The sequence below is a fragment of the Harpia harpyja genome, chromosome 10 (assembly GCF_026419915.1).
Source record: "Harpia harpyja isolate bHarHar1 chromosome 10, bHarHar1 primary haplotype, whole genome shotgun sequence".
In the NCBI taxonomy this organism is placed as follows: Eukaryota; Metazoa; Chordata; class Aves; order Accipitriformes; family Accipitridae; genus Harpia; species Harpia harpyja.
In genome coordinates this window covers 11,470,367-11,614,545 of record NC_068949.1, presented here as the reverse complement: position 1 = coordinate 11,614,545, position 144,179 = coordinate 11,470,367, and the positions used below count along the sequence as shown (strand labels likewise).

The 144,179-nt window shown below is 41.6% G+C and overlaps 3 protein-coding genes across 5 annotated transcripts in view; 2 read left to right on the top strand and 1 right to left on the bottom strand.

Annotated features, from left to right (window-relative positions):
• JMJD1C (jumonji domain containing 1C) overlaps window positions 1-48,700 on the bottom strand; it is a 174,632-nt gene extending 125,932 nt beyond the window's left edge. For 2 of the 3 annotated variants that reach the window (XM_052799591.1, XM_052799592.1), the window contains exon 1: window positions 48,380-48,548. In XM_052799591.1, coding sequence (XP_052655551.1) covers window positions 48,380-48,535 — 156 coding nt within the window. In that variant the 5' untranslated portion in view covers window positions 48,536-48,548. Of the gene's footprint in view, window positions 1-48,379 lie in introns of all 3 variants that reach the window. The other variant, XR_008236961.1, reaches the window with a different exon arrangement.
• A 19,387-nt stretch (window positions 48,701-68,087) lies between these two features.
• On the top strand, window positions 68,088-111,788 carry REEP3 (receptor accessory protein 3). The gene is made up of 8 exons (XM_052799206.1): window positions 68,088-68,178; window positions 89,487-89,559; window positions 93,814-93,890; window positions 94,400-94,520; window positions 95,833-95,946; window positions 103,199-103,346; window positions 105,839-105,990; window positions 107,789-111,788. The coding sequence occupies exons 1-8, from the start codon at window positions 68,147-68,149 to the stop codon at window positions 107,843-107,845; spliced, it is 774 nt and encodes a 257-aa protein (XP_052655166.1). The 5' UTR covers window positions 68,088-68,146; the 3' UTR covers window positions 107,846-111,788.
• A 3,258-nt stretch (window positions 111,789-115,046) lies between these two features.
• Window positions 115,047-130,286, top strand: LOC128147358 (solute carrier family 22 member 15-like). The gene is given in 13 exon segments (XM_052799837.1): window positions 115,047-115,095; window positions 115,098-115,129; window positions 117,048-117,194; window positions 121,006-121,138; window positions 121,811-121,881; window positions 121,883-121,976; window positions 123,626-123,755; window positions 126,099-126,191; window positions 126,193-126,318; window positions 127,993-128,122; window positions 128,124-128,134; window positions 129,924-130,009; window positions 130,270-130,286. Coding segments are annotated over 13 exon segments (1,119 nt in total).
• The last annotated feature ends 13,893 nt before the right edge of the window (window positions 130,287-144,179 follow it).

The following is a 144,179-nucleotide window of genomic DNA, read 5'->3' as shown; positions in this document are numbered from 1 at the left end:
CTGGAGATCTCTTTTTTGCATCGCAACAGTTCTGGGTCTGTCCAGCAGGAATGGACCAACACTTACTTCTTGTAAACCACTGAAAGACCCTGTATAACAGCATCCAGCTACAACTCCTCTAAAATACAAAGAGACAAGCCCTCCAAAACCACTACACTCATTACTGAGGAAAAATAAAATCTGCAGCCTCAGGATGATCTCAAAATTTATAAAGAGGAGCCTGTATCCTTGCTCGAGACACACAGTGACAGACACACTCAGGCTGACGTCATGCTTTATCTGCCAACATTGCTCAATACACTTCATACATGGAAGAAAAGGAAGACAACCCTGCTCTCTCAACAGGCTTCTGAATAAACTGGAGATACACACTTGCTGGAAGACATATCAAATATATGCCACGTGCAGGATGGAACAGGACCATATGCTTCAATAAACATGAATTTTCAAGGTAGCTTCCTTATATCAAGCTTTAAAACATAATCCTACAAACACAGAGAGGCCTTCAAACAAAAACCATTATTTCAAGCAAAATAAACATGGAAATTATCAACATGTACCATTTATGGTTAATTTGAAACCCTAATTCTGCATTCCCTGAAATGCATGCTTGACCACTGACAACGAAGTAGCTTTTGCAGAAAAAAATGCAGAGAAAAATGGTTGCAAAACTGAAGAAAAATACCAGTACTATTACAACAGCCTGCTACAGTCTGTAGCTTGGATTGCTAAGCAACCAGCACATCATGTAGAGTACAAAGTAAGATTGCAGGGAAGATGACAGAATAAAAAAAAGCATCTTACTTGGATGCCCCAATACCATCTTTGAAAAATAAAGAAAAACATTTAACACACACATGTCTTTCATCCCTCAATTTAAAATGCATATTCTAAAGAGAAAGCTGAAGGGAGAAAATATGAACTACACTGAATTACGAGGAAAAAAACCCATACTTCTTGTACGCAATTTAGAGTTTTAAATGAGTTCCTCAAAAAATACTTGTCCCTGATAAAAACATAATCCACAAGAGTGCCAAATTTTATTTTAAAAGCTATTTGAATCACTTAGGTATTTAAAATATTTGGCATACCTATTTTGCCAATCTTTTTCCAAATTCATGACTTAACAGCCAAGTGAAGTGACATGCAAACCAGAAAATAAATCGTAAATGTATTGGACGTAAAGAAACCAAAGTCAAGTAGCCCCATTTTAAAAAAGTTTTAGATGCCAAAAATACACTGAATTACTCATCCAAAATGATAAACAGAAGTGACTTACAATTTTAAGAAAGCATAAACTATTAAAAAATAGTAACAACTAGTTAAAATATACACATTACGCAAAAACTTCCTGGTCCTTCAGGTTTGAAAAAAATCTTTCAAATTCTCTTTGCTATCACACAACATAGGAAACTTTTCTTACTATATCTAAATTTCTAAATGTTAATTTCTAAAAACAATTGTTAATACATACTATAGAAAGCCTACATATTCAAATCAGATATTTGTGATTTTAGATAAGGTGAACAAAAAAGCAATTAAAAAATTTAACTATTTAGCTATTTAGATGGCTAGTTAAACGCAATTCATGTGCGTACATGCACATTTTTAATGTCACACTAAAAAGACCAACACCTGTCATTTAATAAGGAACCATTATTTCTAAGTCTCAATTCAAAAAAGATGCTGTTTGTATATATCTCATATTTGAAGATCTGACTATAAAACAATGGAATGGAGATAAGGCCATTTAAAATGCTAATTATTAATTGTTAGATGTTAATGGCTTTCAGTCAATTTTAACACTGCAATGGCTTGTTAATGAAGATAAAGTTTGTCTAGCAGGTTGTCAGTGGACACAAAGCACTACAGGAGGCTGAATTGGAGTGTGTGGTAAAAGGAATAGGTTACATCCTAGTTATTCATGATTTGCTATTGTTCCTCATCCCCCAAATCCAAGTTAGCTACAAACAGAAATCTACCTCTCTTGAGGCAGGAAACTTCACTGAATCACCTGGCTGTAGCCTTAGCTAACAACGTATAGCTGTAAAACCACTCCTGAGGAAACAGGACAACTTCAGTCCTTCTGGGACAGTCTGAACACACATAGCTGCAACTTAAGGAGAAGATCAGGACCCAAGCAGAGAGCTACGATGATTACATGAGTTCTTCTCATGTCTGTCTCCAGCTGAATAGCCCAAACCTGATAGCCCAAACCTGAACCATTGCTAGAGGAAATCAACAGAAGTGCTAAAAGCACAGGGCTTTCCCCATTTCTACCAAGACAATCCAATTAGCTATCTTCAACAGGTGAGAAGTCAAAACTGTCATCTTTCCAAGGTTCAAAGGACTAATCCCTAGATTAGACCTGAACCTATAAGTATTTATCAGTATCTATTCAGACCAAGATTCAATCTGTTTTGCATGTTGGTATGAAAAGTGATGTCTTCCCAAAACCACAGTGCAGAGCCTGAATAAACACTGTACTTTTCAACAGCAAATCTTTGAGGTCAAACAAAAAAAGACACTGTAAAAGAAAAGCAAGGTTTTGAGCTGAACTTTTGTTACCTGTACCTTTAAACCAGACTAGGAAAAAAGACCAAGTGCCTCTCAGCTGCTCTGTGCATCCACATCATTCTCCAGACAGCAGGCCAAACAAACGAGGAGTGGGCTCACAAATAATTTCTTTTTTTGTCAGATAAATCCAGGGATACCAAAAAGACATCAGCAAAGCTTTACCATAGTGACAGACAATACCAGAGGAAGCTGGTCAGCAGATTTTGTTTGTACCAGAGACATTTTCTCCAGGCTTAGTTCACACCACCAGCAGGAATACAATCAGACAACCTCGCACAATTCATTGCTGTTCTTTGGTCAGCTTACAGAAATTAAGAGAACTATGGAGAAATATTAAAAGAGTAATCGGAAAACCAAGAGAAAAGTTCATCTACCAAAAAGAGACAGTATATTGTATTTTTTATAAATTATTATCAACTACAAAATGGTAATTTTCTGTGCTCTGACGACAATGCAATATTTGCTCTTATGACGGAGATTATTAACCTTAAGCAACAAGCCAACCAACCAAATCTCATCAAATCAATGAGAAAACAGTAATAATTTAAAAAAAAAACCAAAAACACAACTTCAAAAGCATCAAGACAAGAATCCTGAAAGGTAAAAGAAATTTAGTGAAATATTGATCTACTTTATTGATTATCCACTAAAATGTTGAAAGATATTTTCCAGATGTTTCTTCCTTAAGAGGACTTGAATATTCGAGTAGGGAAGTTAGTGTACCATATCAATTACTTTAAAGCTTTATCTCTTACCAGAGAAGAACATTTTACTGTTTTAATAGTAACTTCTTGTCCTCTTTCCTCCACTATAACCACAGTCTGCAAACTGCTTCTCCTAGTCCTGCCTAAATCACCTCTAAGCAGTATAATAAAGACAGTTTCTAACTTCTTCTTAGCTAAGATGCAGAGGTATTTCACTTTTGCTGTTGTGTTCAATTTTTATTTTTGGAAATCTGAATTCTTAGTGTTCTCCTTTAGTGCTGTGATTGGATTCAGTGCTATCTTGCAAGCTGAATTACTCTTCTGTTGTTTTAGTCAGAGACAACTTCTTGTTACCATTCCAGCCTTTGGGTTTCAATCTCCTCTGCAAGCCATCTTTCAAAACTAGGTCTTTATTTCCTTCCCATTGTTGATCTTTGTCTAGTCCTTCATACTGGTGAGTCATCACTCATTCAAAAATAGACTCTCATATAATCTTTCTGATGTAGCTAAAGGCTTGAAGACACCTGCTAACAAAGGATTCATAAGCAAAACTTCCAGAAGTCTACTTCTTTCCTGTGGATTAACTGCAGCATTAGAGAAGAAAAATAAAATCTGTATTCACAGGCTGAAGCTTCAAAGGATTAAAATTTTTCAGATGTATATGATCTTCCTTTATTTTTCTGTTTGATACCAAATTGCAAGGCTAGACTTCATAGAGAACTGGGTCATTACAGTTCATAGTACCCCGGTGTATGAATGTCCACAAACTGGGATCAAGGTTCTTTCTAACTCTGAACTGAGGTATCTCCAAGTATTACTAAAAGGCCAGAGGAGATTAAGACTGGAGTGGCAGCACATGTGAGCAAACAAGACATCAGGAAACATCCTGCCAAAATTAAGCAGCATTTTGGGAGTAGAAGGAGGACCATAACCACGGCTCCCTGGGTTTTCTGACTGTCTTAATCCATGTCCTCAACCTCTTCTTCGCCATAATGGCCACTCCTCAGTCACAGATATCTGAAATTTCTGACCAAAAAAATTACAACACTGTAAAAAATATGTAAGCTATAAAGAAATACAGCAGCACCACAAGTAATTTAGGCAATCATCTTTTCCATTTCACAGTCTTAAGGAGATGTTTTACATCAGAATGAAGACTTGTTAGTAACGTGCACAGACAATTTGGTCCCAACTTAACCAAATACTTACCTTTTGTCAATGTATTTCAAAAGTCTTCTAATAGTTTTGTTTTTTTAAAAAAAAACAAACAAACTTTAGACATTGATAATGAATTTCTACACTCGGTTCGTGACAGCAGGAAAGTTGCAATCTCTGTGCTTTAGTACCCATACTCTAGGACAGGAATACAATCACTTCAACCCAGTGTTGCCTGTTTTGACCACAAATTCTTTGGGAACTGAGATTATATGTTTACATGATACTAAATGTAATGGAGCTCTAATGTCAGTGGGTTTTCAGGTGCACCTGAGGTGTTACAATACAAACCATATTGGATCACAGCAATACAAAACCAACCAGCTCCTCTGAACAACTGCCGCCTTTGTTGTTGTTGCTGCCACTAAGGCCACAGCACAGGAAGGACTGCTTCAAATAGAATTATTGATGCATGAAAGCTTCAGGAATATAGGGGTGGAAAGCACTTAAGGTTACAGAAATCATTCGTGATACACATACATGAAAACTCTCAACATGTTTGCCTACTAGTGTTTTTCAGAAGGTATACTTTTGCTCTCTCACCTAGTATTATTTTTTTTCGTGCAACAAAATTTCTCAAGTATGTGATGAAGGTTACTCAACCTTTTATGTCCTAAGTACTAACTAATTTATTTCAGTACCACAATTCTCCAAACTACAGAGAAATGTTTATGATTTTTACTTTAATTGCATGAATATTTTTGTAAAAAAAAAAAGCTTACAGCGTATCTTCTTTTTTTTTAATTAGAAAATGCCCTAGAAATCTCCAATGTACTACAATTCAAACAAAGTGAAGGCAACCTAATGTTGTACATTTTCTGCTCTCTTAGTAATTTTTTTGCAAAGAAAGGAAGAACAACAGATCCATTGATAACACCAACAGAACAATAAGATCCAACAGATAACACAATGAAACCCTTAATGCTTAAGCCCAGAAGTAAAGACATAGGAACAAAACACTGGCAATGAGTATACATCAAAAGCTACCTAATGAACCAAATTAATAACCTTAATTACTTCATTAGCTATCTCTGGGTAACTTACTAGTGGAAAACTCAGACATTCCCTGTAACAACAGCAAGGATAATATTTTTGAATAAATGGCATTTTAAAGGTGGTGGTGATGATAGATTAAAAGAAAGTTTGTTTATGCATAATGATTTTATAGGCTGTAACTATAAGGGCTGTGCCTGGGATTAAAAAAAAATAATAATCATCCTTGCAATTCAAAATGCATGCTGCAGAGAAGAGAATAAAAAAAGGCATTAATTCAGAACTGTATATAATTTGCTCACCATCTGTGCAAGTTTCTGGAATAAAAAAAAAATACGGTTTGCTATATGTCCAAGGCAGCTTTTAATGCTAGAAATGATACATATGATAAATGTGCCTACTGCATTGACTCATTTATAGAAGTTACTGAAATCCTGTATAGAACTGAACAATTAACATGTGAAGCCTGAAGTACCAACACAAGGACTGGTACCCTTCATCTCCTCCCTTCTCCCCTTTATTTCCCCACTATCATCTTGCTGATTTAAAATTAAGATAGTTTTACATATCCCTTGATTCAACCATTGCTATATACAAAAAATGCAGAACGCCTTCCCCCAAAATTTTTACCACTCATTCTGCATTTGCAAGTTTATTTTCTGAGGAGCTCCCTGTAATTCTGATTATCACTTAACCTTAGATTTTAATCAGAATCTTTAAAGAAATGTATCAACGTAAGTTCTTTTTTGTAAGAAGTATTAACACACCTCGCCTACTTCAAATTTTCTGAATGAGGAAACATCTTGAAAACAAACAAAAACCCACAAACTGCAATAGATTGTGCACCTACTGTTACAGTTATACAGAATACAGACAAGACTGCCAGAAAAAAATAAAGTAACTAAGTAGGGCCTTTATGACCTCCAGAGGTAACTCAAGCAACCACAGCCTTCCTGAGTGAACTTGCACCTGACAACTCTATTGTATTATGATAAGTCAGTGCAAGAGAAGATATAGGATATTTGCATCACACTTGTTCCCATTCCCCTTGGGAATGAGCAATAAAATTACTGTTCAGGATAAGGGACACAAGTGTTCCCTTCAGGAAAATGCATACACTGTAAGAAGATATTTTTGACTGAAGGAGTTACCAGCTGCAGAACTCTTAGTGGTGTAAGTTAACTGACATATTCTTTGATAACGATAAAGAAGTGCATCTGTTTTCAAAATGTACCAGGGAATGACAACTACGATTTCTACCTTGCTTTACCAAATGCCTTCTGCTTCACTGTATGGACTACTCCAAATCTGAATGTTATTTCTAATAAGCAGTCTCATTGCCTTGTAAACCTTATGTATAATAGACCTTGTGCTGCAGTAAACTCACTGTGAATGAGAAAGGAACAATTCTTACTCATGTAAAAACCTCACTTAGCATCCAAGACAAAAACAGAAAGCTGAGATGTCTGTCTTCCACTGTCAACAAACATTAATACTGCAATAAATTAAAGGAATATGCAATAAATACTTTTGAAAGTAATGTTAATGATTGGCTTTCTCACAGCTTTTGATACATTTATTTCATTGTGATAAAAATACCTCACATATAATCTATTAAGAGTATTAAGCATAGCCAAGGCCTGCAATCATGCAACTGCAGTATACTTTGAATAGATAATAGTTCTCAACATTGCAGACAAATACATATACTAGTATTTTTATTCAGTACATGTATGAAAACTAACTGCATGGGGGGGGGGGAACCTGCCATGTTTTTCTCCCATGCATTTCACTTCCCACAAAACCAGTAAGGCCAAGATGCTTTACTCCCTAGTCACTGCATGGAAAAAAAGAGGGAAGATGGAATGCCACAGCTAAAACCCATTCTTAACTCTCTCTCTTAGGATGGGAAGGAGGAGACCACTGATGAACCAGACAGAAAAAACCATCTAAGCTACTCAGGGAACCAGTAAGAGTTGCTGCCATCTCCCACTACCTCATGTTTAGATCAGGAGATCTAAAGGCTGAATAAATAAGATTCAGAAGTAACATTAAACACACTACACACAGGCAAGGAGAGCTGTTCTAGTTTTGCTCATAAGAAGGGATCAGAATATTGCATATATCTAAAAAACTTGATATTAATTGGTACATAGATTATTAGATACCAAAATGAGTTGCCAAGGAATTTTGGCACAAATTCATGGGAATCATAAAAATAAAGAAATGCACCTTACAAGTTCCATAGCACTGGAAAAATTAAGTGTTTTGAGCACTCAGAGCAAAGGGCAAAAACTTCCAGGCTTTCTAATGTGTGTGGCTTCTCTTACCATCACATCCCTTCCTTTCTAACCTTGATTTAAATAAATAAATAAATAAATAAATTCACAGGATACATTTTGCCCGAGAGTCCACAATGGCAGGACTGGTTGTTCAGTTAAGACTACCCCTTGCTTTCAGTACAGGCTGGTTTCTTAACATGTTTTCTGCACCCAAGATGTCAATAAAAAAAAATAGGAAAAACCCCACCCACCCACCAAAAAAGCGCACAAGTATGCAAGATATCTAATGCCAAGACAAGATCAATCCTTTTGCAATTATTTGATTTTTAAATTTCAAACCAGAAACAGGCAACTTAGTCTTTTTTTCTTTTCCATATTAAACCTCTAATCCTTTAAATAATTTTTCTTCCCACATGCAACACACTGAAAAACAATTGTAGAGCTCTGAGGAAAGCCAGCACCTGCAGGAAAGGGTTTAATCTGGCAACTGCTGGTGGTGGTGAGTTATTCATCACATAAATCTCTTAAGTCCCACCTCTTTCCTGTAGTCCTAACCATTGGAGTTTGAGAAAACAGACCTCGTTTCAAGCTAAACTCCCACCACTAAGCAGCTGAATCTCCTACATTACTTAGGATACTGCTCATGAGAGCAGACTTCACATGGAGTCATGCAACATCCTGTTCCAAACCAAATGCTCCAGATGGGATATGTTTCACTGCTGTCTCCCCCTCCCCAGCCCATTTAAGTTTGTTCTTTTTTTCTTTGAAAGCATTTATCCCAAATTGATGCTATAACAGCATGCTAAAACTGACCTTTAAGAAAAATACAGACAAATCAAAACTTAAAATCTAAATGTCTTTACTAAAAAAAAAAAAAAAAACAAACAAAAAACCCCACCCCACAGCACACAGATTATCAAAATATTTGTATTAGCTAACCAATTAGCAAAACTACATATATAAGAAAATAAATGACTTGATGCAACTCTACACTGCAGGAAAATCTGCCTTCTTTCAGAAAGTTTACTGATCACTTAGAAGCTTAACATTGTCACGCACGTTACTAATCTAATGGAAGTTCTCATCGACATAACAAGGAAAAAACCGTCTAGTCTGCTGATTACTCTGAATGCTGGCAATTTCTCAAACATCTGCTAAAGGTCAGATTTCCACTGCATGGAACCAATCAATGAAGCTACACAACACTCCCAGCGCCATTGGAAGTGCCAAACAAAGACCACTGTTTTACATAAGCAAAGAAACTCAGCCTGAAATCTTCCAAAACACTACCAGCAAAGTCTTCGCTCCCGTCACCCCATAGTACTCGTCTACCTGGCAATGGCTGTTAAGATTTATTCTAGTCTTGCTTTTTATAGCAGAAACCAAGTTACTTAATGCTAACGCATTTTTCCACATTGTTAGAGTGTGCAGCTGATACCACATACAGAGAAACACTATGGAGGAAAAAAAATGAACGTATATTTATTTAAACAAAAGGTGTTTTTATTTAAATGTTAATCATCATAAAAACAGAGTTTCAGAAAACTGAATATTCATACCATTTGGCACCTTTGTTTCAACTCAATGATTTCAAAAAAACCCCACCTCTACTGAGTTCTAAAAAACAGATCTTAAGAGTTAAAAAACAGCCTGAAATCATAAAATTCTGCCCTAAAATCCTTACTAAGCAACCTCAGAAATATAATCCCAATATCCTAACAGATTAGAGAATTGTTGGCTCCTGCTAAAAACAACATGCTCTATATTTCAACAGCTTATCACATGCCATAAAACCAGTGCTTCAGCAAGAGCCTACACAGAAGAAATAAACGATTACAATGCTGCTGAAAAGCTGTGCTTGTTCTATTTTTACAGATAAAACATTATTTTATATATGAATAATCTGGTATTGATTTACAAGAAAAGTCTTCTGCACACAGGAAGGAAGGGCCAATAACAAAGCCATCTTATGGAATTCTGGGAATTGGGGTTTTTTTGGTGTGTTTCACTAAGTGATCTTCGAACTACAATTTTAGGCTTGTTTTATAATATTTTTGTTGTTGTTGTTAAAGAAAATCCATTTTAACTTCAGAGCCAACATGGATAAGAGAAGGGAAGCAGAAGTCAGTAGACATTCCAATAAATTCAGCAGAAACACTCTCCTGCATTCCTTCTAACTCAACAGCTAATACAGCAATAGTGTGGTCACGGGGCAATCCTAAATGAAGGCAATATCCAATTAAAAAAATACAGTTATTACTGGGTAATCATGTTACCACACAGTTGACAGCCTTGTGCCGTAGTCCCCGCTGTGCAATGCTGCAGTCCTAGCCCCATGGTGCTCACAGCTTTGCTGCCGACCACCAGTCCTCCTTGCCACAGCTGGGACAGGGCTACCAAATGGCCTCTCAACTCCAGCACCCGAGGTGAACCACAATCCCTCTTACAGAAGGGCCACTCGCTCCCTTGACACATCAGAGCAGAACTGCTGTGCCAGGGTACTACCCGTGTGTCAGAGAAGGTATTATCCTGTGTGAGAGGACTGTACAGCAGTCTTGTACAATGGGACATGGGAGAAGGGACCAGCACTTCCTCAGCAAGACCAGGCTCACTGGAAAGTGGTGTTTCATGACAGCAATGGCAAAACAACAAAAGCACAGGCTGCTTCTACAAATACCTACCAAAAAGTTCTAATCGCATGACAAAACTTGGCATTATCTGAGACACAAAAATGAAGTTACTAAAATTGAATTTAAATACATTTCTCAAAGAAAAGACTCTTCAAATTAATTTTATTTTATTAAAGCTGAATAGCAATAGGACTATGGGATATTTCAAGGAGAGTTATTTCTCTGTACTAGTTCCACTTAATCTTTGAAAAATGCCTTCAGCTCCTTTGAGCAACCTTTTTTTGTGATTGTTTCCTGCCTCATCTAGCTGTCAGTGTTTGGGCTGATCACAGTTTTGTGGGGCAGTTAGGGGTACGGAGTTTTGTCACATTTAAAAAAAAAAATAGAAGGCAGCCCCAGAAAGGCCCATCAGTATGCAGCTGCCTCCTAACTTTCAGTCATTCAACCATCTCTCCATTCAAGAGAAGCCAAGAAAATGAACAAACACGTGTACTAGATGCTTCAGGGAAGAGTGCAGTGACCAATAAAAGTTTCTACCATGCTCTGTGTTTCTTCCAGCAGGTCGGTACAACTTCCCATTACAAAGGGGTTTCTTCAAAGTACATTTAGAAGCAGCATATCACCCATAAGGGAAGAAGCGTAACAACGTATGCTTCAATGGCAAATCAGTGTAAGGGTCATAGAACAATAATGTCCTACAAACATGATGGCTTGCAGTATTTGGGTGCTTTTATATGCAAACATTACCAATTGTATAAATACATTTGACTACAGTTTTTATTTAAACAAATATCATACTCAAGAAGCAGGCTGGCCAGATGGGAATACAGAACATATATGAGCCCAAATTACTTACATTAGTTCACATCTCCACACACGTGTGTGGGAGAGTATTGGCCTGTCACTCCTATTGCTTACACTTTTACAGAAGGGAGGCCAAAGGCATGCTTAACTCTCTCAGTACTGAAACGGAACTGTATTATAAACAGCAGAATTTACTTTTGGAAAATATACCAAACAGGGTTAATTTCTCCAGCTTTCCAGTACATGTAGATCCACCTCTACCTTAGAGAGGTTTTAAGCCATTAATGCCAGTTTCCAGAGGTTTTTTGATGACATAATATTAACCCCACAAAGCAGTAACTTAAGACAGCAAGTGCCTGAAATGCCTGACAAACACAAACTGCACACACAGAGTGCACCTACACTACCTTTACTGATTTAGTGTACAGCTTGGATTTTAGCCAACAAATGAGGAAAAGAGATGTTAGAAGTGGGCTAGAAGACCTGTAAAGACCAGTTTTACAAGCGCAGGCCAATTGCCAAAGCATTTACTTTGAACTCCATGTTACTGTGGCTACGACACCTTAAACCCTGCTCAAGTACACCTGCTCTGCACCGCAGTGCACATTCAGAGACTTGTCAGCTCACTCTGCTTTACTCTCTAACATGGATCACTTGCACTGCTTTTAGGGAATCCACTGAGAAACAAATTATTGAACCCATCAGTAACAACCCTCAGTAACACACCTGAGCCACAATGTCACCTTGTACCAGCGAGTGAACTATAATAGAGAAGTCACAACTTTACTCATTAAGCAGAGGGAAGAGAGGAAAAAAAGCTGCCTAAATGCTGCTTCTAAAATAGCTGCACAGTGAATGACTAACCCAAGAAAAGAACAAGCAGGTCATCATTTGATAGACAGTATCCTAGCTTCAAATAGTTGGGAAGAAGTTCAGTACTTAAACCTAAGATTTAAAGCTTCTAGTCATGCATAACTATAGTTATCCCCTACAGAATTACAGCACTTACTCATTCTGTACTGAATGGATTATTTTTTTTAAAAGAATTCTGAGAAGTTCACTAGTTCAAAGGATGTAACATGTTCTTCAAATATGTGCTACCAGAATTGCTCCCAAATCATCTCCACGCATGTATATTTAAGATTAATATCTTACAGTTTATTTAGTGAAATGGAGAGGCTATGAGAAGAAATTCAGATTTAGCAGCAACTTTCTCCTCCCATGGCTCTTTGGAGAATGAAGAATAATGTTCTCCAGAGAACCTCTCAAAACAATTGCCCTTTTTCCACAACAGCTGCCATTTACTTACACTCTCAGAAGGACGGATGCCATAGGCTGCCTCTCAGCAAAGAATAACTGTTAGCTTGCTTTCATCCTTTCTCAAAGTCATCATCTATATCCCTACAGATAGGAAGCCACTTTCTTCCCTGGGGGCAATTGGCTTCATTCCCAGTAGCGAAAACAGAAGGCAAGTAGTGGCCATCTTTGTTCATGCAGTTGTGGCTTCAATCAGACTGAAAAATGAGAAGTTGCAGGCACAATGGAGGAAAACATGCTTTTAGGATCCTTTCCTTAAAAATTAATCTCAGTCCTAAACATCCTCAAACCTGCTGCATCTGAATTAGCCAACCAGATGGATATACGGAAGGAGGAAATAGATACATATTTGAAGTGTGAAAAAAAGGAAATGAGAAAATTCAGGAGTTCACAAAATATCAAGAACGAAAATAAACTGCAGGTCCTGTTGCCCTGAGTCAGTGAGGCAAAGCAGCTGTAAATCTGTCTAAACTAGCTCTGCATTCTCCAGTTGCTTTGGAGCTCCAGAATGCATAAAACAGCTATCACATGCCAGTCAATCTGACCCTCCAAATTTTTAGAAGTCTACTTTACTTAACATAGATTCACTCTTTAGGGATTTTCTTTTGTATGAACTGGGTAAGAACACTGCCTACATGGAGTGTGAAAGATGGGTCAAGCCAAAGAAATTGCCAGAAGAGAACTACATATATAAATGCTGACTCAAGTCACTAATTTAGAATCAAAGGAAGCATTTGACTGGGGGAAGACTTGGGGGGTGGGGGGACAGACACACAGACGACACGACACAGACTTACAAAACAACCTTTATAAGTTTAAAATACGTTATTAATTACACTTACCGTAATTAACTGCAATGTCAGGTAGATGCAGGCTTTAACAACAGACACTGCCAACTCCACTTTCCTTTAAATTTTCTGTTAAAAATTGCTATGCAATAGTCTGTTTAAAATACCACTCTGAAGTTTACGGTTTTACTATTCCAGTTATTTAAGTGATGATTACATTCTTCCCCCATCCTAATTTACTGATCAAATTCTCTACCTTAACTTTGTAGTCCTTAAGATTTTGCTGCAATGCATTAAAACTACAAAGCGTGGCAGGTAGAATTATTCAGCTGAGTTGATAGCATTACCATTTCCCAACATTTCAGTGCTTGATTTTGCAGCCTTTAATTACATTTTGCACTGGAATAACAATGAATACAAAACAATATCAACTGACACAAACGATACTCTTAGCTAGAGCTGCCAAGATGCTTTTATCTCAGAGATGCCTGCAGGTTTTTTGCACTTTAGTTTTGTATCTTTTTCAACATTTTGAGAAGCATGCTAGGCAGCCAGCTAATTTGATGGGGTTTGTTTCATTAAATATTCTTGCATGTAGCACTTGCAATACTCCCTCCCCTCCCCACTTGCAAGGGCATGAGTACTCAGTTATAAGAAAGTTTAATTGAAGTATCAAAAATAAATCAATTTAAAAAGCATAATTACACTCTAATCCATGAACGTACAAATAGTTAGCTTTCCAGTTAAACTGTCAGCAAAGGCAGCAGTCTGTAAAGTTAATCAAGCATGCCATATAACGTAACAATGAGACCAACTTACTCCTTCAGAAGATAAAAAAGCAGAATGGGAAAGAAGAAAAAAAAACCAAAACCACTGAAGTCCCCAAACTACTAAGGACACTAAGAGAAAGTCCACACTGCATGTCCAATAGCCGGGCAGAATCCAGAAAACAGAACATGTGTTTGCACTGTTAATGCCAACAGGTACAGCTGAAACTGCCATCATACACACAGTGCCTCTTATTTCACTGGAGATAAAATGGAATTAATGTAACATCTGCTTACGCAGATTGGGAAATTAAATTATCACTTTGTACAGTTTACATGGTACAAAGAACATATTCTTACAACAGATGCACCAATGCAATAAACCCATGAAATGCAAGGAAAACATTTTACCATGCCCAAGCTTGCAAATGCCAGATCTCATCACTGCTCTGGCATTATTATCTGACCAATAATTCACAGACCCTGCAGGGTCAATTAATAATACTCATGCAGGTGACAAGTTACCAACGCCTGAGAGGTTAAACACAGTTGACATACACTCTAGCAATGGCTACAGTATAACTGAAGAACATTAGTATGTTTAAGACATTTCTTGAATGAGTATAATTGTTATACTCATTATACCCAATTACAATCACAACCCATTAGTGATCAACTCTAAGAATTAGAGAGATCTAGCCCTTGCAACCCAATGGCTGAAGGGACTTACCAGTACCAAACCCAGACTCTCGCAGACTAACAAAGCAAACTTCCAGATGGCAACTCTTACTTACTTTTACAGATATATAGGTTCTTCCACTCAAGTACTTGATCACCAGAAAACGGAGGGGAAACACTCAAACAGCCCCAAGGTAGCCAGCTTTTTTTTTTTTTTTTCTCCTTTTTTTTTTTTAAATATGTAAAAGTTCTTGATTCACTGCTGTTCATCCCATATCTGTGAAGTATCTAATTGCATTTCGTGTTGTGACAACTGCCTTATTCTAGAAATGCAAGCATATTCAGGATTGCTTGATACACAGGCAAGAGTATTGCAATTACCAAATCTGACAAGAACAATCACTTTATTCTTACCTCTCAGAATTAGCACCTTTCCATATTTCATGAAATACCCAGGCAGCATTCAGTTACTTCTCAGAGTAGCATTGCATAAACCTACAAACTGTAATCATCAACGACTTATTTAATTTGTCTATCAGCTAGCCTGCCAGTACAATTTCACAGAAGAAATGAGCTGAGACAAAACAGCATCACATGGTCAGCTACATCTGAACAGGGGGTGGCAGGGCAGGGGGGGAGAAACAAGTCCCAAGAATTAGTACTTCAAGGCTTTTTCTAGGGAGCTTTACTCTGATGTTTAAGTTTACCTTCCCAAATTTTTAGCATTCAGCACTTAACAGAAATAAAGGCATGGATGCAAATACTAAGGTACACCATAGACAGCAATGAATGCTACCTTGGCAGGTTTACCTGGCTTGTGTTTGTGCATAGCTGAAGCCCAACAAGCTGTATGGACACATTCAAAGTCATTCATTCTTACAGAAATCCTATGAAATATTTACATTTTTCTTCTACCTGCAAGAGAAAGCATCAAAGACCTAACAAAAACAATACTCTATATAGGGGGGACTATGCTCATTTAACAATTATTTAGTCTCTTATTTCAGTTTATGCTGCTATAATTTGAAAGGTGATTTAGTCATCACCTGACAGGTGACACTTCATGAAGGATAAACAGATTTTGCAAAGTCTGCAATTCTGATTTGTTATTACATATCCTGAAGTCTCTTATGATATTTCAACAGTAAAACCTAAATTTCTACAACATTTTCACACCAGTATACAGAAAATCTGTGGTAGTGCAATTTTGAAGCACGTTACCATGGTGCAGGTATTCAAAAACAAAAAAATCTCAATTACATTACTGTGGAGAATACATAAACTGCTTTAGAGATTAGATCTTGCTTCATTGTTTATACTGATTAACAGGTGCTTATATAGGACACACCTTCCACATCACTCACTGCTTTCTTACAATTTTTTTTTTTTTTGAACTAACTTTTTTTCCCAGAAGCAGAAGACAAGTGTGTGGTTTCTTATGTTCCCAAATATGCTCTCATCGTATTACTCTGATTTCCCTATGGAGCTGCAAAATTGAGTTCCCTCCCATAATGCACTCCACACACTCCAATCTCTTACTACAGCCCAAAGCTTCTTCCCCTCCCACCCCATGAGCTTACCTCCACAGCACTCTATCTTGTAGTTTTACTCAGCTTGGACTGCTGGGGATATGACAGCACACGCTGTGGCTTAAGCACATGCATGACTCTGCACAACTGGTTTGTGACCAAATTAAATCATCACCTGCTGAGCTCCCTGTGCCTTTGTATGCAAAGTGTTAACTTCGGCTCCCGGCCACTTACCTAAACATTAGTTTTCATTGAATTCTCTATGGAAAAAAAAGTTGTCTTTAGTTATCATAGTTTCATGCACCATATATTTCACTGAAAATGGTCAAGAGATTCAAATATCAGTGAGAGGGGACAGACAGACAAGACAAAAGCACAGAAATGCTTAAGCTTCCCCACCACTATCCCAGTTTTCTTTGCATCTGTCCTAACACCAGGCTGGAAGGAAAAAAAAAAACCCACAAACTTGAAATAAACTTAATGAGACAAACTGCTGGAAAGCTTTGCCCTTGACGAACATGAGGAGGCATGCCCACCAGTACGGTCCTCCAAAACTGCCAGTAAGAGAAGCTGGTAGAGCTGGAGGAGAAGGGGCAAAGAAAGTGAGCCTAAATGTTACAGAAAAGAAATTCTTATCTAGCAAGACAGATGTGCACAGCAAATGTGGTTCTTCAAGTACATATCTTTTTTTCTTTCCAATTAAGTCTAGAAACTTCCCCAATTTTCTAGTTTAATCATGGAGAGATGGAGCAGTTGTTATTAAAGTTAATAGACTTAAAGCAGCAACACCAGACTAAGCAACTTTTGGACATCCAGTATCTACTACACTATGCAGTCTTTACTTCAAACCATGCTACTACAAATTGAAATGCCTGTAAAAATGAATAAAGAAAAGCAAAAAATAGGTCTAAATCCCTTCTATTACTATATAACCATTTTCCAGCACAGCGTATCTACTACCTAGTAACTGCCTCCCACCTACACTAACATTTATAGAGCAGGAAAGAACAGAGTTTCCCTGCATTCTTAACTCTTGGCCAGACACCCAAATACTTTCAGAGAGCAGACCTTTAAAATTATGTTTCTGCCAGCTGAAGGGGAACATCCCCACACACACACCTTTTCTTCTGAAGAGTGTGGATATGGTTCATATAATTAATCATTTTAAGGGGGGTTGTCTGAGCAGCAGTTAACACAAGAAAATACATTGGAAAAACAGAATCAGAAGCTCCTGGATGGGTGATTGTACTTGGCAGAAGAGGCACAAACTCACTTCAAATACTCTTTTTCAAGACATAATCACACCACTGTAAAACATCAAAACCTATAAAAAGGCATACATATAAGCCATATTTAGAGCATCTTCCCCAATCTCTCACAGGCTCCTCTAGCCAATAAAATTCCAGTATGACCTTTCAAGCAAGCAAAAAGGCTTGTCAACCAACAGCAACGGTGATCCCACAAAGAATGTGAGCGATACATCAATACTAGGACAGCATGTTGGGTTGACAGCAGCTAGGGGTCAGCTAGAATCAACAGCCCCTGTGTGCTGCACCTTCACTGATGTGATGATAGAGGGATCCAGGCATTTTTTAAGTGATCAGAGTCAGTTGTTCGGACATACTGCCAAGAAAAAATATGGGTCACAAAGAAATTAGTGATTTAAACACTTTCTTGGGGCGAGGGGGGGGCGGGTAAAACAAAACTTGAACTTCTGCAGCTAGAATGTCTTTTATAGCCTTTTGGAAAAAAAGGACATCTTGTGTTTTAGATGCTACATCGCCTCTTGTCAAAAGCATCAAACAGCTAGCTGCTACCAGGTCACCTCATATATATACTTACACACACGCACACAAAACAAGTCACTTCCCCTTTCAGACACAGCAGCCTAAAACATTTTGAAATGGGTTAGGATGTTGTCTGAGAACACCAGAAACTCAGGAGGTAAGGAAAAACAGCTAGCCTGGTAACAGCCTGGCAAGTTTCCTTCTGAAAAGACATGGGGTTCTTTACCTAGGAATACTGTACCTGCCCAGCAGTACCAGATCCAAAAATACTGCACTAGCTTGTTGATTTATCTGTGCAGAGAGATATTTTCATATATCTGGCAAGTCAGGACTTGCAGAATAATTTAGCCCTTCTGTGAGACTGCCAAAATGGCAAAAGCCAGGCATCAGATTTCTTCCAACAATTAAATGGGTCAGACAAACTACCCATCAGCTTTCTCCCAGAGAACAAAAATATCCGTAATAGCAATAGGTTTATGATGAAGAAATGGAATTATTATTAGGGGAAGCTAGCATTTTGAAGTTAAATCATCACTGCATTAGTCTGCAAACTACCTCACTTGACAGCTGAAAGCAAAGTCTACAAAGAGAGTCTCCTGATAGTTGGATTTTCCTGCAGCTAGGAATCAACACAGGCATGGAATTGCAGTCAACAGGAACAAAATATATGCCTACATGACTAAGAAAATATCTATGAATTCTTCTTTCAAGCTGAAAGAATTAAACATGTTTTGGAAAGCCCATGCTAGAAGACAGAGTAAGCGAGCAGTAAACACGCATAGGTTTTGCATGTGAAAGGCAAGAATCAATTTATATTGGCAAAACAAGTTAAATCCACTGTACTTGAATGATGTATTTCTGTAACACCGTATATCCAAATGCAACTGGAAAGAACTGGATAACGCAGACTTCATCAAAAAAGGACTCGATATAGCAACACTATTTTCTTTTGAAAATGCTTGCTAACATTGAGAAGGTGCGAAAATGGGGATCTAGAAGCGGATAGCAATAAAAACAACTATAGTTTAAGGTTCATTTGGTTTTTTTAGTTCCCTACCAGTAGAAATTTGTGGATGTTTGCTATATGAACTTGTAAACAGAATGGTCTACCACATCTACTAAATAACCTCCAGGGACCAGACCGTATTTCCTTGTCAAAGTGAGCTTCAACTTCTTAAGTAACGTAATTTAAAGCAAGGAACATAATTATTTTACTGCAGTAAAGACGACCAATTGCAAGAGGCTTCTTCAGGTACACTTGTATTGAATTCACATTCTAGGATTATATTTAAAAACCAAAATCACACGAAAGCATAACAACAATTCTGCAGTTCCAGTAAATCTATTGAAGTACTAAAACCAACATTTGTATCTGCTTCATGTCTGCCAAAAACATTTATGCCACAGTATAATCACTTAGAAGTTATGCTAAAGTAGTTACTACAATTCAGGTTATTTCATAGATATGGATCCTACTCATAATGAATGTACACATTCAACATAAATTCAGGAAATTCTCTTCAGCACCCTCATTAGGGGTCACACAAGCACTCTCCCTGCCCTCACACTCCCAGGCTCAAGCACATAAGGGTCAAGGCAACCCACACTGCCACATGGGCCCCAGTGCAAATAAAACCAAGATGCACGAGCAGAGGGCAAGTTGCTGGATCGACAAGTACAGAACATTTCTAAGTACAATAGTTACATTAAGTAACAGCTTTTTGCTCAAGTATCCATGCATGTGACTCTCACTTAGCAGCTTGGTCATGTAGAGATGGAAGCTAGAAATTCAGCTGAAAGATCAGAGAGCTAACTCTCACCGCATCTGTTCTCAGTGCTTCTATCAGCACATTGTTTGGTTAGTGCACACACAAAGACCACGTACCCTCTCCCCAACCCCTCATCACAGGGACCTCATTGAAATAAGCTATGAAGACAGTCTGAGACTTAGCTGAACAACTTCCAATATACAGTGGAGCATTTGTTGATATCATTCGTTGTTATGCCCCAATCTGTAATCCACTTTAGTAGCGTGTGCCAAAAACTACTCTCCCTACAATCAAAAGAAACAACCACCTAGGCATTAAGCAAATAGATCTTGCTCTACACAAACATGGCATTTCCAAATAATCAGACTGTATCATTTTGCTTCAGTCTGATGAGCAAGAGATAGGCACTCTGGACTGAAGAAAGAGAGGTTCTCAGACAATTTGTGAAGTCTTAAGTGTGATTATTACTCTCAAAAAATAACGCTATAACCATAGATACCTTGCTGTACAAGGTCTGATCAACAGAACCAGTGAGGCTGTTCCAGAACTAGTGAGATTACCTGGGCCTTTAACAGTCCCGTAAGAGAACTAACACACCAGTTGAGCCAGGATCCACAACAAACACTGGGCCTTTTCTCCTGCCAGAATACATGTCTCTACAGAAGCAGCAGATCTACTTGAGGGATTACTCATTTGAGGGGCACCAGGCTCAGAACAAACTGTCTTGGAGACTATTTTATGAACCAGAGGTTCTACCACAATGGTGGCCAGCTAATTAGTCAATCTCTCCACAGCCATGAAATGTTTCAGATTTACAACCAATCATTCCCACACCTGGACTGCTTTGGATAAGTTACTTACCTCCCCATTCGTGTAATACTGACCTACTCAGCCATTCCTCAGAACATCTCCATTTTCCACACAGAATCAGACAGAAGGATCCCCATGTTTGCAACTGATTGATTGTTTTCACAAAAGCTCATGTGAAATTTAATAATCATTCATCAAATGACTGGCAGGCAACAAAAGAGTGAATAGATTTCCAAGACAAATTTTTTCTCACTTTGCTCACCATTAAAAACAAACTATCTGACATTTACTTTTTTTCAAAAATGGCTGAGGCACCAGTGCAACCCTTGTAAATAGTATCACGTATGTACATGTTTGAAAGCATGCAATTACATCTATTTATTGCTGGCTGTGGGTGGTTTATAAGCTTAACAACAAACAGCTTTGCAATTGAAATGCATCTTCATGGAAATCTTTCACACTCTGGAACCGCAAGACCACAGTAGAAAATTAGAGACTGGGACAGCCAGATGTGACCTTTTAACGCTGACCTGCAAGTCTCTAGGGAAAACAAATCACAAATGACTCTTGTCTTCTGACAAGGGATGATTCATGCATCTTCGTGTCAATGGGTAACTACACCTACAGACTTTGCTACCAACAGATAGCTCATAAAATTTTGTGAGCTGCTTCACCACAAAGACCTGCAATGAGTAAAGTATTTGAGTCTCTAAACCATACCAAAGTTTTACCTGGTTTTGCATTACATAAAAATTTGTTCAAAGTAGAGTTATTGCATTATCACCTAGCATCTCTCAGGGAATACCAAAATATTGCTAATTGGGCATCTATCTTTATAACAATACCAGTATCTGCTTCACCAAGAGACTGAAGCATTGCTCTGCCAATTAGCTGCTACTCAGAGCAATTTAGCAAAGTTTGCTATCAAGCTCCCTGTTGGTTTGACAGAGGAATCAGTGATTGTTTCCCCACCAAATTTTGACAGTACAACTTAATAATAAACTGTTCTGCCTGGAAAATAAGGGGTGGGGGACGACAAGAGAAAATTTATTCACATCCATCTGCCTACGAGATCAAACTTCTTTTATGCATTGTTGTTTTAATCTCTAATTGCCATGACTTCTAGAAAGAATTGCAGAGTACTCTAAAGATACTCAAACCCCTTGGAAGGTATCCAATTTATGTGGTTAGCATGGTGTGATGATGTGGAAACAGAAGATAACGTGGCCCACTGATCTTTGATAGGCTTTAAAATATTGTCTTTCAGGGTAAAACTATTCTATTTGAAGCGGCTGATTGAAAGGTAGTAATAAGGCATTTGGCTTGCTGTCTACCGGTGTGGGGAGGATATCGCCATTTCTAAAAAAATTTAAAGACTCTTGGCTCTTTCTAACAGCTCTTGAAAGTCCTCTAAAGTTACCTACCTAGCACAGCAGTCATCTGCATATTGAGACCTCTGTCAGGACAGGACTAAGAAACAACTTTGAGGAACCACACATTTTACTTAGTATCACTAAGTAAACTTAGTATCACTAGTATCACTCCTCTTTTTGGGGCCACAGCTGAGAACAAATGAATAAAGTCTTGGTTTACCCATCAGCTTTGAGGGAACCGTAAAAAACCTGCTTTGGTAGCTACAGCCAGAAATCTGTTTTAAGACCTGTAAAAAAGAGAGGCATTTAAAGATCCTCCTCTCCTGTAAGAGCATCAAGGAGAAGAAAGATCTCAAGCAAGGTATACTCCAAGTTGAGTCACGTAGCTGCACAGTTCTTACCTGAGTACTGCACTGTGGCACAGCACCACACCCTTAAAAGTTAGCAGCTTTTTCCTCCCTTTTTCTTTTTATTAATGTCTTCAGTGCAGAGTTACAAAGCTTCTTTCCCATCTCATCCCTCTTACGTCCTAACTGCATGAATATTAATTTTCCCAGACTTTCTACTGTCGTACTTTCCCCCAAGTCACAAACCCCCAGTCAGCAAATACCACTAGCCTCACACTCTGCTGTACCTGAAAGCTAGCAAAAGCACTGCTATAGGTAAAGTCAAAGCCAGAAAAGCAGACTACTATTTTGCAACACATCAAAATATGAGGTATTGAGCGCTGTGGTACCAATTAAGGCTGCTCAAAGCAAAAAGCAGCTGCATGTCCTGCTGCTGAACAAAGTTGGTTTAGATTAGGGCATGTCACAAGTTAATGCACTGCAAATAACTAATAAGCACTCTCTTGCTGGCAATTCCAAATACACAGAGACTGTGATACTGATGTCTGCAACATCAAAACACATGCAAACGCCCATGAGAGGATCAGGTTTTCTTTATCTTAGCCAATGCAAGACACAGCTTGCAATTAATAGGTCTTTTCTTACTTTGTCCTTGAGACAAAATTTGTAACATTGAATATTTGTCTCTCCTTAAAGCAAACAATCATTGATTACAAAAAAATGACCATGAATGGCATCCACTAAAGCCATCAAATCACCAGTCACAGTACCCTTCCTACAGAACACCTTCAAGCTTCTTAAAGTCCCTCTCATCCACTGAGCTGGAATGGACATGCTGGTTATAGATATTTGGGTTCAAGTTAAATAGGCTATGACTCTCTGAATCTGAATTCTTTCAATTCTATTCCCCTTCGAGGTACCTTTCTACACAGGCTCCCTTGCCTTCTACATATGTTCCCTTAGAAATCTGCCTCTAAACTCCTAGTGTCCTAACACAGAGATGGAGTCCTGCTCAGTAAAAGGAACAGTCTATAACATCTCACTGAGGGAACTGGCTATGCCTAATGATTTCTTATCTATTTTAAGTGGATCCCAAATGTTCTGGACCATTCTGGCAGCATTCAGTATGTCTTCCACAGAGAACCTTAAACAAATTTAGATTATTTTTCAAATAGAGAGGCAATGAAGTTTTGCAGACATCTTGCTGCTTTCTTGGGGCCCATCAGTGACACACAGATCTCTCTTCTAAACAGAATACACTAAAACAGCACACTGCCACAGACTAGAAGGCTATTTCTTTCTATTTGTTCACATAAAACTGCATGAAGAAACAACACTCGCTATAGCCACGCTATTTACAGGAACAAGCCTTTCCAATACAAGGCACAATGAGCTCACTCCAACTCTCTGCCCCAGCATTGTAGAACATACTGATAGTTTAAAATGCCCTTTATGCCCTTGTGAACAGCACAATGACATGAAGACTCCACATACAATCCTTTATATGTATTGTTGGTGAAAACTTGCCAAACCTCCAAGGAAAAGGCTGTCTGCCAACAGTGACTCTTGACTTAGATTAATTGCATGGTTAATTCAGTAATAGCAAAGACAATAATTTCTGAAAATTCTAAATTTTGCATTGCTTCTAGGTATAAGAATGAAAATATTTTGAAAAAAAAAAATCAAAATAGCAAACATCTCTCCATCTTAGTTTTCAGAATGCAGATAAGGAACTACTACAGTCACCTGAACACTAACGTGAAAGTTATGACCAAGTGGTTCCAAACAAAGTTTTGGTAAGTCCTTCTCCTCCCATGGTTTTTTTATTTTTAGTAGGAAAATCTTCTATCTGAAAATAAAAATTAAACATGTAGGACTGTTGCTATAACTGAAAACATGTCTTTTTTTCCTTTAATATCTGTTTGCAGGACAAGCTATGAATAGTCGTTTCCAAAGTCTTATTGATGGCTCAATTATAGTTTATGTTGTCATGCATTTGGCATGACAACATCACCCATTCACTGCTATGTGAAGAGTTCACGCCTTCTCTGCCCCCAGGCCTTGAAAGAGATTGCTTAACAGTAAAAGCAGTAGCAAAGCTGAAGTAAATTGAAACTGAAGAGGTAACAGGCAAGCACAGAGGTAAAGAAAAAGAATGTATTGGCCAAGCAGTTTTGGTGACATTATTCAATCAGCAAAAAAGAAAAACCTGTGGCAAAATAAAACATTTTCCACTGGTCAGGGTTCTGCTGTCTTTTTTGTTTCTAAAGTACACAACATTAAAATTGTCTTTTTTTCAGAGATGTAGTCACTCCTTAAATTATTTTTAAAACAAAAACAGGTCAAGTTCACAGTCTTCCTTTTATGAAGAAAAAATAAAAAATCAATAAACAAGAGGTAGTCTGAAACTTTGTATTTATTTGTATTTGTGATTTCTAAGTCTAAGATAAGGATTACGCTAGAAATTCAGATTTCCTCCCTGAAACAGTCTTTCCAAAGACTCTTCTAAGTTACACAAATTATTTCTCTTCTTCCCTGCCCTCTCCTCCCCCCACCATCTCTTGAGAACCGCCTGAAGGCAAATATAATTGGAACCTTGCACTCGCTGCAGACATGTCATGAACAAGAACATAATCCAGGGTCATCAGCAGGGTAAAGCCAGCACACTGCACTGCCATGCAAGATGATCAGTGTTTGGATGATAAGCATGCCTACAGGCCAGCATCGCAGCCAAGGCAAGCCTAACAGACCTGAGAAAGGGCAGCTTGCATTGTTCTCAAGCAAAATCTGTTCAGACCATCTACAAAACAGCTCTGATAGGTACAATTGCTTTCAGTTAACCCCCCCCCCCCAGTTAAGAGAACAAAACTTAAGGTCCTAAGGCGGGGGGGGGGGGGGCAGAGGTTGGAAGCAAGGATCTTCTTACAGCCAGAGAAGAATATCATTAACTATTAATACCAAAAAGGCTGCAATGCAGACAGCTTGAAATCTGGTACAGCTTACTAAATCACAACTGCATATGAGACCACTATACTACAGTATAGCAGTAATAGCTCCACAGTTCAGAATCCTTACCTTGAAATTTCACTTTCAGTGAGAAATTCATATATTTATGAAGACCACACAGCACATCTTTACAGCAATACAGCACTTATGATGAGAGGTGTTTGAAAATTCAAAAAGATTTCTTCTAGTTAAACATTCATTTTAAAAGTAGGTCCTTCTGAAACAGGATGTTTTATGCTAAACAAATTACAGACAATATTCAATAAAGCCTAAGTGCAGATCTCATTCAGTCTGCAGTAACATCGTGGAGGGAGAGGAAATGCAAGTCATGCATACCTAACAAAGTTTCTTCACTAGGAAGAAATGATGAAAAAGTTTCTTCTGGAAAGAGTCCTGTGAAAGCCAGTCTCTTATGCCAAGACAGTGGTTCCAACTTCTTTCCACCTCACTTCAGAAAACTGGCAATCAGTAATCAGTTAATACTGTATTAATAGGGAAGACATGGCAGAGAATTTTGCTGAGTGCCAAATGGGGGGGGAGGGTTGGTTTTTTGTTTGGAGTTTTGTGTTTGGGGGTTTTTTATGTTCAGTACATTAGTGGCCTAGGTGGAGTCCTCTATTCACATCTAAGCAAATCAATTTAGCTGATCCCACTTTCTTCCCATTCCCTGGACAGACTTTTCAAAGACTATTGATCTGCCCTTTCAGGTGCACTCTTCCTTGGCGAAATACAGGGTAACTGCTATCTGTTTTCCAGAATGACAGGAGGACGAAGGGCTAAAGGAAAACAGGGGAGACTGTCTGTACAGAGAAGGGCTGGATCACACTAGCGCTTTTGTCAGAATATATGATGGGCAATGCCAGGCGTCTCAGAGCTGTGAGATGACTAAAGAGCAAACCAGGATGAGAATGCCAGTGCTGAAGCGAAGTGGGGATGCTACAAGAAGGAGAGCTGCAGCCGTTTCAGTGCTGCGGTTACCCCCCACTCTCCTTACCACATCCTTGCTGCAGTTGGTTCACAGAGCTGGAGTTGTGCGGTCCTTTTCCCCTGCTGTCACCCCACTCACCAGCTCCACAGAGCAAAGAGGAGCTAAAGAGTCCAGTCCTGGTGCTGGGCCTCCCCAATTACATGCTCTCCTTTCTCAAGCAGGGTGGCTCTTGTAGTTTAGAATGTATTTTATAAGGGCAATTTGATTACAGCTGGCCCTGGTCTGTCAAGCCTCTCAGAGTGGAGAAGGCTGTCCATGCAAATGGGCGTTGCATCAAGACAGAAAATGACAGAAAATAATAAGGTAAAGAACGATTAACAGAAGGGTTTCAGTGACATTCTTAGTTCACCAGTAATATAGACATTAACAACATGGTTTCAAAGTAACTCACACAAGAAATATGTTGGAAATACAGAACTAAAACACATAGAGAACTATTTATAAGAGTGTCCAAAGCCACACCAAGTAAAGTCAGGGTAAAAAGACAATCAGGACAGCTCTACAACAAAAACTGCAGGTAGTAGGAGGGTTGTCCACTTACTAGAGCATAAGTGGAACAAGACAGATAAATCTGGAGTCACAATCACATCAAAAAAAATACTGTGTGTGCTTAAATGTTAACTTGCTTTATGGTGTTTAATCTTATTTGGGATTTGAATGTAGCAATTCACTATCTCTGGGAGTAAAAGTAAAAACCATGGAAAAAATGTAAATGTTAACAAATCTCAAAAAAACCCCTTCTTTCTCAGGCCTGAGAAACCAGCACAGCTCACTCTTTCATTCCTTTTTCTAGAGCAGAAGCTGGCAGCTTCTCAAAGTGTTTGGGATAGTATTATTTTTCCCCTTACACTTTAAGTTAAGCATGCTGGTAACATTTTTCCTCCCACCTTCCCATTCCCACCAAGTTTGGAACTCATCAGGAACCCAAAGCCCAACTTTCACAGACACAGGACACCAAAAAACATCAGTGATTTGCAGCATCTTGCAGTAGTGAGAGACAGTGGATACCTACTCCTTGCTCTGAGCTCTGCAGGTCTGGAGATCAGAAGAAGCCAGAGGCAGCTTTCTGCCCTTGTGGCTGACTAACAGTGAGTGCACAAACATTTTGAGAGAGGTTCAGTCCAAATTGGGACCCAAGAGCTGTTTCCACTACAAGATATGACCCACTGCTCACAAGCCAATGCTTGCTGAAAGACTGAATTTGCCATGTCAGAGCTTGCAGGCTCCCTCTAGGAGGATCAAATTTGATGTTTGGCCCTCACATGCAGGCACTGTTTCTCAAACTTTTAACATACCCACAGTGGAGAAGTGCAGTCATGCATCCAAACACAAGAAAGGTTATATTTAGAATACAGGAGATCATTATGGAAAAAGACAAACAGGAAAAATTTAATGTTGGGAGTGGATAAATGGTTTATGATCATGAACAGCACTGATCACGAGCTATACAGCTGATACAGAGGAATTCTCACAGCAAACATATACATTCAATTTTCATAAAAATGTTTTGCCCCAGTCTGAGCTCCAGTTTGGGGAAGACAGTGCCAGACGAACTGAGTTTCTTTCTAACAGGCTGCAAATCTGTTCCATTAGTTCTCAGCTACACTAAGCACAGTTGACTTTGAAAACCAAGCCAGGCATTAGCAATGATCATTGATGCTTTGTTTCTTTCAAAAAGCTCTGTACTTTAACAGAAGTTATTCACTTTAAAATTCAGCTACATCTCTTCTGTATTGAAAGCCTGCCTCTAGACAGCACTGGAAGATTCCAAGATCTCATAGACTTTTCAATCTGTAAATCACATGGCTTTTGCTCAAGTACTAAAAGTGAGACTCACAATAACATTAGACAGAGACTTGGTAGCAGGTAGCAGAGCAGCGAGAGGGGAATCACAGGACTTGAAATTCACTCTGTCGTGCTTCTCAATAGAAAATACAACGCTATTTTAACAACAATGATTAATCACTAACAAAGGAAGATGGATTCACTACTCAGAACCTTCAAATCAACCCTAAATGCCTTTTCTGGAAAATATGCTTGCATTAAATGTATTTTGAAAACCCAGCAAGACAACCTACAATAAAGCTTCATAGCCTCAATTATTCAAGAGATCATTATTACTAGATCATCTAAATGGATTACTTCTATTGCCAACAGTGCTGAACACTAACTATGGCTCAGGATTTCACTGTACTATATACTGCACTGACAAGTAAATAGACATTTCTAACATAAGAAACCTAGATTTTCCTTTTTATGATTAGTTTCATCAATAAACCAGAACAGAATATAACAGAATATACCAGAAAGTGCCAATTACACAGGATCTGCAGCTGCCCTGCATTTGCAGTGCAGCAGTTCATTTGCTTAAGTAAACTCGAGAGTTTTGGTACTTAACTGGCAACAGATTTATTAGCCTAGAGTGTCACATTAGCAAAACCAGCCCTGTAAGAAAGGTAGGCAAAGACCAGCTAAGACGACACTAGAAAGGAGTTGGACAGCATGATCCGTGAACACAAATACAAGCAGCACCTAAACATTCAAACCCGCAAGTTACTGCAACCTATGGTTCGTCAAAATTCTCAGTCAACGCATGACAACTGGTTAAATTGTGAGCGGGACTGATGGTGAATAAATGGATTACTGCTTAGCACAAAAGATCATAAACCAGTTTACATTTTTGCTTTTGTTTTAGAGGGTTCTCTTTTGCACAAAATACTAAGCTGGCTCCTGCCCCAACACTTAGCAGCTACATTAGCACCAGACAATGAATTGCCAGCACATCTAATGCCACCACAGTAAACACATTCTGCAACACAGACATGAAAATCCTGGGATCTTGCACCTGCACTTTCCAGAATGTAACATTCCTCATCCAATGCACTACATCCCTAATGGAAGCTCAGCGGTCACTGTAATAGCGGAGCTCATTAAAGAGACATTTACAAAGGACAGAAATATGCAGCTGCCAGAGCAGGACATCACTCAGAAAATAACTGTCTCTGTGCTCTCTGCCCTGATCCACAAGGGAAACCTACAAAACGTATTCCCAAAAATGAGCCTGGAAACAAACCATGAACTCAGTAGATATAAAGTGCCATAAACTCAGTAATTTTACTCCCCTCCATTCTCCTCTTCATGTTCCAAACATCAAACTACATTATTTTTCTTTCCCTGGAAGTTAAACTTACCTTAGCACTTCTTTCACTCCCTCTTCCCACCCCCTCATCCCCATTGCTTCCATTTCAAAGACAAAGACTTGGATGACAAAAAGCTTGTCTAGTTTCCCCCCCCCACCTAAACCAAAACATTTAATAATAGTTTCTCTACCTTTGAAACTTGGTTTGCCTACACTCTAATAGAGTCACACAATAATGTCCATCTTTCAAGGGCTCCTATTTTTTCTTCACACGTTTGCCAAATCTAGACGATATCCCTTCTCAGTTGCCCTTTTAATTGACAGCCTACTTTGTATACACACACCATAAACAGAGGATACAAAAGCTGCCATCAATCCAGCTCATAAAGGCTTTTCCTTACAAAGGCAGATTCCCTCCCATCATAGTAGAATAAGGCAGAAAAACTTCCCCAATTCTCTGAGCAGTGAATTGAAGAAAAGCAGAATTTGGGTTTAGTTACAAAACTAGCTTTTGCTCCCACACATCTGCCTCCAGGGACCCAGATGCTGCAAGAGAACCTACCCGTACATCCAATTCCTCTGATCTTGCTCTTTGACAAAACCCTTTGATAACAGTCATTAGTACCCTTCATCACCTAGTGGGTCTACCTTGTTTACTGATTTTGACACTTTACAGGATATTCTTAGGAACCTGTGACCAAACTGACTTCCTATTTTTATTTAAGCACAGAGAAGAGTGAAAGATTGAGAATTAAGTCTAGAGAAAGTCTATTTTAACATCTCATGATGATACCTAAGGCTATCTTGATTTTTTTCAGGTACACCCATTTTCAGGACTCCTACATCTCAGTCTGAATCCTTGAATTATTACAACCCACTCTTATGAGTGGGAGTTAAAAACGTGGAGGAAAATTAAAAAAAAAAATCTTTTACATATCCAGCTTTGGTTCTTCTGAACAACACCAGTCCTGTAGGCTTAATTAAAAACAAAGAAGCCAAAAAAAGCAAAGGAAAAAAAACCAAGGGATGACAGAGTCACTGGCTTAACAGCACTCAAACTCTCTGCCAAGACACAAAATTCTTTCTGTTCCTGCCGATTTTCCCCTGACACCTCCACCTCCTCTTCCCCATTAAACTAAACCAATATGTTCACACAGTTAAGCGTTCCAATAACTTGGTCAATATAAAATATTCATAGCAGCTCCAAATCTATCAAATTAGGATGATTATTCCCTCCCAATTCCAGAGGCATAAAACCTCAGAGGACTGCAAGCACACCAGTGCTTTCGCCTCCCCTGGCAACTCCGAAAGGTTGTCCTCCTGTGGAAGAATTAAGAACTAAATCATGAGGGCTTTTAATGATAGCGTGGTCCAGATTTCATCATGTTTTACCACTTTCACAGGTTGGAGATGTTAAAACAAGAAGGTGTCACAAACCCTACTTAACACCTAAAATTTTGTTAGGCAAAACTGAAAGAATACAAATCAGAACATATTGAGCATTTCTTCTGTCTTTCTTGATGCAACCCACAGAAGTGATTAGCTTGGCTTGTGGCCAGTTTGACATCTTGACAAATTAGTCAATTCCTCACAGAAAAAGGATCTCAGCTATTATATGTTTAGGCAATCCAGGTTAATTTGATTATTACTCAACTCCTCTGTCACTCCCAATTATTCAAACCTCTACAATAAAGTGAAAACCAAGAGGTCTTTGTCACATCTATAACATAAACCACAACTCGCATCACAAGTGATATATGAAAAAGCCTGCTGGCAACTCAAGTTGCCACCAACCCTTGTCATCAAGATGTCAGTGACTATGGGCCTACTAAATCATCAGGAAAACATTCAGATAAAGTGATTCCAAAGGCTTTAGGACTAAAAAAGCTATTGTTAGCATTCAAACTTTCCGAGGTTAGTATTCACTTAAAACTTTCACTAGAAATACTAAAAAGGCACTCTGGATCCACTTACCACTTAGTTTCCTAGACCACAAATGGTCTGCACACAGTTCAAAAGTCACTAATGTAATCAATTTCAAAAATTATTTCCCAAGCTCATGGGGGAACATGAGAAACAGAACATGAAACAGAAAATGTGTGATAGAAATAAAAAATACATTCTCTCTGCTGGGGGTGGGGGGGGAATCCAGAATATACTTAAAATAGAAGCTGAATCAGACTACTTAGCCTATGATTTATGACCCTATGGTTAGGGTCACAAAAACCATTTAAATTCACTCACTGACACTAACTTGCATAGTTTACACCCTCAAGCACAACGTGGCTAAGATGGACTTTTCAGTGTTCATCCCAATACTGTTTCTATCAACTCCTCCAAGGTCCTTACCCTCAGACTTATATTTAAGTCTTACCTAGGTTCTTACCTCACTTATTACAACATTTTTTTCTTTTGGACTTCACAGAACTCTGCTCCACACACAACCACACACAATGCTGCTACACAACCATTGTTCTACTACATCGCAATGACAGCATCTGTCTTTTCTACATCATTTTGTCTCCTTTCTCTATCAACATAACTTATTGGGGTTTGGTTTCAAAGTCTTCAGACTCAGCTACAAAATGCCAAGTCCTACTTCTGATCCATACTTAATCAAAAGCTCTGTCACTGCCTGCTAGGGGAGGGGGAGCGAGAAGGGGAGCGAGAAGGGGAGCGAGAAGGGGAGCGAGAAGGGGAGCGAGAAGGGGAGCGAGAAGGGGAGCGAGAAGGGGAGCGAGAAGGGGAGCGAGAAGGGGAGCGAGAAGGGGAGCGAGAAGGGGAGCGAGAAGGGGAGCGAGAAGGGGAGCGAGAAGGGGAGCGAGAAGGGGAGCGAGAAGGGGAGCGAGAAGGGGAGCGAGAAGGGGAGCGAGAAGGGGAGCGAGAAGGGGAGCGAGAAGGGGAGCGAGAAGGGGAGCGAGAAGGGGAGCGAGAAGGGGAGCGAGAAGGGGAGCGAGAAGGGGAGCGAGAAGGGGAGCGAGAAGGGGAGCGAGAAGGGGAGCGAGAAGGGGAGCGAGAAGGGGAGCGAGAAGGGGAGCGAGAAGGGGAGCGAGAAGGGGAGCGAGAAGGGGAGCGAGAAGGGGAGCGAGAAGGGGAGCGAGAAGGGGAGCGAGAAGGGGAGCGAGAAGGGGAGCGAGAAGGGGAGCGAGAAGGGGAGCGAGAAGGGGAGCGAGAAGGGGAGCGAGAAGGGGAGCGAGAAGGGGAGCGAGAAGGGGAGCGAGAAGGGGAGCGAGAAGGGGAGCGAGAAGGGGAGCGAGAAGGGGAGCGAGAAGGGGAGCGAGAAGGGGAGCGAGAAGGGGAGCGAGAAGGGGAGCGAGAAGGGGAGCGAGAAGGGGAGCGAGAAGGGGAGCGAGAAGGGGAGCGAGAAGGGGAGCGAGAAGGGGAGCGAGAAGGGGAGCGAGAAGGGGAGCGAGAAGGGGAGCGAGAAGGGGAGCGAGAAGGGGAGCGAGAAGGGGAGCGAGAAGGGGAGCGAGAAGGGGAGCGAGAAGGGGAGCGAGAAGGGGAGCGAGAAGGGGAGCGAGAAGGGGAGCGAGAAGGGGAGCGAGAAGGGGAGCGAGAAGGGGAGCGAGAAGGGGAGCGAGAAGGGGAGCGAGAAGGGGAGCGAGAAGGGGAGCGAGAAGGGGAGCGAGAAGGGGAGCGAGAAGGGGAGCGAGAAGGGGAGCGAGAAGGGGAGCGAGAAGGGGAGCGAGAAGGGGAGCGAGAAGGGGAGCGAGAAGGGGAGCGAGAAGGGGAGCGAGAAGGGGAGCGAGAAGGGGAGCGAGAAGGGGAGCGAGAAGGGGAGCGAGAAGGGGAGCGAGAAGGGGAGCGAGAAGGGGAGCGAGAAGGGGAGCGAGAAGGGGAGCGAGAAGGGGAGCGAGAAGGGGAGCGAGAAGGGGAGCGAGAAGGGGAGCGAGAAGGGGAGCGAGAAGGGGAGCGAGAAGGGGAGCGAGAAGGGGAGCGAGAAGGGGAGCGAGAAGGGGAGCGAGAAGGGGAGCGAGAAGGGGAGCGAGAAGGGGAGCGAGAAGGGGAGCGAGAAGGGGAGCGAGAAGGGGAGCGAGAAGGGGAGCGAGAAGGGGAGCGAGAAGGGGAGCGAGAAGGGGAGCGAGAAGGGGAGCGAGAAGGGGAGCGAGAAGGGGAGCGAGAAGGGGAGCGAGAAGGGGAGCGAGAAGGGGAGCGAGAAGGGGAGCGAGAAGGGGAGCGAGAAGGGGAGCGAGAAGGGGAGCGAGAAGGGGAGCGAGAAGGGGAGCGAGAAGGGGAGCGAGAAGGGGAGCGAGAAGGGGAGCGAGAAGGGGAGCGAGAAGGGGAGCGAGAAGGGGAGCGAGAAGGGGAGCGAGAAGGGGAGCGAGAAGGGGAGCGAGAAGGGGAGCGAGAAGGGGAGCGAGAAGGGGAGCGAGAAGGGGAGCGAGAAGGGGAGCGAGAAGGGGAGCGAGAAGGGGAGCGAGAAGGGGAGCGAGAGGAAAAGAAGCAGTTTCAGCCTGCCACCTTTGAGTTTAATCCCTGCCTATCCTTCACATTTGACAGATATAACCAACAAACACCGGTAGAGCTACTTTGTTATGTGCCTCAAAAACCTCTCCTACCTCTCCTCTGTCACAAGATTTCCCAAAGGTTAGGCTGCTGTACACAAACAACATGTCATTATAACCTCATTTCAGCTCCTTGTCCTTCCGGATTTCATAAACTCTGAGGCACAGACAATTTTAGCTCCGTGTTTGCACAGCACCTACCACAGTGAGGTCTTGGTCAAAGAGTGTCCTACAAAGTAAACAGAGTTGCATGGACACAGAAACAGTAATCTCAGCAATTCCACTGAGACTTGGCAGAAGTTTATCATGCAATTCACAGTCTATTTACCCTAGAACATCTCAGTCTTACCTTCAGACAAACAAAATCACATACCCACAAATCCATTGTTAAGTTAACTTCCCCAATCTTTCAGATCACCTTCAGCAAAAACACACCACTACTAAATCTTTGCTCCATTTATTACCTACAGAACCAAACAACCAACAGACCTGTGTAACCATCTACTGCTAACAACAGCACCCTCAATGTCTTTTTTAAGATAAGCAATCAACAGTTTCAGTAGGTTTGAGCTTCACATTAAAAATGGAAGTTATTAGTTAGCTAACAATATCTTATTACCAGAGAGAAGGCAGGTTTACTGGAAGTCTTCCAACTGTGAGAACAGGACAAGATGTTTATGAGAAGCCTGAAGTACTCTGACCATAGAAAGATGCAATAAAGAGATCTAAGGAGAAATTAAAATATAGCTCATCAGTGGGGTAAGTAGGGAACAGAAAATGCTAAACAGGACTAGGACAACATCAGATAGAGCGTTTTGCACAGGATGGGAGATTAAAAGCAGTGTCAATAATTTTGACTCATGCATCCAGGAAGAATGCAGTCTAATCTTCTCCTATTTATACTTACATGACAGTAAGACATCTTCTCCCTGCATAGCCTTAGCATTGCCAATTTTCTTAGGCTGGCTACCTTGGCGGTTTGTTATTTCTAACATTAGAAGGTAAGAAAAAACGCAGAAAGCAGTAAAGTGCATGGGAATGTTATTTTACAGCACTCATTTCAAAGCATCTTCACAATGCTTTTTAGTTGGTATGGTCATGATATTAACTGCTCTGTGAAACTGTTTAAAGATTTCTCTGTAATTTATTTTTATACATTACAACCTGTAGAAAAATTTTTGTCGTATCTTTTTCCCCAGGTGTGCATTTCCCATAATGCACACATACTTCAAGTTATAAACCACTGCAAGTTTGGCCCAATGTCACAGGCTAACCACCCTTCAAACTGTTAACCCATATGGCACGACCCTGCTAAAACAGGACTTCATTTTCTTCCAGATTGTTAGTAAAATCTTTCATTAGAGTATCTGAGCAAGTATTTTCCATTTTAAATAAGGTAAGAAAGTGTTGGGAAACAGTTAAAAGGACTATACAGAAGCAACCAATAGAGAAAAATACTTCAAAGCACAACTTTACAGCATATCCTGCCCCCAGTCCGTCATTACTGGTCACCATAACAGCCTTCACCACTACTACAAGTGCTGCACACCACAGAACCCACAACCCTAGCTCTCTTCTCCCAACCAACAATACCAACAAAACATAGCAGAGGTAAAGTCCCACATACTCCACAGCACTGGTATTACAACATCAATTTTCAAGTTCTGTAGCAAAGTAGATATATTCATTTTCTTATGAAAGACGTCTAGTTTTTATCACCATAAATGCCAATACTAGTAGACAATCTCTTATTACCACACAATTGTTTTTATTACTTTCTACTACTGTTTCTACATATATATTTTTTTCAAGCATGTTTTCCAGTCAAGACTTCCCTATTAACTTTAAGCAACTGCCAAATTTCAGAAGATCTGGAAGTTTCTGTCCACACATGAATTTCTTATGAGAGGCTTGCAAAACAAGCCATACACTTCACTGATGGTGAGCGAGCGGGCTGCTTGCCTAATCAGCACGCCTGCAGTTCCAAACCTTGTGCTGCCACTGCTCAGCTGACAGGCCCAATAAAGAAAGGTACAGGATGTGGGCAAAGTCAACACTGATGCAGTGAAGAAAGCACCTGGTATTAATTAAAAGTAGCTTTCAGTGACACACACATATTTAAGTTAGACACCATTGTCTCCTAAGCTCTGAAGGAAAAAAAAAAACCCCACCAAAAAACCAAGCCCTCCACACTGAAGGAAAAGGTTATTTCTGTAGCTCCACTGGTTCAGACAATAAGATCACACTGTAGCGTTTGAATAGCCTGAGGGCGGATAAAGCTGCAGTCAGAGTTTGCACTTTACTAGACATCTGATAAACTAATCCCCATCAAGGCAACCTGCCTCTTTGAGCTCTCATAACTAACAGAATTCAACAGCAGCCTTAGTTAAAAATCAGCTGAAAGGACAGCCAACCAAGCAGCACAAATTCAGAGACAACTTGACTGCATTAGCTCAGACACCCTCAGAACCACTTTTCTGTGATCCACAGGTAGTCCAAACCTACCACAGTATCACACATCTTCCTCCACCACAGTATGTATTAGGGAAGCAGTTTGTAAGACCTAACTTTCCAGCTCCCAGAATTATGCCACTGCCTTATTCTCCACGGTACTTAGACTGTCAGCCTATAGTTATCTATCCCAGCTACCTTGCTATAAATTAAGGTTTGAGTTCAGGCTCTCCGTCCTGTACATGCAGTCCCATGGAAGAGCAGCACATGCCTGCTACATTACAAATGAATTTCCCTTATACTGAAAATCTGACAAATAACAAGTAGATGCAGGTAAGTCCTGGGAAGAGGAATAAACAAACCAATTAAGAAGAACCACAAAAAAGCTCAGTTCTGCCCTGAGAAATGCCAAACTGACAGCCTTAGGAACAAAATCTGCACATGGCCCAAGCTATGATTAATGAAACAGCAATACCAGCTTCATCTCTGCTCTCTGACTTTAAATAATCAATGCTTTTTGAGATTTTGTTTTTCTGAGTTTAAGGAACCATTAGCTTTGAGTAAAACTGTGAAAGCAGCTATTGAACTTCAACATTTAAATTTTTTTTTTTTCTTTACAAATTTCTTAGTATTTCCTTGTGTTAGAGAATGGACCCACTGCTTCAGGAGCCAGAAGCCTCACAGGAAGGGATGCTGGCTTTTGTGCAGACAGAAGGAGCCTTCTTTTTGTCAATTTACTTCAAACTATGTATGAGTTTCTACATCTAAACCATCATGGTGCTCTCTTGCCTCCTCTGCTGATTGACCCATACACTCTAGTTCCAGTATGTGCCTGCCCAGTCTTTCCATAAGAAGCACTGATCAAAGAAAGCTCAAGAACTGATCAAGAGGGTGGGTTGGTTTTTTTTTTTTTGAGGGTGGGGGGGAAGTTCTTTTCCACTCTTTCACCCCCTCCAAATACTGGCCAACTCAGTCCTAAGATCCCTAAGGGCCATTCTAAATGTCCTTACATTGTCCTCTTCTCAACTGAAGACATACTTCTTAAAGCATAGGCATGCTAAAACCCAAACCAAAACCAGACTTCCGTAAGAAAGGAAGGAACACCACAGACATAGAACCAATTGCTCATTTCCACTGAAGCACTAAACTCTTTCAAATATACCAGTAAACACTCCTGAACTCCCAAGTTGCAGGTATCTGGAAATGGGTAGACTACCATAACATAAAACACATCTTAGAAAAAAAAACATAAAAGGGTATAGAATGCTGTCCTTTTACCTCAGCCAACGAACCTAAGAACCCCCTGGAGATACAGACTTCATCCATCTCAAAGGTACCAGCTGAAGAGCCCTAGTAAGTTCTGCCATTACTTCGCTCTTTATCGCTCATTATTTTAGCAGAAAAGTAACTTATGGGCAACCTTAAGACTTAAGTTGTGTTCTACTTACCACATTTGAAACCAGTCAGTGAGCAGTGATCAACTTTGCCGTGTTACTGAAACATAAGCCATGCCCAAATGCATCTGAAAGCTAAAATATTTTTTAAAAAAAAAATCAAAATTAGAAAACAGAAAATCCATTCAATGTCAAAAAAATTTTGACAGAGGAAAAAAATATGCTGAAGTATACACACACATCTTGCTTTATCTGGACAAGACATTATTACAGAACTCAAAAAAAATTAAGTAGTGCGAGCAAGTCATTTTTCCAAGTGTCAACAGAAAGCCAAGTCTTTCCATTTTAAAATTAAAAAAAAAAATCTTTACAATACTTTATGAAAGTACTACATTCAGTTTCAAAAGAAACCATCTGATGGAATTAGAGAGTAAGCTAGTTAATGAATAATTTATCAAACGAGATTTTTCGTTTTATATTTTATGTAGTCTTAGGCCTGACTAAATTGAAATTTTGTAAAAAGCTATAGGTAACAAAAGGAACAGATTAATCTAGACTACAAATTTCTAAAGGAAAAATATGGTACAAAGTAACAATGCACTTGAAACATTTTCTATTTATACAAAGATACTGAAATTTCTTTCAATGAGTCAAAATTTATTCTCTTTTAAAAGATCATGCAGAAGGAGGAAAGTACCCCATTATACAGAAAAGCTACCCACGAAATTAACAAGTGGTCATGACATTGTCTAAAAATATTCATGTCATGTTCTGACCTATATACAAACGTTAAAATATGACAGTATACAGAACCATCAGGTATATTTAGGACAGCCCACCTGGATTAATAGTTAGCAAGCCAGAATTATTTAATTACCACCCCCGTCTTTTTTTTTTTTTTTTTTTTTTTTAAAGCTTTACTCACTGCTTAACCATTATTAAATAGATCACCACCGAGGTTTGACCAATACCTGGGTATGCTAAATATAAATGGATCTGCAATAGAGAATTTGGTTACCATAACTGGAAAAAAAAAAAAATCATCAATTTTTACAATTTAAAATGCATTTTAAATGTTACTTTATTTCCTGAAAAAGAAATTTAAACTCAACTTGACAGTATTAAATTAAATCTATTCAGAACAACCTGCAGAAAGGAAAAAAATGTGAAGATATGCATCTTGGTGTAGATAGCTGCTTAAGATATGCAAACAAACTGCATACTGTGGAATAATCTGGTTCAAACAGACATTTACTTGGACAGGGTTGGTAGGGACTGACAGACAGAACAGATACCCCCGAGTCTCTCTGGTTAAGAAACAGTAAAGGAAAATTGCCACATTTATATGCTTCGAGAGAAGAATATGAAGTAGTACAGCAGAGCTAATAAAATCATGAGTAACATGCAAATGGCAAACAAGGGGTGACCGTTGACTTGTACCTCACAACGCAGGAACCAAAGCATGTCTGAAACAACAGCAAGCAATCCTCAGTACAGGATTTAACGGGCAGTTAAAGCCTGACCCTTCTTTGTCACCAGACGTTGAAAAGTTGACAGGGATTCAAAAAGGTTTCCTGCAAATTCATTTAGGAAAAACACAGCAAGGGCTACAAAACCCAAAGACCTCTGCTGAATCAAGTCCCCGAGCTCCAAATCACCCTAAGGAAACGCTGGGGAAGTGCAGCTATGTGCTAGAATTGTAGAGGTATGATAGGTAAGTGTCACAACAACAGTCCACAGTACCTCATTCACATTTGGTCTTCGACTACATCACCTTCTGTATTTTTGACTTGAAATGTTGGCCCTAGACCACTGTTAGTTCCCAATTCTTTAAATATCACCGCAGGTCTATAGACCAAAAGTCATTAACCTCTCCACTAAAAACTGCTCCTACCATGCGTTGCTTGCACGTATTTGCTCCTGCCTTTAATGACGACCAAGGCTGCAAAACTGAAATCTTTGAGTTTTGCTTTAGGAAGAATTAGGATGCAAGAAAAACTACAGATTAATAACAAACTCCAGTCTAAGACTTCACTACTAATTTCCTGTTACTCTTCCTCCAAGATTTTCTATACTAACAGAACAGTTTAAATCACATATTTCCTGTCATTACCCCAACAAGTTTCTTTGTCTGTTTGATATTGGCTTTTGGGTTGTTTTGTTTGTTTTTGAAAGGTAGTAATTTACACTCTGTGTTTCAGAAAAGAAGAGAAGCCAAGAAGAGCAAAAAATAAGGAAATAAGCTGGAGGACTGTTTCAAAACAAACCATCTTTGCCAACATTCCTCCAAAATACAGCTTTCCAGTCCCTCCTCACCAGACATACAAGACTAAAGAGATTTGACTTGGGCCACCTGGCAATGACTCAGCAAATGCTCTCTCTTTCACAGAGCAATCATACTCCAGATTTTAAATCATCATTTTATTAAAGAGCACTGCTCCCTCAGCAAAAAGGTAAAACCCTGGTGCGTCAACCTACCCACTACGTCAGCAGCGTCTACTTAAGTTGTCACACATAGCAGTAAGTTACTTGCAGTGAAGACTAACTGCAATCATTTCAACATCTACATTAATTACAGTGCTGATCAGAACACTCAAAAAGATCAAATTTATGCAGAAACATTATATGCAGTATTTTACTGAGGCATCAGAGGTCTATGCATTTTAACATATAGATGCTTAAGTTTCCCTCAAAGCATTTGATTTCACATCTGTTCTTCCAAAACTTGCCTTTGCAAATAAGTATAGCATCAACAGACATCAAATGATGATGTTACTGGTTATTTGGAACATGTATGTCCTTATTCAAGTGAAAGAATAATTTATTCATACTGAGTGAATAAATATCATTAATTCAACTGCAATACAAAATCCCTGCATTACAGCTGAGCAGGTTGGACACATTTACTAGTTACAGTGACTGCAACTCTCAAAGATATTTAAGCTAGTTTTCAACTACTTCATTCAGGCCATGGTCCAGAGACATTTATCCTGGAAACGGTGCCAGTTTAAGCTGCTCCTACCTTCAGCCATTTGCCTCTGATAGATCCCATACCACCTCCTCAGCCTCAGTACAACTGCTTGAAGTGCCATATGGTGAATGGATCAGGAAACTGCTCAGGGTTAAAAAAATTAAGCCAGCAGTGCCACCAAGAGAAATGTCTGTGGAACCACAGTCTCCAAAACTTCTACAAATGTTGCCATGGGCTCACCCTGCATCATTTGTGCCCATGAAGCTCTGAACAGAGTACATGAATTAGCTCAAGACCAGTTTCTGTGTACAGAGAAGCAACTTCCTCATGAGCAGATTAAGTTGCTCCACTCCACTTAATTCTGAAAAGCAGTAACAGCTGTTTAAAGTAAAATAATAATATTTTGAAGAAAATTACTAGAAAGCAATACACAGCAAAATCCCCAGTTCTTCTGGTTCCCCTGCTCTCATTCTATCTTATAACATGAAAGTTAGTGGTACATGGGAATAACATCAACTAACAACAGTAATTTTCTGGATGAGTCAATACAATGAAGCAACATGGCATTAGTTTAGCTTAGAATTCTCCACCAGCTTCAAAGAACAAGCTGGTTGGTTACAAGCAGAGCAGGCCTCAGTCCCTACCTAGTAGGGCTAGGAGGGAAACCATCCCCACAGCAACACCAAACGTCAGCGCCCAAAGCACAAAAGTGGGCAGTAACAGCACATCATAGCTGTGTTTCTTCCAAGACTACTACCTTGTTGTCAACTTCAGGTAAACTTCTCAGATGATTAATGCTTACTTTCTTCCAGCAGAAGCAGCTTACTGAGTCCTACTGAAAGGGAAGGTCAAGCCGGATCCCCGCAGAGATTGAAGATCACCGATGGAACTAAGCATCTCTACAATTCACTGATAGCAGGATCAGAAGAAGGTTGAGCTTATTTTTGGCCAAATTTTAAAAGTACCACTTTTAAATTTTCCTCAATTTGACACTAAAGGACAGTTCTGCTGTTCTCAAGCAGGTTTTCAGATCTTGACATGTGCACAGAAAGAATGGCTTCTTATAAAATTACTACTCATTCTTTAAAACTCTTTGCAATGGCTATGCCCTGTTTTGTTGAGACACCTCCAAAGATTCACACAAAGTTCTGGAAAAAGAAAAATGTATGTAATGCAAATGTGGAATAATACATTGTTTGTATGCATGGCATATAAAAGGCAAAAGTGAATGTTTTTTTGATTAAGAAAATACCTGATATATCTTTCTTAAAGCCTCCTGAAAGATTTAAGTATAGGATCAAACCTTCCTTTTTCCACATTTCATTCACTGCTGCATACTTTGCAACTACGCAGCAAATTAATAAACTGATTAATCCCTAGTTTGGGACACCTAAATTCTGTTTGCAATCTTGACATTCAAATAAACATTCCTCAAAATCCATCAGTGTAAGCGTATTTACTTGATCTACATCATTCAGGTTTCTATTAGTACAAAAGCAAAGAGGAGGAAAGACCAAAGTATAAAGCCCTGAATACTTGCAGTCAGTTTCATATGAACACTCCTGTGTTTGATCTTTTTGTCAAATTACTATGAAAGAGATACTCCTTCCTGAACACTAACTGAACTAACTCTGGAAGACAGATGAGGTGACATTCACAGGCACAGGATGACAAGCTCAATCTTATCAGAAACACAGAAAGGAAATAGGAAGTTTTCTTTACTGCTGAGCCAAGAAAAGATTGCCCAACTGATACGCACCAAAACTTACAAGACTCTTCTTGGCTTCAATACTGATACAGAACAGTAGAAACAACTGAAAATTGTCTAAATCCCTGTTGCATTTCAAGCTTTTCCCACTCCTTTCAAAACAACTTCAAAACACACACAACATTTCTTGTCTGGATCCAGAGGCTGCAGTGATCTGATAAACTCTGTCATGTTTTTCACATCATCTCCAATAGCTGGAATAAATAACGTGACAGGCTCCTCATCAACAACTTGCTCTTCATCTTTAACCCAGATGCTAGTACAGAAACACATAGTATTTTTAATTTCCATTAACTACCAACAAGCTATGCACAACTAGTTTGAAGCATATTTCTTTATTTACTTTATACCCTAATTTTACTGAAGATTTTTCTGCATCTTCCAGTTTATTTCAAGGTTAACAAGTCAAAGCTGCAGAGCATGTATGTCTAAAATAAGCAATTAAAAAAGCTATTTAATTTTTAAACAGATAAGCTCAAATGCATTCAAAAAAATTAATACATTCAGTTTTTCCTTATATGCTAGCTTAGTGAAAGGAAAACAGAGGCCAACATGCAAAACATTGCACTAAAAATCAATATATGGCAGAAAACAAATGTAACCTACAGAAGTGCAATTCGGTGCCTGTATGACAAAGCCATATTGCATTCAGAAAGTTTGGGAATGCAGAAGCAGGAAGATAAAACAGTTACAGGTCATAAAAAGAATGGGTAAGAGCAGCTCCACACACAGTGAATGCAAATTTAACTTCATCTTTTAGTGAGAAACTATCAGCATAACCAGTACTTCTCTGAAACATCTTCTTTTATTTTCAAATTATCAGCAATTATTTCAAATTATTTTCATGTTATCTGTAATACAGTACTGATAAGTTTCCATTACATTTTGTGAACTTCCATTTTACTGTTAAGCGAGGGCAAATTCAGTTAAAACAGACACACAAAGTCTGCCACTGTTCTCTTCAAATGGTTTTACCAGACAAACCGAATTTTTAACAATTCTTTGTTTGTAAATTACCAAAGATGTGATAACTAAAAAAACCCCACAATTTACGAAAACTATTAATGTATTGTTTCCCCCACTACACCTTACTAATTTTACTGTAAATAAAAGTCAAACACTGCTTCAAGCTATTCACTAATATTTAGGTTTTTATGAAGGTGATTTATTGCCACAATGTATTTCCCTATGCACAATTACTAAATGTTACATCTGCCTATCATAAGACATTGAAGACTACCAAAGTACTCAATTCTTGATTTTTGTCTTCCAATCCATGGATGTCATGGCAGCAAAATTCACACATCAATAAATATGTACTTACCAAATCACTGCAACCTATAGCTATACTTTTTACTAAAGGTTGCACATTATGTGTATAAAAGCTTATTTCCATTTTCTCTTTCATGGGGAGAAAATACACAGCTGAATATATGACTATATTCAATATACAACTGCAGGACCATGAAAAGTCACAGAACTCTGAAGCACTTCTGGTAATTGAAATAATTTTAATAATTTGATTTACATTTTGAAAAATTTACTCCTCTAAATAATCACTTTTTAAGCACGATATAGGAAAACACCTCTGCCATCACCATGTCAAACCTTGTCAGTAGTCATTAAATAGATATTTTGCAACCTGTGGCGCAGAAAGCAATGCTTATGGGACAGCAAAGACCAGGGATATCATATGGCATTGACACCACCTCTTTCCTCCTGGCCATTTCTTTATTTGCCCAGAGTTATCACTGCAATCAGAGCAGCACACAGACTTTTCCAGGCAGTTAACAGTAAGGAAAAATAGAGTTCCCAGCTTCCTCCAATAACACCCCCTGTTACTTAAGCAGAAAAATTGTTATGAACTCTCTCAATGACTCATGAAACAAATACACACATACACACACACAAATATATTTATGTATATGAAACTTTTTTTGCTTGTATTTTTAAATAAATGCTTTCCATGCAACAGGTATGTTCGAGAATGAAAGATCAAGAGGTCTAACCATTAAGTTGTGACTCAGACCATGAAAATCATCAAGAAAACTCCTGGATTAAATTTTAGACATTGTACACGTTGTACCTGTATCGTAGGTGTTTTTAAACACCTGTAAACATTACAGCATGACTAAGAACAAGTCATGGGTTCCAAATCCTGGCAAGAAGGATCTGCATGTAATGGCAAGAGCATTCATCTTCCAGAAGACCAACAGCACGTGCAACCTGTGCCAGCTGTTCTCACCTTAATCCCCACTAGCGGCAAATTAATAAGAAAGCTGAGGAAAGCAACATTTCCTCAAAACAGTGGGAGAAAAGATACTTCGATACTGTTCATTTTCTTTGTTTTAAAAAAAACAAAAACAAAAACCACATTTTAGGAAAAAACACAGAGTATATATCAGTTATGTTGCAATCATGAAAAATAAAAGGAGAGAGTCATTTAAAATACTTCCATGGAGGAGGAGAGACCTATCAGGAAGAAGATACTGGATAACTGAGTTCTTTCTACATTTTCTTACCAGGACAATAATGTCAACTATGAAAATATTCATTAACTTAGTTATGAAAATACAATCATGAAACAAACTTAGCAGCATACGAAAACTGGAGTCTTCATTTGCCTGCTCACCAGCGGAAAGCAGCTAGTCCAGCCTTCAGGTCTGGAGTTCCTGATTTAATGAGTAGTTCTGTTTACAGCAGAACTAATGAAGATCCATTTCCTGCAGATTTGCTCCTACAAGCCCTGTGGCCACTTAACATTAATTACGTCAGTTGCCTCTAAGCTTGCCCATGTCTCCCTAAGATCCGCCACCTCATAAAACTCTCCATTTGTCCATATATTCCCATATCTAAACACTCACACTTGCTCTCATGCTTTTGTTAACACTCAGCTCTTTCTCATGCCCTTAAACCCACCTTCACATACCATGCTCCATCCTCCACCACCTACCTACCTCTGGTACGATGCTAAGCAAGAGGCAGCATATGCTGTAGCTGGTTTGAAGCTCGGTGCATGCTGGCTGGCCAGCTGCAGACCACTTCTTCACTTCCAGGAGGAGTGCACAAAATGCCATGACCTCCTTACCTTTATGGTCCCCTCAGATATCAGCTTTCACAGACTGGGGAAAGGTAGTCTTTCTCAGACCTCTCCCTGCTCTTAAACTGGCTGAAACTGACTGGGGGGCTCACACTTATTAAGGAAGAAAAGACACAAAGCCAATGTAAATTATACTTCCTTTCAAAGCCAGGATTAAAAGGTAACTCAGTTCCAGTTGGTTGCAAAGCATCTTGAAAATGCCCACTGCTGCCCTCCTCCCTTCCTGCGGCTGAGGGCATCTTCCATATTTCTGCAACGTCCATCCCGCTCAGAAGGCACAAAATTGACAAAAAGTCAATTTCAACATTTTTATGTTGCACCTTGTGGGCAGCAATGAAACTGTCAACAAGAATTACCATTTCACTCCACTGACAAGTAGCAGAAGGGTCTGGAGCTATTCATAGGGATGGCCACCTCAAAACGAAAGCCATGGAATGATAAGAGCAGCACTCACTCCATCTAGGACAATACAGTGGAACCAGGACTAACAGAAAAATGCCCTTGTCGTTCACTGGGCGCAGGGGAAGAGGATACTGATGTTGGCAAATATCAACTAATGAGAGGTTAATGTTAATTACAAATGCAAAAGGAGAGCCTAACCCACAGAAGCTACCTGTTGCTAACAGAAACCTTATCGTTTCTTCATCTACCTGCTCCCTTTGTGATTTATACTTGTTTGTGTCTCGGGGACAGAGAACAGGTAACACAAAAACCAAATATTGCACTTAGAGGGGGCAATGATGCTCCAGTAGCTAAATACTAGTCTGGGACTTGTTCGACCTAGATAGTATTTCCAAAACCTTCCCAGGCTTCCAGCGCTCCTAGGTGACTAGGAATATATCTACATAGCATAATGCAGTGCTGTGTGGCTAGCTTGAATACCAGAAGGAATACGGCCACGTTAGCACTGCACTGCACCCAGGCTGAAGTGCAGGCTGGAATATCCATCCTGCTTCCCAGGTAGTTTGGATCTATCCAAATGGTGCTCCAGTACGACACGTAAGCATACCCTTAGTCATCCTGCCTCAGAAACCAGCCGTAACAGGACAGTTCTTCCTTAAATTACCAAGAATTGCAATGAAAGAGTATCTGAAGAGAAAAAACACTCAGATACCAAAGTTAGGAAGAGAAGCAAGTACTTACAATAGGCAGCATACATTATCCATTTAACATAACAGATACAACCCTTGAAATGCTTTGTTTTAGCACCCTTCCTCTCTGTATGTCAGCTCTGCCCCTAGAGTTTACAAATTATGGCACTGACTTGCAAATGTTAGTAAACATCTCCTTAAACATTACTTAGTGTTTCCATAATTGTATATAGATTCTAGAGAATACTACCCTGCAAGAATAACATCCAAAATAGGTTCTAAAAATAAAGCATTCTAGACGATTCTCACATACAACCAAAGGTTGAAAACACAGGCCGTTTCATAAAGAAGGGCATGAACAGCATACTACTTGAATTATAGCTGGAGAGTGGGGAAAAAAAACCCAACCCACAATATAGTAAAGAAGTAGCATTTCAAGTGTCACATTCTGTTTCTAAAACAAAGCTTAAAGCCTGGGACATATGAAAACAAGAATTCTTAATTTTGTGAATGACACTTGTCACGCCAAGAGATCTATAACCTCTAAAACCAGGCAATTGTTTGCTTGATGAGTTTGTAAAAAGGGCAACATTCCACCCCGAACCGTGTTCGGCTGTGAACGCCTCCCCCTTACCAGCAGCAATATGGATTGCCCAGCGCAGTTAGGTGATTCCTTTTTTCAGCCTACGTAATGCCCATTTACATAGTCATGATATTTTTAAATGTGCTTTCAGAAGCACCAAATAACATAAAAACATGGAAGGAGACAACCACAGCGGCAACACAGCACTCATTTTACCACAGAATTCACAAATAAAATAACGACCAAGTCCATGGAGCACAATAAAACTCCATTTTACAGACTATGCATTCAACACGCTAACACAAGGAAATCCTGGTCGTGTTTCCCCCCCAGCGAGAGTGTGTCTCAGCACAACAGAGCATATCCTGGCTCCTTCGCAAACCTCCACACACATTCCTACACCCCTTAGGAAAACAGTGACAGCAAACATAAAAGGAAGGGAAACAATGACATTCTTTCAATAACAACGTTCACCACCACGGCCAGCACGTTAGACCCAGTCGGTCAGCGCTACATGACGACAGTTTCTGCATTCCCCTGGAACAGACGCATTCGCCCCCAGCCCGAGCTCTGCTCCTCCAGGAGCAGACCGATTTTTCCCCGCGGTGGCCAGGGCAGGTATTCGCCCCCTCCTACCGCCGATGCAGCCGCAGGCGGCTGCACGGCCAGGAGCCGCATCCGCGCCTTCCGAGGGGCACGAAGGGGGACCGCCGCCTCCGTCTCCGTCCCCGTCCCCCCACACCGCGGCCGCACACGCCGCGGGGAAACACGCCTCGCCCCGGCCCCGACCCCCGGCGGTGCGGGCTCCCCGTCAGCCGTTCCCCGCCGCCAGGGCCCCCGAGACGCACTTCCCCCCCGCACCCGCCGCCCCCCAGGCGAAGGGCTGTGTCACGCCGGGCCCGCCCGGGGCGCCCCGCTGTCCCCCACCGTCCCCCGCCGCCGCAGGCCCCGCGCCGCCGTCCTCGGCCCCGCCGCAGCCCCCCGGCCCGGCCCGGGACCCGCGCGGCTCTTACCGCCAGGTCGGGACTGCGGGAGTCCCGCTGGGAGACGGCACGGATGACCCCGGCCCGCCAGCGCCCGCTCTCCGGCGGCTCCTCGCCGCCGCCGACGCACAGGAACCGCTTCCCCACCAGCTCCGGCCGCGTCTCCACCGCCACCGCCATGGCCATGGCCGCCGCCGCGCAGGCACCGCACCAGCCGCCGAGCCCGCTCTTCTACGGGCCGCCCATGTTGGGAGCGGCGCGGAGTAGGGGCAGGTACGGGGCTCGTCGCTTCAGCGGCGGGCTGGGTCGGCACCCCTCGGCCGGGCCGGCGCCGCGGGACCCCTCCGCCACCGCTGCCGCCAGCAGCCTGACACAAACACCGAGGGGCGGGGGAGGGCCGGGGGCGCGCGCTCCCTCCCTCGCGCGCTCACCGCCGCGCTGCGGACTCGACCACTCCGCCCACGCAGCCCACTGCCATGGAGACGGGCACCACGCGCCGTCTCCCTCCGCCAGGCAGCGCGCGCGGGGAGGGGGCGAGCGGCCGCCGCCGCTCGGCAAAGAGTCCGGCCGCAGCGGCACCGGCACCCGAGCAGAGACGGCCCCGGGACCCCGCGGGGGGCTCCTCCCGTCGGCGAGGCGGGCCCCGGGCGTGCGCGGAGGGCGCCTCCCGCCGCGGCGGGGGGAGAGCCCCGGGCCACCGCCGCCGCCGCCCCCTGCCCAGCCCTGCGGCGGAAGAGCGCGGCCCTCACCTGCCGCCCCCCCACCCCGTCTCGCCCTCCGCGGGAGGCGCAGGGCGAGCAGCTCCGCCGTGATCGGGCACCGGTAGCCTCACACCCCCCTCCTAACTCCGGTCTTACGACAGGACTTCAGACACAGCCGCCTCCGGGCTGGGCATTTCCCCGCGCTTTGGTAAGCGACCGCCCCCCTGCCCGGCACGCCGGCTCTCCCACCTCCCACTGAAGGTGCACCGCTCTGAGGGCCGACGGGACGCTCCCGGAGCCAGGCCCCAGGAGCCCGGGATGCTGATGATCCCAGCCCTCGACAGGCCGGGAGAGCTAGGACTCGGTCTGCCATCTGCAGCGTCTTCTCCCCCCTCAGTTTAGCTTCTTAGTAGCTAAACAAAGACAACCATCCATCTCTACCTACTGCAAACAAGGCCACAGAACTCTATAGGAATGCAGGGTTTGTTTAGTCCGTCGTAAGCTTTTACAGGCTTTTTTTACGCTTCAGACCTAGAAGACATTATTTGATACCATTGAACGCAAGTGAACAGAGGGTACCAGAGCAGTAGGCTGGGAGACTCCCGTGTGCTTCAACCGAGAGCTCAGGTCATAACACATAACAAAGCCATGTTCTGCAGCAGTTGCTCTCAGTTTATTGTTTTTTCCACGAAGCCTGTAGTCATGCTGTAGTAACGCCATGTTGGCGTTTTAGGAGTTTTTCCTTCATGTTACCTAGAGATGTAGCTTTCATGAACCTCTGCCTTTCTTTACTGGTACGTTTGCTCTCAAGAGAGCGGGTTAATGATCTCTCATCTAGCACTAGAAAGCAAATTTGAATAGTGCTTTTCTGAAAATCAGATTATGAGGCAAAAGCAATAAGTCAAGAGTGCCAACTTAGCGCATTCCCATATATTTCAGTGGAACAAATAACTTCTGGTACAGGAGAAGTTAATTAACAGAAAGCAAAAATGAAAAACTAATTCATCATTCACCATGACAAGTTTGTTCACAGTATTAGAATAACTTACAAGCCATAACTTTGATACAAGAACCTATAGCTGCCTGGCATCCCATTGGCAGTAGACTAGGGATGCATGGAGGCATGCTCTTTAGAAGATGTAGAAGAAACCACAGCACATTTGAGCTAAATGGGATCTTCATCCACATCTCAAGGTAATGCTACAACCGACAAAAAAGTCCTGCAGTCTTGTAAAACGAGCAAAAATTATGCAGGTACAGAGCAGTTATTCATAAAGGGTATAAAAAGAAGTTACAAGGACAACTAAATAAATATTAATCATCTCAAAACTCCTCATAGTTTTATTAGATTCCCTCTTGTTTAGCCAAAGAGTAATTTGAGATTATTACTGAATTATAGACTTAAGTAGATTACATTAGTGTGCAACAAACCATAAAATATGTCAAAAAAGCCGAGTTACATGATTCTAATAGACTGAACTTGTGAATTTATCACAGAACACCAAAATATTAAGAATCAATTACTTTTCATTTGTTCCAAAAATTTACATTACAAAGTGCTGACACTGGAATTATGTTTTAGTATAGATTAGAATTCCCTAAAGCCTATTGTTCAATGCTGTATCATTTTATAGTTGTTAGCACCTGAAAATATCAGTAAGATCAAATAACATCAACATTTAGGTGTAAATTCCCATGGTTAGCTGTCAGTTCCCAGATGCCAAGCGAGAAGGGCAGGACCTTTGCCCAGCTCCCCCCAACACCACTGAGCAGAGTGCCGCTCAAACAGCTTTTCATGTAGAGCAGGAGAAAAGAGCTTAGGGGAGTGCCTTGGCATATTGTCAGGGCAGCTTCACTCCCCGGTCCCCCTACATCTCAGCTTTTCTCCCTTTTGCAAACAGTTATTCAGCTTTGAACAGCTTTTGTTACCCATACATGCTTTAGGAATGTCAAAATTACTATGTTCATGTGGATCAGTGTACGAGAGACCCATGGGTTGCTGAACAGGTTTTCTACCTTCAGCGAATTTATTTTCTTTGCCTCTGTTCACTTACCTATTTCTTCTTTGCTTTCTCCTTCTCTCCTTGTTTCTCTGCAAAGTGCTGGAAACCGGGAGAGCGCTAAATGCTCAGCATGTAGATAAGTCAATTTAGAGCGCCCAGATGCAATAGAACAAATTAATGATACTGTGCTGTGGCCCAAGGCCTGAAGATAGCCTAGAGACTAACCTTTAGACAGTCTGTGCTCTATCACACTTCAGTAGGACTTCTTCCTTTCTCAGAAGCCTTTGTAGGTGTCAACATTAATTCCCTTTTCAAAGCAACACCTCCTCCATTTCCTTGATAAATATCGTACAATACTTGAACTGAAAATTCAAAGCACCAAAATTGGCAGAACTGAAAGGATTAGGGATGGTATGAATTGATGCATCTTCTAAAGAGAATGACATAAGGAAGCCTCTTCTTATAGATTACTCCAAGAAGGGCAGAGCAATTGTCCCCTTTGAGCTCAGCAGCAACATGCACAGCTGGGTGCCTGTGGGCAACACCAAAGCAGAGCTGACACTTTCAGGCTGGAGAAGTCCAGAAAAACACTGAAGCAAAATGCCTCTAGGCTGAGCCCCAGGGAAGGAGGCTCTTCTTGGGAAACCTACCACGGGCAAACTCCCCCACTGCACTCCTGCATGGCCCCAGTGCAGCTTTGGCAGTAAATACAGTGACTGATCAATTCGGTTACCAAGATTTACAGCAAAGTAAAAACATTCAGCCATCCAAACAAAGGAAGAACAACACGGGCACTAGATACAACCTGCTGGGTCCATCCTTTTTCATGCAAATTGCACATCGAACCAATGTTAACCGCCTGAGCCCACCTGAAAGAGGCAGCTTGGTCCTGCTGCAAAGGGTTGGGAATGGGAAGACGGGGAAAAAAAGCTCTGTTTTCTATCCCTTCATGAAAAAAGAAAAGCTATATCCATGATTTCAGAATCACAGCATCTTCCGTCTTTTGCTGTAATTGGAAAAATATTGATGGTGCTGTTCATATCTTGGCTTCTATAGCTATATACCCCATTTCAGCTCGGTATTTAATCACCTGAAAAAACTATCATGCATATAGTGTATTAACATTATCCTTTAAATTGTACAGATTTCTAAATAAAATATTTTTTCCTAAATATTTTCAGTCCCACTTCCCTGAAAGTATACACATCGGTCAGTTGCAAAATTAAGATCTTCACCAGGAGCTATTTCTAACTTTAAAGTTGAAGTGCAGCACAGCCTGTATTGGCAGTAATTGCACCTTCTGCACACAGATAAATACTACATTTATAAATGGTTATTTCCACTTTGCAGGAAGGAAATTGAGAGAGGAAGGCAAAATGACTTGTCACTGTCACAACTCTTAAGCAGAATGAATATTGAACCAGCTCTTCCTAAAATCATGTGCTATATACTTTTAGATCTATTTTACCTTTCTTTGGGAGACAGCAAACATCATTTTCCCCTGAATTCAACATTTCCCAGAAATTTGGAAAAATCACATTTAATGTTTTCCAAGGTACAGCATCAGAAAATTAAGAAACTGTACTTAATAGCAACTTGCATAATTTGGTTTAAAAGTTTCCTAACTTGAAAATTCATAGCCAAGAAAAAACCAGTTTTTCCTCAAACATCAGTTATTTCTACAAAAAAGCTAACTTTTTATTTCCAACTGTCTTACCTTATCTTCTACATAGAGTCCAAGGGCTTTTCTTAATGCAGCCTACCAAAAACATCTTCCTTGAAACCATAATTATTTGAGTGGTGAGGCAGGCGCAAAGGTTGCATTAAACACCTGGGGGTGCAAAGGTGCATGACAGTAAGAGTTGTGGTCTATGGGATTACCTCCCCAGCTCTACCACTAACATCCCATATGGTGATTTACTATTACTGGTGTCACTGACTGCCTACAGCCACAACTCCGTCTGGGGCTGTTGACAGATCATTCCTGATCTTTTCCTGTATCTGGGCTTTCTCACTTGTAAAAAGGCTGCAAATTTACTGCTATATTTACACTGCAGGTGAATGCAGCACCCCACCGTGCCCAGGTATTGCCTTCAGGACTTCCTCGATACCATCCTGGCTGTTGCAACAGCACACAAAGGAGGAAGATTTAAGTTTATTGCATTTGTGAATCACTCCAGCCATATCTGCATAGAAAACACCGTAGCTCACAGGGTGCCACTCCATCAATGCTGACAACAGTGAGGAGCACTACTGAGCCTCCATGTGATATTTCACAATCATTTTGCAGCCTAGAACAGATGAATACTCACAGCACACCCTGATTCCAACATTTCTTTCTGTTCCAGTTAATGAGGTATCACCAAAAGATGGCTGAGCAAATTAAATAAATATGGCCTTCAATACATCCCCTTCCTCAGAAGCTCGCTGACGTCTTAAGATATTAACCCATCCATATTCCTCCCTTCCTTCTTGTCACCCTCAAACACTTCCCAGCACCTTACATTTGAGCCAGCAAAACACAACTCATAAGCATCCCACATCTGTTTTAAATATGCAGTCAGCCAGCTCAGCCCAAAGAAGCTGCAGGGGCAGGTTCCACTGAGCCCTGGAGCTGCTGAGATGCATGCACCCCTTGTCCTCTGCTGCAGAGCTAGCCACCCCCCTCCACCTGTGGATAGCACCACCTCTAACAGCTGCTACTGCTTTCTGCAGTAAGTATTTAACTGCAGCCTGAGGGCAGGGCATCATTAGACCAGCACTACACCTTGGTATTAAACAGCCTCTCCCACTCCTGATGAGTTTATACCCTATGGAGGTTAAAAAGTAGAGGGTGGGGGAATAGAGATAAAAAGGCTGTCAGTCTCTACCTTTCCCTGAATACCTACAGGCTTAATTCCTCAGGTGAAACATCAGGGCCCTGCTTTGGCCTCATCAGATAATGTCTGCATCTAAAACAACCTCTTTGAATTTGCTTGGGGGAAAATGTTCTCAGTTTCTTCAAGCCACAGAGGGAAGATGCCATTTGCTAGCTGCCTAACGGTCACTCAGCACAGGTGCAAGCCTTGAGAGCAAGGAAGATACAGAGGCTGCAGCAGTGTAACATTTTTGTGGCTATTTTGTAGACGTCCTAGTAACCTTAGATCTCCATTCAAGTTTCTTCCCTACCTTTCAGCCAGCTGCTGATGCCAGCTTGAGGCTTTAGTACTTCTCAGGAATCAGACTGAGATTTAGGTGCATCTGCCAGCTCCTGACAGAGCTCTCCTGGGACAATGCACACCGTAATGCCCAGAAGAAAGTGCTAGAACTGAGAACAAATTCGTATTTAGCCGAGAGGATATGCCTACAGAACAAAACTCCAGAAGAGATGGGGCATATTCAGACCCTGAGCAGCCTCAGCAATGCTGATGTAACTCCTGAAAAGGCCTGCCTTTCACCAGGCTGCTCCCAGCAAGGATGGTCCTTTCTCCTGTCAATCACTCACACATAAACTCTGAAACCAATCATCCTTAAAAATTAATTAATCTGTGTAAAGGCCGGTAAGTGTGTTGCTACTTCTGGTAGAGCATTTGGTAGCAGTATAGCTAGATGTATAGAAATGCTTGCTTCTCTTACACAAGTTCCTGGAACACTGACTTTGTGGGATATTCAGAGTGTGAGTATTTTTATTTGTTTTTATCTAATGCTAAATGTTTGGCTATTGCTATCTCTGTGTTTTTACAATTATTGGGCTTCTAAGATTAGCAGATGGACAGCAGTAAAAAAAAACCAAAACAAAAAAAACAAAACAAATTCCTGGAAACATAAACAACTCTCTGAAAATACTTGTTAGTTCTATGGTAGGCTTTTATCTCAGTTTAAAGATGTGCTAAAGTCTTCCAGAACTTCTTTCTGTGTTGGAAGAAAGGTGTTTAAGCAGATCACTTTATGAGTAGACACTGTTACTGATGAAAAGAATAGGGTATATTTAGCACTGAAATAAATGTGTACATCTTCTTTGAATTAACTGGGAGCTGGATCAGAAGATCACTGGTATATTGTGTAGTAAAGATAAAATGGAAAACGGGCAACTGTAGCTGACTGGAACCTGCTATATTCCAAGTGCTTCAGCCCACCACGTGTGGGGTGCCGTGAGCACCTTTAACAACTCTAATTTAGGAAGCAGAAGTCTTATAATCTGATTAGTATTCTGTACATAATTTTCTCAATATTTATCTCAAAGCTTCTTATACATCTTTAAATAAACCACTACTAAGAGCTGTATTGGTGCTGTCATCCAGGTAACTTCCTGCTACAGAATCTCCAGTTTCTGTATGAACTGTGTTGGGGTTGTGACCCCTTCAGAAGTGGGGGCTCTTGCCGACAGCAGCTTTAGACTGAAATCATTTAGGTGCTGGTATTATTTATCCTGACATAACTAAGACAGGTGATGGTTATGGTAAGGAAATGGCTTAGCATGTTGCTACATGATACATGCAATAAAAAGCTAATGAGATGCTTTGGGGTCTAGGAAAGCTCTAAAGCTGAGGTGAAAAATAGCTAAGTTTAGCTATTGTTAAACTATGCACTAGGCAGGGAAAGTGACTTGACAATGTTACTTATGGCTACTCCCTTGCCTGGAAAAAAAACCAAACAGAAAGGTATCTGGGTCTTTCTGAAACTGAGGTAGAACGAAAAGCTCAGACAATCACTTAAAAATTATTTTAGCTAACTTTTCTTCTCGTAAGGTTCTGTAATATCTTTTCTCCTCAATTTCTTCTGTCTTACCCTCACTCTTTTACTACTCTGCTATCCAAATTCCTTTGCGTTTCCTTAATGTAACTGTAGTATCTTCCCTATATCTATATATCATTAAGCACAATTGTTTGATATCAGCTTTGTCTAAACCAGTAACTAGTGCATGTAGTAACTACTAAACTTTTCTGATTGCTATTTTTCTGTGATGCTAGTTCTTCCTGCCTCCTGCCAGCAAACTGGCTCCAAACTGGATTAAAACCAATATACAGGTTTCTTTCTTGTATTCCAGCTGCCTGTCTTGTTGAGTTTCTATGTCAGGAAAGGCTAACAAATTAGCATTAATTGTGTCCTGCAATTCAGTAATAGCTATTATTTAACAAAATTTACCTCTTTGGTGAGGATTACCTTAATATTTCATAGTGTTATATGGCACAGGATATAAACAAATAATGTTACTGATTCCATGCTGATCAAGCAACAGGACTTTCTTATTTTTCCTGGCACTGTTATCCCAATTAAAACTACCACAAATTTTCTACTGAGCCAGCAACTTCTTTGATTAATTTACTGTTCTCATTAGGAGTGTTCCAGGGTCTGTCTGTCACATTTGTTCAGGCTGTACTCAAAATTGGTCCTGGAAAGGGAATTGATTTAAGTCTGTCCTTACTGCAAGAACTGTAATGAAACATTACATCTTATAATGACAATCTGAAAAGGCCCGGACCTACGTAAGCAGAGAGACAAGAAACGACTTGCTCATCTTCTTGGACTTAAGAGCAGAAGATTGTGTTTAGTTGTTGCTGTGTCATTTAATTGAATGAAGAGATTGTCTTGGAGTCACAGACTAGTTGATATTGGAAGGGACCCCTCGAGATTGTCTAGTCTGACCCCCTGCTCAGAGCAGGGCCACCTACAACAGCCTGCTCAGGGCCATGTACAGTCAAGTTTTGAGTATCTCCAAGGCTGGAGACGTCACAGTCTGTCTGGGCAACCTGTTCCGGTGTTCAACATCACTGTGGAAAAAGTCTTTTCTTAAGTTTAAATGGGATTTCCTGTATTTCAGTTTGTGCTTGTTGCCTCTTGTCCTTTCACTGGGCACCATGCGGAAGAGGCTGGCTCCTTCTTTACTCTGTCTTCAAAAACATCTTCCAGCAGCCACTTTTATTTGTATTAATAATACCCTGATTATTACCAAGTCTCTATATATATTCATTACTGATTTTGTGGTGCCAAAGGCACCCAATTCTCTGTGTGGATCCACCTCCCAGAGTTTTCTTCCTTGGGCTCCCATCTCAGCAGTGTTACCTGCTCATTACGTCTGCATCCTTGCTGCTGCTCAGGTTGTATCTTGTGCTCCCATGGTGCTCGTGACCCTAGACCGGAAAAGGTAGAAGCATAAATTGGCTCTCCTCATCTATTTTGCTGAAGTTCAGCCAGCAGATAACTCTCTTCTCTTCAGCAAATCAGCTCTGTGGATGCAAGCAGACTAGCTGCTCTAGTGTACAAACCAGGGAGTTATCTCTCTCCCTGAGGTGAGTTCTAACTACAAGTAAAGGTCTAAAACTTAGAAAAGCACATGCTCTGTAGCTGAAGCATCACTGACAGTAAACATGATTGAATTAGGAAAAACATTTTTGGAAAGAAGGATTAGCAGAGAAGGATGTGCTCAGTCATCAGTAGTTGCAGGTATCTGCACTGCTGCTGTCCCCAGCATAACTGATGCTCAGTCACATTTCTTTGTATCATTATTTTCCTGTTGCATATGACTTCTGGACCTGAAGTTTCTATTAATTCTAAGAGATCAGTCTCTTCAAATTTTTATCTATACAGGGACTTATCTGGTCCTGTCCCATACTATTTTATAGGATGATATGCAGGAATCCTAAGGAGCAATCTGATTTAGGATGTGCAGATTTGTAATATTCAAAAATGCTCTAAATGCAACACCTGCTGAAGAAATTTTAGTAAGGTGTGTGCAGGTGGTTGCATGCAGAGGACACTGCACTGAATGCAGACTGCACAGATCTGTAGCAGACCTACCTCCTTTCAGTGAGTGCTCTGAAGGTGCGCTTGCTCTCAGTATCAAGTCCTAAATCCAAGAACCTAATGGGTGCCAGGGGGAGTACTGTGCTACCCTTTCTATATTTAGATACTGATCATGCTTTAAGAGTAATATGCCAAAATACTTGTTAGCTCTAATATTAGAAGTAACTTAAGGGAGGCAAAGAATAGTAATTGATTATAAACTTTCATATCTCAGTCCTCTATTTTTCCCCTCACTGTCATGTTTTCTCTTTTAATCAAAATGCTGTTTCCAGAAAACTTTGCTCTAGTATTACTGAGTTGCAGCAGTAACTATATGGGAATATTCATTATTTGACCACATCTAAAGAAAGATGACCCCAAATTATAAAACATCATGTTGCAATTGTAACTGCAATAAGAGAATACAGCGTGCAGAAACTTCCCCAGCACAAGCTGATCTGTATCTAGAAGCACTACACGCAACCTCGACTTCAGAAAAGGCCAGCAAGTCATTTCTGCTGGCTTTGTAATCCCAGTGATGTTATTTACCTGAAACAGACTTTAGGTGACTGCACAGAGCTTTATTTGAGATGACTCAGAAAGGTCATGGTGCAAGGCAGGTGGTGAGCCAGCCTGTGTGGCTACATGGATGTCCTGGACTGGGGAGTGATCTTCCCTTTACAGGAAGAGGCCTCAAATGGCTTTTATTAAACCTGTAATTTGGGACTCTCATATGTCCAAATGTAATGCAAATCTGCTGTCTTCCTCGTTTGAAATTACTGACAACATAAGGATGAAATGGAAGTTCAAGGAAATAGTTATAAGCACCACCTCAGAGCCTCATGCTGACTCCAATTTTCTTATGTCTTGGCCTGCTTTGAACCCGCTAAGTTATGTCCCAGCAATTTAACACTTGTGTTTCATGTTAAGTGAACTTTTTTATACAAAAAGGGGGTCTGAAATCACACGTTTGGTGTAACTGCTAATCCAGTTGAAGATTGGAGTCATTGATACAAGAGATCGTAGGGATGGTTATAGCTGTAATGCAACTCACCCACAGGGGAAAAAAAGTAAGGGAAGATACTAATGTCTTCCAGCATTTGCATTAGCTACAAGACTTGTTCTATGCCAAGGATGATGGAACTTGGGCACTTGATTTGTATCTTAGAACCCAGTGGGTCAACCATGTAAATTTTACAGCCACTCAAAACCATAAAGGTGGCTTCATGCTTTTTAATTCCGCTATCAACACACTTAATTGTTAAGCATCCATCATTTGTGGAGTTAGTGGTCTTAAGTACTTCAAAGATCAGCTGCTGAGGTTCCTGAGTTTTGGGTTGCACTTCGGTTTTGTTGGTTTTTTTCCTGTGTGTCATGTATCTTGTTGGATTGTTTTTCAAAATGTGGGAGAGAGGATGAAAAACGAGCATGCAGAACCGTATCCATACAGGAATATGGTGGGAAAGGAAGCTATAACAAACCAGCTCTTGATTCCCATCTTTGACTTGTTGGACAATGCCTTTCACTGTCAATTTTTGATGGCTAACAGTTCTTTCTAGCAAATTCTGGGAGACCAGGGATATGCAAAAAAAGGGTAAACCTCTATGGGAAGAAGTTTTGATTTGTCTAGACAGAACTTCCTTTGCATAATATAGATAATTGTTCCCTAGCCTCCTGCAGACTACCAGCTCAGAGCAGCTACAGCTGCATTGTATTTATGCCTGTTAAACCAGAAGTTCTGCCTGTTGTTTTTCCTGCCTTCATCACTTTCCAGTGCTATGGCCCAGCTGTGTAATACCAGGACATTAAATATTCAGCATTCAGAATGTCTAGACAGGCTGAAAGACTGTCTGTGCTCTATTTTTCAGAGTCAACTTTCCTAAGAACCAAAAGGCTATTTGGAAAGAGAAGGTGGCAGGGTTCCTAGTATGAGATGCATCTTCAGGCTGCCTTCTGAAGCGAGTATGGAGTAACATGCTCTGGAAGGGATTTCTAGCAGTGCACAGAATTCCTGTGCAAGCCTCCCCCTGCTCCCCAGAGAGGCTTTGAGCTTTTGACAATTATTGCTAATATCTTAAACAGCTTGCAGTTGTATTCTAAGGATCCAAGACTACATAGAAACATACCCTGTTAGCTGGTAATGTCCTGTTTAAGTAACAGAGGAAAGGACTAAAGGGTGACTTCCTTGCCACAGAAGATGGGGAAGATCTTTTTGAGGCAGAAACAAATGGTTTCCATTTAAAGGATGGGACCTGTGGACCAACAGAGATATTTTGCTGTGCATATCTGCTAGTTTTAGCAATGCTAAACAAGCAAGCAAATGAAAAAGCCAAACTTCTTTTCCATATAATTTTCTGTATAACCTTTGTCATTTTTTTCACTGCTGGCCTTAGTCACTCTATAGGAAGAAGCAAGTACTTGTATCCTGCAGGGTGGAGAAGAACATTGCCTCTAGAAGCTTTGTAAACAGAAAGTTAGATACAATATAAGGGCTGATGATCCTGTTGCTGTTAATCTTCCTGCACACTCTGTATGATTGTGCTATATATCACAGAAACCTTAAGCTTTGATTTCAGATGCCAGGACAAGCCTGTGAGGCTTTGTCAGAGGTGGAGAGGAAGGGAGGGTAGTCCGCCTGCATGGCGTCAGCTGCTGAATGCTTGTGCTGTGTCCAGGAGTGAGGACACAAGGGTGCTCCTATCCAGGCCATGCCTTTGGGGTCCATTCCAGCTCCCCCTTCCCTGGGTGGCTGAAGATTGCTGGAGAGCCTTGTGCTAACCCTCTTAACTTCCAGCTAGGGAGAATGGTACCCTTGTGTAAGTGCTTAATAACCCAGGCTCTTTAAAGCAAAGTAAATTTTGCTGTATTAATGAAAGAACAGAGAATATCAACAAAGCCTTCAGCCCGGTAGCCAGGGTATTGAGAAGCAGCACGTGTGAAAGATGCCTGGATCAAAGAGGACAAACAACTGAATGTGAGCGCCCAATATGACGGAGCAGCTAAAAAGATAACATTTTGTTACCACTATTAATGAGAATAAGAAGTAGGTAGCAGATTTATTATCTTATGCCATTCAAAGTCACATAGAGTTAACAGAAATCCAGTTACAATGTTCAGTATATGAAAGTGCTGCGAAAATATGGGGTTTGAGCTAGAAATTTACCATGAAGCATTTAGGGACTAGGAAAAAATAAGTCATTTAAAGAAGCTTGCAGTTTAATTTGTCAAGAGATTGAAAGGTGACTTAAGCATGCATAAATCCTTGTGGAGAGATAATGAGTATAAAAGAGCTCTTTAATCTATTACTTAGAGCATAGCAAGAACCAATGGCTGGAAACTAAAGGCAAATTCAAAGTTTAAAACCATGTGCTTAGTTTCCTATAGGGAAAAACAATTTACTGATGAAAACTTTAAAAAAAAAAAAAAATCCATGTTCTGATGCCTTCAAATCAATATCCTTTGTTGGCAGCACCGCTTCTAGAAAACAAAGGTTATCTGACAACGCTTGAATGAACAATTTCTGTGTCTTGGGTTTAAGTCAGATGAAATGATTTGATACTCCCAGTTTTAAAATCTATAAAAAGAGACCTTTTCACCAGTTCGGGGGAGAATGCAGAGAGAGGACAATTCTTGAGAGAAAAGGAACCCAAGCAATGAAGAGGCAGAAAGCATTGCTCCAAGAAAAAAAAAAAAATCAGGATATTGTAAAATAAAACAGCTTCCTTAAATGCATTTGTTGGTCAGCAGTTTTGACTAGACCTGTCTTAGGATGAATGAGGAAGGCATAGTGAAGTCTGCTGGCTGAAGACTAACTTTTGGTTGTACTCAGGAATTGCTATCCTGGCTCATAGCAGTGGTCCCCCTGAGTAGCTCTCCCACCTAATCATGCTGTGCTGCCCTGGAAGGGTGGGAGAGGGAGGGAAGGAATGGGAAACCCGATAGCCCACTGTCCTTTGCTGGCAATCTTTTGACTTGCTGGATAATGTATGATGTAGTCCTTCAGCTCTTGGTACTGATTAAGCTCCTCTAGAGCTGGGGGTGGGGGGAGCGTTGGGCTCTGCATTTCAGTAGAGTGTTGGAAGTAATAAAGGGAATCTCAGGGTTTAGAAAATGTGCCATAAGGAATTGGGGTTGCTTCTTCAAGGGAAGATGTAATAGCTTAAGTACTGGTTTCAGTTTTTGAAGTTGCTGCAAAAGGAAATTAATATTTTCCTTCCACGCTTGGGGAAACAGGATAGAAACTCCTGAATATGCCTTGACTCAGCTTAATTTTGATACATGGAAAAGCTTCCCAGTAAGATAATGAAGGGCTAGTAAAAATAGCTAAGAAAAGGTGAGTAATCCTTGTTGAAAGGCTTCAGGAACAGGTAGGATAAGATATCTGTCCAAATGACATGGGGTGATCCTGGTGTTGTTATGAAGCAGATAAACTTGGGGTCCTTTCTGGTTCTAACGTTATTTTTTTTTTTTTTCTACCTCTCTTGGGTTGATGGCCATGGGCTGGTGCACTGTTTAGCTGGAGGCTATGACTTTCTGCAAATGGATATTGTGCTGAACAAGGTTCTAAGTGTTGCCAAAGAACGTACATCTCCTCTTCATTTTAAGTAAAATCTATCAGCCTGTTCAAAAGGCAAACATTGTTCCCTGATAAAATGCAGCTGGTGTGCATATGAGCTTAGTCAGCAGACTATAAAATAGCACAAGCTTTCCATAGTGATCAGAAACATCAAAAGCAGAAAGTGTATTTAAAAAAAAAAATCTCCAACAGATTGCTATAATTATTAAATGTGATGCATCACAAGTAGTGATGGAATATAGCTAAGATGATATTACCCAGACAGGAAGAAATAATATGGCTTTGGTTTGTGTCTCTGTATACAGATTTCAAAACCCAGAGAGAGGGTGGATCATCAGATACCAGAGTATGTGTAGCCCATCATTTAAAGTGGGTTTGCTCTCATGAGAGAGACATGTATTTACTGTAATATTCAGCTGCAGCTATTGAACAATTTAACAGCTTTAATGCCACTCTACTTGGGAACAGGGGGAAAATAAACTATACAAACCTGTCCAGTGGCCTGCCCTACTGAGATGCACTGGTGTATAACCCTGGTGTGTGGTTACACTTACCGACAGAGTAATGTTTGCAGGTCCATGTGCAATGCATGTCAAAAACCTTCCTGACTATAACTTATTAATACAGAAGTAGGGGAGTGACAGGTATGGCACTGCTACTTTGTGAAAGTCTTTCAGGTACTCTTGATGACCTGGAAATCAGCTCCTCTGTTGCCTCTGCTTGCCCTTGTGGGGCTGCATCTCATATGCTTTCAACTCCAAATGGAAGCAATAAGGTAGGATGGACATATGACTGCTGCCAGGAGAACAAGTCTCAGATGGAGCCGTTCTGAACTTTCCCCTTCCTTTTGAGATCACATTTCCCTTCAGAAAAAAATTCTAAAGGGTGCTCTTATGTTTCTGCTAAGAAACAAGGAATTGGAGGCATTTAACTCATTGCAACCAGTCTTTAAAAACTGATAAAACCAATCAACAGTTGCATGATAAGCCTTTTCACAGCATGGTGAATTAAAAAAAAAAAAAAAAAAGTAAGAGTACCGTTTTAAATTTGTACTTTTAGTTAGATTAATTGGGTTCGGTCTGAATTGCCTGGTTCTATTCTATTATGCTGCAGTCAAAACAGGCTAGTGCTGGAGTGATGAAAATGCTTTGGCTTTATATTGACGGAGCTGTCCTGGATTTCTTTCAGTGCTCCGTCTTGGCCTTACCTGCTTTCCCTGACCTATAACTCACTGAATTAACAGTGCTAGACCTCATTCTTTTGTAGTCTTGGGGGAAACAAAAAAAACCTCTGGGCCTGTTCTTGCATTTGTTAACTTCTCTGCTTGCAAAGATTTCCCTCTACTATGCAGTTCAGTCATCCTACAACCCCAGCTAGATGCCTTTTTTAACTCCAAATTCTGTATTGCTTAAAATTCAGTACTGACTGAAGTTGTCAGGGCCCAAATAGTCAGGAAACTGAATTCAAGAAACACCCCACCCTACCCCCCCAACCCATGAATTTAACATCATGTTCCGGTTGCTGTTTGAGTTCTCAGGCTTCACGTTTGCAGCTATATCTGCTAACAGGAGGTGAAGAAATTATTCAAAACCTAAGGATTTTACTTATTAATATAAAAGCAAGAACTTTAAAAGGAATGTCAGACTGTGTGTAAAAAAAACCCGTGAGAACAACAGGGGTTAAACCTACCAGAATAATAAAAAAAAAAGGCAGAAATACCCATTTTAAACTTTTTTTTCTTTTCCTTTTTTCATTAATTTGGATGCTTCGCATTCCTAATTTGGAATATTAATAAATTAACAAGCATGTTTCTGAAAAAATAAACTTATGGCCTCTTGGTATGCTGTCTGCCTCTGTGTTGGAAAAAAAAAATCACTTAAGACACAGCTGTGTTAAACACCAGCTGGCTTTGCCATGTTTTCCAGTGAGATGCTGCACTGGGAGGCTGGAACACGTGTGAGCAAGAAGTGGCATGTCCAGAATTTTGCGCTTCAGCTGCTTTGATTTCATAAAATGTCCACAGTATTGCCCAACGATCACTGTCAGATGAAATTCCATTAAGGCAGTAGGACTGCTGGTCTGTTTGTCGAGTGATGGGAGTGTACCTTTGCTGTCACTTCATGCTTAGGAAAGACACATGAAGAGTTAAATATTTGAAGGTAGCATAAACCATAAATTTCAACCATATGCATTAATAATCAGTTATGGGAATTGCACCAGCTTGGAGTATTCCAAGAAATAGTCATCTTTACCCATTCTGTATTCTGTTGTTTCAACAAATAAACTGGTATCATCTGTTCCATATTCTGGCTCCAAAATTACAAACATCTCTGTTATGGTTCAGTAACTGAAAGAATTCTGTAATTTTTTTGAATTTCAAATTGTTCTGTATTTGAGGCTCATGTAGAATATATTCATTTAAAACAGCAAAGCTAAGAAAAACCCAGCACCATGATTAACATACATGCATTTTTGGGGAGCTGTGTGAAAGTGGTGCTGCCTTTGGGGAGCTCATCCTCCTAGTGCAGCGGACCAAATCCCATAAATCCCGCAGTCAGCATCAAAAGCTCTGTCAGAAACTAGCTAGCATCTTCAAAAATGTTCAAATGCTGTTTTCAGAGCTGCAAAGTAGGGAAAATATTTGTTTACCTGTAAAGGAGGTGAAAGTTCAACATTAATGTTTGTATATATACATTGTGTTATATCAAAGAAGTTCAAAGAAAATTGAGGGCAGGTGACCTTTGCGAGTGATTACACTGTTAAAACTATTTAAAGCAACTTTTAACTATATCAAGTGGCTTTTGGGGGGGGGCTTAAAAATATCCTGTAATGAGATAGCTGGAAGTCTCTTCCTTACATAAAAATAGACAGATATATGAGTAAGACATCCCAGGTTTGAGTAAGTACATGGCATGGTTTTAATTGCTACACTGCTCCCTGTGTTTCTGCTGTGCAGGAGCATGGGTTATCATTCTCTGTGAACTGGAATACAGGGAAGTCCATGTGGCATCCTTGTACCTGTCTGCTGGGGGCACAGAAAACACCACCCAGCTTCTTGCACTGAACTAAGTCTCAGAATGTTCTATGAAATAAAGCGTAATCTTCTTAGCAAGATAAATTACTCTTAGGAGCCATCTACCTTTACCTTTTAAAAATGCCTCTTTAAATGTAAATTTAGCTTTCCACCAGAGACAGTATTGCCATGGCAACAAACACAAGAAAAATAAATGTCTTTATACAAAATAAAGAGTCGTTTTTCTCTTAAACATACTCCACATAAAATACAAAGCTATGGAATTAATGTGTACGCTATCTCAGCCAGTAAAAAAAAGTATCAGTCTTTTCCTCGAATGGTTCTCTGAGATAGTATCAAACACATGGTTGCTTTCAGTGAAGAAATCTATTGTATTCTTATTTAATATGCTATAAACCAGAGCTTTCATCTTGCTCTAGATGGACTGGAATGCTACAAACTTCAGCAGAGTGTTATGCAGGCAGCAGGATCTGCCTCTGCCTGGGAGTTTACACAACTGGAGTCTAGAACGTAATCTCTCCTAAGTAATTTATATTATGAATGCTTTCCTATGCAAGTTTGCTTTGTACAGTCTACCACTGGAGATGTTTGTTATTCAAGGGGCATATAAGTAGTGGTTCAGATTTCTCCTTTCTTTGAATGCAACGAAGAACGCATTCAGGTTAGGCCTGTTTCGAAAATAAGATTGATGAGCGGTGTCCTTTAAATTGCCCACAAAGAAATTCCTCTCTACCTCTTTCTGCATTGGTTACCCCCTACAGAGGTCAAGGTAAGGAGAGACCCAAGATGCCCAATATCATTATTTTCAAGACCCAAATCCCTGCATGGTAAAAATAAAGTTTATGGTAAAAATAAAGTTTATATTACTGCGCACCTTCCAATTTCAAGCTTCAAATTTCACAGTATACAACTATAGCAATGGTTTTCAAACATTGTCATTGCTGAAATGTTCCATGTTTGTTTTTTACATGTTTGTTCCATTTACTACCTTCTTGCTTTCCCAAGTCACTTTTAGCCTTTTGACTGCACATGTTGCGTTTGAAGGCTGCAGAGGAGTGAAGATTCCTGTGGCTGGGTTTTACTGGTTCGAGGAGGTGAGGAATTCTGGCGCTTGCCTGTGGGACAGAAACTACCCTGCACTCGTCTCGCACCTCTCATCTGAATAAGACAATAGCTTACAAAGATTAAGCCATTTCTTCTCACTGTATGGCAGGCAGGAAAACTATGTATTATCCTCACTTAAAGACATGTTGAAGAACTAATTTCTGCTACGGACTGTGATGCTGACCTTGGCGTGTCATTCACTGCGAGTGTCAGCAGGGATGGTGCTGAAAACAGTAACCTCTTCTTTCTCTACCTTAACTGCCAAGTGGCATGTTCAGTAGCATCGGCATCTGTTGCTTCAGCTATCCCTCTGTTACGTTTGTTGGTATCAGAAGAATAAAGTTGAATGTTTCCAGTGATGGCATGGGCAGAACTTTCTACAACCTCCTCATCTGAGAAAAGATGAAGCAGTCTGTTTCAGCAAAATGTTGTCCTTTTACGCGTACAAACAGTTCTGCATGAAGTGTAAAGCTGGTATGCAAAGACAGATTGTAATGGCTTAGCTAAGGTATGGGGGAGTAGTCAGCTTCTGCGTGTCTTGACCTGCCGGACCATGAGCTTGCCAAGAGTATCTGGACTGGGTCACATTGTGGACTGTCCTGCCTTAGGCAGCAGCCGACAACAAGGTGTCTAGCGAAGGAACAAAGGTAACAGGGCGCACAGGCACTAATCCTTCCCACACGTATCCTCCCGGTCACCTGAAGTTTTGGATCAACTGCACGTAGCAGTCTGCATGGCCCACGTAAGGATGTGTCCTTAGAGAGCCTTTGGGACTGAGTGCTTGTAAACAAGTATGGAGGACAAGCACCTTCCTGCAGCAGCTTAGACGGGTGCTGGAACCCCGCGGGAGTCAGCTCTGCTCTGACGGGAGAGCTTTAGCCCGTGCTAGCCAGCTAAAATACTGTGGCCTTACCTAACCCCTCTGGCAGGCACAAGTGGCTTGGCACGCTCTGTCCCACTGCAAGCCAGCAACCTCCGGGCCACCAAAGCCAGCGTTAGGTGACTTGAATGTGTGAAAGGAATGTTTTGATGCATCCTACGGGAATGCAAGGAATCGGCAAAGGCAAGGGGCGAGCATCCCAGCCCGCCTTTCTCGCTAGAGTTGGTCACTGTGCTTGGAAGGGAAGAGATGAGCAGAGGAGAAAGGGTGCCTTACTGCATTCCTAATTAATTAGATCTGTCCCTGTCTCCTTCGTGCACCGGCCCGACGGGTGCTGCGCAAAGGCCATCTTCGTGGGTCAATCTGAAAACAGAGGGCCCTGCGGCAGGGCGGCGGCGGCGGCCGAACCCCACCGCGCAGGCAGAGGCAGGGCTGGGCTGGGCTGGGCTGAGCTGAGCTGAGAGAAGAGGCGGCCTAGCAGCCCCTCCCAGCGCCCACCGTCCCCGGGCCTGCCTGCCAGGCACCGGCCCGAGCCCGGCCGCCCCCCCAGGTGAAATAACCGCCCCCGCCCCCCCCCCCCCCCCCCCCCGCCGCCGGGCAGGGATCCGCCCCGCGCTCCCGTTGCGCCCGTGGCTCTGCCAGGGCGCATGCGCCCAGCTGCCGAGCCAATGGGGTGGGTGGAGGCGGGGCCGCGGCCATTCGGGCCCGGCTGGCTGAGTGGACGCGCTGCCGCCGTGATGGTCTCCTGGATGATTTCGCGGGCCGTCGTGTGAGTGTCGGGCCGCGCCGGGCCGGCGGAACGGGCAGCACCGGTCCTCAGTGGGGCAGGGAGTGGCTCGTCGCTTGGGGCGTGGGTGGTCCCGGGGCTTCCCCCGGCGGGGCTGGGGGGGAGGTGGCGCCCCTTTCGCTCCCCCCGTTCCCCTCAGCTGCGCGCCCATTGGGCGGCCACTGAGCTGCTGTTGGGCCGCGGGCGGCAGGGCGGTTGGCCTGGCCGGCACGGCACGGCCTCGCCGCTCCCGGCGCAGGTGGGGCGGGGGGGGGTTTCCTCCGGTGTGGTGGGGGGCCGCGTCGTGCGGGGCCGGTTGGGTTGCCGGGGCGGTGAGGGGGGGCGGGTGTCTGGGCCGAAGTGCCGCTGTGCTCCCTCAACCGACGGCTCAGAAGTGCTGTGTTAATAATGCAAACCACTCCGCTTTTAGGAATTTAATTAGTTCAGAGCGCTTCCCCCCCGCCCCCCCCCCCCCCCCCCCCCGCCGTTGAAAGGAGCGAGGTAGCGGGAGCTACGGTTCTGCCCCAGAAGTGACACTTGTCTGGTAGCGGTTGAGCTGTCTGGTGCCTCAGAGGGTCGTTGTGCTTCCAGAAGCGCCCACAAAAACATCACCGGGTGAGGACAGGTTATCTCTCCTGGTCACACCGTGTGTTTCCTGCTGTAAGTGCATGTTTTCCTAACGCTGCGTAAAGCCAAGAAGCTCAGGCCTCTGGTGCCTGTCACACATAAATTGTGAGTGTTGCTTGTAAACTGATCCAAATTAACCTATAAAATCTGTTTGGTAACTGTTTTCCTCTTTAACTCGTAGCAGAGCTGAAAGGGCTAGGAGAACGCTTGGGAGTGTGAAATGGGGTCTGTGGTGAGTATAGGTCATCAGCTGATGAAGAGATAGACTGGCAGTGTTACTGTGTACTGGTCTTTCTAAAGTTGAGGTTTTGGCAACCAAAGAGGCAAACTTTCGTAGGTGAAAAGTATCATCTTATGTGTTGTCCAAGTTCTATTTGGGAAGGAGTAAACTCTAGTGCAACCTCTGGTCTTTTTCTTAGGCATTGTTCTGTTCCTTCCTGAAACCGATGGGTTATTTTGCTCATTTGAATAATATTCCCTAATAAATGTTGAGTAGTATTTGAACAACTGAGTCTTCCTTGTGCTCCTTGCTGAGTAGGTCTGTGACTGTGGGGGCCCCAGTGCTTATTGGGTTGCTTGAGCCTAGATTTGCTGTGTGAGACTTTTTGCCAGGCAAATGAAGTGAATCTGCTCACAAAGCAGTCCAACAAACATCTGAATTAGTGCAAAGCATGTAGCAGGAGTGTATGACCCAAAGCAGGGCATAATAGCTTTTTCCTGTTTTGTTGGTGACAAACATCCCCCTTAAGCTGTCTAGTGTAATTTCATTTGAAAACCTTATTTGTTGTCAGGAAGCCTTCTCATCTGCTGCTTATGTTTTCCTGCTTCAATCTAGTTGCCTAGATAAGTAGCAGTCCTTCTCCCTCTCCCTGCCCTCCCTGAGACTTGTTGGGTAATTGAAACTTGCAAAGTAGAGCATCATGTTCCAGGATTGGCAAAGGATGATGTTGGTTTGGAAGAGAGAGCCTGTGGGAAGAATTGCTGTTCATGCACTTTGTTAATGTGGTCTTCCCATGGGCAATACACAGCACTAGAGGCAAGAGGCATACGCTTACTTTCTGTATATCAGATGTGGCTGCTGAGCCTGTTTCTACTTTGTTATGTAGAAGCAGAACCAGAAAATTTTTATTTTAACAACAACTTAGACTGCATTGGTTGTAAGGGTAATATCAGCAATGCTGAGCACCTCAATTTCTAATGACCAGATTCTTGAGAAGTTAGTTGGTTTTTCCCTGAAATGCTAAGGTATTATATTTGCATTGTGAGTGTTAAGTCGTCTATAGGCCTAACCAATAGCACAAATAATGAAGAGAATAGCTACTGCTATTCACAGACATATTGCAAGAGGCAATAAAGAACAATGTATTGTGCAGTTCTGTGTAGTTTGGTTTTCTGGTTGCTGTTGGTCACTCATTTGTGTGCCCTAATTATTTTTGCTGGGAAGGGTGTCCTTAATATTATTTATAAATCCTCTCTGCCTTGTGTCCTTGTTTCCTAGCTGTGGGACTTAACCAGTTTGCCAGTATTCAGCTTTCCAGGAAGGCGGAAGTGCTCAATGAGAACTTGGACATCTCTGAGACTATTGTTTAACTTTGCTTTATAGAGCAAAATTCACGTGAAAAAGGAAGGTGGGAAGTAGCACAGAAGTAGATGTGGTGTGACATAAGAGGTATTAATTTCAGTGGTCTTGAGACTGTCCTCCTCATCCTCTTTTCTCAGTGTCCATTATGCTATCTTCCTCTATTTGATCTGTTTTCCTTCCTGGTCTCTTTCCAGACATACCTGTTCCAGTGGCTTTGTTTCTCGGACTTGTGTGTCATGAGTTCAGAAGGCATATACCACCTTTTCCTTAAACACCATAAGAAAGATGGAAATATTTTTAACCACTACATAGCTGCTAAGACCTGAGGTTCTCTCTTACTTAAGTAGTGTTTTAATTTTGGTGCAGTAACTTTCTGTTGTGTATGAGAGCTATGGATATCCTATGCTGTCTGTAGCAAGTCCAAGAAGCCCTGCTGTCATGTGTGGGCAGCCATCAGGAATACCTGTTGTCTTGACTGGTGATTGGAAGAAGCAGCAGTTGTTCTGGCTGCAGCAGAATTCTCCTCTCCTGATTGACATACTATTTTTCAGGGCCAAAAGAACACCAAAATATTAATTTGTAGGTGTGTCACAGTGGCCTCTGCTGACTTTAGACATGGAGGACTTGTTCGGATATGCATGTCCAAAGCAAACTGACTTCTGGTTCAGTTTGAGAGTTTGCAATTTGGGGTTAATCAACTCCACTTAAATAGTTTGGTTAAAGCTTTAAGGAACTAGGGAATGGAGCTAGTGCAGAATTAGAGTTCTTAATTGCATGTGAATTGTTTCCAAGAGTCATGCACAGGAAACAGGGAGTGGTTCAAATTCACTGCTCCACATAATAATCTTTGGCAAAAATTCGTTTTAATGAAATCTTTTCCCTTTGCTCTATAAATACTATTATATGTAGGCATCTAAAATGTGAAATACCTTGTACTAATTGTATGTCTTCTCCTTTCTGTCAAGAAGCAGATGACTTGAAGCACATAATTAAAACATCTTTTCATTTTAAAGCTTTGTGTCTATGGGGTGCTGCTGTAGTAAGTATAGGTCGTTATTAATTCTAAAACACACTGGCTATTGCAACAGTTTTCAGAACGATTACTGCAGGGTTTTTCCTTTTTTCACTTCCAAAACCAATAGGAAGATAGTAATTTCTTTCAGAGTCTCGGAAAACTTCTTGAAGTGGTACACCTTGTCAAGTTCTTAGTCTTTAATGGTGGGAATAGCTTTTAAATTTGTGGCTGCCCATTTTGTTAACTACTAATAGAGCCTGTGCCTGACTTAGTTGCTTTGATTGCTCATTCTTCTCATTTATAATGTCTGAGCAATTGTGTACACATCAGTTGCTGAGACAGTATTTAATAGTAAACATGCTGAGTACTTGTCAGTCACAGCCTGGTATGGATGAGATCAGACTATCCTTTTGTGCCAAGCAGAGATGTGAAGCATCCTAAGTACAAAGTAGATGGCCATTTTATTCTTGCAATCTGTTAAAACAGACTGTTTGCTGTAATCTGTTAACTTTTTTCCCCTCCTCACTTAAAAATGAAAGTTCCCCCATCTGTGTTGCTTTGTAACACTCTCCCTACCCTCATGTTTAAGTACATACTTTGTTTTCAGTAAAATTGGTCAGCAGTCAATGACTGTTGGAAGGGAGAGTTGTAGTGGTCCACAGGAGGACATATTGTCTTGGGTACTAGTGGTTACTTTTCTGTCTGCTTGTACTTACAATGCCTGCCTTCCCCACCCCCATTTTAGAGCCTTGCAAGGAGCAAAAGATGTACAAGTAAAAGATTCAGCAAGTGTTCCTTGGTTCTGATATTAGATTATAATTGTAACTACATTAAGCTGGACAAAGACTGGGGCATACAGGAGGTGACCTGAAGGTAGATGGTATTAGTCTCTTTCAGCTTTTGCTACTTTACAGATTGGAGCTGTTTCTTTCATGTCCAAGGCATTCTCTTACTCTACTTTTAATACTTCTGTTGTTATTTTTTGACATTTCCAGACATCCAGCTGCCCCTAGAACTACTAGACATTTGAGAATGGGTGGCTGAAGCCATAGCTTCTTGTATTGATTGGATTGTTGTCAGGAATATCTGGCTTAGTGTGGTGGTGATGTTTTATGTAACTGGGTATGCTTTGTTTGTAAACCTGGATTGTGTCTTCCTCTTGGAATACAAATTCTCAATTACAAGCAATAAGTACAAAAATATTTACCCTTTTGTTTGCTAATCAACATGCTGTCAAACATGTCTTGAAACAACCATAATTCATCAGATGGAATTATGTAATGATACCACGACATGTTGTGTGGAAGGAATAGCTAGACACAGCCTAATCTTCAAGTCGGAAGGGCCATTTGTGGGAGAGCTTCTTGGACTGTTTGTAGCCTGGCAGGATGGTTCCAGCTGAAGTATTGGGTTTGTGTGGTGGGGTTTTGGTAGCGGGGGAGGGGCTGCAGGGGTGGCTCCTGTGAGAAGCTGCTAGAAGCTTCCCTGGCTCTAAGTTGGACCCACGGCTGGCCCAGGCCGAGCCCATCAGCGATGGTGGTAGCGCCTCTGGGAGAACAGATTATAGAGGGGAAACCTGCAGTGAGTACGGGGATTGGAATGTGAGAGGAACCCCTGTGCAGATACCAACATCAGTGAAGAAGGAGGGGGAGGAGGTATGCCAGAGGAGGGGATGCCCCTGCAGCCTGTGGTGAGATGGAAGGCTGTCCCCCTGCAGCTCATGGAGGGGAGTGGGGGAGCAGATGCCCACCTGCAGTCCCGGGAGGAGCCCACGCTGGAGCAGGGGGATGCCCCCGAAGATGGCCGTGACTCCATGGGAAAGCCTGTGCTGGAGCAGTCTGTGAGTGAAGGACTGCAGCCTGCAGAAATGACCCATGCTGGAGCAGTTCGTGAAGAACTGCAGCCTGTGGGAAGGACCAACACTGGAGAAGTTTGTGGAGAACTGTGTCCTGTGGGAGGGACCCCATGCTGGAGTAGGGAAAGAATGTGAGGAGTCCTTCCCCTGAGGAGGAAGGAGCAAGCAGCCTTTTGGTGCTTTGTTGCCGGCTGGGCTTAAACTACGACAGATATGAATGGGGGATGTTGAGTGCTCTTGGATGCTGAATGCCTTCTGGTGTCCCTCCAGTTTAAAGGCCTGTAAATTGCTGTTGCACCTGTGGGGAAGAAGGAGTTGCTGTCATGGTGTGAGTGACTGAGATGGAGAGATGTGCTGAAATGTCTGTCTCACCACAGAACAGCAAAGATACAGTCATCATGTATCCGTTATCCTTGGCACTTTGTGCTATGCTTAAACAGATCTCACTGGCCTGTTGCTGGGAGGGGCCATACCGCCCTTCACCCTCTCCTCATTCTCTGCTTTCCACAGGGTCCAAAAGTTGTGTGGCCACAGGGGGACTCCAGTTGTTTTGTCAACCCAAATGAAAATTAGCATGCTTGAAAGAGGTTAATCTTTTTTTAGTTGCAGCAAACTGCACCAGCTCATGCTGCTGTAGTTGCTAGGTAAGTGCCATGGTGAGAATGAAAAGTTGCAGGACAAAACCAGCATTGTTTTTGGCATCACATATTACCACACTTGTTAAAGGGTACTCTGAAGCTACGTTCTTCACTTGCACATTGCTGCTTATTCTTTCCTGTAGTGAAACTAGTTCCAGTAATAATGGTGCAGCTGTTCTAATCAAACAAGGTGTCAGATTTTTTTAAAGGGTCTTAAATTTTACAGGTTGAAATCTGTAAGCATATGTAAGTCTAGGGATTAAGTGTATTGTCTTGTCTGTGTGAAAGTTTAAAATCATTTAGATAATTGAACAATGAAATCATCAGAGCACTTCTCTCCAATAGCTCAGCTTCTCAGGCAATCCTAATACGTACAGCAAAAAGTGTCTGCTCAGTAAACTTGACTTGCAATACCTATTCTCTAAGTTAGTGCGCTGCAAAATGAGTAGCTCTGACAGTTTGTTAGAAATGTGTCCCCACTGCCTGCCTGGCACACCTTTCCTTAAATCAATGTTTGCTACGCAGTCTAGCTGCTCTTTTCTTTCCTGTGTTTGTGGGATTGTATAGATGCAGAGCATGCGTGGTCAGTGTTCACACCCTATGGCAGGCGGGTGGACTAAAGCTTGTTCAAACAGATGGAGGACAACTAGAGGCATACTGTGGAGTCTGACATTCTTACTTAATGATCTTGGCATGTACTCTGTTACAAATTGTGCTGAAATCCACATCTGTGTCCTATGCATTGTAGATAAAGAAATACCAAGAACTGCATGGTCTGGCACAAAAGGACATTTCTAATTAAAACAAACAACCTCCACTCTTGCATGTTCCACAAACCAATGTCTGCTTCTACTGAGTGTATTTTAGGCTCTTGAGCATTTCTGCAACCTTGATGGAATGGCTTGTCTTTCCTGGTTATTTTGTATGTAGAGGCAACTCCTGATACGCTCATATAAGGCTGAGGAAGATCCCAAGCCAAATTCTGATACTTAAAAAAATCTGCTTTTGAAGTTTTGGAATTTTAAAACCTATACTATTATCTGAAAGTATTAGGTTTTTAGAGAAGAAAATACTACAGCTGAAAACAATATGATCTCTCTGTTGTGAATCTTTGAAATTTTAAAGACCTGCCAAATTAGATTGTAACAATTTACTACTGGACAAATGAGATGAGGTGTAGAGAGTCTAGGTAGGAAAGATTATTGCAGGGTTTTTGCTGACCAGTCCGACTTTAAACATGGCTGGCCTTGGTGGCACTGAATAACCAATCTGGTGAGACGCTTTCAGGCGTAGGGGGAAATAAAACACTCCATAGTGGCTAACTCTGCATTGAACCTTTTTCAGCTATCACTGTTACTTTCCAGTTCAGTTTATCACTGACAAAATAATAGGGAGTTATTTCTGTTTCTGTTGTGTTTTATAGCTAGTCTGCAAGCATCAACTTGGAAGTAGGTTTAGCTAGATGAATGTTTTCCCTGTGTTTATCATCTTTGAAATATTGCTCACATATCCTGAAGACAGTTGGAACTTGCATTTGAAAACTACGTGCAATTTCCTTCAGAAACCTTTAACCCAGCATTTAAATGCAAGGATTCACAAAGCAGAATTTTTCCTGAAGTGAGAAGTCTGACATAATTCTTTAGTTTTTCCTGCTAATAAAGCTGTTGGACCTTGAAGTGCTTGAAGGGGAAAATCAGAAAATGGTTTGTGCTTGTGCCTTCCTGCCACTGTGTCTGCTGGTGTTATCCTCCCTCCCCATTTTGTAACTTGTTGATCAAAACCATGGAAAGGAGAGTGAGGAAAACGGTCACTAGCTTAGAGATAACTTGATTAGTTTTGATAGTATAGTAACATTAACTTAAACTGTAATGTTAAAAAAGTTAATTATTTGGCTTTGTGTTCTTATTCACTTTTATCTGCTAATTTTTTTTCCCAGACTAGGACTTTGTTCTAGAACACATGGTTTCCCTTATGTCTAAAAGCATGCTGAAGTGTATTTACTATTAGACTGTTTTAGAAGCCAGAGAAGAAGCTGACCTATCCACATTTTTCAGCAGCGAACAGCTTAAAGTTTACTTGGAAGACAATACATCTACAGAAACATGTAATACATGTTTTAAATGACTGCTTTGGCAGTCATTAGTTTGCCAGAGATGCAATATAAGCAGTGTTGGTTTTATTATTCTACATATAGAACTTTGAGTGGTAGTTTTTCTTGAATAAAAGTTAACCTTGAATGCTTGAGATAAAACAGAATTTACATTTGTGTAAAGAGGATGATGTGAAACAGGCAAATTACCTTTCATTCGCATTTGGCAAATGATGTTTCTGAAAAGGCGTACTTAAGTTCCCTCTGTATCTTCTGGTTTCTTAGACTGTTTACATATTACCAATCAAGCGTATTCGTGTTAACAGAATTCTTCTCTCAAAAATGAGCTTTTGGTTAATTAGCATAGTGTGCATTATCTGTTTTTTAAGAACAAAACCTACCCCTCAAACTATTAATGCATGAGTCTCTAAAGAAAAAACAATAAATGACTGGGGTTCAGAAGGGAGGAAATGAAGGTATGCTTTAGCATGGTATTTTTGACATTAAGGTTACGTTACTATTACAACTACATGAATAAGTTTGGTAGACAGTCTGCATGCTGGCAGTTCTTGGCTTGGTGTCTAACAGTGTATTCACAGAGTTCTCTAAGTACCAGTTATAATTGAGGAAACACGTATACTTTGGAATGACAAGTTCAGATGTTATCTCAACAGTATCTGCCAAATACAAATTTCATAGAAGAAGCCTGTGCCTGTGTACAATGGGAAAGTTGGTTTCTGAATGCTCTAAGAAGCTTCAGAAATGCTTTGCTGGGTCATAAGATTAACAGAATTGTTTGGAAATCAGGGACCTTAAGGCAAAAATTGAGATGTAAATAACTTCTGATGATCAAAAGCAAAAAACCCAGCTGTCTGGGGAAGAGAAGACAGGCTAATATTTATCTCAAGAGTTGGTGTTATGTGGTTGCACTTTTTTCTTTGCTGAAATTCTTATCTTCTTGTAGCATTTTCTGGGGAGAGGCAGGACCTTGAGGCTGGTCTGTGACAACACCCTTAGGTTCTAGGATCTGTAATGATTGAGGAGGAGCTTTCTGGCCCTTTGGGTTATGAACTTCACTTTTCTCTCTAAAACCAGCCAGCCAGATTAATATTCTCCATAGTGTGGCCTGTAGCAGTGTTGGACACTTTTTTTAATTTCAAAGAAATGCAACCCATATGATGAATTTATGGTTACATGCAGTGTGGTTTGTCTTTCACTTACAAATGGCTCAAAAATAAAATGTGGTTTTTCTTGGAACAAGCAGAAGCCATTCTTAGTTGAAACTACTCCTATTTTAAATGTTAGTTTCCTATAGCCACTTATTCTGATGTTGATGGTGTTCCAAAAATGTTGAGGGAAGATACTGTCTTAGAGCAGCAAGCAATGGCATGATTGTGGATTTTAACTTCTCCCAAGTCTCTAGTAGACCAATGTAAGGTGAAAAAGTGAAGTTGACAACGTAAGAATCCAAGTGGAAATTCATTTTTTGTTAACTATATGGCATTCTGAGGTATTAGAGGGAATGAGTCTACACTGTAAGTGATGGCTGAGGCCAGGATGGGGAAACTCCAGTGCAGTGGCTAGCTTTAAAGCCACTTTCCAAAGCTGAAGGAAGCTTTAGATTCCAAAAATGGTTGAGAATGAGCATGGCTTTATAGTCTTAACTTGAGAGAATATAAACTGTTTTTCCTCTAATATTGAAAATAGATTACTGAACTTCCATAGTTCGTGTTGGATATGTCAGGTCACTTTTTCCTTATGCAGCTGCTGAAACAATAGAGAAAATATGCTCGAACACTTTAATACAAATAATTTCTCCCTATCTGATGCAGGTGAGATTTGGATGTCTATATTGTGCAGTTATGCACGGGCTTCCCATGATTACTTCCATAGCTTGATTGAAGGTAATATAACTTAGGGTAAATACGCCCAAGTTAGTGCTAACAAAGGAAAAACCAGCCTTGGATTCTTTCAGGCAACCAAAAATTTCTTTTTCCTATCATTGAAAGAGCCACTAAAAATACTGAGTTATCTTGCTTTGGGACTTGGATACATTAATGGGTGAGGCTACTTTAAACATTAAGTACAGTTGCTGTAATGAGAATGTATTTTGGGGGGGGTATTCTGGAGATGTGATGTTCATGTATTTTTGACAGCATTTGTTCTTGTTTCTATCAGCTGCAGAACTTTTGTCACTTAGTATTGCTGTTCTTCAGCTATGCTATCTTACTGCTTCTGTTCCAATTTTGTAGTGGATAAAAAATCATCTTCATATGCGAATCTGGTTCTTACCTGGTCATTTCAGCAGGATTGGGATGTTGGACATCTTCAAGAGCTGAAGCTTTAAGACTATTAAATGTGTTGAAAAATGTGCAGGAGTTGGCGGTACTGAGGTGATAGTATTTGCTTTATTCTTTTATGCTAGCTTTGGCTCTCCAAACATCCATCTTTGCTGTTTCAAAATTTACTGTGGCATGGAGCAGAGCACTTTTGAAAAGAAATGGCCACTGACTTCATATAAGTGAGTCAAACTTACTGTAATGAACAAGTTTTCAGTGTACTGGTTAGATGAAAACGGAAGGTGCTTGCAAGGTCTCTCCTGGATTCTTCTAGAGTATCCTTGATATGAAGGACTTCATATTCTTTATACAGAAATTAAGACCTAATTAAAAAATTGTAGGAATGTCCAAAATTATTTTGAAGACACTAGACACAAAGCTTAAGAGTAGTAAGTAGGTAAATGAGAGCTGGTAATTTTTTACTTCAATTTATCAAAGCCAAGAAACTGAGTATTGAATGCATATGTAACTTTAAACTTCATGACAAAATTTAACACCTCATTCTTGAATTTGTAATGTTAATGTTAATATTGTTCAGCACTTTATCTGCATTAAATTAGTGATGTCTTTTAGGAGCTCATCAGAAGCATCCTAAATTGAGAGGATCATGTTGCTCATGAAAACTGTATGTGTAGGTTGTAGTACCTGAGAGTAGTAAGTGTAAAGAATTTTTTCAAAAACAAAGCAGCTCATAAATGTGTTTCTGTCAATCACCTTTATTATGTAAACTCTTTTAAAGCATAATCACCTAAAATAGAGTTTATGCTATGTGACAGGTTCTTCGAACATCTGTGTAGGTATCAACTTTCATCTTTAACCTTAAAAAATAATTGTGGTCTTAATTGTGTTCTTGCTCACCTGCTCCATGGAGTAAGCTTATTTATGCATGTACTAAATAAAAATAGAAAATATCTGCTGAAAACTAGAGTTGGTTTGACCTTTTTTAAAAAAATGAAAAATAACAAATTAGTCAGTTGGTTTCTTCTGACATCTTTAATCCAGCTGTCAGTCCTCGCTGATCATTAAAAGAAAAGCACAGTTCAGTACAAGGACGCATCTTTGTCTTTGAACAAAGTCATGCCAGCTTCTCTTAAGAGCTGTGTGAGAAGTAGATGTGATGTGGTCGTTCCTAATTGTTGGCTAGTTCTCAGTGTTCAGTTGTGCTTCTGCCTGATGCCACAGGTGGCTGCTGTGAGGCCACAGATACTTTGCTTCCAGTGGTAAACAGTCATAGCAACAGGTGAAATCAGGGATTATTTAAGGTGGATTTGAAGGAAGATAATTTATTTGAGGTTTGCGTGTAAGCAGCTTTGGAAATTAATACTTCTCCAGCAGGAATGAAATTCTGCTATTGAGCTTGATGTAAGAGCTAGTGGAAGATTCAAGTTCTCTAATATGGGTTACTCTGTATTGAAGGCCTTCAATGTTTGCTCTTTATCACATTGAAGTGTTACAGATTCATCTTGTTTCAGTTCCTCAGTGTGGGTGCTTGGAAGTTATGAGCTCACCTGCTGACTGTTCTGCACATGTGGTTGAGCTTAGTAAGTCTGCAAACAGGAAATAGTACAGGGATAGTAAGGAAGCTATTACGGTAGTGGTCAAACACGTATGTTAAAATGAAGTGATGAATAGGTAGGCATGCAGAGAAGTGACTAAAAGTTTTATAAGAATTTCTATTCCTGCTACTTTTTCTATTTTGCTTTCCAATACTAGCTTTTTGGAATTTTCTGTGCCGCTGGGTTTGTTGGGCCTTTTGACTGTATGTTTTAAACAGGATTTGAGAGCTGGTGGTGTGTGGGTTTTGGTTTGTTGGGGTTTTTTTTGTTGTTGTTGTTGGGTTTTGGGTTTTTTTCTTTTTTCTGTGACATGGTGATGGTATCTCCAGGCTTATACCCTTCTGTTAAAATATGCCCAGGCTATCCAGCAGCACAAGAAAAATTGATCTGTTTTGGACACCATCTTCAGACACAGGCATAGATTCTTCTAGTGAGATTGATAGGCAGTAGCTTCTCCCCAAGTACTTCTGCACTGTATGTGATCTATACATGACCAACAGCTGGGTTGTTTCACCGGGTTTGTGTACCAGTAATGCCCTGTCAGCTCTGAGAAGAGAGTGACTGAGAGAGCTGTGGTGTTAGAGCACTGATGCAGCTTGTCCATGTGAAAGTCTCCAGGCTGATTTGTTAGAGAGGGTAGCCTGGGTTTTGCTTCAGGAGATGTTTTTTAGCAGTACATTGTTCCAGACTGCCGCAGGCCCCTGAGAGGGCTGTTACAACGCACATGCAGTAGGTTCGTTGCTGGGAGTGTGGGATCCAAGAGCCTTGTGTTTGGGGTATATTGCTGGCTAACTGAACTGGCCTAATAGGCTTCAAGCCATATGTAGGCTGCGTGTTGGAAATTCAAGGTTAATTCTTGCTGAAGGAGGTAGCACATCTAATGTGTATTCAGGTATCAAGTGAATTGTTAATTAAGACTGCTGTCTGATCTTTTCCGTGTTATGTAGGGTTTTGTAGTAGCACGTAGAATGAGTAACAGGCAACCTAGAAAAAACTATGAAGTTTCCAGTGCTTTCAACTCCTTGAGCATATGGAGAAAACAAATGGGAGTTTTTAGGAGGATGCATTTATAGGTGAATTTTGCTGACGGTAATGGCAGGAAAGGAGAATCCTCGTTTTGGACTCAAAGAAATTTATCTGCAGAGAAAATGAGGTTTCAATGTTCTCTTGCTATCTAAATCTTGTTTTCTCTGAGAGAAACCTGGTGAGCCTATGCGAATAAGCGATCAATCTTACTTGATGTATCTTGCCTGTAAGTACATCAGTACTTCCACACAGATTCCAGTACGGAACATCCCTTACAGAAGATGATTTTTTTGGTGTGCTCTTTTTAGACTTCTTTCAAGTTTCAGGCAGGGCTGTTTCTATGTTGAGAGAACTTGAAGAGTATTTGGCAACAGGTTCCCTATTTTGGGGTAAGTCAATAAAGTAGTATTCCACAAATGTGAGTGGATAGGATACACGTAATGGAGCCTGGAGCTCTGCATTGGAAGAAAGACTTAATTGTCTCCTATCAGGCTGCTTGCAATTATTATACTTAGGACTTATTAAATAAATGTTCCTGACGTAGGAAAGTCTCACTATTTAGTAGGATTGGTAGGGAGGTCACTTTTCCCCTTAAAACTTTAAGGTGATTTTCAACTGCTTGAGTAATTGCATTACTTTTGGTTATGTTGTGCTTTGGAAGAATCTGGCAAGTGCTTTGGAGAATTCCAGCTTCCTAAGCTGGAAGGTTAATAGCCTTCTTGCTCTGCTCAAGAATGTGCTTAATCAGATCTGTCAGTGCTTCCGGGTATATTCTTTAACTGTTAAGACCTCTTTTCTGTGGCTATTCGTTATATAAGAATGCTATGAAGGTTTTAACAAACCTGTTTCTGATTGCATTCCTGCCTTTTGGTAACTCTAATCTGCTAAAGGAGTTGCTGAGTTTAAGGTTTGCTACTGTTAGCAGACATGTTCTTTTAATAGGATTTATGTGATTTCCCGTGTTCCTTGCCCAAGGTGAGGGCTGAAAGAAAAAGCAGGATACAATTTGGTGTGCAGTTCAGGAGCTTATCCTCATGCTCCCGTCTCTGTAACAGACTAGCATTTTGGTCCAAGTGTGTTTGTAATTACTTGAATACATAGTCTTTTAACATAGATTGTTATGGTTAGTGGTGTATATCTGAATGTTGTCTGGTAGCAAAATGGAACTAAATTCTGTCAGGTGCTGGAGAGAAAGACTTTGTTTAGTGCCTTTCAAAAACATTCAGGATGAAAATGCCAGCGTGAGCTTTTGTTTGTCTGGACATGTAAAAACCTAGGAGCTGGCTGGCTTAGTTTAGAACTTACTACCCAGTTGTAACCCTCAGGGGGTGTTGGTGGGCACTACTGAGAGTCTTGCTTTTTCCCTTTAATTGGAGGTTGTTTTGTTTTGGTTTTTTCCCCGAGTAGGATTCTTACAGATACTTCTTATGCCTTATTTTGAGCATTAGGGTACCACACAGAGATGTGTAGCAGTTGTAACTTAGTGCATAACTGATTAGCCTTACCACTTTATAGCAAAAAAAAAAAAAAAAGAGAGAAAAATCCAAACTGCTTATCTTGTATGGGAATGGCTCACAAGTACATGAGTAGTATACAGTCTAAGCAAAAATGTTTCTGCTTTTCCAGTGTGTGCTGATTGAACCTCAGTGGACGCATTGTTACGGAGTATGGCTATATCTGCCTTTTTAAAGCCAAGAACAGCCAACCAAAGACTCAAGCATTGTTCTTCAGACTAGATTTCATTCAGCTATTTAGTTTCCATTAGCAAACTTCTGTGCAAAAGAAATCTTGCTTAAACTAAACTTGCTAACCATAACATGGAACAGTAATTATAGTTCATATAGAAGCAAAGTAATACTAACAACATCACACCCTAGTTTCTGCATAGATACTGTGGTACAGTTAAGGCTTTCATACCACACAGAGCTGGGAGTCATCTATGTGACTTCTGGTATTTCCATGGTGTCTGACCTGCTCTTAGAAAAGCTTGTGTGTGTATATAACAGGAATGGAAGATGCTCCTATCATAATTTGCAGGTAAAGACTAGTACTGGGAAGGGGAACTGGGCATGGTCAGCAAAGTAAGGAAGTATAATTCGCTTCCATGGTTTTGTGGAGATGGGGAGGATTCTTTTATTCTCCAACCTGCCAAATGCTGTCAAGTGATCCTTCAGGATGTAGATGCATATTTCCACTGTAGATGCACACATTAGCAAATGTCTGTGCCAAGATCGTCAGTCTGTCAGTAGGTGGACAGATCGGTGTCATCTCTGTTACCAAACTTGTTAAGGAAAGGGAGCTTAGCAAATGGCATTGTCTCCAAAGTGTCTCATATTGAGCGAGTTTCCTCAATGGCTTTTACTATTAGGGAACACTTGTGACCCTTATCTTTCTGGATTTCAGAGGAACAAAAGAATAAAATGCCAAACACTATTGCTTGCTTCGAGCAATTCTTTGGCAATGTGAACAGACTGAAGTCTTAAATGCACTGTTGGTTTAATGGCTTAGTGTTTTGGGAGTCTGGATGCAAGTAGTCTTTTTCAGCGACTTGGTGGCTTTCATTTGTGTCTTGGTTTTTTGTTTTGGGTTTTTTGGTTGTTCTTATTTATTTATTTGTTTTAAACATTAGCTTTAGAATTGTTTACTATCCAGGTTAAATATGCTCGGTGCTAGAGCAATGCGTGTACAGGTGGCTGATTTTTCAGTTAACAGTCAAATGCAAATTCAGTTGCTTTGCTTCAGAAATGAGTTTTTCAAATAGTTGTGCACTTCAAAGCTATTCGAACTGTAAGACTGTGATAATACAGGCAGTAGGTTGTTTTAATACAGCTACATGGATACACAAATACATTGTTTTATTCAGATTTCAAGGCTTTTTGATACTTTTTTTTGCTTTGTATTTTGATTTTTAATCTCCTAGTGTATTTGAGAAACATTTCTCTTTAAATGAACAAAGTGTCTGTAGAGGAAGTGGCCATACCAAACCAGGAATGCTGCATCAGTTGCTGAGCACAGCTGAAAAACTGAAATAGCTAGGCATACAACTGGCAGTAAAATTACATTGGTAAGCAAGATTATTCATATATCTACTAGTAAAATGAAGTAAACGACATCACACTCAGCTGAAATCTGTTTCTGTCTGTGGAAACTGGCTTTGTTTTTGCCAGCTACATTAGTGCAGTGTGCTGATGTCCAGTGTGAAATACAAACTGCACTTTTAAAAATAACAATTAAGCTTTTAGATTTGAAAAGCCTTGGAATAATTGGGCATATCCTCGAAGTGTGGTGTACAGTTACTGTAGAAATACTAGAGGAGGCATGTGCTTACAATGTGTAGCAGTAGGTGTTGCTAACATCTTTGAAATTTTGGGTGGTATTGATGCAAACAGGAAAACTGCTAGAAAATGCTCGGCTGTTGTAGCTATCTGTGTCAATGATAGTGATTGTGTCCAGGCTCCCTGCTGCTCCTGTTCTATGTGTTTCTGCTTCAGTCAGCTGCAGTGATCTCTCTTGCCTGTATACTAATCTATCATGTATAGATTGAGGGTAAAAGTGGATTTGCTGACCTTCAACTATGCTCACTGGGGACAAGTTGGCTTTTCTCCTGTTGATTTGCTTGGTAGCTTCAACTAAGATTAGATGACTTTGCCCATGTGAAGGAAGTAGTGATGCCAGAGTTGGCAGCAGCACCATGCCACACTTAAACTGTCAGCTCTGGCTCTAAGGAGATAACAGGAACCAGTACTGTGAAGTTTTTATTACTGGCTAAATGTGCTGATGTTTTTCAGTTTAGACCTATCTACCCTACAAGGCCCTTTCAAACAAGTAGCAGTTTTCCTAACACTTTCATGTTACAGCAGTATTGAACGCTAATAAGTAATGATATATTGTGGTGTTACGTTTCTTGTTCTTTGGCTTTAAAAGTAATTTCTAGAAAAATACTTTAAAATATAAAAAGTGAGTACTAAAATAGGGATTTTTTTTTTTTGACTCCTGATTTGACCAGTATTGAGTAACATAAAGATTCTCTAGTTGGGGAAAGCTAGCTACCTTTGTGTTTGTGCTAGTGTTCTCATTTAACTTGGTCGTCTTTAGTGTAGCTTTATGATCTTCTTAACTGTTACTGTAATAAGCTTTCTGCTTGAAGATCAATTGTTTCCAAAGCAGTGTTCTCAAAATTCCGTTCTGTCCCAATTCTTGTTTCTACCAGATTTTAGAGGATGACGCATTCAGAGGATAAATTGCTGTTTAAATTTAAAAATATGCCTTTTTTTTTTTTAAATAGTAGTGGTGCTACTTGACAGTAAAGTGAGTCAAAAAGTATACACCAAAAATTAAGTGAAAGATTCAAACTGTTTCTTTCATATGCTTCATAGCAAGAAACGTACATGTGCAGGGTACTAGTAGCTATTTAAATAACTTTGGATTATTTTTTGAGAATTTGGGAGAGGTGCGTAGATGACCAGTAACTGCTGGCATATAATTATGCAGCTGTCTGACAGTTGGTAGTGGTTATGATGTTCAGGAACTGCTTTTGTATCTTTTCTTTGAACAGATAAATTTCTGCCCTTATAAAGTCTGTGTTATTAGGATTAACAAGGTTTTCCTTATCTCTCATACTTTATGGTTATAACTTCAGCCAGAAGAACAAGGAAAGGTGAGAGCCATTAGAGGTGATGGGTTACTGAACAGGGTATTCCCCAGGGACAAAAATGACAGGAATAGCTGTTGTCTGCAGAATTTCGTGAAAATGAAGGGTCTTTGGTCTCATATTCCTTCTGTTTCCAGATCTCCTGTTATTTGGGTGAAGTGAGGTTTTTAACTTGTTGTCAGGCTTCTCTCCTAGTGGGGAATAAAACCATTCAAGGTTTTTGACTGTTGCTTTTCTTGGCTTTAGATGAAAGGTCTTGGATAGGCTTCTACAGATTAGTATGCTGAACTGGAATTCAAGTAGTCTGGACTCTTTCAAAAGGCATTCAACATCTGAAACATGTAGGTAAGCTCTGCTGCAGGGGAGTAGCAGCTTGCCTATACATATTAAAAAGCTTCAGGATCCATCTTCTGTTAACTCCAGTTTAGCATGAATTGTGAAATTCTGAGCATCCAGATTTTAAAGTGCCACTATGGTACACTAGTTATGCTTTTTCACATCAATATTGTTTTAAGTGATCTGCAGTGCCCAGCCCCTCCCCACTACAGAGGAATCTGATTTCTTGGAGACCTGCTTGAAGTGCCCTTCAGGTCTTCTGCTGCTATTGGCCATTAACAATTCTGTTGTATGGGTAAAGGCCCAATGTATGCAAAGATTGCAAACATGCCCCAGAAGATTTGTTCAGTTCTAGTCTTGTGTTGTGGAAGTGAATGCATCCTAGAAAAGAGTTATACATGATTAACAAGCTTTGACTCCTACTTACAATCAGGTAGTAATTCTTTTTATTGTCCTAAATTAAATTAAAACCAATTATTTTTCTTACAGCCTTCTTTGTTCTTTAAAGGTAAGAAAATATATGGTTCAGTGTCTGAGACTTCTTCTTGGGTTTTATAATTTTTAAATTAAATGGTGAGGAAAATACATACATATTACACATTAAGGAGAGGATGATGATGTAGATGTGAGATTTACACATTTGACTGTGTCTGACTTCGGGCTTCTTAGTGCAAGAAAGATGTTAATTTATTTGACAAAGTTCAGTGGAGGCCACCAATATGGTCACAGCCTGTGACTTGTGAGGAGAGTCTGAATGAACTGGGCTTGTTTAGCCAGAAAAGTGGTGGCTTTGGGGGGACTTATTGGAAATCCTATGTAACTTTTTGGAGGTTGAGAGCCAGGCCCATTCTCTTGCTGTTCTACTCAGTCAAGAGAGACAATGGTCGTAAACTTCAGGTTCTGACTGGATATAACTAAAACTTTGCACTGGGAGGCTCATTAAGCATTAGAACAGGTTGCCCAGAGAGGATGTGAAATCTCTCTTTGGAAGTCTGCAAGATGTGACTGGCTGAAGCCTTAAGCAGCCTGGTCCAAATCTGATGTTGAGCTTGGTTTGAGAAGGAGATTGGACTAGATGACTTCACAAGGCCCTTTCAAACATGAAGGGTTCTGCAGTTATGCTTCCATAATTTTGTCCTGCCCCCTCACTTGTGGCATTTACAACTTAACATTAGTACCTCTGCCAGTATCCCCCTGCCTCTTACTCTAAATTGGCTTCCTACCAAGCAGATGACTTCTGCCTACATATCAGAGTGGTGCTTGGAAGATGGTGTATATCAAACTGACTGAATTAAAACTTAGATTGATGCCTTGTATACTAGGAAAGTTCTGTGGTAGTCTGCAAATAACATCTTATAGAAGATGAAGACTCTTGGACTAGTTGCTTAAAAAAAAGTAAACTGGGCTACAAGTTCTTAGGATTCTTTCCTGGGTCTAACAGTAAAGCAAGGCTTGGTAGTGTCATGCAGTCTTGTGGAGTGGCTCTGTCGGTAGAACCACTTATTTAAAGCTACCCAACACAACTATAAAACCTTAAATTTTAGTTGATTATTTACTTTGGTAAACTTCAACCATTTGAGTTGAAATCTTACATGCCAGATCTGTGTCCCAGGTAGGTTCTTAAAAAAAAAAAAAAAAAAAAAGCATATGATGCATCTTCCTTTGCCTGTGAGAAGTTAAATTACTTAAGAGTTCTGAACTTTCGTAGAAGATATCTCTCTGGATATCCCTACAAGTGTATATTTCTCCCACATAACTGTCCTGAGCAAGTTTTAAGTGGTTGTTGTGGTTTGAGACCAGCTGGTAACAAAGCAGCACGAAGCCACTTGGTCACTGTCCTTCCCCTGTCCCCTGGCCGCGGTGGGATAATGATGAGAAAATAAAAAGAAGCACTCGTGGGTTGAGACAAGGACAGGGAGGGATCACTCACCAATTATGGTCATGGGCAAAAGACAGGCTCAACTTGGGGAAAAAACAAAATCAATTTAATTTACTACCAGTCAAATCAAAACAAGGATAATGGGAAGTAAAACCAAATCCTAAAACACCTTCCCCCCACACCTCCCTTCTTCCTGGGCACAGCTTCACTCCCAAATTCTCTACCTAACCACCCCAGCAGTGCAGGGGGATGGGGAATGGGGATTGGGGTCAGTTCATCACATGTTGTCTCTGCTGCTCCTTCTTCCTCAGGGGGAGGACTCCTCACTCTTCCCTGGCTCCAGTGTGGGGTGCCTCCCATGGGAGACAGTCCTTCACAAACTTCTCTAATGTGAGTCCTTCCCATGGGCTGCAGTCCTTCACTCACAGACTGCTCCAGCACAGGCTTTCCCATGGAGTCACGGCCATCTTTGGGGGCATCCCCCTGCTCCAGCATGGGCTCCTCCCGGGACTGCAGGTGGGCATCTGCTCCCCTACTCCCCTCCATGGGCTGCAGGGGGACAGCCTTCCATCTCACCACAGGCTGCAGGGGCATCCCCTCCTCTGGCATACCTCCTCCCCTTCCTTCTTCACTGACTATCTGCACAGGGGTTCCTCTCACATTCCAATCCCCACACTCACTGCAGGTTTCCCCTCTTAAATCTGTTCTCCCAGAGGTGCTAAAGGGGCTCGGCCTTGGCTGGTGGCGGGTCCAACTTGGAGCCAGGGAAGCTTCTAGCAGCTTCTCACAGGAGCCACCCCTGCAGCCCCTCCCCCGCTACCAAAACCCCACCACACAAACCCAAAACAGTGATGCTGCAGAGATGTAGCCAGGCTTGTCTGTAATTGCTGCTTTAGACCAGCTGGAACTAAGGGTAGGCAATTGCTTGACTTTACAAAGTGTTAACAAGCTGGTGAAATAAAAGTATGGAGCTCTTGCATTTGTCAAGAAGATGGTGACTACTGCTGCTCAATTTCTCATAAAGAACTGTTCCACTAGTCTGTGGCCAAGACTTACTAGAAAATGCTGTGTTGTAACAAAGTTGTGTTAGAGCAGATCTTTTTTTCTGATCCTGCCCTCAGCTTGGCACCCTCTCACCCTGTTCTGCACCTTACTTTTGATGAATTTTAGCAGGCTGGCTGTCTGAGCAACACTGGATTAATTCCCTTGCCTCCATTTCCATGTGTTGCTGCTGCAGAGTTCTAGCAAAAGGAGATGAAATTATGTAATTCATCTTGTTTTAAAATTGCTTTTGAAGAATCTTCTGGTAATCTGATAAGAGTAGATGATTCTGAATACCTACTGATAGTTGTTAGAGGCTCTTTAAGTGTGATAGCACTGTCACTATGGAGGAAACAGTCTTTTGGTACGGACAGACTGCAGGACTGGTTTACTTGTAGCTGAACCAGAAGAGCTACTAGTTTTACATTCTCTGTTAGAGGCAGTCTTACACAACTGTTCGTTGTCTTCAGGGCATACAGCCTTTTCTGTTCATGTTGCTCTATTTTTGTGTATTGTTAAACTTCCTCCAAGCAAACTATAATGCTGAGATTTTTTTTTTTAAAGCTAGAGAATGGGATTTGTTTATAAAGTTGGCTGCATTGCTCTAACAGTGTATTGTCACTGTTTTGTTATATACAGTATAAGAGATGCTGAAAGGTCTTTTTATTTTCCAATAGGCTGGTGTTTGGGATGCTGTATCCTGCATACTACTCATACAAAGCTGTGAAGACAAAAAATGTGAAGGAATATGTAAGTTGCATTCCTTTTAATTGCTTAATTAAATGCTTCTGCTGACATAGAACTGTGACATTTTCATTATGCAGTGCAATAAATCATATGAAAGCTTGATTCGACTATCTTGGTGTTAGATACAATACCTGTGTGAATCTAGTGGTAATCCTGTGATTCTGTTTGGAGGGCTGAAATTAAGGTTTCTGAGACTTTTCATAGACTTTGTTGAAATGTGTCCAACACGCTATGCTGTATACAGATGTTTTTAGGAGGATTTTTAAACATAAACCTTAAAGTGTTGGCTGCATTTCAGCAAATTGCCCAAAATAATGCACTTTGGGCAGGGGGTAGAAAAAAGGTTTCCTAATTCTGCCAACACCTGTAGCATAAGCAATGACAAATTGATTCTCAGTGACAACATGAACAGTAGCAGCAGTTTAATTGTTGTATGGAGCTCAACAGGGGATTTAAAATCTACCTGAGAAAAGGGTAGCTCTGGTTAATCTATCATTCCTCAAAGAGGAGGAAAAAATGTAACCAGGGAAGGAAAAGACTTGGTGAAGGTGATGTGGAGGAAAGAAGCAGAACAGACAGAAGAGTAAGACAGAAAAAACCACAATTACTGTAGTTCCTGCAGTTTAGAATTAATCTGTGAAATTACTTACTTTTCAGTGTGAGCCACGACGATTACAACAAAAATGTTACCCAGTTGCAGTCACAAGGAGCTTTGGTCACTGAGTTACTTCCCGGCTTTAAGAGGCAGCCTAACTTGATTTCGGCAGCTAACCTATATTCTCTCCTGAACCTTGTTCTTAACTTGGCTGCCCGACTCAGGATGAAGTCAGTGCCATCAGTTACTTTAACTTGGCAGCCACAGCTGCTGTCTGGATGTGTGATGTCTCCACGTTGTACTTGGTTGTAGTAGTAGAATGCAGTAGCTGTCGTTCCTCCTCTTGTATATCTTGCATTTAATCTGATTGCTCCATCAAGGCTCTGAAGCGGACATCATATACTACTTCTGGTTTCTGTATACAAGCTGATTAGAGCTTATTTGTCCTGCTAGAACTAAGCTTCTGGGAGAAAAAAATTATCAAAAATAAGAGAAGAATTTCCTCTGTCTCATGCTTACTTTACTATCTCAGGAAAGTATATAATGCAAAGAATTTATAATCTGCTTTTCTTCCCTGCTCTCTCAAAAGGGATCCAGAGGCTAAGTAGAGGGTAGCAGTTTCAAACTCTTAATACAAGAAATCACTTTAATTTAAGAAGTTACCATTGCCTCTTGCAATAAGTTTTCTAGGAAAAGAAAAGTAATGTTTGTAGAATGCTGAGATTTTGACTCTTACCTCAGTTGTCCAGTTAGCTATGACTGAGCTGTCTTTCTTGGGCATCCTTTTTTAGAGATGCCTGCCATTTACACAAGACCTTTAGTGGGCCTGGAACCATATTTTTCCACCTGTGTATTTTCATTTAGTGTTAAAACACTGCTTTTCACAGGTACCTGTGGTCTCTGAGCAGTCCCTGAACTTGCAGTTGCATACAAAATGTTCATGGGGTTGAAATGAATGAGACCCATCACAGTGACTTTTTTATGGGCAAGGAATGACATTGATTCATCAGTGAATTGCCACTCCATTGCTGGTTGGATTGAGTGTCCAGATAGATCTTAGGGATGATCCATGGTTTTCATTTTCCCAGCTGGGTCATTTTCTTTCATGGAGAGGGTGTAGGTTTAACTGCAGCCTTCCAAATGGCACAGCTCTGCTGCCAGTCATATTATGGCCCAAGCACAGTTTCCTTTCCAGGGTTATGTGTGGCTCAGGAACCATCTGTTTTTGTTTGCTGGATTGCAAGAGCTTTGTAACAGTGAAATTTTTTACTTAGCCACTGCTTCTACCAGTAAAAAAACCAACCAAACAAAAAGTATAGACATCCTGACTTGCTGTGTAGGTCATGATGCATCGAGTTGTTCAAAGATTATTTTGGTGGGGGGAAGTGTTGCTGCTGGTTTTGGTAATTTAAAAGACTTACGGACTTTAGTTCTAGAAATTAGGATCTGTGCCTTTGAGGAGATTTATTTGTTCTTGTAATTACTCTGGTTTAATGGAGTTGACTAAGATCTTTGAGGAGTTTTTTTACTGTGTTACACCAAAGTGCTTGTAATAAGCATCTGAATGATCAGTCTTCTCAAATCCTGGCTTCAGAATCCTGACTTGAAAAGATGTGCTTCAGCCAAAGCCAACAAAGATGAGCTTAACACTAGGATGGTAGAAAAAAAGCTCAACAAAACAAATCTGTAATCACCCTTTTAACATTAAAAGCAAAACTCAATCAAAGCTTCTGTAACTTCATCTTTAAGAGTTAAGTAGATGATATTCTTCTGGGCAGTGTCAAATATGACCTTCTGTTTTTCCTGGGGTGTGCCTTTTTTTTGTTTCTGGTATGAAAACCACTGTAAGTCACTCAGATTCATTAGTCAAGGATACTTTTGGTACCTAATGCATTAGTTGTGTTAGAATATGGTTTGACTTGTGTATTTGAGAATCTTTGCCCAGACCTCAGCAGGACTCCTGGCAGATTTCATGTGCCCTTCTGCAGAGCATTTCTTACTGTTCCTAGCAGCCCAAGAGAAACTCTACTTCTGCTGCTGTTCTTAATTGGATAAATAGATGTTGATTAAAGAATGAATAGCCTGGATGACATACATTGGAAAAAAATTGTCTTGCATGGCATCTTAAAAATTGCATTGCATCATGCTTAGGTTGATGGGGCAAGGGTGGATGTTGATTTTATTTTTATTCAGGTGTTGACTCTGGTTCATGGAAGGGTCACCAGTCTATATGTCACATGGCCTGTCAGAGATGACTAGCTGTTGTGTTTGTCTTAGTTTATTCAAGCCTGAAATAATCTAAAACCTCTGAGAGATTGAAGAATGTCATCACATGACTGAGTTTCTCTTCAAATTGAAATGCAGAAAGGCATTTAAGGGTCTCCAGTTGTGACAAAGGGAGTGGTTTTAAAGCATAATGCACAGCTGTGAAATAGGCAGCAGTGTAGCATTAGTTTTTGAGTACTTATTTAAGTCCACTTCAAAAAAAGATTGCTTTAAAAGTGAAGATTAAGTCTGAGCTACATCCTCCATAGGAATGCATATATATTGCTCCTTTTGAAAGAGGGTATCATGAATTTAGGACTCTCACTAGTGTCTAACAAGTGTGGTGTTAATGCTTTGTGGGTATACCGGAAGAGTTAGTAGTCTGTATATCGCAAACGAAATGAGGTTACTGCATCTTGTTTCGGGTCATGCTTTTCTTCTCTTTTCTGTCTTTTTTTAAACTGTTTTGGTTTTTTCTAGCATAGATAGCGTTGGAATTTAAAGAACGTGGGCATTCTGTTAGTATGAATAACCAGTGGTGATTTGCACTGACCTATTTTGGAAATATATTGCATTTGGCCACTGATATCTTAGAGAAGACAAATGCATGGAACTAGTTCTATAATAGTTATTCTAAAAGACGTAATCAGTTTAGACAACCAAATTTGAACAAATGTTTAAGAAAAATGAGCAATTTAGTTAATTATTAGAAAACAGAACTAAACCCTGTATTTTAAGAGCATTGTCTGATTTCAAAACAATGATGTATAGTGTAAATCTTAAACAAAACAAAAAGTAGATAGACGTAAACCCCTGAAGCATTAAGATGCTTACATGTGAGCTCTTTTATTCACAAGAATTTTGTGGTTCTTGGCATATAAATAGAATTAAATTAGAACTTAACTGCAAAGTATAGCTGAATAACATATATTGTGAAATGAAAGCAAGGGCTACCTGACTTACTAATGCTGACTTTTGTGTGTGTGTGTGGTATGAACATATGGATGAGTGTGGAAGAGAATGAAATATTCTTTAGTGCTAGAGTGGGAATTGCACTTCATACTTACTATAATCTACTGACTCTTTGCAGGGTTTTTTTTCTTATCACTAAAGCTTTCTAGAGGCAGAATCAAATCTGTGAAGCCAGCCTAGGTGAGGTTGTGACCCTGGTGACCCAGCCATTTCACTTACCTTGTTGCAGCTGCCACCAGTTCTACTTACGAACAGAAAAACCCTTAGAACCTTCATATAATTTCACTTGAAACCTGGTTGAGGCAGACTTGAGGTACTGTCGAGTGTATTGCTTTGACAGCTCTGAACTGACTGTACGGTGTACAGTGTATTCTGTGTAAAGGTGAAATCAAAATTCTTGCTGAAGATGGTGTTTTAATTTTCAGGTTCGCTGGATGATGTATTGGATTGTGTTTGCTCTTTATACAGTTACTGAAACAATAACTGACCTAACAGTCTCTTGGTAAGACCCTGCTTTTTATGATCTCTGAAGGAAACTATATTTTTTTCTGGTGTTCTTTGATTTGTAAAGATGTAATTTTTATAAAGAAGTTGTGCTTGCTGATAGCCCTTTTCTTTCAGGAAAAGATCTCAGTGTATGTGAAGAATAACATCTGGTTTCAAGCTTGCTGTACACTGTCACTGGGAGTAGGGACTGTAAAATTTGCACTTTTGTGGTAGAAACTGAATAGGGGAATGGAACTCTTAAAGTGATGAACTATAATTTCTCTGTGCAGGAATGTATAATGCAAAGCAAGTATATTAACTGTTTCAATTTGTTAAATGACAGTACAGTCAAAAAATTAAGGTCTAACTTGTTCAATTTTTGTCTAATACAACTTCTTGTATGTGAAGAATCCTGTATGCTAATATGTAATTGTGTTTTTTGAAGAGAGATCTTAATGATGATTAGTTACTGTGCATTTTCTTCCTGCAGTTGTTGATTTCATGCAACCTTTAATTTGTCTGTAGGTTTCCACTGTACTATGAACTGAAGATAGCTTTTGTTATTTGGCTCCTTTCCCCATATACTAGAGGGGCAAGTTTAATCTACAGAAAATTTCTCCACCCGCTTCTTTCTTCTAAAGAAAGGGTAAGAAATAATTTCTTATGTTTTTAATACCTAATAGGGAAATACCATATGCTGAAATACTAACTGTTGCTAGATACATGATAAAAGCAGTTACTGGTTTACCAGTCAGCATGAACTTGGACTAGCAGAGGCAAGTGCATATAACTGTCCATATATATGGTTCCGTTTAACTTACATGAGCAGACAATGTACTACTTTCTATTGAGATGAGATAGCTTGGCATTCTCTGGTCTACTTTAGTGCACTCTGTGGAGTCCAGTTGACTGGAAGAGGTGCAGTTTGACTTTCTACCGGAAGAACATGTGCAGTACTCTGTGCAGAAACATGAATGCAGTTTCAGCAACAGCTCTTCACGTTACCATTTTTTCTAGCTTAACTTAGTAATAAAACTTCTCAGGACGAATGACATCAATGACTTTTCTGGTATGCAAACTGACAGGATAAGAGGAGAGACTTTCTGCTGAGGTTTAAGGAAAGACCAGCCTGCAACAGAAAACACCCAAACAGAAAATAGCTAAAGGATATTTAGCTTTAGCTAAAGTATGACAAGACCACAGAACTGCTTAGCTCTTTTTCAGTATCCTGTTTGGATGTGTGGAAAGAGTGATTAGCAAAGGTGTGAAGACTACCACTGAAAAAACCTCACAGTACAGAAAATAGCATTCATAAAGGTCAGTGCTGGGCTTGGCCTTTATTAGGCAAAACAGGTAGCTGACATCATGTCCACTGACGTGAACAGTAAGGTCATCTTGACCTTCTGAAGGTTGAACTGTAGACCGTTTGCAACTTCTATAAGCTAAAGGGCTTTTTCCCTGTAGTCTGTTAGCTGTTGTGAACTACCTTGAAGCCTTTATCTCCAACTCCAGGCATTTACCACAGCTGGGGATAAATGTCATGACTGTATTGTCCTTGGTGCTTGACTATGTCAAAGCTCTGGCTTCAGAAGTTCTTTGTGAGCTGACTCTACCTTTCTAAGGAGCTCTCGGATTTCATCTTAAGCATGTTATTTCTTGAGCAACTTTTGTCTGACAAGTTAAGCTTACTCTCTGTAAGGAACTTGCTATGTAGCTGCAATGTTTGAGCTGGACAAAAGTGATCTATTTTATCTTCTTGTTTGACCAGACATAATCCTTTTTTAAATGAGAGAGTGTAAGTGAATGGAACATCAGTATACGACGGCAAGAGAAATTGTCCCATTAAATATTTTCTTAAAGATTTCTTCTGTCTTCCTTTATTGGTGGAAAAATAATACTGTGGGGTAATGTGACTTTTATGCACAGCCCTCTAAAATTTAAGTATGTTTTGCTTTTAGGAGATTGACGAGTACATTGTACAAGCCAAAGAAAGAGGCTATGAGACCATGGTGAATTTTGGAAGGCAAGGGTTGAATTTGGCAGCAACTGCTGCAGTGACAGCAGCTGTAAAGGTAACTTTTTGCTTGCATTAATTGCTTTTGTCCTTGATATAGAACAGTGTAATTGTACTGAGCATTTGCCTTTCCTAAACAAAAAGATTAATTCTGCAAATGTATTGAGAACCTCGAATGCAATTTAAGGATTGCAGCCCTCTAGTCCTCCTCATACTATGTTTGTTTAAGATGGCTTGTAGTTATTTCTTGGATGGGGGTCAGTTTACTGTAATTCAAAAGATACCATGCAGTTTTCTGTGCAGGCTTTTGGTAAAGATGACTGTTGTTTCTTTTCTGTCTCTGTTGTGCTTTCTTGTTGGTAAACAAACTATTTAAAGGACTTCTGGCTTTTCTGGTGTTTTTCTTCAATCAACTTGAGGTAACTCCACATATGAAGTAAGGCATGAAAGATTACTACCACAGATAAAAGTTATCTTGACACAATTAACTTGATTGCAACTTCTCAATTGAATTATTGAATTAATACACTAAGCATAAGCTTGCAGTTCGCTGTTTAGCATACTCTTGCTTTGTCATGAAATTTGCATTAAATCATGAAGTAACCTGTGATTTGTTCCTGAATTACGTTCCTACAAAACTCATGACCTTCAGTTGAATTTGAGAGGGTTCTAGGTCTAGGAAAACAAAATACAAGCTTATAAGTAAGATTCTAAGCAACTCGTGGCCCACCAAAAGGAGTATAACTTTAGGGAATGTGTATCCTGCCTAACAGTCATTTAAACCAAAACACAAGAAAAAGTATGGAAAGAAAGATATGTATGTCCTAGTTAAATGATTGTTTTTAAGACGATCAGGATTAATTTTTTCCTGGGAATAAATGAAACTGCTGTGTTCATAGTAACACGACTGAAAACATGAACACCGTTATTAGATAACAGAAAGCAATGTAGAGATCCCTGGCTGTCAAAGTTAAGTAGGTACAGCTAGCATTTAAACTTAAATTTCCATGCTTGTGTGTGAACTTCTTGCTTTATAAATCAAAGACATTTCGAAAAACTACACTTTCAAATGATATCTCAAAAAGGGTTGGAAAAATAGTCATGCATATCTTGTTTGTTCATTTTCTCTCTTTTTAAAGATATATGTGGGTGATAGTGTAGAAAATATCACTTTCTGTTTTAAAATATGGATGTAATGAGCCTAAAATACTGAGAATGTGATTCAGTTTCTTATTCAAATTCTTAGTATTGCCTTGAGGCATGAAATAATTTAAAATGAAATAGAGTACACCTCTAAAGGAATGAAAGTATTCAGAGTAAAAACAGGTTATTTAAAAAACCCAAACCAACCCAACAAACAAAACCTCAAAGTACTGGGAAAAAGTTTAAGAACTATGTTAAATGCTAAAATGCAAATTCTTTGCCAAACAGCAAATGATGATTTATTACAAGTGCACCTGTAATGATGCTTATGCTGTGTGTGTTCTCCTTAAGCCTGGCTGTCTGGCTAAGGTTGGATATTTCCTTGTTAATCCTTATGGTGTTACAGAAATATTGTAAAATAAATAACACAAATATCTCCTCCCACTTCGGAAATAATAACTTTTTCCTGAATGTCTGTGTTTTAGATTTCATTGCTATTCAGCTGTGACTGGCAAGATGCCTGCTCTCTTTGTTAAAACTTGTTAAACATTCTCATGAATATTTGTACAGAATTAGTTCAGGGCAGATGAGATGCTTGGGCCAAACAACCACCACAATACCAAAGACCTAAAATAGACGTGATTTTTAAACAGTATGAAAGAGGAGACTCTCTGAAAATCTTTATTTTGGCATGTTAAACCTCTCTTCAGTTTGTTATTCCAAAAAGCTGAGCGTGACTGCTCCATGCAAGCAAATGGAGACAATGCATGTGTTCTTGATTTTGTTCCCTGTTTTTCAAGAGTTGACTGCTGCCTTCAGCAGGTGAAAAGATTAGCCCTTCATCATGAGCTGGTGGGACATGCTATAGGATTTCAGGAATGGAATCCTATTAGTGGGATCAGTTTTGATGGGAAGGAGACACACTTTCATCACTTTTTTTTTTTTTTTTCAGGAGCAGGCATGCTTATTCTGACATATCACATCTCAAATTAGGAGTTGAGAATGTGGGAGGTTAAACACAAGAGGAGGTCCAAAGAAAGCTTCTGTTCACTAAAGTGTCCAAGCAGAAGCCACTATGATGTCTGCTTATGCTGACTTTAGGAGGGTGGTAAAATTGGTTGGAAATTCTTGGAATATTTTCAAGATCAAGGGTGGGAAAGAGCGGTTTTCTCCAAAGGCTGTCAAAGGAATAGGGGATTAGTATTAAAAGGCTAGTTGGCTGCGTAGGGAAGGCTGGAGCAGCCAGCCAGGTCAGTCTACTGAAATCTGGCATAGCTACAGTGGAGCGGGTTTAAATCTAAGTTGAAATGTAATTGGCAGGAGTCATGGCTTATAGCTTACATTTCTATACTGGTATTTTTAGCTGGTACTAGTTAGCCACTGTTCATATAAAATTTAGTGTTTCAAAACCTGCTAAATAGCATACATTAGCAAAATAAATTGTGTTACTTAAATTAACATGTCAGAAAATAAATCTTGGTAAAATCCTGATTTCAGGAAACTTAGAGATGTAAAAGTCAGCCTAGATCATATTTCAGTTTACTAAAAAAATTTTCTTTGGGGTATAAAAGAATTGGCAACAAGATGGCTTTAATGATAAGAAGGTTGTTGGAGCTCTTTCAGCTCAATAGTATATGGATTTGTGGAAATTATATCCACAACACTGAGTTCCACTGATATATCTTGTATTTTGATGCATCTTCTTTCCAGATCCTCTGAGATGCTGGTTACCTGTAAGTTCCAATTTTTGCCATCACATAAATTCTGACTTCTCAAGCTACTAGTGAAAACTTGTTTCTATATCACCATGTGCGGGACGGCTGCGGAGTAAGCTGTGAAGTGCACTGTCCTTCTTTATGAGGTCACAGAAATATTGTTCATTTGTAAGGTATTATATGGTGCTGATAATAATAATAATAATAGTAATAATAATATTTTGAGGGCTGTGTTTCTGCGTGTCTTTTAGTCATCCTGAATCTGCTGCCTCTTTGCTGGTTGAATATTATTCTAATGGCCTTGCTCAGATTCCCCTTCTTCCCACTCAGGGCGTGGCAGAGGAAGGAGGTATCTTGCAGCCAGCAGTGGCGTACAGCCAGTATCACTATAAGCTGCTCAGCTCAACAGCAATATTGCTTTCATCCCTCCTCCCTGCTGGGACTGCCTGGCATGCTGCAGGGGTCATTCATGGGACAGCAGTCCCTCTCCAGGTTCAGAGGGAACAGAAAGTCATTCCCTGTCAGCCCAGATCGGATCAGGGAGAGAACAGCTGGGAATGTGGATGCTGCACACTGCAGCTCTGCAGCCACAAAGCTCCGAGCAGCTCTGTGGATGCAGAGTGCATTGAGAACTTGTCTAATGAAGGCAAGCAGCTTTATTCAGTGATCCTGAGGGGGTGCAAGTCCAATTTAAACAACAACAACAAAAAATCCTTGAGGCAGACATACTGTGTGGTATCTGTTTACAGCAACTTCCCTGGGTTAAGTATATAGACTGTAAAAATATGTGCTCAATAACAGTTCATATATGAGGGTCAGCTGATGAGACAGCATACTAATAGCTTACTAGAGTCTGAGTTGTCTCAAAAGGAGTCCCTTAAGTAGGCTGTATTTATCAAAAACTGCATTTAGAAACGTATTACAACTTTAGTGTTTCAGATTGGTCACTGGTAATGAATGGGATCTCTGAAAAGTGTTTCATGTGTTTTAGGAACTACTATTGAATAAATAAGCAAACTCATTCTTTAAGACTTGCATTTTCTTTAAGACAACACAAACTTCACAGTTCATCTCTCATCAACATTTGCTGACATAGAAATTTGAGCACTGAAGTTGTTCTGTGCTTTTTTGCCTGCATTGTAATTGTAAATGTGTGTGTCTCAATCTTTTGTGGTGTAATTTAGTTGGCAGCCTCTGGGCTGGATGGAGTGTGCTGTATTTCTTCCTTACTGGTAGGATCTGTTGAAATAATGGGATGCCAGTGCAGGTATGGCAACTGCTCTGCCATCTTCTCGTGAGCAGCATCTTGGGGCTGTGTGTATGGCTGGGGAGAGGTGGTGACTGTTGCCATACTTATGGCATGAGTGTGCAAGTAGGAGATCCCCCATCAGCTCCACCTACAATTGGATTGCTCTGCCTTCTGTTTTGCAGGCAAACATCTTGCTTTCAAGCTGTGGCTAGTAACTGTCTGAACTTTCAAACAAGATACCAAAGCTGTTAATGCATTAATAGTCTAAATGTGAATGTTATTCTCATTTCCTGCAGTAGAGAGTATTTAATATTTTTCAGCCAGACTTTTACTCTGAGCTGATAGTAATTCAGATCCTCACAGAATGCTTTATTTTGGCAGAAAGCAATTACCTGCTTCTTTCAGGCATGGGGGGGTAGAAGAATCTTCCTAAATATTAAGCGCTGTATGCACACCCACACAAAACACCTTGAATTTTGTCCTCCAATTAGTATATGCAGTGGTGTGAAGTGAAAATCAATCTTGATTTTGGCAAGACTGGATCTTCCTAGGAGTGGGTTGAAGGCTGCATTCAGGCAGGAGACTGGGGGGACTGTAGTGAGTACCTGCATAGGGTTAATAGAATGTGTGACCATGACTGTGCAGTACAGCAGTGGTTGTGCAGCCCTTGTTCCTACTATGACTCGCAGGCATATGTGCTGCATCTCTTATTTGTATATGTATCCTTTCAAACTTCTTAGTATTTGCTGTGTGTAACTTGAGTAAAACTTTCCATCTTGGCAAGCAGTTTTGGAATGAAGGGCCTGTTCTATGAATCTGTTATGTCCTCCCTGAATGACGCAGTACTCCACAGGAGCTCTAGCCTCATCAAGCGTGCTGTTTGGTTAAGGACACAATGTTATTTTATGTCATATAGTTGACTTTTTTCCCCTTTTGAAAAACAAAATTCAGTATCCAAAAGCTGCAGTGAAAAATAAGGTTGAACATTCCCAGCTTGGATCTAGTTCTCTGTATCTACAGTGGAATAGGAAATACAGGCTTGTAATGTGAATTCTTCTTAGCATGTTAGTTTTTGTAATCTTAATTACATTATCTTGTACAATTTTCAAATGTCTTTCTGTAGTATATCACATGATGAATGAATTTGCTGTGCAACTGTTAAGCAAGCGTGTCTCTCTATACTTTTGCTTGTGGCCAAATCCAGCTGCTGTCACTATTTTGCAGTCGATTCTGTCCACACTTGGTGCGTTGAGTTGTACTGAATTTATATAGGTTCTGCTGAGATCCAATTAGGTCCATTTTATGCATTCATCAGTGTTCAGTGATTGAGACCTGAGTCCAGTTTCATCTCTTCAAGCAATGGACACAGACTGATCACCAGTCTTATGTGTTGTATCAGATACTGTAAGCTGTTACTTGTCAAAAGAAGCAGTCTGGTCTCTCCAGTTCTCTTCTTTTCTCTGGTGTCCTAGCAGCTGACTCTTAAGTTCTCAGGCATAGCTGGTTCCTGATTTGGTTTACTGTGCAAATACTTTTCAATCCAAGAAGTGGAGTAGTGGGAAGGCAGGATTCCTGCCTTAAGGCAGGACAGACCTACCTTAAATCAGCCGTTTTAGGGAATAAAATTAACTTCAGAATTTCTGCGGTAGTACTGTACAGACTGTACAGTGTCCGTAGTGCATTTTAACTCAAAAGCAAGCCATAATTGTGTTCTTGAGAACTGTCAGTCATCCTACTTCTACTTCTCCCATAAGAAACCCTTTCTTGTTGTTATTTAATGGCAATGTATGAATGGTGGTGTAAAAATTAAAATAGGTGGTTCTTGCCTGTGTAGCGCGCTTAGTTTTGCATGCTGTACTAATGACTAGTCATTAGAAAATGAATATTAGGTTTCAGCCACTCTCTTCCCCCCCCCCCCCCCGCCTTGGTAGCTGTGCAAGCTTAAGGAGTATCGCTCTACTGTCTCTTCACTTTACATGGCTATTTTTAACATGGAATAATTTAGTGTGCTGGTCTACCATCTGCAAACAATTGTTGCCATGAGAGTGGGAACAAATGGCTGTGGCCAGTGGTGCAAGAACTGTCTTGTGCTGTTGCAGAGAAAGGTGTGTGGAATTGTACCCAGATTTCTGCTACTGCTAGCTAACATAATGCTCAAATGAGGAATTGTACTTAAAAGCTTCATTTGTAAGAATGAAACAAAGCCTTGAACCTTTGCTTGAAGTGGGATTCATGCACAGCATTGTCAACCTTCCTCTGAAATGTTTTTTTGTTGGTGTTTTTTTTTGGCTCATATGACAGAGAGGGAAGAATTAAATGTTATTTTAACATGACATTTCAGTAATGTGCTTGTTCTTTTAGTTGCTTATACAGTAAATTAATCTTCAGTGTTTTAATAATGGTATCATCTGATGTAAGATGGAAGAGCTTCTTGATGACCCTTCTTTCCAAAGGGGAACTTTCTATATGTCCCACGTAGAAAAGATGTAAAGACAATCAGAGAAGGAATACTAATGTTCAAATGTGATCAGCTCTCCTTATATGTAGCATTAGACTTTGGGTTGGTATTATTGCAGTAAAGCTATGTTAGTAAGAGAACCTGCTAGCCTGTAATCCAGGCAAAGACCTCTTTGGTTTGTGGCTTCAAGTTTCTGTCAACTAGAGCTTTTGTAGTGCTGCCAGTTTCTCAGTTACTGGAGTTAATGTTAGAGAGTGTATTTTTAACACTTTTTTCCTTTCTTAGGTATATTCAAATTTGTGGAGGGTAAAATATAAAATAGCAGAAATCTTTATTTTAAACCACATGTTTTAAAATGGAAGTGTTAAACCCACTGTCACGCTACCTAGCACTGCTAGAGGAAACACTGTGTTTGAAGTGAATTGAGTATTTAGGATGGGTTTTTTTTTTTCTTTTAAACACTTCCCCTCACCCCAAAAGCCTTTTTTTTTGCTCAGATTAAAGGAGTGAAATGAGACATTTGTAATGAAACTGCTAGCTTATCTGTAATTTTTTCGTCTAGGAGCAATATACAGTTAAGCTTGGGTAAAAGCAGTACTTAAAGCAAATGTTAATCTACCGCATGCTTATGTTCAGTGAATTTTGTAGTGCAACGAGGAAGCATGGGCTTAAACATCTTAACCCAACTTCAACAGCAAAGTTAAACTTCTGCTTTGTTTTCAAAGATACTGTTGTTGTATTTCAGAGTCAAGGTGCGATAACTGAGAAACTGAGAAGTTTCAGTATGCATGATTTGACTACTATACAAGGAGATGAGCCAGTAGGACAGAGACCCTATCAGACATTACCAGAAGCAAAAAAGAAAACCAGAGCCTCAGCAAGTGAATCTTCAGGTAAGTATTGTATTTTTTTCTAGCTAAAAGAACAATTCACTGATGACAGAAGTGGGAAAGCAGAAATACATTTACCCTATTTAGAAATGGAAAAGGCCTCAAAGAATTCCAGTACACTTGAACAGAGTTGACTCGAGCAAGCTATATTATGACAGTTGAGAAATCCTCCCTGAATTATTTTATTCTCTGAGCCACTAACAGTGTAGTCATACTGTACTCACTCCTATCTTTGGCAAGGAATTCTTGTTGCTAATTGGCAAAGTAAAGCTTAATTGGAGGTAAAAAAAAAAAATTGTGATTAAGTGGTGTTTCTGTGACAAATATACAAAAAGTTAAACATGAAAATTTATGGAAGCTCAATGAATAGGAAGAGAAAATTAATGGAAGTGAATTCAGTAGGTCTGTAACAATAGCTGAAAATGTAAAATTGCTTGTAGTGATAGGAGTAATGCAGGCATTAAGTTGCTGTAATGGACTGATGCACATCAACACACAAAAGATGGTGTGTGGTGACCAATATATGTTTTTGCTGAGATATTATTGTTATTATTAGTAGTATTTATTATTGTCACTTTGCTTTTAAGCCTATGATTCTTGAAGGAAGGTTTCAGTGGAATGCTGTCAATTGCACCTTTTTAAATGGTGAGGCTACAATGTAAAGTAGTTATTTGCCACAAAAGAAATAGCTCTGGTCTATTTCTGTTCTTTTCACCTAAGCCTGTCATTTCTTCTCATCCGTCCATTTTTGGGGAGGGGTGGTGCTTGTGGAGTACAAGGAATTCCAGGAATTGGGTGTTTCTGAGGAATAAATGGCCACCTGAATGGCCCTAAGCTGAATTGCTAATTGAGCCCAGAAGGTATCCTGTGCAGGTCAGTGTGAAGACAGGGGGTACTGGCCACTGAGAAAGCCCATGGATTCATCAAGAGTTGCATTAGGGATGATGTCACTGCAGTTCCTGTGCAGGGGCTGTTCCTCAGTAGGAGTGCATTAGTTATCTATCTGAAATAGCTTGAAAATGCTCAAAATTCCATTTTTAAAAAAAATTACTCAGGTACAGTTTGTACGGTGTAAATAACAACTGATTGTGAGATTCCATCTCACATGTCAAAATGCTTTCTTAGAGGTAGTTTAACTTAATTGTTTCTACTTCTGGACCCAAATCTAGTGTACACCTCTTCTGTTTTCTTTGAACTTTCTTTGGCATTAGATTTAAAAAAAGAACAAACCACGGGTAGAGTTAGGAACGCTACATAGCAATACTTCGTTGCACTTAGCGGGATGTTATTTTTTGTGATCTGAGCTTGGGGGTTCCTGCGCAAATTAGTTGAAAAGACCTAGTTGTAGAAGGATATTGATCATAGGATGACTGAGCTGCCAGTATGCTTGCTGTGAAAAAGGCAAATGTGATTTTGATGCATCAGAAGAGGTGTTACAAATAGAGATGAGGAAGTGCTGGTGTCACTGCAGACATCCCTAGTCAGAAACTGTATGACTAACAGATGTGTTTCAAATCTTCCATATTGAAAAAGATGAATTGAAACTGTATTGGAGGCAGAGACATGTTGCCTCTAGAATGGGAGAAGAGGCAAGTCTGCCTTAAGTAGCTGTGGAGTAGGTGAGCACGATTCTAATTTTGGGAAAAAAATGACCAAAGGAAAAGGATCTAATTGAGCCCAAATAAAATACTGGCTTAAGATGAAATGTACATCAATCATGAATAAAATTGTGTTTGGAGTCTAAAAGGTGTCCCCGAGTGTTACAGCTTGTAGGTTCTGGAATGGCCTGATAAAAGGAGAGCTTGGTGGGGGGAAAGAACCAGACTACATTTGGGGACTTTGAGATGTCTATGGTGGGGATTTAGGGCTTTTGGCCCCTGAGGATCTTTTCAGGACGTGTTTTTAAGCAGTTTTCGCCCTCTAGTGACAATCTTTGGTAATAATCTTGGTCCTGTTTTTGCAGGATGTAAACACCACTTAATAGTACTTTGACGTTGTATTGATCTGAAAGGAACTTTGGTATTAAATGTGCAGAGAGATATGCAAGTATGAAGAAAGATACTGTGAATCACAGAGTCATAAAATGGTTTGGGTTGGAAGGGACTTTTAAAGATCATCTTGTCTAACCCCCCCTCCCATGGGGATTGTGGTCAAAACCTTAAGTACTTTTCAAGATGACCACTGAGGTTTTTGCAGTTCAGTGTAAAGCAGAAGACGGTAGCATTGAACTGATGGTTTAATTTTTGATAATTGAGGAGTCACTGCATTGCATACCTATGGAACAAAGTGGCTTGTTACTTACAAATGGCAGAATTATAAGTAACAAGCTCCTGGCAGACTACACGTTTCGGTATTTTGAAACAGCTGGCAGACTGACTGTATCATTTAAAAGAGTAAAGGATGTGTGTTAAAGATGAAACTCATGGCTTTCTTAAAATTCTAAAAGTTACAGCTACTTCTTATTAAACATCTTCATAAAACTGTTTTTTTTAAAGGTTACAAAACTCCACTGGAAAAAAATCCTGGAGATGATAAAACAGATGAAGAGATGGAGGGGACACATTCAGAGGATGAAATGTTTGCTCAGAGAGGCCTTCGAAGAACACAGAGCATGAAATCTGTGAAAACTATTAAAGGCCGTAAAGAGGCAAGTATAATCTTAGTTAAATATTGAGTTTGTTTTAACAATGTACCTTGGCATTTTTTAATCATAGAATCATTTAGGTTGGAAAAGACCTTTAAGATCATCTAGTCCACCCGTCAACCATGCCCACTAAACCATGTCCTGAAGTGCCTTGTCTATCTGCTTTCTGAATACCTCCAGGGATGGTGACTCAACCACGTCCCTGGGCAGCCTGTTGCAATGCCTGACAACCCTTTCAGTAAAGAAATTTTTCCTAATATCCAATCTAAACCTCCCCTGCCACAACTTGAGGCCATTTCTTCTCGTCCTATCTCCAGCCACCTGACAGAAGAGACTAGCACCCACCTCACTACAACCTCCTTTCAGGTAGTTGTAGAGAGCGATAAGGTCTCTCCTCAGCCTCCTTTTCTCCAGACTGAACAGCCCCAGTTCCCTCAGCTGCTCCTCATAAGACTTGTGCTCCAGGCCGCTCACCAGCTTGGTTGCCCTTCTCTGGACACACTGCAGCACCTCAATGTCTTTCCTGTAGTGAGGGGCCCGATACTGAACACAGTACTCGAGGTGCGGCCTCACCAGTGCTGATTACAGGGGGATGATCACTTGCCTGCTCCTGCTGGCCACACTATTTCTGATGCAGGCCAGGGTGCCATTGGCCACCTTGGCCACCTGGGCGCACTGCTGGCTCATATTCAGCCGGCTGTCAACCAGCACCCCCATGTCTTTTTCTGCCAGGCAGCTTTCCAGCCACTCTTCCCCAAGCCTGTAGCGCTGCATGGGGTTGTTGTGACTGAAGTGCAGGACCCGGCCCTTGGCCTTGTTGAACCTCATATAACTGGCCTCGTCCCAATGATCCAGCCTGTGCAGATGCCTCTGTAGAGCCTTCCTACCCTTGAGCAGATCAACCCTGCCTCCCAACTTGGTGTTGTCTGCAAACTTGCTGAGGGTGCACTCGATCCCCTTTGTCCAGATCATTAATAAAGATATTAAACAGAACTGGCCCCAATACGGAGCCCTGGAGAACACCACTTGTGACTGGCTGCCAACTGGATTTAACTCCATTCACCACAATACTGCAGAATTTTTTTTTCTTAATCTTAGAGGGGTTATCAACGATAACTGGGTTGTAGAATGCTAAATGGCGAAGGAAGTATGTGACAATGTAATTGTTATCAATACTATATGTAACAATAATAGGCTTGGAGCTTCTGTACTTTGGGGTGTTTAAGGGAAATACATGAAAAAAATGAACGAAGGGAGGAAAAAGGGAGAGGAGATGAAATAGACTTTGTGCTTGTAATGCTAATTCTGGCACCACCACGCCCAAATTCCAGGAACTGCTCACCTGGAAAGGGGTATAGATAGCGGTATTGTCATTGGCATTTGTGTGTCTTGGTTGTGCGCACTTTAATCCATTAAACAGCAGATGTTTAAGAAGATTCAGAAGTTTTTAGTTCCCATAAACATATGGCCTGCTTTTATTTGTAACCCACAAAGAGAAGATGCTATGTAGGATTCAAAGTGCTTTATATTTGCATGTGTCACAAAATTTAAAGATACTTCAGGATAAATCTCTACGGAATCTCATAAAAGGTTTTGGGTAATTCTGCGAAAACAGTTGAGACTTACCCTTCTTGCCCAATTCTGTTTCAGTCACAGGTATATTCTCTTACCGAAACTGTGGAGTGTCCAAAGCACATTTAAAGATGCTTACTAGATTGGATTAGTGGAAAGGTAAATAATGTTTCTGCCTGCAGTGATCTCGATTCTTTGTTAAATTGCAATTTTTTTTTTCCCCCCTCAGATACGGTATGGATCACTGAAATACAGAGTAAAGAAGAGACCCGCTGTATACTTCTAAGTGTATTGCACAATGCCTGCAAGAAAACTGCTGTATCATAATAACTTGAATTCTAGTGCATCAAGTGTTTAAGATCTGTGTATAATTCGTATAACGAGTATATATGAATAGATATGGTAGGACTTGGTTTTATGAACCTAAATGGTCAGATAAAGTATTACTCTGCTTTTCTGTAACTGCATATTGTTTAGACTTAAATCTGGACAAGTTATAGTATGAATTTCAACACTCCTTAAGTGGGAGTTAAATGAGTAACAGGAAACAGCCTTTTTCCAGAGGTACTGAACAGACTGAAATAAATGCAACTCCAATTGAATTAGCAGAAGTTGTAAGTATTCGGAACTTGTGAAAATTGAACCCATAGTGTCCCCAAGTTTACATGGAAAGATAGGTATACTTGAAATTTTCTGAACTACAAGTCCTGAAAAGGCCTTTGTGTAATTTAAAAATGTACAGTTTAAAGGACAGTGGATGGGGAAGGAAAAGGAAAGACAAGGTAGATACGGTACATCCTTAAGATCATCTTCTTGCATCATATTGCCAAGCTTAACAAACTTATGTAATACTAATAGGTGCAAACTGGGGGTACATTCAGCACTTTATGCAAAACTGTGTAGTTTTGCACACTCTTACTGATTTACAGCTGCACATGTCATTTTAGTGACTTCTTAGGTAGGTTATAATTATCTTTTGAATGCCAGCAATTCTTGTATTTCATGATTTTTTAACTTGATTGCTTAAGTACACTTAGGATGCTGTAGATAATTGCTACTAACACTTAACAATATTATCAGGTGCCTTTCTATGTATTACAAGGCTCTGTGGTTTTTTATCGGAGGGGTTTTTTTTTGGTTGTTGTTTTGTTTGTGTCTTTTTTCCTCCTTCACCTAGAGAGATGTAACATGATTTAAGTTAGTTTTTGGTTAAAATTGTGGTAAGTAGAACTTGTAGCAATTCCAGTGATAGACCTCGGGGATCCGATCAGCCCATCATGCTGACATGAAGGCATGTATGACAGATTATTCAAGCCCTGGTTTGGTTTTGCTCTGCATTGCTTTAAAAATGAAAAAAAAAAAAAAAAAAAAAAAAAAAAAAGAACATGTATGTATATTTCATATCGTATGTGTATTCTAAAATTGGCTGTGTAGTACTTTTTTATTGCTAAACTCATTACTAAAATATTTACATACAAATAGCTTTTTGTAAAACTCTAGCTGATTTAGTCAGCCATTTTATAATCTAGAGTCCTGTGGCATAACTGTTTGCACAGAGATTAATTTTGGAATGTCATTCAAGGCAGGGACTTGTCAAAATGACTTCTTGAGGTCCCCTTTGGTTCTATTTTCTGCAATTCTGAGAATTAGGCTGATTTTAGTTTTCTATGTGACTATATCTCTACTGTGGATTCAGGGAGAAAACCCACTTTTTGTAGATGGTATTTTATTTACTTGGCATGGGGAGAGATGCTGTTACTTTTCTTGAAGAGAAAATGGTGTGTGATCCCTCTTATCCTTGGATGTTGGACTCCAGTCCTTAGACCTTCCCCCAGGTATGACAGTCATGTGCAAGTCTACTGCAGCGCTTTTAAAAATATTCTTAAGGCTTGGGCCTACTGCAGTTCTTTTTCATTATATTACAGCTATAGCAGGTTCACTGCTGGTAGGCACTTAATGGCCTGTTAATGTATACTGGTATTTGAAGTAGTCTTCTGTAGACTTTGGGCCAGGGTTTGAATTGTATGGATAAAAATGCAGCTGGTCTGTATTGCCATCACGTTACTCATTTGCTGTTGTAGGCATTTGGAAGCCAAGTGCAAAGTCTTGGTCAAATATAACAATACTGATGGTGCAGTGTTTTTAACATCTCTGAGAAAGTTAAGTTCTTTAGTAAGAAGTTGTATCAGTCCGTATGTGATTAAAAGGCCAAAGCTTGTATTACTTTACCTGAAGACACAGTTTTGTACTAGAAGATAGGAAGGCTGCTCTCACCTGAATGAGTATAGTGCAAAAGCTCCATCCTCTAACCAAAACTGCAACTTGTGATCTAGTTTTTATAAGGAGCTGTTGTCTCAGGGTGGGGGAGGCAGTGATCAGAAAGGCAGCCTCCCTGGGGCATGGTTCATCACTTGTGCCCCAGAAATGTTTGTGCTTCTCATCTGTTTCCCTGAACGCAGGGAAAGGCTGTCTGTGTGTTAAGGTATGTAAGATGTTAGAGGAAGCTGAGGCTTTTGTATTTGCATTGTGCCCCTCTGAAAATTAGACTAACGTGGGCCTTGGGTAGAATCTCTCTTACTCTCCAACTGAGCATCCTCCTTGAACACTTGCTGCCACATCTTGCTTTAACTTATCATATTTGTTTTATCAGCAAGCATGGCAATAAAATTGTCATCTTTTTATAAATCAGAATCCTGCATGAAGGAGCAGGGTAAGCCCTTTCAGAATTACAGGTCTTGTTACAGGTTCATGTAGATCCTGTTTCAGGGGTTGTGTTCTTTTCACATTTCCAGGGCTAGAGATCATTTGAGTAGTTTAGGCTCTACCATGCTCCTGGTCAGTAAGTTGCTCTATGTGTTGCTATGTACTTGAGGTTGTAACTTCTGGCAGACTTAACTTGCTAATTAAGTAGTGACAGGCTAAATAAACTCTCCTTTTTCTGAACTATGCATGGAACTAGGAAAGCTGGCAGTATTACTCGTATTCATTACTGTTTGCATATAAATCTACTTGTGTTCTTTCAGATACTGTCTTCAGGGATAAAACTTGCAGTGTTTTCCTAGCTGGTTTTTTCAGTCTAATATCCTACTGTAAAATTCTTTTCTTGACAGCTCAATTTTACTCTCTGAATTCATCCTGAAACTGGTTCACTGTATTATCTCAATTTTTTTTTTCCTTGCTGTTCATTGTCAGCTGATGTTTGGCAGGGCACAATGGCATGATTAGCTTTCATCCCAATGATACGTATTTCTTTCTGCTTCTTGAATTTAGTTTAGTTTGGTTTTGAAATATTACACGATCTTTTAAACTTTGTGTACAGGGAATTTTCAAACTTTTTTGCCTTAGCAACTGCAAAAGTGATCCATCTAGTTCCTGCCAGTAAACTTCTTGGAAAAACGTTAAACAAAAATCAAAATTTAACTTAACATTCTTTGGTTTTGGCATGTAAAATGTGGTTCATGTCAAATTATATAATCTTATGAACAAAGCATTTCCTGGGAATTGACTGACTGCTAATATAGTTAAAGAAAAACTTACGTAGAGGTTAAAGGTGCTTTAAAAGAGAATATGTATTTCTTGTTGAATCATATAAAGGTTTCAAGCCTTTCCAAAATATATCTGAACTGACTCAGATTTCTTAGCAAAAGCCTACTGTACCTGTTAAAATACACAGTTTGAGATGAGGGTTAAATTGATGGCCTCAGTTGCAAATAAGCTTAGGCCAGACTGATTACAAGGTAATTGCCAATATTAGCTACTTAATGTTAACTGCTTTGCTGTGTGAAAGTAACTGAATATTATCCAAGATACTTTTTGCAAACTATAATGACTTGTAAAATGACCAGAAGATAATTTGGTTAAACAGAACGGTGGAGTAAATGCTAGATGCATTTAACACGCTGTTCATGGCAAAAGATGCGTTTTATCTTTGGTGTTGCTTTTATTACTGGGAAGTTGGTATTTTTAAGTATTTTTCTACAAAAGTGTGTATGTTCAAAGGCAATACTTTAACATTTATCAAGAACTCGTATTTTTAAATGCTACAGACCAGAGACTGTCTACATTGAGACTGAAGTTAGTAGCTTTAAAAAAAGTGCAATGTAAGCTTTAATTTTTATATTGTAGTAATAACTTGCTGTCAACTTGTTTACATATTTGTAGGAGGAAAAGCTTCATTATGCATTGACTTATCTTGATACTATCTTTAATAAATGCTGCTTTGAGCAGGATGCAGTGGATTTTTTATTACCTGAATTATAATTAACAAACCAGTCGCTATTATTTATTACAGTGATTCCAGAACTGAAACAACTGATCTGAATTTTGAAGATACTTTTAAAACTCTTTGAAGTATGGCTAAACTGTCATTGAGGTTTCGCTGTGGAGCCTGGTGGGGATTTAGACTTGAATGAAACTTACCCTGCTAAAGGCAACTTGAAAATGCTGTAGTGTTACCTATTTTGATTAGATGTTCAGTTTGGAGTAAACTCAAAATAAGATGCTTAGTCTCCCAAAAAAGTATGGCTTCCTGGGGAACTGTTGGATTTTTTTTTTTTTTAATACAATCACTTCTAATGCTAGCCTTTTTTTTTTTTTTTTATTGATGCAGTTTCCTGGCTTCAGCTGGGATAGAGTTAATTGTCTTCCTAGTAGCTGGTACAGTGCTATGTTTTGAGTTCAGTATGAGAAGAATGTTGATAACACTGATGTCTTCAGTTTTTGCTAAGTAGTGTTTAGTCTAAAGTCAAGGATTGTTCAGCTTCTCATGCCCAGCCAGCAAGAAGGCTGGAGGGACACAAGAAGTTGGGAGGGGACACAGCCAGGGCAGCTGACCCAAAGTGGCCAACGGTGTATTCCATACCATGTGACGTCCCATCTAGTATAGAAACTGGGGGGAGTGGGGGCGGGGGGAGTTGCTGCTCAGGGATTAACTGGGTGTCAATTGGCAGGTGGTGAGCAATTGCACTGTGCATCATTTGTATATTCCAATACTTTTATTATTACTGTTGTAGTTTTATTAGCATTATCATTATTAGTTTCTTTTTTTGTGTTCTATTAAACCATTCTTATCTCAACCCATGAGTTTTACTTTTCCCGATTTTTCTCCCCCATCCCACTGGGTGGGGGGGGAGTGAGTGAGCAGCTGCATGGTGCTAAGTTGCTGGCTGGGGTTAAACCATGACATGCAGTTTTACTGTTGTTTGTGCCAACAACAGATTTTGGTTTGTATTTCCTAGTCAAACAGAGCTCTTCTGGTAACCCAAAGGAGATGTATAGGTAAACTTGAACCTTGCCTTTTTCAAACCTCACTTCAAGTAAGCTGTTAACACCCCTAGCAAAACCCAAGCAAAAAACCTCAGTAACCAGGTTTTCTGGACCTTTTTTTGTAAGGCTTCCTGGCTTACTGCCTCAAAGGAGAGAATTTCTTGATATGGTTAATTGAGGAGAAAGCCTTAAAAACTACTATTTATAGCTACTGTCTCCTAAGCATTATGACAATACATCCCAGAACCACAGAGTGACTGTAAGGGACCTTGCAGTGATTCAATTCCTAATGTCAGAACAGTTCATACAGTACAAAACCTCTACCTGCTGAAGAAATTGTGGATGTCAGAAAACAATGCTGTTTTTTATTTGTTCAACTAATGTTTAGCAGGTAGCAGGAACATTTGTGAATGTGTGCTAGAAGCTGTCTTCCTGCTGTTTAACATGATGCTGGTGAGACCTGCTCAAGGAATGATTATCTGGGGATTCTAAAATAGTGCTGGTACATACGTCTTAGGCTAAATTGTTCCAAGACGAAGCAGATGCAGCAATGGTGACAGTTTTTTGGGGGTCTTTTTTCTTTTTTTTTCTTTTTTTTTTTTTTTTTAAAGAGACCTTAAGTGTTGTGTGTTTTCCACACTAATGTGGGAAAACATGATTGAATATGAGGGGGGAAGGGAACCTAATAGGTCTTGTAAAATCAGTAGACTTCCAAAATTATTTTCATCCTTTCTGTAGATCTATTCAGGAACAGAACGGGAGCCCGTCTGGTTTATGTCTGCCTGCCTTTGCCAAGGTTCAGCAACAGGTAGCTCTGTTTGAATTAGTGTAGGAATTATAAAAGCAGCTGGAGCAAAGACTATAAGGACTTCAAATAAAACCTAGGATTTCACTACTGTCTGCTAATGTATGGTGACTACATGGATGAGGAAGCTCAGAAACTATGTAGAAAGTCCCTTTTATCCACACTGTCACAGTTCCAAGGTAAGTAGCACTTGTGACACACTCACCTAGCTCTTCCTCGGCAACATACCTGCTATGTTGCGTGGCACTTGCTGCTTTCTCAGTGAGCTGCACTGTCCCATCCAGTCTTTCCACTAATTTTGGTTCTCCTGGACTAAGAATACTAAGGGGAGGTCATCCTAATTTACTGCCTCAAAGGAAAGAATTTCTTCATATGGCTAACTGGGGAGAAAGACTTAAAAACACCTCAGAGCAAAACAAAAACCCTGTATAAAGCTAGTGTAGTAGTAAAGCTGCATCTTCAAATGTAATGTTAGGAAAAATGCAAGCATAACCATGTGTGTCATAGTCAAGGAATTGCACCAAAGGTGGGCACTCACGGTGCTTTTGTCAAACTCCTTTCCCCCCGGTCTATTTAGTAATAGTTAATGTCTCTATTCTTATTAGTAGAATTGCTGACTGGAGTTTCTCCTGTTGTCTGTAGGATGTGGAGCTTTTAGGTGGCACTCTGCAAACTGGATGAAAGCCACAGGGTGAACAGAGCATTCATGGTAGTTTAATTTGTTTTATTGAATCAGGAAGCAGAACTGGCTTGTTCTGTAGGTGCCCAATTACCAGATCTGGCCAGAGACAGCAGGCTGGGGAGAAGGCTACAGAGCAAAATTAACCTTTGGTAGTGTGCAATTTCTGAGGCTACATTAAATCCTGATGAAAAGTCCTGCTTCTCTTAAAATCGAGATCATGGAAGAGGGAGAGCTGCTCCCATTCAAAACCAGATCTGGAGCAACTGCTCAGCTGTTCTGCTCTTCTCTGGGGTGTCTTCGAGTGCCTTTTTGCTGGAGAGGAGATGTGGCCATGTCCCCTTGTATCTTACTGTGAGCAACCTCCTGTCTTGGTAGCCTTTTCTGCCTGGAGTAGCGGGGAGGCTGTTCACCACCACCACCTGCTGATGCTCTCCACCCTGCTTGGCTCATCCAGCAATTCTGCTGGATCACTTTTTTTTTTTTTTAAACTAAGTTAATGAATAATTCACCCTGTGAAGCAGCTGCCCTGCTACTTCTGTCTGGAGCGTGGCTGCTCGAGAAATGACTTTTTTTAACCAGGTCAGTCCTCAGCTAAGGGGGCGGGGGGGGGGGGTACCTCTCCGCTGGCAGTTCGGTGAGCAGTTTGCCCCCAGCCGGGACTGAACACCCCGCGGCCGTTGGTGCCCCCATCCCTCCGAGGGAGCGGGGGGCGCAGGTGAAGGCGGGGGGCGGGCCATGGCGGTGGGGCTGGAGGAGGCCTTCGGGGCAGCGGGCGCGTTCGGCGGCGGCGCCTCACCGCCTTCCCGGTGCTGCTGCAGGTGAGGCGGGGCGGCGGCGGGGGCAGCTGAGCTGGCCGGGGCAGGGCACGACCGCCGGTCCATGTGCGAGCTGCTCCGGGCGCCGGTCTCGCTCTTCCGTGTCTTTTCTTGTTGTTGGGTTTTTTTTTTTTGTTAGTTTGGGTGGGGTCGGTTTGGTTTGGTTTCTTTTTTCACCCCCCCCCCCCCCCCCCCCCCCCCCGGACAGCGTCCCGGTGAGGGGGGAGGAAGAGCCGGGGGCCGCCAGCCTGTGTCTCACGGCCCGGGGCTGCCCCCGGACACGCACTCCTCGCACGGCCGCCTTTGCCGGGGTGACCCGGCCCGTTCGGGACCCACTTCCTGACCTGCCCGGCAGCGGGACGCGGGTGTGAGGCGCTGCCCGCCCCGGAGGGCTGCAGGCGGCTCGGGCGTCCTCCCAGGGAACGGTGTTGTCGGAGAGAGCTGGGCTGCGGGCCGGGGTGGGGGGCAGGAGTCCTCCCCCCCCCCCCGCCCCAAGCTCTTTGGCCTCTGAGCACCTTCCTCCTCGCTGGCCCCCGTGTCTTGTCCGTGTGCTCCTCAGCTAGCACTCTTGCGGAGGGGGGCCGAGTCACCCTCCCCTTCGCTTTTCCTGTGGCCCCCCCCGCTCGGTTTCGCCGGCTTTTCAAAAAGGATTTAGTGGGGTTTGTTGCTTTTGCAGGTTGCTTTTCCAACCTTGCCTCAGTGCTGTCTGACGTGCTTAACTTTCCAAGGTTTATGATCAGTTTTCCTTACTTCTATGCACTTCTCTTTTACTTTGCTTTTTGAAGAGTGTCTTTTAAGCCTTAGCTGAGTGGAAGGAAATGGAGTCTAACCACAGCAACTGGAGGTTTTGGGGAGGTCTTTTCAGTTGTGCCTTTTTTTTTTTAAACCACTTGTGAAAAGGGGTGTGCAGGGTGCTGTCTTTAAATATAATGCCCACACCACTGCACGCAAACATTTATCTGTTTCACTTGCTTAGTTTCTTTGTAACAGGCTTCCTCCTGTTAGTGCAGTTCTGCATTTTGAATTAAAACACTGTTGTGAGGGAGGGACATTGTGCTGATAGCAGGTTTTTGTTTATAACTTCTCTCTGCAAGACCATCCAAGCACAGGATAAAATGGCACATTAAAACAATGTCCCACCAAATGCACCACCCAAAGACTTGTGGCCTAACGAAGGAAGCCATTCTAGATTCAAGACTTTTCCATTTCTGGATTCGAAACTTTAACGTGCTGAAAATCACTAATATGTGGATATGCTTAACGGTAATGTTATTTTAAGTTAGAAAAAATTAAATCACATGCAAAGCCTAGAAGACATTCAAAATGTCTTGAAGCCCACATTGATGAATAAGTATTCTCATAAGGGTTTTTAGGAAAATCTTTTTTATTCTTGCACATTCTAGTTTTCCTAATGATCAGGTTAAGGTTTCAGTCTCTCCAATAGAAAGAACTAGCAGAGACTTTTAAAAATACAATCTTAGATTTTTTTGGTTTTGTTTTTGACTTGTCAATACAGGTTGTATTCTTTGAGTATAGTAAATCAAATTATTTTTTTATAATAGTGATAATAATCTTGGTCTAAATGTTAGTTCTCAGCTATGAAACTATGATGAAGCTCTTAATATCTGTCTTTCCTGTGCCTGGCTATAAAACTGCAAGAACAAACTTTAGAGCTTTGCAACATGAAGGAAGCTGTCGTGATGAAGCTTTCACTGAAAGTGTACCAGTATCTCTGGAGAGGTACCCACTGCTCCCAACTACCCTCATGATCGCATCTGGGGATTTAAACACAGCAGACTGCATTTTGTTTGTGATGCTGGGTAAAGGGACATTGTTAATTGTTAGTTTAATGAAAAGTTTGCAGTATTCCATCAGGTCTCCTTGGGATTGTTTAGGGTAAATGATTGTGTCTTATTTTCAGGTATACGTGGCTTGTCAGTTGATGCTTATTGTGCTCGTGGGAGCTGTGCCCGAGTATCATATAGACCAAGAAGGAATTCCAGCAAGCAGAGCTGAGCTTGCCAAGCACATTCATTTTGCAGGCAACTTCACATCTACAGTAACGGAGGCAAATATTCTGTCGCGCCTAACCATATTTTCTCTTCTTGGGATTTGTGCCACTAGTGCAGGACATGGTGCTTGTAAAAGTTGAGCAGGGTTTAGTGTAATGTTTTGCTTATGCTATTAAAAATTATTGGAACCCAACCATCTGGCTCTTTTATTATTATTTTAAAATCTGGAAGTGTATGATTAAAGTGTTAGTCTAGCTTTCCTAGCATAAATCTAATAGTTATTAATTTAGGTTAAACTTTCTGTATTTTATTTATTTTGTTTTTCATTTTCTTTACCTTCAGATGTTTTAGAAAGTCATTATTAATGAAGAATGATCATTTAACTACAGTTTATAACTCTGGAATTTGGGATGAGCTCCTCCTAATGTCTGTTTTCTACCAAGAAAAGGTTCAGTTTGTCATGTCTGCACTATCTGTTGTGCATGTAAGCTTTACCATGAGTTGCATTAGTTTCTCGCAGAAGATGCATCTTAAAGATCAGTATGAAAATGAAACTTGTGCACCACATATCTGGATATTTTAATGTGTGGTGAGAGTGGGGGATGGATCAGATTGAAGTTTGCCAAGTGGGAGAGAAGTTTGACCCTTCATCCTCATGCTTTGTGAATTCCACGCAAGAGGCTGCGTTGGCATTTTGCTAGTCCCTGGGCTATAATCACTCAGGCAAGCACGAGTGACCTGAGCATTGCTGCAAGCGCCAGAAAAAAGACTGTGTGGGTGGCTTGGCTTGTAGTGCGAACTGTCAGAGTTCTGCTGATTGAATTCTTGGAACGGTTGTCTCATATAAGACAGGTTAGCACTTGGTATAGCTGGTGCCAAATTTTTGCTTCCTTCCCGTTATCCCAAATGTGACTGTGTAATGTTTATCTTGGAAAAATATAGTGACTAGATATAAGAAGGAATGATGCGATATTGGATCATATCCTCTGTCAGAAACAGATTTTTTGATTAGCCCGTTTTCCAAGATCACCCTTCAGTTTCAGACTCTTAGCAGGATGCGTGATATGGGCTAGTGCTTAATTTATAATCAGAAATCAGCAAATTTTGACTAATACTGTGCTTTTAAATGTAGAAGTCAGTCTCCCTATTTCCAAAATATGTAATTCTCAAGACTCATCAAAACAGATTTATGTTCCCATTCATTTCAGTAACTTTATTGTGAGATTTTTAAAATTATATTACTAATAGTCTTTTCATGGGATCTTTAGATGCTGGCCAACGTTTTGCTGTATGCTAGCAGTCTAGTAACTAAATCAAACTGCCATGTGGATTTAAAGAGCTGAGAGGATGTCTGTTTTGGTGATAGCAAAATTGGCAACATTTTTGTTGGCAAACTGTGGTTAATTTTGACAAATATTTAACAAGTTCTTTTGTGCAAATAAAAGTAGATACACGTGTTCTTTTAAAAGTTATGTTCTTCACAGATTATTATATCAGACTTGTTAAAATAATGAGCATCTTCCAGTGACATGCTAAGTAGCACAAGTAACAGTTTGCAAAAGCAATCTTTTTTCTTGCTCTATCCTGAGGGAGGAAGCTGCTTTTGTAAAGTTTATTTCCTTTATTTTGGTGATGGGAGCTTAAACTGTGAATATTTTCAGTTCTGTTCTGGTTTGGAAGGGGCACTGTTCTGCTCTGGAGCTCAACAAAACTCCAGAGCAGCTCTTCAGTTTTGCTTCAAGAACTAATCATTGGTATTAATTCTGGCATAACTAAGACTTCATAAATAATAGCTCAGGCTTCGTGGAAAACGCATTTGTTAGAATTGCCTCTTGGTCTGGCATCAACTCAGTCCCCTGCTTTAACAAGTGATGATGCATAGGAAGGTGAGTTCAGGAATGCCTTACATTTAGTGTAGAAATGGTCCTTTACCTCTGAGAAGCTGATTTTTACAACCATATCCAGGAACATAAAGTTGTTTTGTCTCTTGTATCAGCCTGAAACACTCTGCAGACAAGAACTGGGAGTTTGAAATTTGTATGCTGTGGAGTGCTAGCATGGAGAAGAAGGACTTATGCCAGCAGCTGTGTGACTTGGAGAGCACATGCTGTGGTATTTTTATACTTGCAGTTTCCTGAGGATTCGTATCCAGGAATATTTCCTTGCTGAAGTCACTTCAGAAAGTTAAGAAACCATAAGTTTCAGGGCTACATCTTTATCCAATGTGATATAGGGTAGACTCTACTACCCAGCGAGGTATAGTAGAAACCAGTTGCAAATGCTACTGCACAGGAGTTCCACCTTCCCAGAGTATCCAAAAGTCCCCTAAAACTCAGAAGGGCTGGAACACTGGGTACATTGGACTAAAGAAGGCGTCCTGTGAATGCATTAAATCTTGTGCTCCCGCAACCTGCGTCTTGCAGGCTGGTAGATGGGTAGAGCCCAGGTAACTGGTGGGTTACTGGGTGGATGGAGCCATGTCTTCTCTGTACTTTGCCACTATGTCAGTTCTGATTGAATAAAAACGTATGTTTCTTGAGATTGCTATAATTAAAAGTTTCAGTAAATTCCTGATATTCTTTGGGGATCTGTATTAATTCAAGGCAGACACTTCAGGGCTGAGGTCCTGGTACACTGTATTGGATTTTGGTCATGGACATCTTCCCTTAGGCTTTTTTCTTTCTTTTTTTTTCTTTTTTTTAGCCTTCTACTTCTTAAAAAAAGCAAATGGGATTAGGATCCTTCTTCCTTTCCCCAAAGGATGTACAGCACATATCTTTTAAAAAGTTGTCATGACACTCATCCACTTTTTTGAAAGTAAATTTTCCAGTAAATACACTGGGAATTATTTGGAGTACTCAAATAATGATTAAATATTTCTTTGGGTAAAGCTTTACATTGAATTAGTTAAATTATTTTCCTGGAAAACCACTTAGGATTTTCTGATTGCCACTCTTGCCCAAGTTTGTGATGTCAGCAATGTTTGTAATCTCAACAGTGCATTTCTATGAGTGTTGATTCTCCTTTTTCATAGCAGAGGGGCTGCACAAGGTGTCTGTGTGCCTTGGCCCATCAGGAATAATATGCATTTCATTCCAATTTCAGCCACTGTCAGTTCATTTTCTTCTGACAATTTTTGATTATGCTGCCTCAGTTTAGCTTTTGGATGAGGTAGAAAGTACATTCTGTAAAGAAAGCCATCATTTGTTTCTAAATTCTGTTTGGTTTATAAATGCATGTGCACAATAAGATACTAAAATATCAATGAGTAGTCAATAAGTACTTCTGAAAGTTTTTATAAAACAAGGACATCTTTCCATAATCCCTTCCTGCTTTTCTTCAACAATTCAACATATGTATGATGAGGAAGGGCGCCAGGGGTTACTCGTGGTTCAGGAAGCACAGCTGCACAGCATTAACTCTCTAAGTACTGCAGTAGTGAACATGTGTTATTCTTGTTAATGAATTTTATTACCTGTTCATTGAAATGGCTAAGCTTGTTCAATGTTGAAACGGCTAAGCTGTTAACAATTCAGACTTGCCTTGTTTTAATAACTTAATTTGCCTTGCCAAAGCTTGGGAACTGGGGGGCAACTAATTATATTTATCAAGTTGAAAGCTTATGATATATTATAATGAAATTTCTTGGGGGAAAGAAAGTAGAGAGAGATGTGAGAGTCTGTTAGGGAGGAAAAAACATGACTACTGTTTGCTTAGCTTTCAAACTTTGAACAAAACTTTAATTGGATATAAGGCAAGAAGTGGGAAACTGCAAGTGAAGAATTTTGATAGATTTTTACTATTTTTGAGGAAGCCAGCAACTTGGTGTTAATACTTTTAATAATAAGGAGATTCTTTTTTTGACAGTGGTACCTAATCGAACAAGAAGCCTACAAAGTAAGCCTTGAATCATCCCTATTTTTTTCTGGATTGCTTGTTGGAAATATCACATTTGGCCCTGTGTCAGATACACGCTGGTTTCCTGCTCAGTTTATCTCGGGTAAGATTGTTAACAGGTTTTTCTTAAGCATTCTATGTGGATAACATTTCTTTCTTTTCTGCCTGTGGGGCCACCCTTCCCAGAGGCTGCCTGTGGTCGCCTGCTCTGTCAATGATAACAGAGTCCATGATCTGTATAAGCATTTCACTCAGAGTAGAACAGCACTAAAATGGGTTGGTATGAGTGTGCTGAGCAGCATAGTGGTCACTGGAATGTCGCTGGGAGATGAAAAATAACCTCGTTTTGCTATGACTGTCACTATTGGAGCACAGTATTCCACACATTGCCTAACCATATTGTTCCAAATAAAAATAATTCGCTGCTTTTGGAGGGGGTGGGGGAGAATGATTTACCTAAAGATCTTCACAGTGTGTTAATCAGGTCCTGGTGTTTTGTTTTCCAGCTGCGTTTGCAGCCAAAGGGTCTTTTTGTTTAATGATAACGTTGTCTCAAGGAAACATCGTCTTTGGCATTGCAGACCTCAAGTGTGTGACTTGAAAATGATTGTAATTTTCATATGGTGTGATTTCAGAAAGCCAAATGTGAGCGATTAGAGACAAGAATACTACACACTACTCAATTACAGTCAGTAACTGACTGTGGTCCCTGCCTTTCTTCTGAGTTCAAGCTGCGTACCATAAGTACTAATTACATTTTATTCTCTCTCTACAGGTCTCTTTTTTGATGTCGTTTTTGGGTATGTCACAGCATTAGCTCCGAATTATGACATATTTGCAGTTTCATGGTTTTTTTGTTGGAATTGTGAATGGTGGAATGGCTCTTGTGTCTTTTGTCCTAACACAAGAATATGTAGGAAAATAATTTTGGTCATTTACAGGTGGGATTTGGGAATATTTAATCATTATTACTGTGCCACATATTGTTCTGACTTACCATTACCTGATATTTTACGTTTGTACCAAGTCAAGTCAGTTTGTAGCATAAGTCAAACAAGTGTGATGTGATTCATCCAAGTTCTAACTTCTGTGGGAAAGGTGCCTGAATAAGGAAGATGGGATTGAGTTTGATAAATAAGCTGAGGTTTTAAAATTGGTATATTGATTCCTAAAATTTCTCAGTTTGTACACTGCATTACATTAAAAAAAAAAAAATGTTTTGGCACATCCTGCCAACTTCTGAACGATGCTGTATGGTATCTTGGGAAGGTATTCTTGAAAGCATTCCTTGAAGTTTCTCTGCACCACGAAATGACTTAGTGCCTGGATAGTGTTTTTTCTGCTGCTGAATGTGCTGACCATCCCATATTTTTAAATGTCCTTTTTCGTATGCCACTGCCAAGACTTAAAATAAATTTAAAGCTTGCACATCAGGCAGTTGTGAAGCTGGAGTAGTTCAGACTGTAACGACTTTTTGGCTCACACAACATGGGAAAAACTTGGTCCAAATGCTGAGGTGCTGTGGCTGTAAGCATATTTCTTTCTCTCGTTTCTTTAGTTACTTCATTCTACTATTTTTCTTATTTCTTCTCTGGCCTCCTGGGGATGTATGAGACAGTTGTAGTTTAGTTATCGCTTTCCACTTTTTTTTTTTTTTTAAAGTACTGAATTTTCTTCTTCTCCCAGGTTCACTTTTTTGAGTCATGCCCTCTCTCTCTCCCGCCCCTCCTTCCACCTTGCCCTGTTGTCTCTCTCTGCTCTTTCCAGCCTCTCTCCCTGCAGGGCCAGCCTCCTGAGGGACTGAAGAGACAGTCTGTTTCCTGCTGCTTGTTGCTCTGGGTGCTTTATTCTAGTTCTGCTCAGCTGTTGAGAAAGAGGTGCTGAACAACTGATCAGGGGCTGAAGGAGAGGGAGCTGCTGGATGCAGCTCAGCAGTGTTAAAGAAGCTCTGCTAGGTGTTGGCTGTGAGCTAGGCTTTGTGGGCGATAGCCTAGAGTTTGTGGGTTAGTACAAGATCTCCTGTGTTAGTCTGCAGAGGGTTTGTTGTTAGGGTTTTGGAGTTCAAGCTGACCCCATATTTGTAACGTTTTGGGGTTTTTTTTTATGCTTGTTCTTCCAAAGTCTGCTGTAATAAACCCCTGGTTTTTGTACTGAATTCAGTCCTTGTACTTTTATAACTTACTTCCAATTTCCATTCCAGCCTGCCACCTCTATTCAAGATTACCTTAATAGACCTAAATAAATCACTCACTCTTAACACTTCCCCTTCCTGTCCTCAGGTTTTCTCTTTAGCGTGTAGGTTCCTGTTCATTTATTGCTATCTCCTATGTACCAACCTTTCTTTCTGAAAGGGGAAAAAACCAAAACCAAACATACCAATCTCCCCCTACATTATACAAAGCTATTCTTCACTGGGTTTGTGTAATATTCTTAAGCCAGTTGGTTCACAAGTGCTGTAAAGATACCTCATAAAATTGCTATTTTATTTAGGTAGATCATGGGCTAGGGATTTCATGCTTCTGCTTAAGTTTTTTTTTTTTTTATTTTGCCAATGGTTTCTGTAGTCACCATTTTGGTCTTGTATTTGCAGGTTCCTCAACTAATTTGACATTTGCAGTTGGCATTGCTGTTTATGCTTTACTGGGTTACTGTGTAAGAGAATGGCGCTACCTTGCCTTGGTATCAAATACTCCAGGAGTCATCTTCCTCCTTCTTTCTTTGTAAGTGGTTCATGTGCATTATAATGATAAGAAAAAATATGCAGCAATTTAACAGTTACCTTTTCTTGTCATCATTCAAGAGAGTGGTATAAACAAGGATGACATTTTTCTGTATGGTTCTGTGAACCAAGCAAGAGAAAAATCACATTGTGAAGGAAGAAGCAGTTTTAAATGAAGCAGGTCGTCAGGGTTACCCAGAAGACAGGCTTGTGTTTCTGCGTGGTGTTACAGTTGTGGTGGCCAGTGTTGCAAAGAGCAGCTGTGTGCCAGCTGTCCAATAAAACTCGATTACAAATCTGCTTAGGGAATGGAAGGCCTGCCAGAGGCTGGGAGCTGGAGCATCAGCCAGGAACACTGCCTTCTGCCAAGGAAGGGCTTCAGCGTTTGAGAAGTTTTGGAAGTGATCCTAGAGGGATTTTAGAGTTTCTTTTCGTGAGACGCATGCATGCAAAGGGAAATAAGTGAGAGCACTTGGAATTGCCTTTTTAGCATGATATGCTATGTATCTGCTTGCTTTTGAGGTCCCTTGTGTCTGTTCCCAGCACTGTGCTTCTTGAGTGCTCCTATTTAGAATTCCTACATGGACATTATCATAAAAATGATTATGAAATGCATCAGTATTTAAGGAATTAGAAGTGCCAGCTTTGTCTGGCCTGTGTTGTTACAAACCATTCTTTTAATGTATCAAGTAATACACCTTGTATACTTCTGATCACTAGTTAAAGCTGTAGAAGAAGTAAAAGAATTACTGTAGTAGGTTGCCTACACATTAATACAGGGAATGTCTAGCATACAGCATAGATAAAAAAACCCAACAAACCAACCTCTTCTGATTTTTATTTCATTTTTTTTTAATTTCAGTTATTTTTTAGATCTGCTGTTGAAATAAGTTCTGTTAAAGAATAACACCACCCCCACCGTGGTTTAACCCCAGCCAGCAACTAAGCACCACACAGCTGCTCACTCACTCCCCCCACCCAGTGGGATGGGGGAGAAAATCAGGAAAAGAAGTAAAACTTGTGGGTTGAGATAAGAACGGTTTAATAGAACAGAAAAGAAGACACTAATAATGATAATGATAACACTAATAAAATGACAACAGCAATAATAAAAGTATTGGAATGTACAAATGATGTGCAGTGCAATTGCTCACCACCCACTGATAGACACCCAGCTAGTCCCTGAGCGGTGATTCCCCCCGCCCCCACTCCCCCCAGTTTCTATACTAGATGTGACGTCACATGGTATGGAATACCCCGTTGGCCACTTTGGGTCAGCTGCCCTGGCTCTGTCCTGTGCCAACTTCTTGTGCCCCTCCAGCCTTCTTGCTGGCTGGGCATGAGAAGCTGAAAAATCCTTGACTTTAGACTAAACACTACTTAGCAACAACTGAAGACATCAGTGTTATCAACATTCTTCTCACACTGAACTCAAAACATAGCACTGTACCAGCTACTAGGAAGACAATTAACTCTATCCCAGCTGAAACCAGGACACCCCCAAACCCTCTTCCTGTAGTCAAGGAAAACAAAGCCTCTGGGCTGAGGAAAGAAGTTCTGCATAATATATTTTCCTCTATGGTGTTCTGTTTCTGATGGAAATAGAATTACTTCCCCCAAATACTAAAAATACTTGGATCCTCTGAAGTAATGAAAATTTAGTTGGGTTGCAGGATGTATATCTCTGTTAGGAGTACCAGAGAACATAAAGGTTCAGTTAAAAATATTCTATTATTTATTTTATGGCTCATATAAAAGCAGCAGCATGCTCTATAACCTGAAAAAAACAGGAATCATGAACTGAAGTTCTGCCAAGCAAGGATATTCTGATTATACTTGGGAATAAGAGATTTGAAACTTATGTAGGCAGTGATCAGCTGCTACTGGAGCCTGACAAGTAATTCCCCAGTAACGTTTCTTTCCTCTTCTCTCCACTCCAACTCAGAGCCCTTCCCATAATTCAGAAGCTTGAAATAAACTTTCTGAAAACAAAGTTTTGTCTGGGCTGCTCAGATAATTGGGATTTGAGATGCTTCCTGGATAATGCTAGTGTAGCGTTTCCTAAGAAGTCAGTTCAGCAGAAATCAAGATTTAGATTTAAACTCCTCTAACACAATTGAGTGCTTTGTCAAGCATCGCCAATGATCCTTTTGTAAGGTTAACTGTATTATTAATGGAGTACGTGGAATTTAATATGCAGAGCAGTGCAAATAGAATGTTTTTCTCTGAATTTTGTATTGGTACTTTTTTTTAAGTATTGATTTGCAAAATGGAGAGATTGACTTTAGTGCTGTGTTCATAGGAATGAACTTGTCATCGCTGATTTTCTGTTCTTTTCTGTTAGTACGCTCCCAGAATCACGACGGTGGCTGTATTCCCAAGGGAAAACGGCAGAAGCTGAAGATGTGTTGCAATATATTGCCCTTGGTAATGGAAAAGAGATTAAATCTAAAATTAAAACCAAGTGCAGGAACTCTGAGAAAGGATGAATCGGCACCTGGTATCCTAAACTTGGTAAAACACCCAGTCCTTCGGTGGCGAACCGTCATACTGATGTATATCTGGTATGTAACAACAAGACACTGAGATGCTGTGAATGAGTCAGACAAGAGGAAACAATTAAGATTTTCATCCTTTTAAAAATCGTCCTCAAAAACTAAATCGTAAATTTGTCAGTCAATGGCAGACAATAATAATCTAAAACGATTTGTTGTAAAGTTGATGTTTTAGTATTATTGCTGTTGCATTTTATTTTCAGTGTGTTACCTAGAAACTGCTTCAAAACCTACTAAGAAATAATATGGTGAGAACTTAATATTTACATTGAGTGAAATGAGAAGCTGAAGCAGAAATTACTGAGAGGATGTGTATTTGAACCAGTCTTAGGAAGAAAAGTTCTACATGAATTAGACAACAGTAGAGATCTGGAGTAAGAATAAGCGTTAAGAGCTCAAAAGCACATTACACAGGTTCAGTGGAGGAAAATATGGGCAAGATAAAATATAGATGGCATAGATTTATATGAAGTGCTGTCTTGAAAAGTGGTACAACTTGGAAAAAAAAAATCACCCCGAAGCGCAGGAGGATGTAACGTAATGTATTAGTAATAAATGGCAGTGCAGATGGAACCCCTGGGGTGGGGAGGGTGTTGAGTTGGTTCTTACAGCAGCAGCTGTTCCAAATTGGCTTGAACTAAAATCTGTTGGAGGAACAGCTCTTTTCCAAAATGCCAAGAACAAGTTTTCCCTTTAAAGTCAAATGTCATTTGAGATGATGGTCAGGATGCAAAGGAGAAAAATCAGTGGTCTGATGTGTGGGGTAAGCAGAGATGTGCAGGACATGGGAGAAGTGGCAGGAACAGCTCTGCTAAGTAGGACCTTTCTGGAAGCATCTTAGACTCTTTAAGTTGCTGGTAGGTAAATATAAGTAATTAGGGTGATGAGAAATTACACAAAGGCATTCTTACCTTCTGGAAGAAGAGGTCCCAGCACTGTTTTTCTGTCTCAAACCCTGTTAAGATACAGTGCACTGAGCTGTTGGAGTGGTGTCACTGTGGTTGTCACCCAGCTCCTTGTGCTGTTGCTCCGGAGCCCTTGGCACTCCCCTCAGCTGTGACTGGCAGAGGACATGCTTCTCCCTATATCGGGCAAAATTTCCCTTTCCTTTTCTACATCACTTGGTCCAGGTTCTGCTTGGACAGTAAGGGAGCAACTAGGGATTAGGCAAAATGTCTTCGTAATACCTGGTGGCCTTTCCAACCCAGTGTTGTTTTTTGTGGGGTGGGGATGTGGGGGCTTAGTTCTTTCTAAGGAAAGTGGTAATAGGTTTGTCGGGGATGTCTTCCCTAGGTTTGCGGAAGACACTCTGTGTTAAGCAATGGATCTACATATAATTTTCTTTCATAGGATTGCTTTGCAACAGTTAAGCATCAGCTTCTTACAGTTAAGCTTGTTAGATTTGCTAAATAACCTAGGAAAAAACCCAAGCTAATAGAAAGTTCTGAAAGTTATGCTATGCATGTATGTGAGTACTTGTTTTCTTTCAAGAAGTTACTTTGTTTAATTAAATAGGAACTATTCTCTTTGCCTTGTTTGCCTTTTGGGGAGAAATAAGAGTTCTCTTCCTAGCATGTAACTCAATATAGCTAATCCATAACTCAGCATAATTTACCTTTTAAATACTTTCTTAGCCCTAAAGACTAGTTATGTTAGTAATATAACTTTTATGATTATTCTTAGGTATGTCTGCAGCTTTGTGTACTATGGACTGACTTTAAATGCTGGTGAATTAAAAGGAAATCTGTATTTAAATGTGGCTCTTTCTGGTCTTGAAGAAGTTCCAGGATTTCTTCTCTGCATGTTTTTTATTGGAGAGGTCCTGGTAAGAAAAACTTATTTCCTAGTTTTCTGCATATATTTGTAGGTAGTCTAGAAAAATATTAGTGTTTGTCTCAGTAAGATACTTCACTGTCTTTCTGAACAGCGTTGATTCTCTGGGGATTTACTCTGCTGTAGGGGTTTCTGCAGTTGATACAGAAATGGGACTCTAATTTTCTACCTCTTCTCTTTTTTAGTTTTGTTCATCTTTTGAATTACTCAAGAGATGAGCTTTTCAATGATTACTATTATTTTAAAAAGTTTGGTCTTGAAAGGAAAGATGTGAGCAGCCTAGTTATTTAATTATCTATAGCTTATATATCTCTCTTACGTATTTTATTCGAATGACTTGGTTTTGTACTGCCTACCAACTGCAGTTGAAAATGGTTTTCAGCATTGTTCATTTTCACTTAAAATTCTCAAAGAGAACTTTGAGAGCTGTTCACTTTTCGTTAAGGCATGAATGATCGATGTCCGTGTATTTTCATACTTTTCAGTGTATTTGGAAGCCATCCTTTATGTGGGTACTTATTCCAAAGGCTGAACAGTCTGGCAACCCAGAGCTACGCAGGCTTTCATGTAACCTTCAGTTTGAGTATCTTTGTAACGATGCTTTGGTCTCACTGAGGTCAGTGGCAAAAATACCTTTTTCTTCAGCCAGGTGAGGATGTCACCTTTTGGGTTTTTGGGGCAGTAAAAAGCTGTCAGCTTGGTCAAGCTAAAAAGCAAAACAACGCACCAACCTACACCACAAGCCCAAGAAGCCTGAGTCAAGCACATGCATGTAAACCACAAACTGCCAAAGTCCTTTTCTACACTTTTTTTTTTCCATTGTAATTGGTCAAACTAATTGTAAATTTCAAACTTTTGGTTTCCTGAAGTAAGGATATGTGTAGTTCTAGGTGCTTAATGCAAAACAATGTGACAAGCCAGCTGCTCTGTTTTCATTCAGTTTAGTGAGGCGTATCCATAAAGTATAGCTTTTTTGTTGCAAGAATATTTAGAGGATTTTAAAAACAAGTATTGTATGTTTGTTTGTTACAGATAAAGTGTAGTTCTACTAGTATGGGGTAGTAGTTAGAAATAGCTGTGAGAGTTCATGAAGTAAAAAGCATGTATAGTATTTACATGCCTGCAAACTGTTACTAAGAATATCTCTATTTGTGGTCCTTTGCAAATAACTATGAAATATTTAAATATGGCAGGTGTGGAGATGGGCTGGTGATTTTTCGATGCTGTCATCTTCTCTTTTATTTTAAAACGCTAGGCAGTAGAAATGGCCTTTGCTTATTTCAGTGTCTATACTATTAGACAGAAGAGCATACAAAATGGTTTTACTGTGTGTCATAACTGCGTATATTTATGTCAAGTTGTAAAAGAGAAATACAGATTAGGAAGCATTAGAATAGCATCTTCTTGACCAGTATTAATTTGATCGTTGTGTCTGTGGACCGTAATACCCTTTTGGTGACAGGGGCCGTTGCCTTGCTCAGTAAAGAGAAGAAAAAAGTCTGAGTTGTTGTTGCTGAAGTACATTGTAGTAGGTTGTTCTCAAGGCTACAAATTCAATAGCTTAAAAATGAAAACTTACTAGAAATAGGCAAGCTTTTGTGGGAAGACTTCGCACACAGAACTAGGAAATTAATGCAAGATTTGAAGCACTTACCAAGGTACAACAGATTTATAACTGTTATTAATGCTGCTGTGTACTTTAGTTTGTATTTTGCAGTCAAATTTAAAAAATACTGAAGTACTTTGTTTCCATCTTGATCTGGGTGCTCTTTTCCATCTAGGTCTGGAAGATGTAAAACTATGGCATGTTTTCTGCTATTTGCAGGATTTACCTGTATATTTACCATGTTTTTACCAACAAATGCTGGTAAGTATGTACTGCTGCTAAAGTAGATGTTTGTTAATTCAGATAAAGGCTGACAAAACAACTTAATGAGTATTTTGTGACCGAGTATATCGGGGCCTAAAGCCCTATCCATTTATACCTACCTCTCTCTCTGTCTCTTCCTTCCAGGGCTGGTCACGGAGCCGGGGTCTTGTCTATATCGCTTTTAACTTCTTGTAGGCATAATTTGACCCTGTTAATTGACTAAGATTGTCTGACTGCAAGCCCTTGACTCTTTGAAGGTCAGACCAAGCTATAATGTTCTGTCTCAAATGCTGACACTGCATTCATTTATCAGTATTAAGGGGTTTACCTTAAAATACTGCATTTAATAGCCAGACTGCAGTGCAGTGTAATGTTAGTTTGACTGGATCTTGACAGTGTGAGATGCCAAGCTTAATTTTACATTTGTTTTGGTAGCATGTAATATTTCTAGAAATAGGAACTCAGGTTTTCCTGAATTAGAAGCTTAGTTCATAATTAAAAAAACCCCAAACCACTAAAAAGATTTACAAAAAAAATTTTTTTGTACTTGAAAATTAGAAATGCAAGTCAGAATTGCAATATGGAAGCCGTAGGGATGGCAAGAAGCTTGCTGCCTTTCTCAAGCTCATGCTGTGTATTGCTGCACTATGCAGTTGTGAGGACAGTTCATGGTGACAGTGGAGTATCATCAAGAATATTACTCATCTCAAAAGATGTGGTTTTTCTAACATTGTCAGTGACATTCACATATGTTTGGTTTTGTATTTTCACTTTTCTTTCTACTTAAAGTACAGTTTTTCTGTACTAATATTTATTTTAACTACTGAAAACTTAAGTCTGTATGACACTAACATATAGAAGTGGCTTCTCTCTGCTTATATTTTTCTTAATATTGCTTCAGTAGAAATGCTTTAGCCTTAACAGTGTTTTGACTGAGGAGTACCAATGATGAGATTACAAAGCAACCTTCTATAGGTTGTGTTTATCTTAAACAGTTATAAATGCTGTCTGGCATCCATTTCAAATTGATCTCAAAAAAGTCTCAGGAAGAAAAACAGAGATAAAATATCCCATAATCCTATTTGCCATGCTTGTGTTAATTCAAGTCCTCAGACATTTTGTTGCTCTTTTTATAGAGACAGCTTCTTCCTTCGTTTCAACAAGTTTGCTCTTTGCACTTCATTTTTTATATATTTTTAAAACAAAATGAAAGAGAAGCAGTAGTGACTAATCAGGATAGGGTAGTAAATCCTGAAGAGTTGCTAAATTTCAGGAAATCTTCTGCCTTTTCCAGTTGCCTTGACTTTTACCCCATTAAAGTGTCTTACTTTCCACTGTGGTAAAACTGGTTCTTGGCCCACAGTGATCTGTGTCAGTGAAGTAGAAAGAAATTCAGCTCTAAGCATAATAAAGATGAGTCACTTGGGATGAAATGAGGATAGTTGCATCTCTAGTCTGACCCTCCTAATACTAAGGAGAACACTTGTTATGATTGTCTACTTCTGCATTCTTCTGAGTGATTGATAAGATCCTTGATTTTATTACAAGGCATTTAAGATTATAATGAGATATTGGGCACTTGCCTTTCATGTCTGTAACCTTCACTCAATGTCTAAATAACTCTGATAACTTGTGAATGAGAAGCTGATCCAAGTCATTTCCGCTCTGGAATAACCAAGAACATTTCTGTTATCGAAGATGTGTACTGAATTTGAAACTAAAATTATCTCAAAGGTTAAGTGAAAACTGATATTTGCCTCAGCTCCTTATTTTCTTATCACTTACAACTCATCAATTAATTTATGTGAGTATCAGCCCTAGAAGCTGCTGCTGGTCTTCACCTTCCCTCCGCAGCCTATTCACAGGCACAACAGCACTGTGGATCTGTACTTTCCCAGAGATGTAGCGTCTCAACGTTCTCGTGCTCGGCAGAGACTTTTTCCGAAATACCAAATCTCTGGCTACTTCCCCCACAAGGAAGGGGCCAGCCCTGAAAGCTGCTGCTGCTATTCACCTTCCCTGGGCAGCCTATTCACAGGCACAACAGCACTGCGGATTTGTGCTTTCGAAGAGAGGTAGTGTGTCACCGTTCTCATGCTTGGCATGAGAATAGGCTGCTGAGGGAAGGTGAAGAGCAGCAGCAGGTTTCAGGGCTGGCCCCTTCCTTGTGGGAGAAGGAGTCGGACGTTTGCCTTTTCGGAAAGAGGCTCTGCCGAGGACGAGCACCATGAGATGTGCTGTCTCTAGGAAAGCACAGATCCCCACTGCTTTTGTGCCTGTAGATAGGGCACCAAGGGAAGGTGAAGAGCAGCACCAGATTTCAGGGCGGCGACCTTCCTTGTGGGAGAAGGAGTCGGACGTTTGCCTTTTCGGAAAGAGGCTCTGCCGAGGACGAGCACCATGAGATGTGCTGTCTCTTGTTAAGCACATATCCCCAGTGCTTTTGAGCCAGAGACAGGGCACCAAGGGAGGGTGAAGAGCAGCACCAGCTTTCAGGGCTGCAACATTCCTTGTTGGAGAAGGAGACGGACGTGTGCCTTTTCGGAAAGACGCTCTGCCGAGGACGAGCACCACGAGATGTGCTGCCTCTAGGCAAGCACAGATCCCCAGTGCTGTTCTGCCTGTAGATAGTGCACCAAGAGAAGGTGAAGAGCAGCACCAGCTTTCAGGGCTGCGACCTTCCTTGTGAGAGAAGGAGTTGGACGTTTCCCTTTCCGGAAAGAGGCTTTGCTGAGGACGAGCACCATGAGATGTGCTGTCTCTAGGAAAGCACAGATCCCCAGTGCTTTTCTGCCTGTAGATAGTGCACCAAGGGAAGGTGAACAGCAGCACCAGCATTCAGGGCTGCGACCTTCCTTGTGGGAGAAGGAGTCGGACGTTTACCTTTTCAGAAAGAGGCTCTGCCGAGGATGAGCACCAGGAGATGTGATGTCTCTAGTTAAGCATAGATCCCCAGTGCTATTGTGCCTGTAGATAGTGCACCAAGAGAAGGAGAAGAGCAGCACCAGCTTTCAGGGCTGGCCCTTTCCTTGTGGGAGAAGGAGTCCAACGTTTGCCTTTTTGGAAAGAGGTTCTGCCGAGGACGATCACCATGAGATGTGCTGTCTCTAGGAAAGCACAGATCCCCAGTGCTGTTCTGCCTGTAGATAGGGCACCAAGGGAAGGTGAAGACCCGCAAGTGCTTCAAGGGCTGCGACCTTCCTTGTGGGAGAAGGAATCGGACGTTTGCCTTTTCGGAAAGAGGCTCTGCCGAGGACGAGCACCATGAGATGTGCTGTCTCTAGGAAAGGACAGATCCCGAGTGCTGTTGTGCCTGTAGATAGTGCACCAATAGAAGGTGAAGACCCGCAAGTGCTTCAAGGGCTGCGACCTTCCTTGTGGGAGAAGGAGTGGGACATTTACCTTTTCGGAAAGAGGCTCTGCCGAGGACGAGCACCAGGAGATGTGCTGTCTCTAGAAAACCACAGATCCCCAGTGCTGTTGTGCCTGTAGATAGTGCACCAAGAGAAGGTGAAGAGCAGCACCAGCTTTCAGGGCGGCGGCCTTCCTTGTGGGAGAAGGCGTCGGACGTTTGCCTTTTCGAAAAGAGGCTCTGCCGAGGACGAGCACCATGAGATGTGCTGTCTCTAGGAAAGCACAGATCCCCACTGGTCTTGTGCCTGTAGATACTGTGCCACGGGAAGGTGAAGAGCAGCACCAGGTTTCACGGCGGCGACCTTCCTTGTGCGAGAAGGAGTCAGAAGTTTGCCTTTTCGGAAAGAGGCTCTGCCGAGGACGAGGAACATGAGATGTGCTGTCTCTAGGAAAGCAGAGATCCTCAGTGCTGTTGTGCCTGTAGATAGGGCACCAAGAGAAGGTGAACACCCGCAAGTGCTTCAAGGGCTGCGCCCTTCCTTGTGGGAGAAGGAGTCGGACGTTTGCCTTTCGGAAAGAGGCTCTGCCGAAGACGAGCATCACGAGATGTGCTGTCTCTAGGAAAGCACAGATCCCCAGTGCTGTTGTGCCTGTCGATAATGTGCCAAGGGAAGGTGAAGAGCAGCACCCGCTTTCAGGGCTGCGACCTTCCTTGTGGGAGAAGGAGTCGGACGTTTGTCTTTTCGGAAAGAGGCTCTGCCGAGGATGAGCACCATGAGATGTGCTGTCTCTAGGAAAGCACAGATCCCCAGTGCTGTTTTGCCTGTAGATAGTGCACTAAGAGAAGGTGAAGAGCAGCACCCGCTTTCAGGGCAGCGACCTTCCTTGTGGGAGAAGGAGTTGGACGTTTGCCTTTTCGGAAAGAGGCTCTGCCGAGGACGAGCACCACGAGATGTGCTGCCTCTAGGCAAGCACAGATCCCCACTGCTTTTCTGCCTGTAGATAGTGCACCAAGGGAAGGAGAAGAGCAGCACCAGCATTCAGACCTGCGACCTTCCTTGTGGGAGAAGGAGTCGGACGTTTGTCTTTTCGGAAATAGGCTCTGCCGAGGACGAGCACCAGGAGATGTGATGTCTCTAGCTAAGCATAGATCCCCAGTGCTATTGTGCCTGTAGATAGTGCACCAAGGGAAGGGGAAGAGCAGCACCAGCTTTCAGGGCTGGCCCTTTCCTTGAGGGAGAAGGAGTCGGACGTTTGCCTTTTTGGAAAGAGGTTCTGCCGAGGACGATCACCATGAGATGTGCTGTCTCTAGGAAAGCACAGATCCCCAGAGCTGTTGTGCCTGTAGATAGGGCACCAAGGGATGGTAAGGAGCAGCACGATCTTCCAGGGCTGCGACCTTCCTTGTGGGAGAAGGAGTCGGACGTTTGCCTTTTCGGAAAGAGGCTCTGCCGAGGACGAGCACCATGAGATGTGATGTCTCTAGGAAAGCACAGATCCCCATTGCTGTTGTGCCTGTCGATAATGTGCCAAGGGAAGGTGAAGAGCAGCACGATCTTCCAGGGCTTTGACCTTCCCTGTGGGAGAACGCGTCGGACGTTTGCTTTTTCGGAAGGAGGCTCTTCCGAGGAAGAGCACCATGAGATGTGCTGTCTCTAGGAAAGCACAGATTCCCCGTGCTGTTGTGCCTGTAGATAGTGCACCAAGAGAAGGTGAAGAGCAGCAAGATCTTTCAGGGCTGCGACCTTCCATGTGGGAGAAGGAGTCCGACGTTTGCCTTTTCGGAATAAGGCTCTGCCGAGGACGAGCACCATGAGATGTGCTGTCTCTAGGAAAGCACATATCACTACTGCTTTTCTGCCTCTAGATAGTGCACCAAGAGAAGGTGAAGAGCAGCACCAGCTTTCAGGGCTGCGACCTTCCTTGTGGGAGAAGGAGTCGGACGTTTGCCTTTTCGCAAAGAGGCTCTGCCGAGGATGAGCACCATGAGATGTGCTGTCTCTAGGCAAGCACAGATCCCCAGTGCTTTTGTGCCTGTAGATAAGGTGCCAAGGGAAGGTGAAGAGCAGCACCAGCTTTCAGGGCTGCGACCTTTCTTGTGAGAGAAGTAGTCGGACGTTTGCTTTTTCGGAAAGAGGCTCTGCCGAGGACGAGCACCATGAGATGTGCTGTCTCTAGGAAAGCACAGATCCCCACTGCTGTTTTGCCTGTAGATAGTGCACCAAGAGAAGGTGAAAAGCAGCACCAGCTTTCAGGGCTGCGACCTTCCTTGTGGGAGAAGGAGTGGGAAGTTTGCTTTATCGGAAAGAGGGTCTGCCGAGGACGAGCCCCGTGAGATGTGCTGTCTCTAGGAAAGCACAGATCCCCTCTGCTGTTGTGCCTGTAGATAAGGTGCCAAGGGAAGGTGAAGAGCAGCAAGAGCTTTCAGGGCTGCGACCTTCCTTGTGGGAGAAGGAGTGGGAAGTTTGCTTTATCGGAAAGAGGCACTGCCGAGGACGAGCACCATGAGATGTGCTGTCTCTAGGAAAGCACAGATCCCCACTGCTGTTCTGCCTGTAGATAGTGCACCAGGAGAAGGTGAATAGCAGTACCAGCTTTCAGGGCTGCGACCTTCCTTGTGGGAGAAGGCGTGGGATGTTTGCTTTTTCGGAAAGAGGCTCTGCCGAGGACGAGCACCATGAGATGTGCTGTCTCTAGGAAAGCAGAGATCCTCAGTGCTGCTCTGCCTGTAGATAGGGCACCAAGAGAAGGTGAAGACCTGCAAGTGCTTCAAGGGCTGCGCCCTTCCTTGTGGGAGAAGGAGTCGGAAGTTTGCCTTTTTGGAAAGAGACTCTGCCGAGGATGACCACCACGAGATGTGCTGTCTCTAGGAAAGCACAGATCCCCAGTGCTGTTCTGCCTGTAGATAGGGCACCAAGGGATGGTAAAGAGCAGCAAGATCTTTTAGGGCTGCGACCTTCCTTGTGGTAGAAGGAGTCGGAGTTTTCCCTTTACGGAAAGAGGCTCTGCCGAGGACGAGCACCACGAGATGTGCTGTCTCTAGGAAAGTACAGATCCCCACTGCTGTTGTGCCTGTAGGTAGTGCACCAAGAGAAGGTGAAGAGCAGCACCGGCTTTCAGGGCTGCGACCTTCCTTGTGGGAGAAGGATTGGGACGTTTGCTTTATCGGAAAGAGACTCTGTCGAGGACGAGGACCAGGAGATGTGCTGTCTCTAGGAAAGCACAGATCCCCAGTGCTGTTGTGCCTGTAGATAGGGTGCCAAGGGAAGGTGAAGAGCAGCACCAGCTTTCATGTCGGCGACCTTCAATTTGGGAGAAGGAGTCAGACGTTTGCCTTTTCGGAAAGAGGCTCTGCTGAGAACGAGGACCACGAGATGTGTTGTCTCTAGTTAAGCACAGATCCCCACTGCTGTTGTGCCTGTAGATAGGGTGCCAAGGGAAGGTAAAGATCAGCACCAACTTTCAGTGCTGCGACCTTCCTTGTGGGAGAAGGAGTCCAACGTTTGCTGTATCGGAAAGTGGCTCTGCCGAGGACGAGCACCATGAGATGTGCTGTCTCTAGGCAAGCACAGATCCCCAGTGCTGTTGTGCCTGTAGATAGTGCACCAAGAGAAGGTGAAGAGCAGCACCGGCTTTCAGGGCTGCGACCTTCCTTGTGGGAGAAGGATTGGGACGTTTGCTTTATCGGAAAGAGGCTCTGTCGAGGACGAGCACCATGAGATGTGCTGTCTCTAGGAAAGCACAGATCCCCACTGCTGTTTTGCCTGTAGATAGTGCACCAAGAGAAGGTGAAAAGCAGCACCAGCTTTCAGGGCTGCGACCTTCCTTGTGGGAGAAGGAGTGGGAAGTTTGCTTTATCGGAAAGAGGGTCTGCCGAGGACGAGCCCCGTGAGATGTGCTGTCTCTAGGAAAGCACAGATCCCCTCTGCTGTTGTGCCTGTAGATAAGGTGCCAAGGGAAGGTGAAGAGCAGCAAGAGCTTTCAGGGCTGCGACCTTCCTTGTGGGAGAAGGAGTGGGAAGTTTGCTTTATCGGAAAGAGGCACTGCCGAGGACGAGCACCATGAGATGTGCTGTCTCTAGGAAAGCACAGATCCCCACTGCTGTTCTGCCTGTAGATAGTGCACCAGGAGAAGGTGAATAGCAGTACCAGCTTTCAGGGCTGCGACCTTCCTTGTGGGAGAAGGCGTGGGATGTTTGCTTTTTCGGAAAGAGGCTCTGCCGAGGACGAGCACCATGAGATGTGCTGTCTCTAGGAAAGCAGAGATCCTCAGTGCTGCTCTGCCTGTAGATAGGGCACCAAGAGAAGGTGAAGACCTGCAAGTGCTTCAAGGGCTGCGCCCTTCCTTGTGGGAGAAGGAGTCGGAAGTTTGCCTTTTCGGAAAGAGACTCTGCCGAGGATGACCACCACGAGATGTGCTGTCTCTAGGAAAGCACAGATCCCCAGTGCTGTTCTGCCTGTAGATAGGGCACCAAGGGATGGTAAAGAGCAGCAAGATCTTTTAGGGCTGCGACCTTCCTTGTGGTAGAAGGAGTCGGAGTTTTCCCTTTACGGAAAGAGGCTCTGCCGAGGACGAGCACCACGAGATGTGCTGTCTCTAGGAAAGCACAGATCCCCACTGCTGTTGTGCCTGTAGGTAGTGCACCAAGAGAAGGTGAAGAGCAGCACCGGCTTTCAGGGCTGCGACCTTCCTTGTGGGAGAAGGATTGGGACGTTTGCTTTATCGGAAAGAGACTCTGTCGAGGACGAGGACCAGGAGATGTGCTGTCTCTAGGCAAGCACAGATCCCCAGTGCTGTTGTGCCTGTAGATAGGGTGCCAAGGGAAGGTGAAGAGCAGCACCAGCTTTCATGTCGGCGACCTTCAATTTGGGAGAAGGAGTCAGACGTTTGCCTTTTCGGAAAGAGGCTCTGCCGAGAACGAGGACCACGAGATGTGTTGTCTCTAGTTAAGCACAGATCCCCACTGCTGTTGTGCCTGTAGATAGGGTGCCAAGGGAAGGTAAAGATCAGCACCAACTTTCAGTGCTGCGACCTTCCTTGTGGGAGAAGGAGTCCAACGTTTGCTGTATCGGAAAGTGGCTCTGCCGAGGACGAGCACCATGAGATGTGCTGTCTCTAGGCAAGCACAGATCCCCAGTGCTGTTGTGCCTGTAGATAGTGCACCAAGAGAAGGTGAAGAGCAGCACCGGCTTTCAGGGCTGCGACCTTCCTTGTGGGAGAAGGATTGGGACGTTTGCTTTATCGGAAAGAGGCTCTGTCGAGGACGAGCACCATGAGATGTGCTGTCTCTAGGCAAGCACAGATCCCCAGTGCTGTTGTGCCTGTAGATAGGGTGCCAAGGGAAGGTGAAGACCCGCAAGTGCTTTAAGGGCTGCGACCTTTCTTGTGGGAGAAGGAGTGGGACGTTTGCCTTTTCGGAAAGAGGTTCTGCCATGGACGAGCACCAGGAGATGTGCTGTCTCTAGAAAACCACAGATCCCCAGTGCTGTTGTGCCTGTAGATAGTGCACCAAGAGAAGGTGAAGAGCAGCACCGGCTTTCAGTGCGGCGGCCTTCCTTGTGGGAGAAGGAGTCAGACGTTTGCCTTTTCGGAAAGAGGTTCTGCCAAGGACGAGCACCATGAGATGTGCTGTCTCTAGGAAAGCACAGATCCCCAGTGCTATTGTGCCTGCAGATAGGGCACCAAGGAATGGTAAAGAGCAGAAAAATCTTTCAGGGCTGTGAACTTTCTTGTGGGAGAAGGAGTCGGACGTTTGCCTTTTCGGAAAGAGGCTCTGCCGAGGACGAACACCATGAGACGTGCTGTCTATAGGAAAGCACAGATCCCCACTGCTGTTGTGCCTGTAGATAGTGCAACAAGAGAAGGTGAAGAGCAGCAGAATCTTTCAGGTCTGCGACCTCTCTTGTGAGACAAGGAGTGGGACGTTTGCCTTTTCGGAAAGAGGCTCTGCCGAGGACGAGCACCATGAGATGTGCTGTCTCTAGAAAAGGACATATCACTACTGCTTTTCTGCCTGTAGATAGTGCACCAAGAGAAGGTGAAGAGCAGCACCAGCTTTCAGGGCTGCGACCTTTCTTGTGGGAGAAGGAGTCGGACGTTTGCCTTTTCGCAAAGAGGCTCTGCCGAGGACGAGCACCATGAGATGTGCTGTCTCTAGGAAAGCACAGATCCCCAGTGCTTTTGTGCCTGTAGATAAGGTGCCAAGGGAAGGTGAAGAGCAGCACCAGCTTTCAGGGCTGCGACCTTTCTTGTGAGAGAAGGAGTCGGACGTTTGCTTTTTCGGAAAGAGGCTCTGCAGAGGACGAGCACCATGAGATGTGCTGTCTCTAGGAAAGCACAGATCCCCACTGCTGTTTTGCCTGTAGATAGTGCACCAAGAGAAGGTGAAAAGCAGCACCAGCTTTCAGGGCTGCGACCTTCCTTGTTGGAGAAGAAGTGGGACGTTTTCCTTTTCGGAAAGAGGCTCTGCCATGGAGGAGCACCATGAGATGTGCTGTCTGTAGGAAAGCACAGATCCCCAGTGCTGCTCTGCCTGTAGATAGTGCACCAAGGGATGGTAAAGAGCAGCAAGATCTTTCCGGGCTGCGACCTTCCTTGTGGGAGAAGGAGTCGGACGTTTGCCTTTTCGGAAAGAGGCTCTGGCGAGGACGAGCACGACGAGATGTGCTGTTTCTAGGAAAGCACAGATCCCCACTGCTGTTGTGCCTGTCGATAATGTGCCAAGGGAAGGTGAAGAGCAGCACCAGCTTTCAGGGCTTTGACCTTCCTTGTGGGAGAACGCGTCGGACGTTTGCTTTTTCGGAAGGAGGCTCTTCCGAGGAAGAGCACCATGAGATGTGCTGTCTCTAGGAAAGCACAGATTCCCCGTGCTGTTGTGCCTGTATATAGTGCACCAAGAGAAGGTGAAGAGCAGCAAGATCTTTCAGGGCTGCGACCTTCCATGTGGGAGAAGGAGTCGGAGGTTTGCCTTTTCGGAAAGAGGCTCTGCCGAGGACGAGCACCATGAGATGTGCTGTCTCTAGAAAAGGACATATCACTACTGCTTTTCTGCCTCTAGATAGTGCACCAAGAGAAGGTGAAGAGCAGCACCAGCTTTCAGGGCTGCGACCTTTCTTGTGGGAGAAGGAGTCGGACGTTTGCCTTTTCGCAAAGAGGCTCTGCCGAGGACGAGCACCATGAGATGTGCTGTCTCTAGGAAAGCACAGATCCCCAGTGCTTTTGTGCCTGTAGATAAGGTGCCAAGGGAAGGTGAAGAGCAGCACCAGCTTTCAGGGCTGCGACCTTTCTTGTGAGAGAAGGAGTCGGACGTTTGCTTTTTCGGAAAGAGGCTCTGCAGAGGACGAGCACCATGAGATGTGCTGTCTCTAGGAAAGCACAGATCCCCACTGCTGTTTTGCCTGTAGATAGTGCACCAAGAGAAGGTGAAAAGCAGCACCAGCTTTCAGGGCTGCGACCTTCCTTGTTGGAGGAGAAGTGGGACGTTTTCCTTTTCGGAAAGAGGCTCTGCCATGGAGGAGCACCATGAGATGTGCTGTCTGTAGGAAAGCACAGATCCCCAGTGCTGCTCTGCCTGTAGATAGTGCACCAAGGGATGGTAAAGAGCAGCAAGATCTTTCAGGGCTGCGACCTTCCTTGTGGGAGAAGGAGTCGGAGGTTTCCCTTTTCGGAAAGAGGCTCTGGCGAGGACGAGCACGACGAGATGTGCTGTTTCTAGGAAAGCACAGATCCCCACTGCTGTTGTGCCTGTCGATAATGTGCCAAGGGAAGGTGAAGAGCAGCACCAGCTTTCAGGGCTGCGACCTTCCTTGTGGGAGAAGGATTGGGACGTTTGCTTTATCGGAAAGAGACTCTGTCGAGGACGAGGACCAGGAGATGTGCTGTCTCTAGGCAAGCACAGATCCCCAGTGCTGTTGTGCCTGTAGATAGGGTGCCAAGGGAAGGTGAAGAGCAGCACCAGCTTCCATGTCGGCGACCTTCAATTTGGGAGAAGGAGTCGGACGTTTGCCTTTTCGGAAAGAGGCTCTGCCGAGAACGAGCACCACGAGATGTGTTGTCTCTAGTTAAGCACAGATCCCCACTGCTGTTGTGCCTGTAGATAGGGTGCCAAGGGAAGGTAAAGATCAGCACCAACTTTCAGTGCTGCGACCTTCCTTGTGGGAGAAGGAGTCCGACGTTTGCTTTATCGGAAAGAGACTCTGCCGAGGACGAGCACCATGAGATGTGCTGTCTCTAGGAAAGCAGAGATCCTCAGTGCTGTTGTGCCTGTAGATAGTGCACTAGGAGAAGGTGAAGAGCAGCACCAGCTTTCAGGGCTGTGACCTTTCTTGTGGGAGAAGGATTGGGACGTTTGCTTTATCGGAAAGAGGCTCTGCCGAGGACGAGCACCATGAGACGTGCTGTCTCTAGGAAAGCACAGATTCCCCGTGCTGTTGTGCCTGTATATAGTGCACCAAGAGAAGGTGAAGAGCAGCAAGATCTTTCAGGGCTGCGACCTTCCATGTGGGAGAAGGAGTCCGACGTTTGCCTTTTCGGAAAGAGGCTCTGCCGAGGACGAGCACCATGAGATGTGCTGTCTGTAGAAAAGGACATATCACTACTGCTTTTCTGCCTCTAGATAGTGCACCAAGAGAAGGTGAAGAGCAGCAGCAGCTTTCAGGGCTGCGACCTTTCTTGTGGGAGAAGGAGTCGGACGTTTGCCTTTTCGCAAAGAGGCTCTGCCGAGGACGAGCACCGTGAGATGTGCTGTCTCTAGGAAAGCACAGATCCCCAGTGCTTTTGTGCCTCTAGATAGTGCACCAAGAGAAGGTGAAGAGCAGCACCAGCTTTCAGGGCTGCGACCTTCCTTGTTGGAGAAGTGGGACGTTTTCCTTTTCGGAAAGAGGCTCTGCCATGGAGGAGCACCATGACATGTGCTGTCTCTAGGAAACCACAAATCCCCAGTGCTGTTGTGCCTGCAGATAGTGCACCAAGGGATGGTAAAGAGCAGCAAGATCCTTCAGGGCTGTGACCTTACTTGTGGGAGAAGGCGTCGGACGTTTGCTTTTTTTCGGAAAGATGCTCTGCCGAGGACGAGGAACATGAGATGTGCTGTCTTTAGGAAAGCAGAGATCCTCAGTGCTGTTGTGCCTGTAGATAGGGCACCAAGAGAAGGTGAAGACCCGCAAGTGCTTCAAGGGCTGCGCCCTTCCTTGTGGGAGAAGGAGTCGGACGTTTGCCTTTCGGAAAGAGGCTCTGCCGAAGACGAGCATCACGAGATATGCTGTCTCTAGGAAAGCACAGATCCCCAGTGCTGCTCTGCCTGTAGATAGTGCACCAATAGAAGGTGAAGAGCAGCACCAGCTTTCAGGACTGCGACCTTCCTTGTGGGAGAAGAAGTGGGACGTTTGCTTTTTCGGAAAGAGGCTCTGCCATGGAGGAGCACCATGACATTTGCTGTCTCTATGAAACCACAGATCCACAGTGCTGTTGTGCCTGTAGATAGGGCACCAAGGGATGGTAAAGAGCAGCAAGATCTTTCAGGGCTGCGACCTTCCTTGTGGGAGAAGGAGTCGGAGGTTTCCCTTTTCGGAAAGAGGCTCTGGCGAGGACGAGCACGACGAGATGTGCTGTCTCTAGGAAAGCACAGATCCCCACTGCTGTTGTGCCTGTCGATAATGTGCCAAGGGAAGGTGAAGAGCAGCACCAGCTTTCAGGGCTGCGACCTTCCTTGTGGGAGAAGGATTGGGACGTTTGCTTTATCGGAAAGAGACTCTGTCGAGGACGAGGACCAGGAGATGTGCTGTCTCTAGGCAAGCACAGATCCCCAGTGCTGTTGTGCCTGTAGATAGGGTGCCAAGGGAAGGTGAAGAGCAGCACCAGCTTTCATGTCGGCGACCTTCAATTTGGGAGAAGGAGTCGGACGTTTGCCTTTTCGGAAAGAGGCTCTGCCGAGAACGAGCACCACGAGATGTGTTGTCTCTAGTTAAGCACAGATACCCACTGCTGTTGTGCCTGTAGATAGGGTGCCAAGGGAAGGTAAAGATCAGCACCAACTTTCAGTGCTGCGACCTTCCTTGTGGGAGAAGGAGTCCGACGTTTGCTTTATCGGAAAGAGACTCTGCCGAGGACGAGCACCATGAGATGTGCTGTCTCTAGGAAAGCAGAGATCCTCAGTGCTGTTGTGCCTGTAGATAATGCACTAGGAGAAGGTGAAGAGCAGCACCAGCTTTCAGGGCTGCAACCTTCCTTGTGGGAGAAGGAATCGGATGTTTGCTTTATCGGAAAGAGGCTCTGCCGAGGACGAGCACCATGAGACGTGCTGTCTCTAGGAAAGCACAGATTCCCAGTGCTGTTGTGCCTGCAGATAGGGCACCAAGGAATGGTAAAGAGCAGAAAGATCTTTCAGGGCTGTGAACTTCCTTGTGGGAGAAGAAGTGGGACGTTTGCCTTTTTGGAAAGAGGCTCTGCCGAGGACGAGCACCATGAGACGTGCTGTCTGTAGGAAAGCACAGATCCCCAGTGCTGCTCTGCCTGTAGATAGTGCACCAAGGGATGGTAAAGAGCAGCAAGATCTTTCCGGGCTGCGACCTTCCTTGTGGGAGAAGGAGTCGGACGTTTGCCTTTTCGGAAAGAGGCTCTGGCGAGGACGAGCACGACGAGATGTGCTGTTTCTAGGAAAGCACAGATCCCCACTGCTGTTGTGCCTGTCGATAATGTGCCAAGGGAAGGTGAAGAGCAGCACCAGCTTTCAGGGCTTTGACCTTCCTTGTGGGAGAACGCGTCGGACGTTTGCTTTTTCGGAAGGAGGCTCTTCCGAGGAAGAGCACCATGAGAT

What these genes read in the sequence shown, in the direction of transcription:
- REEP3 (XM_052799206.1), top strand. Translation starts at nt 68,147, where the DNA reads ATGGTCTCCTGGATGATTTCGCGGGCCGTCGT. An exon ending in ACTGACCTAACAGTCTCTTG is followed by an intron (nt 93,891 to 94,399) that starts GTAAGACCCTGC and finishes ATTTGTCTGTAG; the next exon opens with GTTTCCACTGTACTATGAAC. An exon ending in CTCAGCAAGTGAATCTTCAG is followed by an intron (nt 103,347 to 105,838) that starts GTAAGTATTGTA and finishes TTTTTTTTAAAG; the next exon opens with GTTACAAAACTCCACTGGAA.